This window comes from Arachis ipaensis, chromosome B5, assembly GCF_059453495.1.
Source record: "Arachis ipaensis isolate K30076 ecotype BB chromosome B5, ASM5945349v1, whole genome shotgun sequence".
Lineage (NCBI taxonomy): Eukaryota > Viridiplantae > Streptophyta > Magnoliopsida > Fabales > Fabaceae > Arachis > Arachis ipaensis.
In genome coordinates, this window is record NC_142440.1 from 6,825,645 (window position 1) to 6,930,189 (window position 104,545).

The 104,545-nt window shown below is 35.1% G+C and overlaps 14 protein-coding genes across 24 annotated transcripts; 9 read left to right on the plus strand and 5 right to left on the minus strand.

Moving 5' to 3' along the window:
* The first annotated feature begins 1,387 nt into the window (after positions 1-1,387).
* On the plus strand, positions 1,388-2,002 carry LOC148563282 (uncharacterized). Its single transcript, XM_088486713.1, has one exon. It carries the CDS (start codon positions 1,388-1,390, stop codon positions 2,000-2,002), a length of 615 nt encoding a protein of 204 aa, XP_088342839.1.
* Positions 2,003-10,714: 8,712 nt separating this feature from the next.
* On the plus strand, positions 10,715-12,242 carry LOC107641659 (uncharacterized). The gene is made up of 3 exons (XM_016345138.3): positions 10,715-11,279; positions 11,344-11,468; positions 11,940-12,242. Exons 1-3 carry the CDS (start codon positions 11,060-11,062, stop codon positions 12,066-12,068), a joined length of 474 nt encoding a protein of 157 aa, XP_016200624.1. The 5' UTR covers positions 10,715-11,059; the 3' UTR covers positions 12,069-12,242.
* Positions 12,243-15,571: 3,329 nt separating this feature from the next.
* Positions 15,572-20,193, plus strand: LOC107642693 (transmembrane protein (DUF2215)). The gene is made up of 10 exons (XM_016346133.3): positions 15,572-15,766; positions 16,169-16,385; positions 16,662-16,819; positions 16,945-17,090; positions 17,553-17,615; positions 17,704-17,796; positions 18,666-18,827; positions 18,914-19,017; positions 19,265-19,440; positions 19,571-20,193. Exons 1-10 carry the CDS (start codon positions 15,661-15,663, stop codon positions 19,819-19,821), a joined length of 1,476 nt encoding a protein of 491 aa, XP_016201619.1. The 5' UTR covers positions 15,572-15,660; the 3' UTR covers positions 19,822-20,193.
* A 4,556-nt stretch (positions 20,194-24,749) lies between these two features.
* On the plus strand, positions 24,750-32,360 carry LOC148563283 (putative amino-acid acetyltransferase NAGS2, chloroplastic). 4 transcript variants are annotated; one of them, XM_088487950.1, is made up of 10 exons: positions 24,750-25,366; positions 27,666-27,753; positions 27,955-28,163; positions 28,281-28,432; positions 29,160-29,583; positions 30,211-30,308; positions 30,975-31,086; positions 31,188-31,347; positions 31,813-31,885; positions 32,012-32,360. In XM_088487950.1, exons 1-10 carry the CDS (start codon positions 25,004-25,006, stop codon positions 32,172-32,174), a joined length of 1,842 nt encoding a protein of 613 aa, XP_088344076.1. In that variant the 5' UTR covers positions 24,750-25,003; the 3' UTR covers positions 32,175-32,360. The 4 variants fall into 4 exon arrangements, with proteins under 4 accessions (XP_088344076.1, XP_088344074.1, XP_088344075.1 ...); XM_088487948.1 differs by having other exon boundaries at positions 24,820-25,366; positions 30,879-31,086; XM_088487949.1 differs by lacking the exon at positions 24,750-25,366 and adding an exon at positions 26,535-27,528.
* A 207-nt stretch (positions 32,361-32,567) lies between these two features.
* Positions 32,568-35,581, minus strand: FRO1 (NADH-ubiquinone oxidoreductase-like protein). The gene is made up of 5 exons (XM_016346134.3): positions 35,192-35,581; positions 34,638-34,726; positions 34,045-34,174; positions 33,602-33,631; positions 32,568-33,139 (listed from the first exon to the last, which is right to left on the minus strand). The coding sequence occupies exons 1-5, from the start codon at positions 35,351-35,353 to the stop codon at positions 33,074-33,076; spliced, it is 477 nt and encodes a 158-aa protein (XP_016201620.1). The 5' UTR covers positions 35,354-35,581; the 3' UTR covers positions 32,568-33,073.
* Positions 35,582-36,815: 1,234 nt separating this feature from the next.
* Positions 36,816-41,485, plus strand: LOC107642695 (telomere repeat-binding factor 2). 5 transcript variants are annotated; one of them, XM_016346138.3, is made up of 7 exons: positions 36,816-37,202; positions 37,678-37,957; positions 38,170-38,381; positions 38,880-38,970; positions 39,555-39,638; positions 40,506-40,855; positions 41,233-41,485. In XM_016346138.3, coding segments are annotated over exons 2-7 (888 nt in total). In that variant the 5' UTR covers positions 36,816-37,202; positions 37,678-37,807; the 3' UTR covers positions 41,234-41,485. The 5 variants fall into 5 exon arrangements, with proteins under 5 accessions (XP_016201624.1, XP_016201623.1, XP_016201621.1 ...); XM_016346137.3 differs by having other exon boundaries at positions 36,882-37,202; positions 38,862-38,970; XM_016346135.3 differs by having other exon boundaries at positions 36,932-37,202; positions 38,859-38,970.
* Positions 41,486-42,822: 1,337 nt separating this feature from the next.
* LOC107642697 (ADP-ribosylation factor-like protein 8a) lies at positions 42,823-45,748 on the minus strand. 2 transcript variants are annotated; one of them, XM_016346140.3, is made up of 7 exons: positions 45,486-45,748; positions 45,271-45,332; positions 44,810-44,891; positions 44,677-44,709; positions 44,432-44,553; positions 43,397-43,558; positions 42,823-43,220 (listed from the first exon to the last, which is right to left on the minus strand). In XM_016346140.3, the coding sequence occupies exons 2-7, from the start codon at positions 45,306-45,308 to the stop codon at positions 43,103-43,105; spliced, it is 555 nt and encodes a 184-aa protein (XP_016201626.1). In that variant the 5' UTR covers positions 45,309-45,332; positions 45,486-45,748; the 3' UTR covers positions 42,823-43,102. The 2 variants fall into 2 exon arrangements, with proteins under 2 accessions (XP_016201626.1, XP_016201625.1); XM_016346139.3 differs by having other exon boundaries at positions 45,461-45,742.
* Positions 45,749-47,423: 1,675 nt separating this feature from the next.
* LOC107640035 (uncharacterized) lies at positions 47,424-48,425 on the plus strand. Its single transcript, XM_088486714.1, has one exon. The coding sequence runs from the start codon at positions 47,424-47,426 to the stop codon at positions 48,423-48,425; it is 1,002 nt and encodes a 333-aa protein (XP_088342840.1).
* A 16-nt stretch (positions 48,426-48,441) lies between these two features.
* On the plus strand, positions 48,442-49,224 carry LOC148563284 (uncharacterized). Its single transcript, XM_088486715.1, has one exon. It carries the CDS (start codon positions 48,442-48,444, stop codon positions 49,222-49,224), a length of 783 nt encoding a protein of 260 aa, XP_088342841.1.
* Positions 49,225-49,604: 380 nt separating this feature from the next.
* On the minus strand, positions 49,605-52,400 carry LOC110271895 (serine/threonine-protein phosphatase 7 long form homolog). The gene is made up of 4 exons (XM_021123544.2): positions 52,335-52,400; positions 51,055-51,797; positions 50,888-50,975; positions 49,605-50,786 (listed from the first exon to the last, which is right to left on the minus strand). The coding sequence occupies exons 1-4, from the start codon at positions 52,398-52,400 to the stop codon at positions 49,605-49,607; spliced, it is 2,079 nt and encodes a 692-aa protein (XP_020979203.2).
* A 2,894-nt stretch (positions 52,401-55,294) lies between these two features.
* On the plus strand, positions 55,295-57,772 carry LOC148563285 (uncharacterized). The gene is made up of 9 exons (XM_088488783.1): positions 55,295-55,492; positions 55,581-55,765; positions 55,857-56,132; positions 56,221-56,279; positions 56,540-56,579; positions 56,685-56,756; positions 56,848-56,998; positions 57,095-57,265; positions 57,354-57,772. The coding sequence occupies exons 1-9, from the start codon at positions 55,295-55,297 to the stop codon at positions 57,699-57,701; spliced, it is 1,500 nt and encodes a 499-aa protein (XP_088344909.1). The 3' UTR covers positions 57,702-57,772.
* A 5,132-nt stretch (positions 57,773-62,904) lies between these two features.
* LOC107642698 (glycosyl hydrolase family protein 43) lies at positions 62,905-66,956 on the plus strand. 2 transcript variants are annotated; one of them, XM_016346141.3, is made up of 3 exons: positions 62,905-63,254; positions 63,473-64,088; positions 65,769-66,956. In XM_016346141.3, the coding sequence occupies exons 2-3, from the start codon at positions 63,534-63,536 to the stop codon at positions 66,627-66,629; spliced, it is 1,416 nt and encodes a 471-aa protein (XP_016201627.1). In that variant the 5' UTR covers positions 62,905-63,254; positions 63,473-63,533; the 3' UTR covers positions 66,630-66,956. The 2 variants fall into 2 exon arrangements, with proteins under 2 accessions (XP_016201627.1, XP_016201628.1); XM_016346142.3 differs by having other exon boundaries at positions 62,931-63,254; positions 63,504-64,088.
* Positions 66,957-72,845: 5,889 nt separating this feature from the next.
* LOC107642699 (protein SHORT-ROOT) lies at positions 72,846-75,039 on the minus strand. The gene has a single exon (XM_016346144.3). The coding sequence runs from the start codon at positions 74,675-74,677 to the stop codon at positions 73,175-73,177; it is 1,503 nt and encodes a 500-aa protein (XP_016201630.1). The 5' UTR covers positions 74,678-75,039; the 3' UTR covers positions 72,846-73,174.
* A 6,614-nt stretch (positions 75,040-81,653) lies between these two features.
* On the minus strand, positions 81,654-87,445 carry PUB49 (plant U-box 49). Of its 2 annotated transcripts, XR_015883480.1 has the most exons (13): positions 87,135-87,423; positions 85,883-86,149; positions 85,740-85,802; positions 85,529-85,632; positions 84,856-84,947; positions 84,680-84,769; positions 84,513-84,588; positions 84,022-84,395; positions 83,597-83,853; positions 83,212-83,500; positions 82,666-82,773; positions 82,249-82,571; positions 81,654-81,708 (listed from the first exon to the last, which is right to left on the minus strand). XR_015883480.1 is itself a non-coding variant. In XM_088488052.1 (12 exons), exons 2-12 carry the CDS (start codon positions 86,008-86,010, stop codon positions 82,374-82,376), a joined length of 1,779 nt encoding a protein of 592 aa, XP_088344178.1. In that variant the 5' UTR covers positions 86,011-86,156; positions 87,135-87,445; the 3' UTR covers positions 82,176-82,373. The 2 variants fall into 2 exon arrangements, 1 of the variants encoding a protein (XP_088344178.1); XM_088488052.1 differs by lacking the exon at positions 81,654-81,708 and having other exon boundaries at positions 82,176-82,571; positions 85,883-86,156; positions 87,135-87,445.
* Positions 87,446-104,545: the final 17,100 nt, after the last annotated feature.

Consider the following 104,545-nt stretch of genomic DNA (forward strand, 5'->3'; position numbering starts at 1 on the left):
CCCCAAAATCTAAACTCAATTCAAAGGCCAAACCAAATCCGAAATCCAATACTACATCCTCCTTCAAGCCCAAGGCCAACCCGAAGAATGCCTCCAAGCCCAAGCCCAACCCGAATTCTGTGTCCAAGTCCAAAGTAAATCCAAAGCCCAAAACCACTACTAAAGCCTATTGCACAATGTCTACTTCAAGAGTGAGTAAGGTACAACAACATCACAAGAAAAAACAAGTTTTGATATTGTCTTCTTTTGAAGATGAACACACCACGAAGGACAGTTCATATGAACTTGGGAGAGATGATAGCTCAAGTGATGATGATGTAGTTGGAAAAATGTGAAGCCAAGAAAAGAGACTCTAAGTTGAAGCATGCACCTGTTGAGGCACTTGCAAAGTCTAAGAGAAAGTTTATTAACAATGATGATGCATTGGTGGTGGATGATGAAGAGTGTGAGGTGGACTTAAGTTTCTTAGAAGTCCCTGTCACAGGAGATGAAGACATGGACAATGCTTTGGATCATGGAGCAGAGTCTGATGGAGCCAACTCTTGGCACTCCGAGAAAATGAAGACTCTTCCTCCTTCGGAAGATGAATTTTATGAAGAAGATCCAAATGATTTATTCCAGGTATTTAGAGATAGTATTCAGTTTGGTGATTTAAAACTTGAGGTGTGGATGAACTATTATGTATCATGACATATATTGTGTTCACATGCAGGGCCTGCTTTCTGCAGTCCAGGAGGTTATGCCTTATGTCCACCATAGTTTCTGTGTGTGGCACTTATGGAGGAACTTTAACAAGTAGTGAAAAGATTTAGAGTTAAGGGGGTTACTCTGGGAATGTGCAAGATCAACCACTTATCAAGATTTATCTGACAACATGAAGAAGATTAAGAAAATTAATGAAGATGTTTGGAATTACCTGAACAAGTGGCCTAGAGACTCGTGGACAAAGTCAGCATTTAGTCATGCTCCAAAACTTGATAATATCTGCAATAACACATGCGAGGTCTTTAATGCAAGAATTAAAGAAGCAAGGGCCAAGCCAATCATCACTCTACTTGAGGAGGTCAGAATGTTTGTCATGAGAACAATCGCTAAAAACAAAGTTAAGCTAGCCAACCATGTGGGGAAGCTACCACCAGTGGTTCAAAGTAGGTTGGACAAGATTAGGAAGGAGTCTAAAAGTTGGATGCCAATCTGGACTGGAGATAATGAGTATGAGAAGTTTGAAGTGCATGGTCATCCAACAAACATGGTAGTGGATTTGGGCAAGCGACTGTGCACATGTCAATTTTAGATGTTAACAGGTAATTAACCAGCCTTTAGATCCTCTTTATTTGCGAATAATTGAATACTTTAATAACACATTACTTTGTTAAGTACTTCAGGAATGCCCTGTGTGCATGCGTATGCGGCTCTCGCAAGGGTGAATAAGAGACCTAAAGATTTCTGCCATAAGTGGCTCACCATGGACGCATATGGAGACACTTATGCACATTATATAAATCCATTGCCTGGACAATCTCTGTGGGAGAAATCTGAGCAGAATAGGCCACAAGCTCCAAAGACCAAGAAGAAGACCGAACCACTCATAAAGAAAAGGAGAAAGGATGCAAATGAGAGCAATGGAAGAAGCAAGAAATCTAAGATGACTGGAACTCTAAAGAGACAACTTAAACCATTTACTTGCAGATACTGCCTAGAGAAGGGGCACACAAAGAGGGGTTGTCCAAAAAAGAGAGCAGCTGATGTTGCTCAAGCTCTTGCTGCTGCAGCTGCAGCTGTCGCTGCTGCTAAGACAAAACCCAATGCACAAGGAAATGTTGTTCATGCACCTACTCAAGCTCCTCCAGATGCACCTGCTTATGCTCCTCCAGAAGCACCTGCTCAAGCTCCTCCAGAAGCCCCTGCTCAGACACCTGCACCAATTGATGCCCAGGTGGTTGAGATCGACCTCTCCCAACCAAACTACTCGGATGCACAACAGTCACAACATAGTCAATAGTTAGTTGCATTTAGTTTCACAAACCATAGTTAATATTGATGTGCACATTTAACTAAATTTATGTCTTATTTAAATGAAACAGGATCCACCTGCGAGGCCATCAAGTTGCAGACCAGAAGGAGGTTATCACCACCACCATCAGGACCGGTCACTATGGATCCACTACAAGGAGCAAGCTCAACCACATCTTTCAGATTGGCCAACTTTCTGAAATTTGTCCCAACACCTGACTTCAAGCCACCAAGAAAGAAGAAATGAAGATGTACTTGATCTGTGCAGCCTATTTTGGATGATACTGTGAATCTTTTTGGGAATCATACTTTTTGTTTTGTGGCCTAAATTTATGGCAGTAGACTGTTTATATATTTGGATACAATATAACAATGATGGCACTCTCTATCCTTTAGCATGGGTGTATTTTGGATTTAGGACTAGTCTTTACTTTTCTGAGAGAATTGTCATTAATATGGCAGGGGTATTGTTACTTTTATTGAAACTTATATATATGGTAACATATTATTATTATTATGACAATTTGTTCCAGCTTTAATTATGCTACTTCAGATTTTTTTTTTGTAATTTTTTTCAACAATTTCATTGGATGACAGAAAACAACTTGCTTCACGTTTATGCAATGACTAACAACTTGAAAATTTGACAAGGATACTTTTTCTTTCTTCTACTATACATTAACCCTGACCACAATAAAATAAAATCATCTTCAAGCTTTAACTACCAACATGAAACCAGCAACAAACACTATAAACAAATCCAAAAATAAAATGTACACTTTTTGTATTCTAACTTCAGCCTCTAATTTTCCAATTCTCCAAGCCAAATTCACCCTAACTTGGTCACCATCCACATTAGAAATTACCATTTCTCTGAGGTCTTCTTCTCCAATGTCAGCCCAGACAAACAAATCACATGACTTCTTACCATTAACATTGTAGTTAGGACACCCAAAGAATGGTTTGTTAGGGTTAGCCTCTGATGTAGACCACCAAAGAACAGGGTGACACCCACACCCACACCACTGTGGAACATTCGATGCTCTACTTTGACTGGAACTCCTTGTGTTGGACCGCATGAAACTCTGGCTCCCAGTTGCAATCATGATGCTAAACTCGGAAGGGAGTAGGAGAAGAAGAACCAGAAAGAAATGGGAAGAAGAAGAAGATGATGAGGTCACATGATGAATTTAGGTTTTAAAAAGGGGATATGGACTAAATTGGAGCTAATCAAATTTTAAGCCATGTCATCTAACCGTTAGTGTGTCCAGCGTGGCAACATTTGGCTACGTCACTAACGGCGTCAGTCCTTCGGTGACGGAAAATAGGATAAGGACTAACGTGGTGCATTTTTTCGAATCTGGGGGACTAATTTAGTGCAATCAGGATCTGGAGGACTAAATCAGTGCAACTCGCCAATCTCAGGGACCAATTTGGGGCTTAACTCAATGAATGGATGAAAGAATGAATTGTAATAATAATAAAAATGTGTTTCTGTATGTGACTCCAGGTAAGAGTCAATAAGCCGAGTAAGATGCAGTGGTGTTATCCACTTGCTCCGGGAAGGTTCAAGGCTTCGGGTAAGACGCAAGGGCTGTATTCTGTCACCGCTTGCTTCGGGTCAAGAACTGTAACACCATCTGGGTAAGAGGCAGTGGTGAGGTTGTCCCCTGCTTCAGGTACGCAGGTAAGATGCAAGGGTTGCGGCGTTGTCCCACTTGCTCCGTGTTTGGTGTTCTGTCTAGGGTTAGCTACCAGACATGTCGAATTTGGCTTTTTAACCGACAGATGAGACTCATCAGCCATAGGACAGGCATGCATCATATGCATATGTTTGATTTTCTTGTTTGTGCATTAATTAGGAGTGGCTATGTGAATTAATATGTCTAATTATTATACTTGCTACTTGCATTACTTGCATTCTAATTGTGTTTGCCTTTGTTTATTTATTTGTCTGTGTGGTTCCACTAGATTTGGGAGGACTGGAGGAAGGTGAAGGATTAAGGATTTTGGTTAGAGTTTAGTTAAGTTTAAGAACCTTAGAGAACTATCCCCTGTTTATGGTTTCCGTCTTAAGTCTTTAAGTTTAATAATTTGAGTGTCAGAGTTCTAGGATTGCATCTGGCTTTTCCAGACCTTATATATTATGTATGTGGGCACCACTACCATGCTGAGAACCTCTGGTTCTTATTCCATACATGTTGTTATTTTTCAGATGCATGTTAAGAAGAACCACACTGTATATTCTGGAGATTCTGAGGAAGCGAAGAACTCTTGGGACTCAGAGTTGTATTTTATTTATATTTATATTTACATATGTATATAGATTCTCCACCTTGAATCCTATGTTTGTCCTTCTTAGAATTTGACTTGGAGAAACAGGTAGTTGATTTTTTGTTTTGGGTTATTTTGGAGTGTATACTCTGGTCGGTCTTTGCTTCGTAAGCCGAGCCCAGAGGTTGTTAATTGCATTTTGGAACTCTGATCTTATACATATATTATCATTTCTATTCAATCTTGTCTACCTTTCTACTTTTATTCGATCGTGAGTGTTGCGTTGTTCTACTTTTATTTCGTTTAATAACTTTTCTTCAAAAGGCTCTTAGATAAAAATATCCTTGTTATATTATATAAATATTTTTTTCTTTTAGAAGTTGTAGCGCATCGCCACCTCTGTTTTACATCTTAGGTGTAAAGCTCTGTATGGTAGAGTATTATATCCTCCTTATTTAATAATTGAATTAGTTGTCTTTATGAAGTTTTCATGATCTAACTTATATAGAATATCATTGACACTTATAATATTATAAGGGTTAATCTTAAATTATATATTATGTATTATTGTTATTTATAAAGTTATTACTTTTTTTTGAATATTTATAGAATGTTATTGACACTTATAATATTATATGGGTTAATGATAAAATTAGCCTTGAAGAATGAATATTTTTTAAATTTATTTTTGAAAAATTTTATCAATCAAATTAAAAATTTAATTTTGATATACTGTTAGTATAAAATAATTTTACACATACATCTAATTACGTAACACCACATCAGTAAAAATAATAATCTTTTACATTGACCCATAAATGGTCATCCAAAAGAACAGATGTGATTGCACGACAATATAAAATGCTTTACACTGTTAGTGCATCAAAATTAAACTCCCAAATTAATCCTTTAAAAATTATAAATTAATTATTTTTATCCTTTCGTGATTCCATGAACAATTTACATTAACAATTAATTTGTAATTTTTTAAAAAACGAATTTAGTTGATAAAAGTTTTTAGGTACGATTTTAAAAAATTACCTACTTTTAAAGGACTTGTTTCACTAGTATTAACTACTCTTGAAGAGGTAGCTTAATTTTCGGTTCTTAACATATTATCATGTTTTATTGGAAATGGCATTTAGCAATCATTAACAAGAGTCCGATATACCTAACTAGTAGCTACCTAAACATGTTTTTGACAGTAACATGGCCATAGATTAGATGGTCTCTGATGGTTTCAGTGGCTAAGAGAAGGGGGGGTTGAATCTTAGCCCCCTTTTTGCTTGCTAATACTTGCTGGATTCAGAGGAGACTTTTCTGTTTTTAGCTCGTCCCTAGCCACGAGACATTTTCATTTTGTCTCGTCACTTGGCACGAGACATTTTTGGTTTTTGCTCCTGTGCAGTAGAAAACAGAGATGGAGTAGGAAAGGAAGAAAATTACACCAAGATATATCCTGGTTCGGCTGCTAAGTGCAGTGCAGCCTACATCCAGTCTCCATCACAACAATGATGGAATTTCACTATAATCAAACAGATTACAACTTGTAAAGTGCTAACCCAACTTACAAGGGGATTCCCACAGAATCATGAAACACAACATAGATGAACAAAGGAACTCTAAGACATCTATGGCTTTTTCTTTTAATTTTGCACTCTCTGCCTTTTTCCGCTCTATGGCTTTTTCATTACAAACCTCACTGTTTGCCTTTTTCCATGAGACTCAAGACATGACAAAATTAAACAGAAAAATACAAAACAGAATACATTGAAGGAGAAGAGAAAACTGTTAGCTCAGGTAGCTCTGAGAACACTGTGCCTTGCACTCTCAATTTTTCTCCTTGCTTCAAACAGTGGCTGTCCACCCTTAATATAGAAGAGGGGAGCCTCCACTTATTGAAGCCAAAACTGAACCAACTTCTTCCTCCTTCAACAAAACCGGTTCGGCCACATAGAGAGAGAAGAGATAACCATGCATTAACCAACATGCAATTACCTCTAGTCCTTTCTTGATCATCACCCTTCATCAATCCGAGCTCTCCATCCTTGGCTTGCTCTCCAAGATGAAATTCTGGCCCTTGATGCTTCATGATGATGATGACTTCATCTGCTTCAATCTCTGCCTTCAACCATCACTTCGCCACTCTAGCTACTTCCTGTGGTGGTTGAGCAGAATCGAAGACAAGCCATGCTTCAAGAATCTCCTCCAGCTGGCCGAATCTTCTTCTTCCTTTTTGAGCATGGAGAAGCCAAGATTACCTCACCAAATCTGTCCATAAATGGTGACAATCTCAGCCACAGCTCATTTTTATTTTAGTATGTTTTCTTGCCATCATTGTGATGGTCTTTAGGCTTGCTTTCTCTTCCTTTCGGTAGCTCATTTTTGCTTCCATGGCTACCAATGTTTCCTGTGTAATAACCGAAGAGAGAAAGAAGTGAGAGAGAAGAAAGAGTCTGAGAAAAGCAATAGTGGTTAAACTAATTAATTGAAGAATATCTTGCTTTTGCTTCCCTTAGTTGGCGTGTAGCAATGATGCCCTTTAGTCAAATCAATCTTCTCTCTCTTGCTTATATTCCCAATGTTTAAATTGGCTTTGAAATCCTTTCAGGAAGAGTAATGGAATCCGTTGGAAGCATTTGAGGATTTGTTATTCTTTGCTTCATGGATTCGGACAAAGCATGAGTAACACTCATGGAATTGGGCTTGTTTGCTATAATCAATTAAGTTTCTTGACCCATTGATAACATTTGCTTTCTTGATAAAATTTGGAACATGCATAAAGCAAATGGAGAGCATGTAACACACTTGGGCTTAGAGCAATAAAAATCATTTTGGCCCAAGTAACATAAAAATTAAATCAGCCATATTCAACATATATTTTTAAAACCAAAGGCTGAGAGTAGTTGGGCTTGCTCCAGAAATTTGTTTTCGGCCCAAACTGAACCTGCATTGCAAAAATTAATTTAATCAATTTAAGTTTAATATCAATAATTTTTGCAACTGGTTTTATTAATAATGTTTGATCATCACTTAATTGGAGGTAGAGTTTTCCAAACTCATCAGTCTCAGAACGTTTAAATGGTTCCATAATAAAATATGTTTTTTAAGTTTTTTAATAATTGTTAAATAGTATTTTTCTAATTTTAATTATAAATTAATTTTATATATTTTATTTAATTATAAAAACTATTTTTTATTTTATAAATTATTATTTTATCATTCATCTATTATGTTTATTAACAATAAAAAATAAAAATAATAACGAATTAGATTTTTCCATTGATCGTAATAACTTTTTGGCAATCCCAATTGATTAAAAGTTTATCTTTGATCCGTTACATTCGTCGAGGGTTGTGAAATCGTGTTTCTTAAAAAATCAATCGATTGGATTAACAAAACAATCGATTGAATTTCAGGTTTCTCAAAACTCAATCGATTGGACTTCAGGTTATCACAAAATAATCGATTGAAAATTACAAGGCAGTATGGTTCGCCCAAAAATCAATCGATTGGTCTTATTACCCAATCGATTGGTCTTATTACTTTCAAGTTACAACCTATTATGTTATTGATCCACGATACTTGATAGAAGTAAGTTACCGATCGGAATTTGGGAATAATCTAAAAATCTGAGTATATTAATATAAGATACATTCAGCAAAAGCAATTGATTTTTGTACATTACACAGTGTGTGATGGGATATTATATTTACATTTTACATTCTAAGAAAGTTCCTTACTTCAAACAAAGGAATCCTTGGTCAATCCTTATATATATCAACAAAATTCAATGGTAAATGTTAGCTGCATAACAAAACTGGAAGTATTTATCCAACATTAGGATTGGCTGCTCAAAGAATGACCACAAAACAGGATATCAGAATTGTTCGTTTTTGGCTGGCTGGCTGCAATGACACGAAAGTAATACACAAGAACACATCTAATTCAATTGTTCTCAAAATGCTTTTTACATTCGAAAGTACTTTACAAGAAACATGATTCAGACTCACCAGACCAAGGAAATCTTTGAGACGAGCTCCCTGAATACTATAGTTACATATTCACAGAGCACAATATTAAAGAGGATATCGCAGAGAGCAACAATCTATATGGTTACCTAGCATCTTTCAAAAATCTTGTACAGTTTTTCCAATGAAGCTACCTGCATAAAGTTTAAAGACACAAAATATCAATAAACGAAATAGATAATGGCAGTAGTCAAATTTCTTTTCTAAGATTGAATTGTACGTATCTTCACATCACAAAGATCATCTATCAATAATTAGTTCTTGGCTCATTCAACCGATAGGAAAATTAGGCCACACAACAACAATTATAACGTTATATTTTCAATTCTAAAACATGAATTTATCATTAAAAATAACAAAATTATTAATACTATACAAATCTGTTGTTCAGTTAATAAAAAATATCATCGTGTGGCTCTTTAAAATAAAAAAAAGGAAATACTTCTTGCAGTAGTGACCTATGGAGGATGAAATTTGCATGGCGTAAATGCTAACGATGATCAATAGATATCATTTATTGAATTATTAAATAAAAAAAGTATGTACATTACCCGAACAAAGGTTCCATCTGTAGCCTTAGAGACATGTGGTTTTAGAAAGAGTCTCATGGAAGGAAAAAGCACATGTTGTATTGATCATTCACGCTATGTCCATGCAGTCTCAGCTTCAGAAAGTAGTTTTTGCTCAACTTTATCATTAATAATATGTATGTAGTTTAGATTGGATGTTGGTGAGATTGGAAAAGAAAAAGAGAGAAGTTTTTTTGGATTTAGAGAGAGGAGAGAGGTTAGCAGAAATGGTGTTCTTATGTTTAAAAAGGGGAGGGAGGCTGAATACGCATGGTTACCAGGATTAATATATAGCGTGTTTCAAATTTCAATCGATTGGATGCAATAAAAATTTATTTACGTCACATTTCAATTGATTGAATTCTCATACCAATCGATTGAACTGGAATATAGCATTAGTCACGGACAAACTTCAAAACATAACCAATCGATTGAATTAATTAAACTCGGATTGCTTTGATGAGTTCAATCGATTAGGTAATATGACCAATCGATTGATTTTTGGACAAGCCATACTACTTTGCAACTTTCAATCGATTGTTTTGTGATAACCTAAAGTCCAATCGATTGAGTTATAGGAAACCTGAAATTCAATCAATTGTTTTGTTAATCCAATCGATTGATTTTCTAAGAAACACGATTTCACAACCCTCGACGGATGTAACGGATCAAAGATAAACTTTTAATCGATTGGGATTGCCAAAAAATTATTATGATCAATGGAAGATCTAATTCGTTATTGTTTTTATTTTTAATTGTTAATAAACATAATAGATGAATGATAAAATAATAATTTATAAAATAAAAAATAATTTTTATAATTAAATAAAATATATAAGGTTAATTTATAATTAAAATTAAAAAAAGACTATTTAACAGTTATTAAAAAACTTAAAAAACATGTTTTGTTATGGGACCATTTAATGGTCCAAACGTTCTGGGACCATCGAATCCGCCATATACTATATATGCTTCATAATATAATAATTAGGAGTGTTTTTAAAAATTAATTTACTCCAAATTAAACTGAAATTACATCAAACCAGTTTAAATAAATAAATCAATTAATTGAACACTGCCTGACGAAGCCTGGGTCGACCAAGAGCTCCATCATTTCCAGTCTTGGAGACCTGGAAATAATGTAGGCCCAATCTACTCTTATTCATCGGTGGAAATTGTATAAACCTCTTCCCCTGCCATGGACCATATTATAACTTTCTGCACCTCGTGATGAGCACATTCATTGGTATTTAGTAGGAAGCATAGAGAAAATGATGGCTAATGCACTTGGAGGCTTAGGTTAATTCGAGGCAAGTGATTTGTTATGATTATTGATGAAAACTGGAAGCATGATTCATGAATACTGCTAAAGTGATACATCATTCATTCAACTGAATTACTAGTGTAATTAAGAATCCTCACCCAAAGAAAGTAATTAGTAATTCTTTTTTCATATTCAAAAAAATATATAATATATGAGAGTAAATTAGAGTGTTTCAACTTCCAATTCAAAGCAAGTCACATGGGGTTTTATTTTCTGAGAGGCGTGTAGATCCAGCAAAGCAGGTAGTTATGCAGATCTATCCTGAAAGTAGATGGTTTCCACTTTCCACTCTCTCTAGTCCCTTCTATTCATTCATTCATTGATTCCATGTCCTTTCTCTGAGAGTACGTGAACATTACACTGTAACAATACTCGATTCAATTACATTTACCAACATCTCAGTCATCTTATTAGTTCCACTACTAAATTAGTTATTATTAATTCACTCACACAAGTCACAAACAATAGTATATATTCATTGGTTACCACTAACTGTGGTGTTTGTGACTCACACATATACATCTTGAATTCATACATGAGGAAGTAGAAGCACATACACTTGGCGTGCGTCAGTGAACTTAGAACATATATAGTTGGCTTTCATTTAAGAGAAAAACAACAAAAAGCCAAATCCACATCTCTTTCTCTCCATCGTCACATTGCGTCACCATCTCCACCTTCCAAATTCAATGTCAAAATACGCTCCTCAGATTGCGTCATCATCTCAATCCTCCGTATGATCCAAATCAAAACCTTATGAGTTATTACAACGTGAGGCTATAGCAACATCTAATAAGCTATAAGCCTTGCATTGTGGTGGTAGTTTCATAACAAGAATTTAGGATCGGATGGGAAACTGTCAGGCGGCAGAAGCAGCCACCGTGGTGATCCAGCATCCAGGGAACAAGATCGAGAGGATTTACTGGTCTGTTAGTGCTCGCCAGGTGATGGACTCCAACCCTGGTCACTACGTTGCGCATGTCATTCACTCTTCCAACCACTTCAAGCTTCTTCGTCCCAATGATACGTTGCTTATTGGCCAGCTTTACCGCTTAATCAGTTTTCAAGGTACCTACCTTATACCTATAATAGCTCACTACTATTATTCCGCTTAATCTTTTCTTGATGACAGATGTGTTAAAGGAGTTTGCTGCCAAGAAATCCGTTAAACTTGGCAAGCTGCTCAAGGACAGACCTGCTCTAGGGGTTGAAATGAAGCACAAAGATCTCACTAATCCCAATCCTTCTACTGCTAAGGTGAATAGTGCACATACATGCATACAATCTATTGCCATGAAGCAATGTTTGATTATTGATTGGGGAGTGTATAGCGAGCAGTGTGGCTTTTGGTTTTTACGTATTTCACTATTTGACCGCAAGAGGGAAAACAGAGGGACAAAGGAGAAAGAAGGAAATGGATCTTCCTTTCTCTGTCCGTTTCCATTTTGAGGCTATCAGATGCCTTTTTCTCCCTGGATCTGTTTGCATCGGTAAAGTTTAAAAGTTTATAGGACAAAAACCTCACGTTTTGACAATAAAAATCATGAGATGATTATTTAACTCTATCAATTTAGACAACTACACGTTAGTTTTTATCCTATTATGGATGGTTAGTGATTCAAGTTGGAATAGATTAGGCGCGTGCCTGTGCTAACTAATTTTCATATATACTAAAACACTGGGAGTAGTAGTTCACAGTTTTAAGCACGCATTGTTACTATGTGTCAGGTGGAACCGGGGGGAGAGGTTCATGGAATGAGAAGCAGCAGCAGCAGCAAGAAGAAGAAGAAAGGAAGTGGCGGTGGGGGTCAACAATGGAGGCCAGCCTTACAGAGCATTGCAGAATTTGGAACTTGAACAAAAAAGCAAGTACAAGTGTAGCACCAAGTCACCAAACCTAAATATCTTGTGTTTTCACTTTTCCTTGTTCCATCTTGTCCGTGTTCTCCAGTAATAGTATGTGTGCTGTTGGAAGAACTATACTAATGAAATCATGAGCTCATCATAATTAATAACCCTCTTATCCTTATCTTTATTCGTTGTATTTGGTGAAAACTAAGGTGCAGTCGACTTCACGTAAAGTTGATAGTCGAGAGCCCGTTTGATGAAAATTTAGTCAAATCAGTCAAATTATCTAACGGCTCTTAATTATCAACTTCACGTCTCCACCGTTGTATTTATGTCTTTTCTTTGTTGGCGTAATTTTGTCTTTTAACAGTTTTTGTTTCGGATATATATATTAGTTTTTAATTAAGAAAAATTAGTAAATAATCTATCATATTTTAGAAAGAAAACATTAATCTTTAATAAGATAAAAAATAAAGAATCCTTTTATTTCGTAAAAAGTTAGACAAATTAATTTTTAATTATATTATCTTTTAGAAAAATCAAGAATTAATTTGTCTAAGTTTAAATTTTTGCCGCTTAGAAAAATTAAGAATTACTTCTATTAGTTTGGTTTAACCAAGAGCTTTTGTTTCTATCTTTACTTTAGAGACAAATTTGATTCTTTCTATTGGTTTGGTTTAACCTGCATCTTTATTTTTCTCTTTTTCTTTCAATTAAATTTGCCTTTTTTTGTCCCGTCAAAGACAAATATATCTCTTCTATCACTGTTATTATTCAAGAATTTATTTAAGAGTAGAATTTTATAAAGACTGAAGATTTTTACTAAATTTAAAATGAACATGTATAATAGATTTTTATTGTTTAATTTTTTCTATTCTAAAAATAACAATTTTTCACTCGTCACCAAAACTTATTTTTCAGTTTAGTATTATCTTTATTATTCATGAATTTTTCAGTTTAGTATGACCTTTATTATTCATGCAATTAGGAGATACCAGTATACTACTTCACATTCACTAAATTAAGTCCTATGTCTATGTAACATCTGGTACGTAGAAAAAGAATTCACACACACAGAACCAAATAGAAAGAAAAACTACAGAAAAACAAGAATAATATAGAGGTGTTTGGCTGAGATTTAGAGAGCAGTCTCTCTCTTAAACCTTCCTATTCTCTCTTCTTAGTTCCTACCTCTCTCATTCATTCTCTCACTACTAAAGTACTAATAATATCTCCTACACCCACAAGTCCACAACCAATTCAGTTAGAAACTTCGGATCACTCCCTTGACATTATTTCACGCTCTTTTCACTATTAGTGCTAAGTGACAACACGTTAATTACAAGAATATATCTTTTTTATTATTCTCCTTTTTATCTTGTACGTTCCTCTTATTGCTGTAACGAAGAAGTAATGGCAGAATCTTCCCTCTCTTAGTCTTAGAAGAGTTTACTCTCATCCCTACAGCTATATTTGAGTATGCAGGGATGGAGCTAGATAAAATATTAGAAAAAAACCAAAAATATTTATACAATAAAATAAGACTAAAATAAAATTTTAAAGAGATTAAACTAAAATTTACATATAATTTACATATAAAAAATTAAAATTAGGGGGGTTATTAGTCATTACCCCCCTTTCCTACCATCTGGCTCCGCTCCTATGAATATGTAACGGTCTATTATAATATACCTAGACTAAATGTAATTACAATAATTACTACACCACAATATATACAAAGATTTTTCGTTCAAATAAGTTATCTAGACTGTAGAGTATTTAGTTTTCGAATGAAACTAAATGATAATTACAATTATTACTATACCACAATTATTACCACTATTTCTTCTGATAATTTGTTCTTCTAACAAGCTCTTTTCCTTTAGTATAAAAAATGTTTAAGAAAACTTTTAGGATACTATATCGTTACTTTAATTCTGGGAACAATTAGCAAGTCACTTGAGCTAAGCAAGTATTTTAAAGCATTATGTTATTTCAAAGATTTATTATGGTGTTTGTTGACCAAGCAAAAATTACATGCTGACTGTTGTATTAGCTAATATCACAGGATGTATTTTTTACTGATATTACTACACTATCATAATGATGAATTGGTCTGCATTCCAATCTTAAATGATAGCTTATTAACTCACCAAGGAGAAAAATAATGTTGTCATTGACTCCGGAATCTACAACAGAGCAGACAATCAAGATTTTGGAGTCAGAATAAACTAAAAATCCTCCACTAATGTTCACAATCCGACACTTATTTTCTGGTAGTGCTTGCTCCGTTGTGCACCATATTCTCCAATTCAATTTTGCACGTACCTATGGTTTTGCTTTAATTTGTTTTTGCTTGAATCGAGGGTCAATGATGCAATCACTTTATCCCCCGCTTTTAGGACATTCTTGTCTTTCCCATCAAAAGCTTGATGAAACATTTTCTATACCTATGTTTGTTCTGTTTTATGTTAGTTCTTTCGATGTACACATGCATGCCTTTCTTTTGCTGATTCAAAAGACGGGTATATATATGACCTCCAGCTAAGGAAAGTGATTTGATTTTCGATCTTCTTTTTCTTACCAAACAGAAAACCAAACAAGCATGTGAGTAATAAATATTGCAATCGGACAAGATCTTAAGTTGATAAATATACGTATTGTTTTAAGCATGTCACTAATACATGTTACAACATATTATAGATCTAAAATAAAAGTTATAGACTATGGGTGGATTTGGTATTATTGTTCCCTTTAAAACTTGTATATCGTTTTTAGTTTTTTTTTTTTTTTAAATGTAACAATTATATTTGATATAAATTAAAAGTTATATTCAATAAGTATAAGTTATAATAATCATATTTAATAAAATTGCTTCTAAAATTTAAAATAAATATAATAAATAATAGTTCTTAAACATGAATATACATTAATAATTTTAAAATACAAATTACTTTTGAAAAAAATTATCCTCTAAAATAAAAAAGTTGATAAAAAATTAAGATAGTAGGACATGCACTTTATAAAAATAATGGTGATTAATTTCTCACTTTATTATTTTACTGACTTTTTTTAATTTATTTTAGAGGATCTAAGATATTGTTTGTTTTGAGTGACTAAATTGGGAATCGAGACTATAATGACCAGAGATTGAAACTAAAATTTTAGTCTCAAAATATAAAATTTTAGTCTTTTCAATACCTTAAAACACAAAAAAATAAAATTTATACAGATAAAAACTGAAATTTTAATAATATTTTTTAATAACTAAAATATTTTAATAAATATTTTTATTTAATTTTTATATTTATTTTAAATTAAACAAAATATTAAAACATAAATCAGTTACCAAACATAATATTAAAACTTAATTAAACTCATATATTTAAGTTTTAGTCTCAATCTCTCAATGTAGTACTCAGCATCTTTAGTTTGGGTTAGTGTTAGACCGGTTTCAGCCCCAACAGAAATGGATATTGGACTGAAGACACTTGGTAGAGGCCCAAAAATTTTGGTTTTTGCAGAATTACCCTCAGCTTTTAGCGGATTTTGAACGCGCGCCTCTTCTTCCTCTTTCGGATTTCCAAGCTCAGCCATAGCGATGGCGGGTACTCGTGCTCAACATGCTGCTCCTTTTGCTTTCCTTCTTCTTCTGTTATGTCTTTGGGCTTCTGCGGTTCTGGTATTGGCTGATGAACATTCTTTATGTACGCATTCTTTATCCCTATCTCATCGTTCTTAAAATTTTTTAATCAAAATTTCAAGTATAGGGTTTTACTATATTTGCTGTTATTGTTGTATCTACCTATAAGCATGGTTATGTGCTTACTTGTTACATGATGCAGACAGAGATACCGTAAATTTCTTTAGTAATGTCCTTATTATAACATTTGTAGTGGTGGATGTGCTCTTAGTTATGTTGACATTCCTTTGTATAAATTGTTTCTTCAAGTGAATATCATATTGTTGGGATGTTTGGCTTAGTTATACATAAGTTTCTTGGCTCTAGTGGATAAGTGTGATTTATCAATTATCTATCACAGTATCACATGCAGATATGTAAATCTGGTGCTTTATGGAGGTTGAAATTTGGCTTATTCTTTTTGCAGGTCTTAACCAGAATTCGACACTGCAGCTATCACGTGGCTTTCCTGTGGGGAAATCTCCTGGTTCTAAGCCTGGTGTTAGTGTGGTTGTCGAAAGAGTTAGGATACGCGGACTGTCAAGGTTTAGAAACCTGAGTAAATTCGCGCACTCCATGAAAGTGAAGGTGTTGCCTGCAGATCCAAATGTTCGCATTCCACACATAGAGATCTGTTTCCATAGGTGTGTATTTGTGTAGCCTATCTGCTTTTGAAGAATCTTTTTGTGCTCGGTATGAATATGTATTTGATCAATGAGGTTGGTTCTAGTGATTTGTTGTCTTGGTGAGTGAACATGGTGAACACCATTTTCTCTAGGACTAGGCTTATACCTCAAGTCTCAATTTGATTATGCAATATTATTCCCTTTGTAACTCATAGTTTTCGTTTATTAAATTGAACTAGGATTTGTAAAATGGTATATCTAATTTATTAGGGCAATTTTGTGCATCTTGTTCAGGAATGCATCTCTTGCTGTAGGAATGTGCTCACAAGGCCAGTGGGAAAAAGTTACCAAGGGTTCTTGGGTTCGATCAATGTCTCCTTTTGACCACAAGCTCTTAGATATAAGGACTGCTAGCTCAACACTGGAAAATTTTGAGGTGTCTGTCGAAGAAGGTTAATGGTCTTAGTTGTGTTTGTCAAATTGATGTGTTATAGCTTCTTGTTGTGCTATTGATCCATCTTAAGAACACTGTCAACCGGCTCTAATGCTGTTCTCTCTATCTCTCTCTCTCTTGCAGAATTTTTTGCATATCGTGTTGTATTGTTAATATTGGGTATTACTCTAATGAGCTTGGCATCCTTCTTAAGCAAATCGTTAGCATTTTATTATAGCAGCGCAATGGCAGTTGGGGTCATTCTTGTGATACTTATGATTCTTTACCAGGTAACTTGTTACTGTTCCTCGATGTTTAGAACTTTAGATAGTTTGACTGTACTCTCATATGATGTTTAGGATGAGGAGTCTTGTTGAGAAATTGACCAAGACTTCATCAATTCTTCCTCTCAAGAAAATGTCAGCTCTTGTAGGCTTATCTTGTCTGATCCAAATTTTTCTTGCAATATCTTTGATGGTCTTGGTCATTAAGGCAAAAATGCAAAACAGTTACTATTCATGGCTGAAATTGTATCACATAATTCATTGGGCTGTAATTTATTTTATAGTTTAAATCAGTCCGGGTAGTTTGGAATGAATTTTTGTTGAATATGATGCTAGAGCATAGATTATAAAAGCTGATATATCTAACTTGTGTATAACATGGTTGCTAGATGTTGACACTAAAATCCAGTTTCCTCTAATTAATACTTTGTTGATCTTAGCATGGAATTTGTCTCTTCTAATTGACAGGGAATGAAACTGCTTCCAACTGGTCGGAAGAGTTCCCTTGGTATATTTATATATTCATCTGCTGTAAGTGTAACCTCAATACAATTCACTTCCATTTCACATAATATCTTTGATGAATGTGGATCTTATAATTCCAACCATCATTTTACAGATTGGTTTTGGGACCTTCCTCCTCCGCTATGTGCCAGGCTTAATTCGTGCAATGCTTACAGAGTTAGGAATTGATGAAGACATGTATAATCCTGTATGTAAGTTATCTAAGCTTTCTGAAAATTAGCTTTAGTATTTTCTAGAGTATTTCACTCTATTCATTTGTTTTCTGAATTATGATTGTGATGGTTAACTTCTTTCCTCTGTAAATTTAATTTGAACCATTGGCCATCAAAGGCCATATCTCTTTGAAGCAACAGCCTGTCAAAAAATGACACACATGAGCTTTCTAAGTTTCTGCAACTTTCTCGGTTAATATTCGAAACAAGAAGGTTTAACTTCTCTTAGCTGGTCCCAGGCTTTGGTTAGGTTGGAGAGTTGGCATTTGGTTAAAATCCATCTTCAAACCTGTTGCGATCTAATCCAGCAGTGTCCTATGAATTGGCGTGTTGGATTTCTGCATTACAAAGAAAACAAGGTTTGTTGTGTTCAAGGTCCATATGAGGATGTGCACTACATGGTCTGAGTGTAGTGAAAATGAGAGCTGCTATGTCTAGGTGGAGAGGTGGTGGCTGTTAAAATTGCAAGACATCACAGGTCTGAAAGGAGTAGGTAGGTGAGAAATGTAAGAATGTTAAAGATCAGAAATGGGAATTTGGAAATACTATATGTAACATCACAGGTCCTGAAGGAGTAGGGAGCAGGAGGGTGAGAAACGTAAGAATGCTAAGATCAGTGTTGGGAACTCAGACTATATTGTTTCCACAAGATGTGTGTGCGTGCGCTTTTGTGTATTTGACAAATCATCTATTATATTGTCATTTGTCATTTCATTTCTGGTTACTACAGAATGTACTATGGACTGCTTTGTTTATCTGCCTTTCTTTTTGTATCATGTGTGTATCAAATTACGTATGTCTTCGAGGATCTCTGAATGCTTTACTCATGAAATTTCAACTACAGTTGGCAATATTTTCGCTTGCCTTTGTCACGATACTTGGAGCCTGGTTGGGGTTCTGGGTGGTCCGCAAACTTGTCCTGACTGAAGATGGATCTGTGGACATAAGCACTGCTCAATTTGTTGTATGGGCCATTCGCATTTTGGCTGCTGTTATGATCCTTCAGGTTTTTCTTTCATTTATCCTTACTTTCCCATTATTTCACATATCATACATATGATCACAGCTTTGATAAGATTATGTTGCATGCAGAGTTCAATGGATCCTCTGTTGGGAGCATTGGCCTTGTTATGTGGATCACTGGTCAACGTGATGAAGAGAGTGCTTAGATCGAGATTCCTTCGTCGCTTGCGCAGGTTAGTCCACTTTCATGAACTCTGAATCCTACTTTGTAATCTTTTTCAGTACTGGGGTTCTACTTTTCAATATCATCAATAAATAGGAGACCACCTAATGTAAATCATATTATGTGGATTGTTTTTTATGATTTGCAATTTCCTAGTTTTGACGCTCAAGCTATTAAACTGTGGGCACTTTGTAGTCATGAGGGGTTTTCTGAAAACTATTTGTCCTGTATATTCTTATTGTGAAATAATTTTGCAGGAGTATGTTCAAATCACCTAAAAAGAACAGGAGGAGATCCCAGGATCCTGATTCATCACCTTTTGATAATTCAAATGATGGACATGTGTACAATATGCAAAGCAAAGAGGATTCTACATTTCTTCAACCTCCACTAAAAAGTTTCACCCTGTCACCTTGTAAATCTTCTGAACGAGGTTTGCTCATCTCAATATACTTATCTTTGCATTGGAAATGTCACCTCTTATCTAGTTCTCCTGATGATTAGGGGAGAAAGGAAAGCACTGAATAAGTTTTGCTTAACACACTAAGTTTGTTCCTGGTCAGTTTTCACTAGAACACCACCCAAGAAGCTAACAGAGGATTTATTCCCATCCATCATACACAACACACCTGAGAGAAGAAAATATTCAGCAGCAGAATGGGATGCGTTCACTAAGGAGTCCACTGAAAAAGCCTTGGAAGAACTTGTTTCATCTCCTGATTTCAGTAAATGGCTGTCCACTAATGCAGATAGGATAACTGTAACACCCAACTCCAGAAATGACGAGCAGCGTACGTGGCAGTTTTGGTCTTGAGCTCCCTCGGCATGGACTCTTCACAAACTCATGGTAGCTTGAAGTAGGTGACATAACCTAAGGTACGTGATTGTCAGATGTAATTGTTGATTCCACCTATACAGAAGCGAAAACAGAAGGGCAATGTTGTAGATTAGATATTAGAGGATTTTAAATGGTGTGAAATTTGTATGACAATTAATTTTCTAGGCTGTAGATATTTGTGCCCACTAGTAGTTTCATTTGTATGATCCGTCAGTTCATTATACTGTTGTTACTATCTTAGGAGTTAACCCCCCCTCCCCTTTCTTTTCCTTCCCGAAACCCCAAAAAAAGAAGGAAAAAAAAAACACTTTATTCATTTATTTTCAATAGACGAAGCATTTGCGTCTCTACAATTGTGTTAACACTTGAGTCTTATTTCTTAGTCTTGTAACTATGGTGATTGTTATCTGAGTTTAATTGTTGTTGAAGTACTATTTGCACTATCGTCACCACAACAGCACTGCTAAATTTATGAGTTTGTTTTCCTTGTGATTTTCTATGGAGTCTCGTGTTGATAAAATTATGTAGCGATTCTTGAGCTCTATTGTTGGTTCTGTAATTTTCCTTCTTTTTTTTTTTTTAAATCAGAAGTTAGAAACCCAATGGCCAGGTAGGTAGTTTTCAATCTTCAATCTTGATTTGATATTTTATTTTCAATCTTTTCAAGCTTCTAAGGAGGTTACCTATATATCTCGTTCTCTCGCGGCCGTTCGCTTTACTGGGTCCTCATTCGATCAATATCTATCTTTATCACATCAAGTTCTCGAACTCCACTAAGGCTTTGGCAAAAACTCCGAAAAAGACTAGAACATCGAGATGAAATATTACGTAAAATCACTACCAATTACCAACGGCATCCGTCTCGATCTTGTTCTCTTTTTTTCCATTGCGTCTCGCCTTTCTTCAAATCTTTGCCTATTGCTCTGAAAACACATCATAAATATTCGGATTCTTACGTGCAATTTTGTACCATATTTTAAGCTTTTGTTCAGTTTTCTTTTTCTGTTTGAAGTACTGATAAGATGACTGCATTATTGGGGGATATTTTAGCCCCTAATTTGTTGTATATTGCCTTGAGTCTCATCATTATTTGGGCACATCTCCATTGACGTAATTTTTTTTTTAAAAGAAAAAAAAAACACTGTTATCTTCTTTCGTTATTGCACTGCTGAATCTTAAACATGGTGCCAGCTGATATATTGTAGTTTTGACTATTTTTTATAGTATTTACACTTTAAAAAATTAACGGTAAAGTACTAAATTGGTACCCTGTGTTCGGGCATAATTCTCTTTTGATCCTTAATGTTTAAAATGTCCTATTTGAATACAAAAAAGTTTCATTTAGTTTCAATGTAGTCCTACCATGAGGTCAAAGTTAAATAATTAACGAAATGTCTTACATGACAGTAGTACAAGAACAAGGTCGTACAAGCTCCAGAGGCACAAAATTAACTATGGATGCATTAATACATTTTCTTACAATTTAAATGAAATATTTTCTATAGAACTAAGGAGAATGGTAAATAAATGTATTGATGCATCCACGGTTGATTTTGTGTCTCTGAAACTTGTACTTATTCTCTAGATTATCGACCTTGTTATTGTATTGTTGTCATGTAGCACATTTCGTTAATTATTTAACTTTGACCTCACGGTGGGACTACATTGAAGCTAAATGAAACTTTTTTGGATTCAAATATAACACTTTAAACTTTAAGGACCAAAACAAGATTACGCCCAAACCCAAGGGACCAATTTAGTACTTTACCCAAAAATTAATGTATCTAGATCTATTTTACATCTAAATACATTAAGCTTTTATTCTTTTAATATATCAAAAAAGATTACTATTTCAATTGTGACATCTTGGTGTGATGATGATATTATAAACTATTAAATAAGGCCAATTTTATGGTGTTTATAAATTTTTGTCTAAATTTTGCTTAACTTACTTTTTGTAGTAAGTTTTGATTTTTTAAAAATTATTTATTTTTATATCTTTTAAATTAAATAATAACTTTTAACCATTTTTAGTAAATAGATACTACTTTTTAGACACCATAATATTCACCATTAAATAATTTGAAATAGTTGGTTAAACATATTTGTATTTGCATGTAGATGTCATCATTGAAATTAAAAAAAAAAAAGAGTTATTTTGAAAACAAGAGAGTACACTGAAAACTGAAAAGTAATCTCAAGTTCAGTCCAGACCATCAGTTCAAGAATTGAAACTGTAGTTGTTAGATGTGATCATCTGAGACTATACTATAGTGGAGAACATGACATAGTTGCCTTAGTTTATTGGCCATGTCTCCGTCAAGTTTTAGGATCTACGGTCGGAGAGCACTGCGATGATGTATTGAGATATTGCACTAGAGCGTGGTACTGATTGTTTGGTAGTTGCTTATTTGAATCTTTAGTTACTGCAAGGACCGTGACAACCTAAGCATTTAGTTCCTCCTTTCATATCAATATAAGCATATACCAGTCGTGCCCTTTAGCTTGAGCTATTCTTTTTTTTTTTTTTTCTGTGGTCCTCTCTTAATTTTGGGAAAGTTGAGTGGACGTTCCCACCTATCAATATTCACGTCTGATTGCATTGACGATCCCACCTATCAATTTCTATGTTTGATTCCAATCCTATGCTCCAATAATGCTACAAATATCACGATTGTGTTGAAGCATGTCTCTAACTTGAACCGGTGGCTAACCATGCCTCAAACTTAGCCTATGACTCTTTTGAGGAATCCTTTTTCAAATAGGCAAAGAAATGAAAGAAGGATAAACCATTTTTTCGTTAAATACATTGTAGTTTGGCTTCTTCTAGTGATATCCTTTTCAAATAGAGTGAGTCCTCTTTACAAAAAAGTTATTTTATTATTCTTAGATTTTGATGTGATATACGTTTTCAAAAAATAACCTTTTTATCTAAATTTTTTACTCGTAGATTGTTTGAAGTATTCAAATAACACTCATTTTTAAATATATATAAATAAATAGTATATTTTTCGGTCTTCAATTTCTTAAATGAAAATAAAACGTTAAATTTTCTTTGAGAGAAAGGGTAAATAAGATCTTGACCTTTTGACTTATGGACATTTAAATACCTGAGGATTTGAAAATATATTTAAGTCATTAACCTTCTCAAAATTTGGATATATCGATCATTGGATCTAATTTGTCTAATTTTAAAAATTTTTCTACGTGTGCATCCGTATATCGGCCAGCTCAATACAACGGAAGCCATGTTTAATTTTTCCGTTGGGTTTGAGAAACCTAAGTAAACAAAATGATCGATTTGTCTAGATATTAAGAATGCCAGATACTTAAATGTATTTTTAAATTTTCAGAACTTAAATATTTGTAGACCAAAAAGTTAAAGACCTATTTATCATTTTTTTTTTAATTCTTACTAAATACCAAAACAAAAAAATATCATATGGCTCCTCTAGTTGTTTACATTTTTTTACTGTGTTCCTGCTTCTGTAGTTTCTCACCAACCACGGTAAGACACCACCCCCAGCAACTACCAAGTAGTGATTTCAAGAACGGGTTCCTATGACATGACTAGGATGCAGACAACACAGCAAAACAAGATAAAAGTACAACACAGAATCACGCAAATATACAACAAACGGACAAACGGTGCACTTTGGTGGCGCCCACCACTGCCACTGCTCCCGTTAAAAACATCAATTTTGCCATAGCGTTAAGCCTTAGTGTAACTTAATTTAAGACTGTTTTTGAGGGAGAGGTCGAGATTGAGACTGGATGGCAGAGATTAGGGTTATCGAATATAAATATTAAATACTAACAGGAAATATCAATGGAAAACTAAGGGATACATGGAGAAGACCTGTTACATATACTGAATTTCCATCTACCATACCATATAGATTATTACTATTATTATTATTATCTAGTAAGTGCAGGAAAAGAAAGTGGGCTAATTTGAAGTAATTTTTCCTACAGTTATTCCGCTTGTATTTGGTAGAAGCTTCTTCATATAATACTTAGAATTGCGAGATAGATTGATCATTTTCCTTCGCCTTTCGGGAATAGCATCGATTGAACACTCTGAAAATCCACGCCTCACAAACCTGTCAGTAAGTTGGGAATACTGTTATTAAAAAATATTACAACAATACCCTATTAATTTTTATAGGAATTGATATGTGATTATCTTCGTATAAAATTAATAATTAAATATTATTAAATAATTTAATATATTTAATTAAATTATTATCTAATATTTTTTAGTTATTAATTTTATGTAAAATAATTACATATGATTTTTTACAATTAATTTTGAGCCTAGATCAATTTATGTAGTATTTATATTTATGAATTCAATTTTTATGAATTATCAAAATAAATATTTCTATATTACTGTTTAATTTTTTTTTTAAATTACTATTTTTTTAATTTTTAAATTTATTAAAATATTAATGTATTTAGACTAAATACATTAATTTTTAATAAATTTTAATTTTTGTTGTAGAAAGAAGAGGTAAAATACTATATGACAAAAGAATATTTATTTTTTATTTATGTTGCTCTATTTATTTTTTATGTAATATCATATATGCATTGAACGACTCTGTTCTTATTATTAATTTCAAATTACTATGCTCATATAAAATATTAATTATGATATATTTGTAATTTTGTATATAAATATTTATATAATTTAGAAGAATGCTATAGGCGAGTAATTTTGATGTTTTGTAACCATCAATTAGTCATTAATAATATTTTTAATGATGTGAAATTACATCTAATAGTGGGAGATCACTCACTTTTGTTTTGATGATTAAGTGCTGGCTAAAAAATACAAAAATTGCTGGTCCCTAGACTTTTTCTATATTTTATATAGATTGTTGATTTTTTTTTAAAAGCTTGCCATTTGTTAGTAATATTATTTATATGTGAGGGCAATAAATAGTAATTATTAACGTCTACATCGAATGCTAGCGTTTCGCCGCGTAAGTGGTGAATTGCCGGCGGCATCCCTGGTCCTATAAAAGGCCTCCTCGTAGCTACAAATCTCAGTTTTATATATAAAATTACATATACATGCATATCGCTCCTAAAATCACCGTAGATATAGAGAGATCCGTTAAATAAGCCATTCACCTAACACATACATATATCTATGGCTGCGCCTAGAACTTCGAAACCACCCATCTCTGTTCGATTGTGGCAGCCACCGGAAACATGGTCGTCATCAGTGTCACGTGTCCCCACGTGCTACCGCTTCTGGAATCCGGGTTCAACAAGGTTGGGGTTGGGGTGCGGCTGTAGGTACATGCTGGAGAAGAGGAAAAAGAAGGCAGAGTGGTTTGTGAGAGGGTGCGGAAGAAGAAGAGAGGAGAAAGAAGAAGAAGTAGGAGACGAACAGTTCGTGAAGGTTCTCCGTGAAGCACAGCCTTACATATCTGTTCATAGGGACAGCGTCTTCGTTCTTGTCATCTCCGCAGAAATTGTTGATAGTCCATACTTGGACCCCATTCTCAAGGTACACACTACACTACACTCTCTGTTTTTCATTATTTTTTATTGTATTGTTTTCTAGAATATCTGGACTCTTCTTTCTTCCGCAAATTTAAATTTTAACCCAGAAATTTCAAGCTCCATTTTTGTGTGTGTGTTTTTTTAAAAAATAAAAAAAAAATTATGAAAGTAGAAGCCAGAATCGTGGGACTATTGGGACTTGGGAGTTGCGGACGGAGCATATTTCGATAGGAACATAGTAGATACCAAATGGTTTGATGTAGGTGAGTAGTTGAAGTTCCTAAAATACATATTTTAAGGGAAAAAAAAAATAATGAAGAACCAATTTGTTTGGAAAAACCTTATGCTTTTCCACTACCATAAAGAAAAATAAATAAATAAATAAGAAGATTGGTTTGATCTTACAATTATGGTGGTTACTGGAGTCCTGATGGGAAAAAAAGGAATGATTTGATGAAGGGAGGGGGAACCGGGGAAGGTTGTTTTTTGTGGAGGCCATTGGTAATGCCACCTGGGCAATGACTGTATTCGGATTATTCATTTGTATTGAATTGATGATTGATGAAGCCATGAGCCTCATCATCAATTCCTCATATAGTGACAGTCGCAGCCTATGATTTCTTCTTAATTTGATAGATGTCATATTATTTCATACTTTTAATTATAGTAGTTTATACTTTATTATAATGCTTATACTAATATTTTAAGTTTAGGTTTACCACGTTTCTTTCTTTGTTTAAAACTCACATTTTATAACAGTATTTGTGGGTTTTATAAATGTTACGTATCTCCATATCATAATTGTGGCTTCGTAAGTTTTCGAAATTGTCGCGTATTTGTGTTTGTATTATATAGCATTCGTGCTATGTGTATGGCTGGATTTCATAGTTCTAGTAAAATTTTAGGCCAATTGTGCTTAACTTATTTTTTTTATAGTAATTTTTAAATATTTTAAAAATTTTCACTTTTTTATATTTTAAAATTTAAAATCAATTATTTAATTTTTTAATAATTAGACAATAATTTTTAGAGACCACAGCAAACACCAAAATTTTATCTTCATAAATTAAAACCAATTTCTTTCCCAGCCATTTTTGTTTCTGACTCAGCTTACGCCGTTAAACTTTGCTCCACGATGATGATAAAGATGAGGGAAGAAATCAGAATTGACTAATTGAGGGAGACAGGGAAACATGTGTCGCTCGTAATTTCATGCTCTCATTAATATTTGTCTGTATGCGGGACGCACAAAAATTGTAGAGTTGCAAGAATTCGTAGTAGAAGGGAACAAGGGTCTATTTGGATTTATTTTGAGTGTTTCTAACTTATAATTTTACAAGAAAAAATGAAGAAATTATAAAAACAAAAACAGCATTTGTTATTTTTTATCATTAAAAAGAAATGGTGAAAAAGCGCTAAATTTTTTTAATACAGGAAGAAACCTTGGTGTTCTTTTATCAATATCTACAAAAAATAAACAGTGAAAAAGATGATAAATTGTGATCTGATTAATTTCTGAGATTTCTTAGAGTTTAAATATTTTTATTTATAAGAGAAAATCTCTTGGTCTCTTACCAACTTTCTTCCTACCTTTTTAAGCTAAAAAAAGTCAAACACAAATTATTCGGAGAGAATGACTGAATGAGTACTATAATGGTTAAAATACCTTTTCTATCCCCAGTTTTTATGATTATTACAGATTAACCCTTTCTTCGTTCACCGTTCTGCGTTCCAAACCAACGGTGGCTCTCAACCTGTTTCCCCAACTGCAAAGTACAATTTGGTGTTTGAATCTCTTCAATGGCGGCTTCCTTGTACAACTCCACCTGCTGCATATCCCTTCCAAACCCTACCAAACACACACGCTCTTTCTATCACCACTTCTCTTTCATTTCCCACCCACACCCAAACCTCACAAATCCTCTCTCCTTGGTGGCCAGTAACCGAGAGAGAGGAATAACAATCTCACCGAAATGCAGTGTGCTCAAAGACGAAGGAGTGAATGGGAGTGCGGAGGAGGAGAGCTACAACTATGAGGAGGACAAGCAATTCGTGCGGTGGTTCCGGGAAGCATGGCCTTACTTGTGGGCATATCGCGGTGGCACATTTGTTGTCATTATTTCCGGCGAAATCGTTGATAGTCCTTTCCTGGATCCCGTTCTCAAGGCACGATGAGTTTTTCTTTGTGTGTGTTCTGGTGGTGTTAACTCATGCACATGAGATGTTTGTTTTTTTGCCGTGATCATGTTTGGGTCAATGAATTGAAGCTGGGCATCATTTAAACATTGTGTGTCTGTTTGCAGGATATAGCTTTTCTTCATCACCTTGGAATCCGGTTTGTTCTTGTACCAGGGACCCATGCTCAAATTGATCAACTTTTGTATGAGAGAGGTTAGTCACAATATAATTATTTGGTTAAAGCACATGTTATCTAAATGCACGCATAATAATCATGGGATACTGTGAAAATATATGTTACTTGCCAAAACCCTCTCTTGTTTTTTCCTCAATAAGCAAAATAGGTAAAAAAAAAAGTTGTTATTTTGAGCATGGTTCCACGGCTACTGAATACTGATCTTCTTGTGTTTGTAGGGAGTGAGCCTAAGTACGTTGGTAGGTATAGAATAACTGATGATGAATCTCTAGCTGCTGCAATGGAGGCGGCTGGGAAAATAAGGCTGCTGTTAGAAGCAAAGCTTTCACCTGGACCCGCCATCTGCAACATCCGCAGGCATGGTGACAATAGTCGTTGGCACGAAGTTGGTGTCAGTGTTGCCAGTGGTAACTTTCTTGCAGCCAAGGTTTGAATTTTGTGGCTTACTTTTCAAAGTAGCAATGATTATTTGAAATTGATCCTCTCTTTCTGTTATCACTATGTTAGAGAGTCTTGTTATTTTTGTATTTATTCCTTTTGGCAGAGAAGAGGGGTTGTCAATGGAATTGATTTTGGGGCAACCGGGGAAGTTAAAAAGGTAGATGCATCTCGCATGCGTGAGAGGCTTGATGGTGGTTGTGTAGTTATTTTAAGCAACTTGGGCTACTCCAGCTCTGGAGAAGTACTAAATTGCAAGTATGCTTTAGAGTTTCTGATGATTACTTTCTTCAACTGGCTTTTGACAATTGCATGCTAATATATATGCCGTCTTTATAACAGTTTTTTTTCTGGGTAATTTATGGTTTTTCATGTTTTTTTGAGTATCAATCTTATGCTATATTATGCGTACTTGTTGCAGAGACTGATGCTCAATGTTTTATGCCTTTATTTTATACGTTCAACCAGACTTCTTTTATCAATATTGTGCAAAACATTTTTTTACGGTTATCTTTTAACAATTGGACATAGGAATAGATCTGAACAAACGGGCTCATCAGAGTATAGAACTAAAAGAATTTGCAATAATCTGCTGCTTAGGAGAAAGAATAAGATATATTGTCATTCAGTTCATTAGTTGGTGAAATAGTTTGATTGGTAGTACCTCGTTACTTGAGACTTGTGAAAGAAAAAAAATATTGATTATGTACCAGTACATAGATTTTAGTGATGCCATTTCTTTTGGACTTCCACCTGTGCCAATGTGTTCTTCTTTCTTTTTGTTGGATTTGATCCAATCATCCTATAGAGAAAGAAAACATAAAGAGAAGTGGGTAACAGAATCCATGTGTAAATCACCTGCTTCTATTTCTTGTATGAATATTAGAGCTGCTGGACTTATTATGTTGCCCTTTTATTCAATTATGAGTCTGACAAATGCTTATATTTATTAACTTTTTTTTTCTCTCTCTTTTATTGTCTATAGCACCTACGAAGTTGCAACAGCGTGTGCCTTGGCTATTGGAGCAGACAAGCTAATATGCATTATAGATGGTCCAATACTCGATGAGAGTGGACGCCTAATTCGTTTCTTGCCTCTTCAAGAAGCAGACATGTTAATTCGTAAACGGGCAGAGCAAAGTGAAATAGCTGCTAACTATGTGAAAGCTGTTGACGTTGAAGGTTTCAACTCTTTCGAGCATAGCAATATTAATGGGACTGCCCAATCTTCAACCAATGGCAAACCTTTTACTGGGTTGAATAATGCAACCTTTCATAATGGTGTTGGTTTTGACAATGGAAATGGTCTAGGGTTTGGGGAGCAAGGTTTTGCTATTGGAGGTCAAGAGCGACTTAGTCGAATGAATGGTTACCTGTCAGAATTGGCTGCTGCAGCTTTTGTTTGCAGAGTGAGTCCATAATGCACCTCTGTCTTTCTATATCGAGCACAGTAGTTGTGCTTATTTAAGTCTATATTACATTACATCTTGAGTAACCTAAGGTCTGAATGTTTTAGTTTATTTCAAGCATTGTTTGACACAAATGTTCATCTCTCCCTCTCTCTCCTAAAATCTACACTCTATATAGCCTTTGAATATTTGCAAAATGACTAATTTCTCAATATATGGGCTTAAGTGACTATTTCCAACAATTGACTGTTTCCAAGTATAATTTCTCGAGTGACATAATTTGGTGTTAACATCATATTTCTGAAACATTCTCTAAAAAATGTCATTATCTTTACGAGATATTTGATTTTACAATTGTTATTCGTGAGCATTTGTGAGAACAAAAGCATTTTCAAAATCCTGACAAGACCAACATACAGATGGTCTTCATCTGTTTCTTCTACCATACTGTCATGAAGAACCGTATAGCTTTTTATCTACAAATATTTTTATCATGTAGTGGATAGAATAACTGGAATTTGAATTTCCTTGAGAAGTTTCTGGTTGAAATAATGGCTATGCTTTCAAACCTCATTTGATACATGTTTCAGAAGTATGTTGCTTATAGTAGTGTCTGCCATTTTTCAGGGTGGTGTTCAAAGAGTTCACTTGTTGGATGGCACTATTGGTGGAGTTTTGTTGTTGGAATTGTTTAAAAGAGATGGCATGGGAACAATGGTAGCTAGGTAAGCAGTTTTTGCTGTTCTTTCCAGAAAACAGTTTGCTATGATTGTGAACTTTGTAGAATATTTGGTTACCGAAATTGACTTTCGGTTTTGGTGCTTTTAAATTCAATTATATCCTTGAGTTATATTTCAACTGTTATAGCCATGGTTCAAGAATAGTTGGCATACCAGTTGATTTCTTACTGCTGTCTGCATAGGGTCAAATTGGTAAGATAGAGGCTTTTTCTAATAACATGGTCAGCATAGGGTTTTAGGGTTTGTTGAGATTCTTGTTGTCCAAGGCAGTAAGGCTGTAAATATGTGGGCTGGATTTGAACTCCATCTGTCGACAATCTTATGCAACCATTGGCTATAAAAAAATGACTGAATGATTAATTAAAACAAGTTAACAAATTGACCTCATCAGTGTAAAGACTAGAGCACCTGCTTGTTGTGTTTCGTAAGTTACAGACCATACCACTAGGAAAACATTACATGTTTGAAGTATATTTTCTTTTCATTTGTGTCTAAACCCAAAATTCAATGAATGCCAAATTCTGACATTCATGGAATTTCCTACATTCCTTGCAGTTGCAATATACTATCTGCATCAGAGCGGCAGATTATTCGTGCTGTTTTACTTGAAAGACGTTTTTCATTTTCCTATCCGTCATTTACAATTTGCAGTGACCTATACGAAGGCACTCGGATGGCACAGATAACAGATCTTGCTGGAATAAAACAAATCATTCAGCCTTTGGAGGCATCTGGCATATTAGTGAAGCGGACTGATGAAGAGGTTTACATAGTTGCACTTGTGTCATTTGTGGTGATCATAGTTTACATGGTCTAGTAGTAATTTTATATGAAAGCCTCATTTTTACTATTTCCTGGTTCTAGCTACTAAAAGCGCTGGATTCCTTCGTTGTCGTTGAAAGAGAAGGTCAAATAATTGCTTGTGCTGCACTTTTTCCTTACTTTGAGGAGAAGTGTGGCGAGGTTGCAGCTATTGCAGTATCTCCTGATTGTCGAGGCCAAGGACAAGGAGACAAAGTGCTTGGTATGCTATTTCTTCTATGGTTGATGATTTAGCTTGAAGCTTGATAGATGTCCATTCACTATATAAAGATCATATTTGATATCATAATAATAATAAACTTAAATTAGGACTACGACTATATATTATATATATTCATGATTATTTCACATTTGATGTTTGGCTGGAAAACTCCATACTGATTGTACTATCAATATTAGTGATAGACTGATAGGTACAGGTAATTAACTCCTTCAGATACAATATTTTTATTAAGTATAACCAAGTTTTAAACGTTTGTGTTAAGAAGATGCTTTTGAGCAACTGTTCTTAGTTGATGGTCGTTGAAGGCAAAGTAGGAGTTGAGTACGTGTTGTTTGAGTTCTTTTCTTTGTTTCTTTAGCTAGTTGTATGCTCCATTTTGTTGTGTTGAATTCTTTCCTTAAAAAAAGAACTATGTATTTTGATTACATGATGAAATACATGCAGATTATATCGAGAAGAAAGCATCATCGCTTGGATTGAATAAGCTTTTCCTACTTACTACTCGGACGGCAGATTGGTAAGTACCTACCTTCCCCAATAGAGTTCCTAAATTGATTATTGTGTATAGTAGTTGTTTTGGTTTATTGCTGTACAATTTTCATGGCAGCCTTTCTAAATAACAGTATTCCCAACTTACTGACAGGTTTGTGAGGCGTGGATTTTCAGAGTGTTCAATCGATGCTATTCCCGAAAGGCGAAGGAAAATGATCAATCTGTCTCGCAATTCTAAGTATTATATGAAGAAGCTTCTACCAAATACAAGCGGAATAACTGTAGGAAAAATAACAAAAATTACTTCAAATTAGCCCACTTTCTTTTCCTGCAAGATGTTAGGCACTTGCTAGATAATAATAATAGTAATAATCTATATCGTATGGTAGATGGAAATTCCGTATATGTAACAGGTCTTCTCCATGTATCCCTTAGTTTTCCATTGATATTTACTGTTAGTATTTAATATTTATATTCGATAACCCTAATTTAGCTTTAAATCCCCTATTACCCAGAAGCCAGAATTCAACTAAACGCAATTACTATCAGCCTTCCAGCGTGGTTTAGTTTTGCTTACGTAAACGTATGCGGTTATTGGGTAAAACCGTTTCTAAGGTCGCGATCCAATTTGGAAGATGTTTTGATTCTTCGACCAAATATATTGTCATACGTTTTCTCTCAGGAAAAAGAAATTAAATCAATGCATATGTAATGACCAATGGATCAATTAAATACAAAATTGGGCAAAATTTGAAAGGATAGTGCAATTAGATTATCATGATCAACTGAATATCACGAGCAAATATATAAAAACTAGAAGCATGGATGAATACGCTCCTTCTGCACGATTCATAACGAGTACTTGTAAACTTTGAATTTCGGAGACATTGACTGTGAACCCTAGCAATGGCGGATGGTATTCCAGTTCCAGTATCAAATGATGTCAAGAGGAAGTTAATGGGGATCACTACGAATGACAACAACAATCAGTTCCAGATTGCGACATTAGTTCATTACAGCATCGAGGGAGGCAAATCAGAGAGGCAAGCTAAAGTAATGGAAGACCAGTCATTTATTTTTATAAGGAATTCATGTTTGAAATTTCTTTTCCAAGAAAATATGCGAGAGAGAAAACATCTTGCTTGACATGGGAGCTCGTCAACAGAGAACCCGTAAATAGCAACAGGACTAGGCACGAACAAGAGCCAATAAATTACTGCTCCGAATCAGGTTTGGTGGGTAGACCTTTCCACTTAAAATTGTCTGCATATGCTTTAACCTGCAAGCACCAGTAAGACCGTTAAAAGAGCTGTTTTATGTAGTGCACATGCATTTTCCAATAAATTTTACCACATTATAAATGAAAGACCTCTCTTCAAAAAGAAGCACCTCTTGCTACATTTTTTCTTCGAATTTTTGTAAGGAAGATCAACTTGTTTGCCTTAGGAAATATGTTATTTTTTAAAAATTATAATTTATAACTTACTTTTGGTAAACACTAAAAGGCTAAAAGGTACTGCGCTTAACAGGACTATTTTGAAGTTCTTCGCATATCAACCCAACACATTCATTTACTAGTGCTGGTATGTTGAAGAAAACCAAGGAGAATAGTTGATGATAATCAGATAGTAAAATTAGCAGGAACCACCAACGTGACAAACACCAAGCACAAGTAAAAGCAGTGAAAGGAACTAAATGAAAATTGGTAGTCATAAACACAAATGGTCAAAGAAGCTCAAACCTTCAACAATGGTGTGTGTGGCTTCTTGACCTGCATCAAGTACATAGCTTTTGTTAATTACAATTTCTTTTTGAAGGGAAAAAAGGAGCACAGCTCAAGGAATAACCAACGCATCAAATATTAAACAGGTGGATTTACCTGATTAGTAACACAATTCTTGAAATAACATAAATATCAAAAGATCTTATTCTAATGGAATTATGTAAATGTATGCCATCTATTAAATAACAAAATTACAATCATCTGAAAAACAAGAGATACTAGTTCTTCTGACTTAAAAATTAAAATGCATTAGTAAGAATTTATGAATTAATATTTCATACACAATATGATGGCGTATCTTGATAATCACATGTATAAAACCATAACAAGTAACATCCTGAAGGCAAAACTCAGAAGCCAAAGATACGAAAGTCACCCAAAAATTGTACATTTACACATACCACATACTCCCAGCCATGTCTCTCAGCAAATTCCTTGGCTGATTCTTCATTATCAAAATACAGGGCAGAATCGCCAACATGGGCATAGGGGTCTCCAGTTGATGTCCAGCCCATCAACGGATTCTCCCACCTATAAACACATTATTGATAATGACCGGTCTATGAGACATCATTAGTAATTAGGAAAGGACCATTGATTAATCAAGTGATAAGATCAGTTGGAAAGGTTTATATTCAGCATCATATGGCAAGATTGGTAGTAATCCATCAAACTTAAAGTTAATCAATAACTAGTGTTATTCAAGGATGTCCAACAAAATCAGTGAACTGAAATACGTTTCATATGAACATCTTTGCAAATTGCCATGGGGAAGGAAATGCCAATGACAACATAAGCTTTATCAGAAATTTATGAAAATATTTGAAGGATAGATATCTGATGAGTATTCAGAAATCAAAATCCAGGCTTGCTACCAAACTGACAGACTATGTTGAAGGAAAGTTAAAGAAGAAAAATAAAGATATGACCCAGGTTGCGATGTTTTGAAAAATAATAAATAGTGAACAAGCAATGAGATAAAAAGAAAACGCACTTTTGGGTTGACAAAAAGTTAATCTTCCACCTTCCAACCTTTCCAGATCCTTGTTGAGTAGCAGTTCTAGCAGGAGAGTAAATTACAACCTGCACCACATTACAGCTATAAGGCATGTGACTAATTGAATTTCAGTTGCTTGCAAGAAACACAGAGAGAAGGAATATCTATTGATATTTCCATATTTTTAAAACTTTCAAGTTCGACATTCGCCTCACAAATATGGCCTCAAGCAAATTAAGCTAAAAGCCAATACACTATCATGCAAATATTATGCAAGTGAAAACGCCACTATATCGTAAGCTAAAATTAAAATCTTTGTTCAACCTAGGATCATTTAGTAGACAACCACCATCAATTACAATGCGGTGATCCAATGACAGCTGAAATAAGGCACCTATGAACCTTGGCGAGATAACCAAGAATCCCTAGGTTAAATTTGCATAGCATAAAACGGGGGAAGAAAGAAAATAAAGAGGGTATTCATCTTGGTACATGAATCATTGCATCCAATAAGATAAGATTAGGTTAAGAATTGGAATAGAGAAGAATACCCTACGACGAAGGTGATCGTCGGGAATACCGGAAACCAATCCGATCTCGCCTGGTTTGGGCTTCTCCACCAACGCGTCGGAGGAGAATGGACGCAAGGCGCCTCCCAAAACGGTGCGTAGGCCACGGCCATGGCTCGCCGCACGTTGCACAGAGTATGCCATTCTTCGGTGCTGTCTCCTCAGTTACTTCGATTTTTGTTTGATTCTCTGCGAAAAAGAGAGAGTTAAGAAATGAACACAAAATTCGCACTCGTGTGGGATTTACTGTTTGGCGTGAATTTACGTATTCTAGCCCTCGCACTTCTTCATATTTGAAGAATGGACCCTCCAATGTTGGGTTAGCCTCATTTCCTGGTTCCCCGCCCGGGGTAATGGAAGCTTCTAGAAACCAGGTTCCTGTACCACTAAATAATTTAATCGAACTTTAAAAATTCAATCAAATTCATAAATAATATCGGGTGAAGACTCATGACTGGATATCCAATAAGAGTTAAGAATTATTAGATAATTTGATAAATTTAATTAAATTATTATTTAATTATTTTTAATTATTAATTTTATATAAATATAATTGTACATCTGACTTTTTATCTTAATATAATAATTTATAAAATACAGATATTTTATTGTGTGTTTATGTGATATTCATTAATATTCGTCCTACATACATATCTTCTTATTCAATAATGTCTTAATAAAAAATAAAAAAATTATATTTTTGATACGACACTAATCAATAAAATACGTGTATTTTTTTGTTTAATCATACTTTAATAAAAATAAAAAATTTTCACAGAACACATTTAAAAATATCATTATGTATTAAATGTGTTCAACTTTTTTTTTGGCATGTATTTTTAAAATAAATTTAAAAATAGTATATAATTTTATTTATTAAGATAAAAAATATTTTAAATATTTTATATAATTAAAAAATATTAAAATATTATTATAATTTATTTAAAAAATATTTTATATTACACATACATGTCTGCATCATAAATAGTAACTAAATTTCATTCTTATTTATGTTTAAATTATGAATAAATAATAATAACGGATTCTTTTATTCATGAGACATTAAATTATATTATTATGAAAGAAATTTGATTGCTATATCATAAAACTTTAATTATTTTATTATAAAAAATATTTGATTAATATAATGTCTGATTAATTTTTAAAAAAAATATAAAACAATATTTTTAAGAATTTATCTATTTTATATTTTAAGAGAGTATTAATATTATAAATTTAAAATATAAAAAAATTAAATTTTTAATATATTTATTTTGTATTTATTAATTTGTTTATTAATTTTCTAATATTTATGAAGCTATTTTCTTGTACAATATATAAAAATAATAACTATTATAAAGTTATTTTATATACTAAAAAAGTTTTAAACTCGACCATTTATTTTAAACATTCTTTGATTCATTGAAGAATCAAGAATTATCGCCCTGTCTTAAATGGATACATAATAATTAATATAATTAAAAATAATTTCTAATTTGTTCATATAAAAAGGTATATTTCGTTTTAATTAAAAGAGTTTTTTTTTTGTTCACTTTCAAAATTCAAATCGCTCTTAATACGATAAATATTTGTCAAGTATTTTTTTGTTCTGCTTTCGCATTGGACTCCAATCCCATAATGGAATTTCACAAAGTGAAAGGACTATTTGAGCAATTCCAAAAATATTGAGCTCTAAGTCTTTTTCTTGTTCTGTTTTTGTTTATTCTTTTCCCTCTCTGAAAAGAACACACAAAATATAAAGGGTATTTCTTTTTTTTTTTCTGGTACATCTCGTTCTTCTCAACTTCGTCTTGAAACATTTGGTGTCAAATTCGATTCTTTGCACGTAAAAACATTTGATTTTTTCCCCAAATCTCACAAGCGCCCGGTGATTCTCTCGTGCGTTGCACCTTTGTTCACCGATTCTTCCTTCAATTTCGTCCCAATTTTTCTCAATTAAAGTTGTTAAATTTAATGCTATTTTTCTTGCAAGGTCAGTGAACTTTATGCTAGTTATGTATCGGTGATTTACTGATTATTTTCCTCTTTTATAATTTTTTTCTTGAAATTTTACTAAATGTGCACATATTTATGTGTTTATGCATGTTTGAGCTGAAAGGCATTTTTTTATGGTGGTTCTTCTTTTCTTTTCTTGATACATCGTTGTCATTGTGCTTTTTTTAATTCAAACTGCCAAAATTGAACATTTGTCTGCATAATGAATTTTAGAAATGAGAAGATAGCATCATGTGGTTTCAATTTGAGATGATACAGTATTCTTCTGATAATTCCACACTGATAATATGAGTTGTAATTGATTATTTATCATCAAGGTTATCAATTGGCATGTAGTTATAACAATTTGTGTGTCCATATTTGTAGTTTTATGTTACCATTTTAAAGGCCTAATCTATTGAGTTATTTGAAGGATCATGTGCTTATTACTTGTCTTATAACGTTGTTTGTAGGTCCATAACTATCAGATTTTTCTTGTTTGAGGATGGACATGCTGAAAACAGCTGCACCCAATTTTGATTTCTTCCTTCAGAGTTAAAATCAAAGATTACACTTTTCGGAAAGTGCTGTTGAGTTCTTGTAATGGGTGCGCCTAAGCAGAAATGGACTGCAGAAGAAGAAGCAGCGCTCAAAGCTGGAGTAGTCAAACATGGGGCTGGAAAATGGCGCACAATACTTACAGACCCAGAGTTTAGTGCCATTCTGCGCATGCGATCAAATGTAGATCTCAAGGTACATTATGTCAAGGGCCAAGCATGTTGTGGGAAGTGTTAAATAGGGAGTCTTATTATTATGTCTGATTTGAAAGGTTACAAAGGCACTTGTCAATGACCATAAGTCTATTGAATCATAAGAAATAATTTCAGTGTCATTTACTTTGCTAAAATTGTCTAATCTGAGGCATGCTCAGGTGTATTTTTATGGATGCTTTGAACTGTGAACAGGACAAATGGAGGAATATAAATGTGACAGCAATATGGGGATCCAGGCAGAAAGCAAAGCTTGCCCTAAAAAAGAACCTACCAATTCCCAAAATTGACTGTAACCACATGGCCATAAGTACTGTAGTTCAACGGGATGAAGTTGCTGATTATAAGCCTCTGGCAATTTCTGGCGGAGCATCACAATCTGCTAATTCAAAAGAACACATATCAAGGTTACAGAACTTCTTATTAAATTTCTCTGGCATTTACACTTAAAAGAAGATGATGCTTGGTTGCTTTGGATTTGATCTTGTTATTTAATTGCATATGGATAAACATATTATAATTGTAAAATAAGGTCCCTTGCAGATGATTAATTACTTCTAGAATTTCATAAGTAATGTGCTGGTATACTAAGAATTTAAATGGATAAAAAGAAGACCAAGTTGCAAGCAGTTGCTGCTATTTTCATGTAGCTGGGTATCCAATACTTTGATTCATCATTACTTTATTGAATTTTATGTTGTCTCTTATTTAAGCATGGCAATGATAAATTATATGATTTAATTGTCAGATGTTCCAATTGCAATTTGACATAGCTGATTAATCTTTATATTCTGATGATAACCACTGATTATGTTTGTGGTGATTTTGCTAATATGTTGAAAGTGCTGAAACATAATGTAATGTGATATACTTTTTAATGACAGCAGCAATATGCGTTTTGACAGTGGCAGGTTGGATACTCTCATACTAGAGTCCATTATCAAGTTAAAAGAGCCGAAAGGTTCTGACCGGGCTGCCATTGCTGCTTACATAGAGGTATAATTGTACTTCCATTTATCATTGTAGAATCTAACTTTTCAAGAAACATGTGGCTTCAAAATGTTAGTGCTTGTGAACTTGAACACCACAAAGTTAACCTAATTGCTGATTTAGTAGACCTTTCTTTTTCAGATTATTTTCTCATGAATTGGTTTACATCTAGAAGTATACCATATTTTATTCTCGTTTATTCCACTTCAATCAAATAATATCCCTTGAAATTTATTCATTTTATATCAAATGATATATGATCAATATGTAATAGATATGTACGCGCATACCAATATGCTTTGGTGATGATTTTCTAAAATTCCATGTTTGGTGATGTTTCTCTGATAGTTCCATAATATATTGTTATTAATTACCTGCAGCTCCTAAATTCCTGTCTGCTGAGTTTCTCCCAACCTTTTTCTTTTCCATTAAAACATTTGATTGCTAAGCCTTAACGAGCTGTTAATTTGGTAATCTATAACCTTTATGGTTCCCAAAGTTTAGTTAACTAATCATAATATACTATCTATTGTTTTTTCTTGTCTGTACCATTTCATTCAAAAGTAATTCTGGAAAATTTCGCATCTTAGGATCAATACTCATGTCCTCCGAACCTCAGAAAGTTACTGTCAGCAAAACTGAAGCATATGGTAGCAAGTGGAAAGTTAATGAAGGTAACTTCACTCTTAGTTCATGTAGTAGCTAGGTGCATTCAGCTTGGCATTGGAACAAAGGTGGCCAAGAAGCAGCATCCCTGCTTGTGCAGACCTTTGTAATAACAAATAAGGCAGTATTAATCTGGATGATTCTTGGATCATTTATTTGACCATGTTATGCTAATAACATGTTTTTTTGTTAATGCAATTAATAACTAAGAATAATTTGCACAGAGAAATTAATTCATTATATGTACAGATGCAAGCAGAGACATATTCTCTTGTGACAGTTGAGCTACATAGTGAAAATTCTATTTCAGTTCATATTTCTTGTCTAATAAACCAATATTTTGTAAGATGAATAATGGGCATGTAATTAAATCTAATACTTGATCAGTTGGAATAGACTACCTTGGACATCCTTTGTTAAAGTATCTATTAAAGCTCAAAGGAAAATTTTACTTTATAGATCAGAGCCTATGTTGTATGAGACTGAATGTTGGACAGTAAAAACTAACCAGACAATATGATTAATATTGTTGAGATGAGAATATTACAATAAATGAGTGATCAACAAAATAAGATATAATTAGAAATGAATACAGTAGAAAGTTGAAGTTGCACTTATTGTTGGTTTAGTCATGTGATGAGAAGACCTGTCCAAGCTCCAATTAGGATACTAGATCTAATGGAAGGTAAGTCAGTAGGTAGGGTAATGGAAGATGAAGAAAATTCATTGATGAAACTATTAAATTGTACTTAAATTTTAATGTCTTTATAGATATGATTGATGGTAGGATGCAATGGGATTTTGATCCATGTAGCCAACCCCACTTTGTGGGAAAAGAATTGTTGTATCAGATCCTGAATATAGTATGATCACAGGTAAAGCATAAGTACAGAATTACAGGAAATTCAACAATCTCTGAGAAGAGAAGAGGCTCTTCCTTGTTACTTTTGGAAGGAAGGCCAAAAGATTCCCCCAAATCAGAGAAGACTGATGTCAGCCTCCTTTCAAAATCCCAAATTGATGCAGAGCTATCAAAAATGAAAGGTGTGACAGCTCAAGAGGCAGCGGCTGCAGCTGCAAAAGCAGTTGCAGAAGCTGAAGTTGCCATTGCTGAGGCTGAGGCAGCAGCTAGGGAGGCAGAAGCTGCAGAAGCGGAAGCAGAGGCTGCACGGGTATTTGCAAAAGCAGCAATGAAAGCACTAAAATGCAAAGCGCTTCATATCTGGTATCTCTCTTTCCAATAATTGATGTCAGCAACTGTGATGTTTGTTGATTACTTTGTTGGACTATAAGCAAATCTCTAGTCTGCTGCTTTTTTTCCGCAGAAAAACATGGGTCTAAGTCTTTGATAAAATTCTTTTCAACTCTGTAATGAAACTCGACACACCCTCACTTGTCTCATTGATATACTCAACACTGTTCACCGTGTAACTGCATGCCAAACCCATTCTCTTGTAAAAAAAGACACAAGTTTTGCTGATTAATGCTACTGAAGGGTTGTCACAAGATCAAATTAGTTGCATGTTGTTCTGATGCCTCCATTAAATTGGCTTGTGTTAGTCTTTTTAGCTAACCAGATTTTATATTTGCCAATGTATGCAGATGGTGATAACTCCGACATGGTTGAAATGAGCAGTATATTGGCTTGAAATCATGGTTACAGCTTCCTGCATGTATCTAATTCCTCCTGTACACAAGTTTATTGTTTATTATAATTATTATTTTCCCTGGATAATGATTAATGAGGGTAGGTACAGAGGGAGGAATGCGATAAAATGGTAGTTATTGAGTGTGTGTAAGGCCATGATTGACATCTTCATATGGTAAATGAAAGAATACATGTTTTACAGTTTTACTAGTATAATTCCAGTGACATACTTACGCGGATCCTTGTTGTAAGTTGTTGCTACATTTGATTATTATGTTCACATATTTTTTAGGTTAGTCAAAATTATACATCAGTTAATGATGATGTTGAGAGAGCTTCTTTTTTTGGAAGTAGATAATGCGAATGCAACTTGCTGGTTAGATCGGTGGGCATGGTGCACCATTTCAGCCAGCTATATATGTAAGTCTGAAAAAAGATCTTCTAAAGTGACAAAATTATAAAGAGATAAAATAAAATGTTAACCACTATTAAATTTATAATTTTATTATGTGTGATTTTATTATTTTAATTCAAGAGATTAGATTATTATTTTTTTATTTTACTAATTTTTTTACTTTAGAGAATTTTGATAAACAAGAAAAAGTTATTGAAAACATGTAAAAAGAAAATTATTTAAATGATAATATAATTAAAATTAAATAAATGAGTATATGACATATTATAACGCAAAACGTATCGAATAAAACAAAATAATGATGTATACTTTCTGTAATATTGATAAATTAGTTACATTATATGTAGATTATCATATACATATATACGTTATGATGGGTGAACAAGTCATTGACAAAAATAAAAGAATTGACTTTTGAAATTTTATTAATAAATCATTTTAAAGTAAAATATGATCATCAAATATGAAAAAAAATGTACATAGTTAATGGAGGTGTGTTGCCATTAGAGCATTGGAAGTATGTACTAGTGTTGAATGATGACGGTCAAAAATTATGTTTTGAAGAGAATATACAAGTATATATCTTGAGGAAAAATTAAGATTAAATGAAGATGACAAAGAGCTATAGTTCAAATAATCAAATGACATAGTCTCTCCATCCTCACTTAGAAGTTTTGGATTCGAGTCTCATTTCTAACTTTAGAAAAAAAAAATGATGATAATCAAAGATTAGGATTTATATTTCACAGAGAATAAATAAAATATATATGTGAAGAAAAAATAGGATTTGGAGTCAAAATAATATACATTTTTCTCCATAGCTTTAAAGCTATACATTCTAAAACGCCTAGCTTTTATTAACGTCTGAAAATATGCGAGCAATCAATTTTCAATAAGAAACAAGAGAGAAAAAAATAACAAATAATCACATTTCCTTTCCTTTTGTTTTTTCTTTTTTTTTTTTTTTTTTGTGTACACCAAACAAACTCAAACACTAACTTTCCAGTAAATGTTCCAACTAGAATCGTAGGAATAAGCCAAAATGACAGCAGAGTGTATGCGTGTTTAACGAACTCAGGAATTAACAGGACTCCGCGTTGCTACAATACTAATTAGAAAGAATCTGATCTAATTTACAAATTCAAATGCATTGATTTCACTCGGAAAAGCAGTTCTGTGAACTTAGTGATACAGCTACATCAACAATGACATGATTTACTCATAAAGTAACCCTTGAAATGTATATCAACCAGGTTGAATTCCCTATAGGACAAGAATATTACATTACAAAGCAACTGAGACCAAAAAAGGGGAGAATAAATTAATCAGCAACCAAGTTAGACATGAGATGCATCCAGTGAACCGGAGAGCGTCACCACCGAGAAATTACATTAGAATTCAAAAGGTTCTCAGCTCTTTGACTTGGAATGCTTCACAAGCCAATCAATAACAGAATCAATGTTCGTCGAGTTTTTGCATGAGATCATGAAGCAGCAAACTTCTCTGTCAGTAATCGACTTCAGATCCCTGCATACCAGAGAACACTTTTCAGCACCAAACTAATATATAAAGGCAAAAGAATGTAAAATTGAAGAACATCTAATACTCAAGTAATTTAACTATGTAAACACCCCGGGATTTGTTTACAAATTACACCGTTACTACCCTCAAAATAAACAGAGTAAAAGAGACATATAACTTACATCTGATCAGTCAAAGCTTGCTTAGACAGAGCCCCTGCTTTGTCGATCTTATTCCCCAACACCAACAGAGGGATGCCATTCAATGATGGCTTACTCAGCAAATCATGAAGTTCGCTTCTTGATATGCTAAGGTTATCTGGATCAGCAGCATCAACAACATAACTGCAGGAAAAATCAGATTATTGGAGCTAAGTTTACAAAGTCAACTAATGATTGCAATTCTAGAGCTAGATGTAATTGTAAAGTAGCAAAAACCTTCAATTCGGAGAAATTTGAATAGCAAGATCCAATTACACTAGTAACTAAGAGGTCTCAGCAACATCACAATTTTAATATATACAATTAAAGTTATATTGAACTATAACCAAGTTTTAACATTTCTAGGACATGGAAACACACAACATATGTGTTGCAGGGTAATCAAGTTTGCAGGAGATTTCAAGAGAGAATATCCAGAGTTTTCTTTCCTTTACACAAGTACACAGTTCCTTTTTGTATGAACTCCAGCATATTTAATAATCATTAGCATTATTAACTAGAAACCATTATCTACGACATAATGATTGCACTACTAACAAATTCAACTTGTAGAGAAATTTTGCTGTGTTTTTCAGGAACAGGCAACAATCTTTTTCAACTAATACACCAGGGAAATACTCTTTAAACAGGTATCTAAATGGATTATGGTTTTGTATGATTAAAAATAAGCTTGTTTAGTTAACTGTAGAAAAAAAAAACTTATTTACCGGCTATTATTAAACAGGACTAATCCGGTGGTAACCGAACTTCTACAATAAAAACAAACACCATGCAATTTGTTGAGCAGAAACATTGGGCCTTTGATTTGACCTCAGCTCTAACACGACATCCAAAATATATTATGGGCTATAAAATGTGCATCAGTGTATGAATTCATTATGCACCAATCAAGTGTGTGCGTGGGACAGAAACTGAACACACACAGAAACTGCATGACATACACACAGAATTTTTCATTGTTATAAGGTAGTAACTGGAAAGGAGTATGTTCCATACACAATAGCAGAAACTGCACGACAGTAACGTTCCCACATGCTGCGGAACCTAGGTTGCCCTCCAAGATCCCATAGCTTTATTGTAACATTGCCTTTTGTTACCTTCCTCATATTGAATCCCACCTGCAATCAGATAAGAACAGAATGATTGGAATATTATTCAGCTTAATAGAAAGAAAACTTGATAAAAAGCCAGTAAGTAGAGGAGAAATTAACAATTAAAAGCATTTGATGAACAGAACTTACAGTGGGAATCATGTCCTCACTATATCCGCCAGTCTAGAAACAATGTAGAGAAAATTTCTGTAAGTCAATTTGCTGCAATTGAACGATAAATTGCCAACTGCCAAAAGATTGTTCACATGATTAATATACTTACAGCAACAACATTTACAAGGGAAGTCTTTCCAGCATTCTGGAGTCCTATCAGAGATAGCTCCATTTCCTGCTTGAAGAATAGGCTGCAATCATATTCATAATAACATAGTAAGCTCAAGCATTTCAGATAAAGTGATCCACTATCAGAGTTCAAATTAGATGATGCATCATATTAAAATATGAATCAACTTAAACAGGTTTATTGAAAACAAAAGACATTGCAACAATAACATGCGAATAAATTGACTCTTTAAAACTAATCTCGATAACTAAGTTGAATTGAACACTTTCTAACAAAAGAAGTAAATAATAAATAATATAAATGCACGGAGAGCACGGCAATCCAATTGTTCAACAATCAAGAATTTCCTGGTCGCATTACCGATATAGAATTCCTCAAAGCAATTTCATGTAACCTAACTGCTCCTAATGAAAAAGAAAAAGAGAAGTTATGGAACCAACCTGCGTAGCCAATTGAGAAAAGCTTCCCACAGCCCCATTGCTATGATTTCTGCTTCTCAATTCTGATCACAAAAGTATACAAACAAAAATGAAAAACCAGATCTACGATTTCCCTCTCCAACACGGAGAGAGAGAAAGAGAATATGCGAGAGAGAGAGAGAGAGGGGAAAAGAATACAGGAAAAAATGACCTAGAGGCTTCGTATCCAAATTCACCTTTCTTTCACAGAAAACCTCTTCCCTTCTCTCTTCCCTCGCTCCCCACTGATTATCGCATTCATTCATATCATACCATACCATACCATACCATACACAACCAAAAAATAATTTTGGACTTTAGCTAAGATCCAACGGTTATGGACAATCTAATTAATCCGGTTCGTTGAATATGGCGGGTCCCATTATGGGAACGAAACTTCGCAATGGTGGCGAAGCAGGGGATCGGGGTCGCTCCTGAGCTTTATTTTTAGTCCTGTGGTGAGTTGCCACGGATGCCAAACTAAGGATGGACTGGAATAGGTGGAGTCCTTTCCCACTCTCTAATGTTGGCGCGTGAGAATACCGAACAGTTGGAAACTGCAGAATGAGATTTTGGTCTTGTGAGGGAGAGCGTGTTATACACTTGGCTGCTGTGAGGTGAAGACAGATGGCGCCAGCAGACAAGCAGATTTATGAATATCTTAAGTTATCATCACCAATCAAAGGAAAGCTAGTAGTGGTAGGCATGGCATGCCAATTGCCAACTGTAACTTATACACTGGTTAAATATAAAAAATATATATTTTCTCAATTTTTTGTACTTGTTATACGATGATTTATCTTTTGAAAAATATCCTTACTAAATATTTATCATTATGGAAATTCATTGATTTGTAATAATATTCACCTATTCAACATATCGGATAGATGCGGTATTCCATTGACACTTGTTGAATTTAATATACTAGTCTTTTGCATGATTGTATTTTGATAAAAATAAAAAATATTTTTGTAGATATATTTAAGTACACTTAAATATAAGGGTAATTTACGCATCTAAATTGTTTGATCCCCAATATTACGCAAATACATTGTTTCAGTTTTCAATACGCAAATGCATTGTTTCACTATTTTATGTAAACCGCTACTGGCAGTAGTGGTTTATAGGTGTGCATAAACCGCTATTACCTGACGCGGTTTATGTGTGAGTGTGTGTGTAAACCGCTGCTGGCAGCAGCGGTTTATGTGCGTGTGTGTGTGAGTGTAAACCGCTACTGGCAGTAGCGGTTTACGTGTGTGTGTGCGTGTGTGTAAACCGCTACCGCCAATAGCGGTTTACGTGTGTGGGGCTGAATGGGGCTGCCTATATAAACCATAGAGGGGCCAAATGTGGAGAAGTAGAGTGTTATTCACAAATGGAGGGGGAGGATAATTTTGTGGCTCTGGTTCACTGCTCTGGAAAAATTCAAAAGAGCAAAAGGCATGGTGTAAAATTCACAGATAGAGAACCGCTTAGTGTTTTTATCCGATCTTCGAATACGTTGGCGGAGATTAAGCAAAGCATATTACGGAAGCTCGGTGTGTGTGGGACGAAGTGGGTAAAAAAATTATTTTACAAGATTCTCATTGATGTTGTCTCAACTGGTGTGAGATATGAGACCTTCGTGATCGGGTCGGATGAAGACTTGCAGGTCTTGTTTCACTGCAGGCGTAGTTTTCCGGAGGTGAGGGTAACTGAGCTGTTTGCGAAGTTGGAAGATAGTGTGGATAGCTCAGGGGCATCGGCCCCTAATCCTCAGTCGACCCCAGCCGGTGGTACCTCAACATCGATGCCTGTGGTAGCAGTGGCAGTTCCGAACTCGGAGCCCGAACGTGCTGGGGCTGTTCATGCATATGTTGGTCCTGTTGTTCCTGATTTTGAATGTGATGCCGGACCGGATCGGGTTGAGAATGCACTGTTTGACGATGATTCAGATGAAGAGCCTGTCGATATTGGTGGGGACAGTGATGATGATATTCCAAGAGGTGGACGTTCAGCCCATGGATGTTCCGGTCCTGCAACACAGGAGTACCTCCCCCCCCCCCCACCTCTCTTCTTTGAACTTGGAAGCCATCGGCCAACAGCAGAATGCTGATGCAACATTCGATGGGCAGGGGATGCATGATGGGACATCTATGTCTGAATTTCAGATTGGCCAATCCTTCCAGAGTAAAGAGGAAGCCGTGTTGAGTGTGAAGGATTACAGTATTCGGCGTGGAGTTGAGTACAAGGTTATGGAGTCCGACAACCTTAAATACCAAGGGAGATGCAAGGAGTTTGGTAACGGGTGCACGTGGTTGATTCGGATAGTCATGCGGAAAAGGAAGAGCACATGGGAGGTTAGGAGGTACAACGGTCCGCACACGTGTATGGCCACATCGATATCAAGCGACCACAAGCAGCTTGATTATCATGTTATCTGTGCGAGAATCTATCCATTGGTTCGAGGTGATGCGTCGGTGTCTATTAAGGTGTTGCAAGAGGCAACAGAGGCGACTTATGGATTCAGGCCTAGTTATCGGAAGGTGTGGTTGGCGAAGCAGAAGGCAGTAGCACAAATATATGGCGATTGGGAGGAGTCATATGCTGATCTGCCTCAGTGGATCCTTGGGGTCACATGCACGATGCAAGGTTCGATTGCTCTACTGAAGACGTCCCCGGTTAGGGTGGGTGACCAAGTTGACGAAGATAGAGTCTTCTTTCATCGGATGTTCTGGATGTTTCCTCCGTGTATTGAGGCTTTCCGCCACTGTAAGCCGCTGGTAAGCATCGACGGCACACACCTGTATGGCAAATATGGCGGGACGTTGTTGTTGGCGATCGCACAGGATGGTAACTCGAATATTTTGCCTGTTGCGTTTGCACTCGTGGAGGGAGAGAACGCAGAGTCTTGGTCGTACTTTCTTTCGAACCTTAGAAGGCATGTCACTCCACAGCAAGGTATTCTCGTGATCTCTGACAGACACAACGGCATCAAGGCTGCATTAGAGAGCCCCGATAGTGGTTGGCAACCCCCATGCTTATCGGGCATTTTGTATTCGGCATGTTGCTGCAAATTTTGTCCTCACTTTCAAGGGGCAGGATGCGCGGAGGTGGTTGGTAAATGCCGCGTATGCGAAGACGGAAGCAGAATTTGACTATTGGTTTGATATAATGAGGACGGAGAACCCGGCCATGTGCGAATGGGCAAACAGAATGGAGTATGAGAGGTGGACACAGCACAAGGATGGGGGGAGAAGATACGGTCACATGACGACCAACATCTCTGAGTGTGTGAACTCTGTCTTGAAGGGCACAAGAAACCTACCGGTGACGTCTCTGGTTAAGTCGACATATCTCCGGCTGGCCGAGTTGTTTGTTGTCCGGGGGCAGACGGCAGAGGCACAGTTAGGGTCCGGGCACCGGTTTTCACAGGCAGTAGTTAAGGCCATTGAGCGTAATCTGAAGGAATCGAGGTGCTTCACGGTGACAGTGTTTGATAGGCATCACCTTGACTATACTGTGGCTGACACGACGCCCACCGGCAAATTCTCTTTGGGTAGCTATCGGGTTTCTCTGAGGGATCGCACATGCGATTGTGGATACTTCCAGGCGCTGCACTACCCCTGCTGCCATGCCCTCGCATGCTGTGCGCAGTCACGGCTAGATTGGGCAACTTATGTGGATGAGGTGTACATCATGTCTGAGGTCTTTAAGGTGTATGAGATGTCCTTTTCACCATGTATTCCAGAGGGGCTTTGGCCACCATATGACGGGCCGACGGTTATACCCGACCCGGGCATGAGAAGGGCAAGAGAAGGACGACCACGGTCCACCCGCATCCGCAACAACATGGACGAAGCCGACACCAGCCGACCTAAGAGGTGTGGTCTGTGCAGGCAGCCCGGTCATACCCGACGGGTTTGCCCTCAGCGAGGTTCTACTAGTGGGATGTAGATTTATCTTTACTTATTTCGTTTGTCGTAGTGTCCGTGATAACAAACGTGTCTGCTTGTATCAGTTATGAGTTTTAAGTCTTTTTGTTTTCTGGTGTTAATGATAATATCAGTAGTTATCTTTCACTTTTCTAGAGTTATTGTGCTTAATTTCCATCTTACCGATACGATCGATAAACAATAGAGTCCATCAACATAATCATAAAGTAAAAACTAAACAAAATAAAAGTCCTCCAACAAGACTAAACATAAGGTCCAACGGGCATAAAACATAAAGTAACAAGTACCCAAAATAACAGTCATCCAATTAAAATAAACATAAAAGTCCGTAACCGGAAAATAAACTACATAACGAGAAATGAAAAACAACAACACATGGTGCTAACCATCGGGATCATCTCTCGTAGCATCATGAAAGTCACCAAGAAGATGAGATCCTGTCCCACATCGAGCAGGACGTCTGACTCGAGTCGGTCGGGCTGCCTCCTGTCCAACGTCATCACCTGGATGGTCTAACCCGAACGCGGACTGGGGGGTGCCCCCCATAGTGAACCAAGTATCCAACGGACTACCTGGAGGCACGTTCAGATCTACCCCATACTGACCCTGATAATCAGGTGGCTGGGAATGCATCTCCGTCATATGTGGCTGGTAAGCTGCGGTCTCCATCTGCACATCTGGCATCTGCTGCTGGTAAGACTGGCCACCAAACTGCACATTCGACGTGCCAGCATCATCCCTAATCAACTCAGCAAAGTCTGCATAAAACCGTGGACTGACCAGCTGATCATTTAAATCCATAGTCATGGTCGGCGTCAACTCCGGCATCTGAGAATAAGCTCTGCTAGTGAATGTATCCCCTCCAGCCTCAGTCGCTGCGGTCCCACTAACTCCGCCTGCGTGCTGTGTATCATCCGGAGTTCTCCCACGTCTGGCATTACACCGACGAACACGGTGATCGACCTCAGCTCTAGCATCTTCGCCTGCATCATCCTGCTGCATCGCATCATGTAACCACCTCCACTCTCGACCGGTGTCCCTAGTGCCAACACGACGGCGTCGCTCAACACGACGGTTGTCCGGCATATCAGGTAGTTGTGATATGCGTGGGACCTGGGAGGATCCTCTCTGATATGCCTCTGGAGGTATCTGGGTGCCTCTAGGATCGGCGAATGCAGCCCCCGGGCTAAGGAACCGCTGAGCCTCACGGTACCACCAATCTAGGTAATCTGCAGATGGGCCAGGATCTGCCACTCGCTCAATGGAAATGACGGCATCAACTCGGTTCTCCCAGTGCTCATGCCATGCCCGATAGTAGTGGGGAAACCACCTATCGCCTCCCCTACCGTCCTTAGCATGCAGCCAGTCTACGTTCAAAGCATCCTCGGGGATATGCTGTACTCCACCCAGCTGTGGAACAACCCTGTCAACCTGATGCCACTCGATGACCGCAAAGTATATCAAGGCAGTCACGGCTCGCCACATGCGACTGTGCTGCTCTGTAAGTATCTCTGGATGGACCACGGCAAGTACATCAAGCGCGGAGTAGGGCTCCCACATAATCTGAAATTTAAGAACTCATCAAGGACTACAATAACAAGTATATATCTAGTCACGAATACAGAGCAAACAAAAAATGAAACTCTTACTGCTATAAAACTTACATCACGAGCGGTCAGTCGATCCAATGCAAGCCGATACCTAATGACCCTCTGCTCCTTTCCATCATTAGGAGGTAAGTAGGTAGACCACCTAAATTTAAGTCATATGAGACACAAAATTTAAAATATTCCCAAGAAATTTGTTAAACAAAAAAAAGCATAACCCATACCTTGATGCCAGCGGGAAAGAGAAAACCTCAAACCCGGCCGGCCTAAGAGACGGAAACCGCCAGAATATCCAACTCTGTAGTAACTGGAGCGGGCCCGCAAGATTAGTCACATTTCTGTTCGCTACCCGACACATGCATCGGTACAGCCACGCCAAAGCGGCCGAACCCCAGCTATACCTCCCCATGCCATCAAGGTTTGCCACAAATGGCAACCATCGTATATGAACCCGGTTCGCACTCTTGTCCCCAAATAACTGAGTCGATAACAGCATCATGATGTAGGCCCGTGCGTAGATGCGGACAGTCTCCTCGCTCGCATCTGGTGGTAGCACCCTAAACCTCTCGTGGAACCATATAAAGTGTACTGTCATCTGCTTGACCTTATTCGGTGGGGGCCGCTCACCGAATAGGTCCTCAAACCACTCCCAAGCTGGTCGGCCACCCTCCATGTATGTCTCAAACTCACCAAGGCAACCACTCACAGCCTCCCCATCCACAGGCAGCCCTAGCTGAAATGCCACGTCCTGCAATGTCACTGTGCATTCTCCGAAAGGCATGTGGAACGTATGCGTCTCAGGACGCCACCTCTCAACGAACGCACTAACGAGTGGCTCATCCAACCAGAACCATTGGCTATTTAGCCTAGCCAAATGGTACAATCCAACCCTCTCTAAATACGGGATGATCCTTTCATGCATGGGCATATTCTGTTGCCGCCTCACACTGTATATACACCTATTGGGCTGCATAGAACAACAAACAAAAACAGAGTCCAATTAAATTCTCATATCCTTAAACAAATTTCCATATCTAACCGTATACGAATACCTTAAACCATCAACAAATTCTCCTATATAATATTTAAAAAAAAAAATTCCCTACTCACGATAGGGAAAATAACAACACAAATAATTTACTTATTAACATCCAGAAATTTTAAAATATTATAAAGATTTAAAATTTAAAACTTCATACCATACAAATATCCTAAACAAACTATAATAATTCACTAATGTCAACTATCCCATTCCCTAAACTAAACCAACATTAATTAGCATAACATTCATTGAATGGAATTGAATTTAATGTAACTAGGCATATCTATAACTAACCAAGAAAAACTAAAAACACTAAACCAAGATTAGTGAACTAACATCCTAGCATGTGAACCCTAAATTCAAACTACAAGGATTAATCTATAAATTCTAATTCGTCTACCTAACCTACCATTTTTCTGACTAAGATATGCAAAGACTAGAAAGAAATAAATATTAACTAACCTCGTCACCAATAGAACCGGCAATATGCGCAACACCGTTCAGTCGGTACAGGTTCCTGCCTGCCATGATAACTCGCCAGAAGTCGCCGCTGAGGAACCTCGGGCCCGCTCACAACTTGCTCTGACCTCTCTCTAGAATTTCCTCTCTCTAGAAAACTCCTCAAACCTTCTAAACACATAATCCGTGGCTACAACCACGGTTTATATAGGCAAAGCATCACACGTAAACCGCTACTGGCGGTAGCGGTTTACACACACGCACACACACACGTAAACCGCTACTGGCAGTAGCGGTTTACACTCACACACACACGCACGTAAACCGCTGCTGCCAGCAGCGGTTTACACACACACACTCACACATAAACCGCGTCAGGTAGTAGCGGTTTATGCACACCTATAAACCGCTACTGCCAGTAGCGGTTTACATAAAATAGTGAAACAATGCATTTGCGTATTGAAAACTAAAACAATGTATTTACGTAATATTGGGGATCAAACAATTTAGATGCGTAAATTGCCCTAAATATAATTATATATCAATATTATTATCAATTATATTAATGTATACAAAAGTTAATAATTTAAAATATATTTAAATATAATATATATTAAAAATAAATTAAATAGTATATATATATAATAGTTGATTTATAAAAAAATATTTTATATTGATAATATTAAAATTGAATTATTAACTAAATTATTAATATAAAATATATGTTATAATATAAAATATATATTAAAAATTAGGTAAGAAAATAACACAAGCCGTTTGGACTTATATTGATGTGGGCCAAAGGGGAGCTTCCAAGTTCCAAGTGCCAACTCTTAAAGATAGGCAACGTTAGATTTGTCATTGGAAAATGACAATCTTTTATATAGATTTATGCCACATAAAAGAATAACACCAGGCTTAGCTCATCGATCTATATTATATTATTATCATATCATTTAATAATAAGACAAATAGCATTTATTCCGCTTTTTAAGAGGGAAAAAACCACTCGGTTAACATTTTTTTTTTTGTACGAATACTCCTTTTAACTTTTTGAAAAGAAAAAAATACTAAAGACAGTAAAATTTATTATTTTTTATTAGTAGTTAATTATTAATATTTAAAAATATAAGTTAAATGTATATTATTCAATTATTAAATTTAAAAATTAGGTTAATAATTAAAATAATAAATTTTAATGGTATTTGAGTTTTTTTTTTTTTTTGAAAAATAATAGTTGATTCTAAATCTCTCAAAAAATTAATTAATTAACAGAATCTAACTAATTTAAATTAATTTAATGATTAACTCATTAATCTGTTTAAGAAAGCATTAAGTATTTGAATATTGTTTTATTTATATATAAAATAAAAATGGAATCTATGTCATATATAAAAAGTTATAATAATATAAAGGTATATGGTATTATTTGAGCCCACATCTTATAATATTAATTAATTAAATGATTTTTACACCACCGCGCAATCAATATAAATTTTGCTAGCTGAGTTGGTTGGAGCTTGTACCATTATTATGGCTGAGTTCAGTGAGTTGTGCCCTGCGAAGAATGCACCATGGATTATGACTCTCAATCTCAGCATATGTATGGGCTTCACAAATGCTAAGTGCCTAAGTGGCATTAAATCTAAGCATGCAAAATGGGTTGTGGGAAGGGAAACAAGGCCTAAATAACAATGCAGCAGAAGGGTTGTGGATCTAACGGGCTTTATCTTCTTTTTCGGTTAACAAGCTATCCCTCAAGTAGACAAAAACTAAAAAAGTAATAACCTCGGAGCTATACATGACCCAAAAACAAAAAAGATTAAGAGATTGATTTATGACCCACAAAGAAAGAGAGTTTGATTATGACCAAAGAGGCAAAGGTAGATCAGCAATTCTCAACTCTCTTTTCTTTCTGGATAATATTTTCGACCTTTTAGAAATCTTTGTTTTATTATTGGATGTCTCCGAAGTTAGAAAAAGGACAAGTCCAAAAAAAAAAAAAAAAGAAAAAGGAAAAAAAAAAAAAACCAATGAATTATATATAATTTAAATGATATAATCTTTTCATACTTATTTAGAGATCATGGGTTAGAATCTTTCTATTTTTGATTAAAAAAAAAGTTTCATTGTTAGAAGTTATCATAATTTTTTTCTCTAAAAAGTGGAAACAATACAGGCATATCACGGTACTCACTTACTCTAACTAATAATTTTCAGACCAAAAAAGTAATTTTAGACAGAAATAATGATTCTGTAACGTTTCTTGTTTCTTAATATATAATATGGAAAAGTATATGGAACCAAGAGGTGATCAGCCAAAAAGTAAACAAAACCGTTTAATTAGAATCACTTTTTGAATAATATGTTTGAAAACTGCTCCTGGGATCACGGAGCACAAACCAAAACCCAATTTTTCATGGAGCCCAAACACATTTTGGCTGGTTTTTAGCTAATATGCTTTTGGTTCCCTAGTTGTTCTCATATAATATTGAATTTAAATATTGGGTATAGTGATTAAAAATTGAACTGTTACATTATATTTTATAAAGTCATTTTCAGCCTACCCAAAAAAAAAAAAAAAGAAAACCAATGCTACCTGAAATGGAATTTTGAACTTTGAAAGGCAAGAGAAGAAAAACAAGAAAAAGGATGATGGGAGCAGCTACAGATTAAAGAAAGACATGGATGCTAAGATAGAGGCATTAAAATTTAATAAAAGTTAACATTCCTTGCATGCTAATAAACAACGAAGAATATCGGCTTCTGATTCGTTACCTCCATCTCTAACAATACTTATATGATATCCTTCCATGAACATAATACAAATATTATTATCCGCAAAACCATGGCACAAGCTATTCTTATCTTACCCCGTAAGTCAAACGTAAATCCCCCTTACTGAAAAAAGTTCACATTATTTTGAGACAGCAAATAATGTTGTCTCTTCCACTTTGCTCAACATGCTCAACTCAACCCAGCGCCTCTTGCTTCTTGCAATATTGTTTTTGCCATTCATTTCTGATCCCTTCTTGTTCCAAAATAAATGCTCAGTGTCGGGGTCACCTATTCAAGGAAGAACCATCAACAGACCCGATCCTTTAAGACACTTCAAACGTTACAATGGAGGTTTCGATGTTCGAAACAAACATTACCTCGCTGTGAGTCTTTAATCAGTTTCATTCAATTTGAACAAAGTGATACGTTGAAATATTGATTACGCGTATTGCTTCTTCTGATCCTTTCCAGTCTGCGGCATTTACAGGAGTCCATGGATACACATTTGCCGGAGTGTGGTTGTTATGTGGCCTAGCCTTCACCATTTTCATCTTAGCCAACAAGTTCCTAAGAGGTGGCTTAAGCTCACCACCATGTTTGCACCATTATTATCTCCATGTTTTCCTCTTGCTTCTATTCTTCACCTCTCTCGCCATGTAAGATATATAATAATTCATGTACCTCTGCCTAATAGTTTAAACTTTTGGGATAAGTAGCTTCGTTACATATGCATGCATTGCATTGCAGAGTTGCTTCCAGTTTGGTCCTCGTGGTGAGTCAGAAGACCCTTCGGAGGACAGAAAAACTGAAAGAAACTGTGGTTGGCATAGGCAAAGATGCTCTAGAGACCATAGGCAGAGTGATGAAGACAACGAAACAAATGCAGTTCCTTTTGATTCCATACAATCCAGAGATTTGTGATCGATTGAATTCCACTACTCAAGATCTCCGAAGCAATTCGCGCGTCATCCGTCGTTTTATCGATACAACTGGCCAATCCTTTCACAAAGCCACTCATACTTCGTAAAACTACTACACACTATTTCTCATCACTTCACTAATTATTTATTTGTGTACATTTAATTTCATTCTTATAATGTATGTGTCTTAGGTATGTAGCACATTTGATTATTGTGGTCGTCAACTTAGCCACTCTGGTTGGAGCGCTTGGTGAGCAAAGCGTTACTATTTTACATTCATAGCTAATTCTCTTCACTAATACGAGAAATATTAGAAAAAATTTATTGTTTTTGGTTATCATTTAGCCGTCAACTTAATTTTTTTAGTCTAGTAATCCAACAACATACTTTATCTCATACTTTTAAACATTGATAAATAACCGACTAAAAATAATAAATTCCGATGACTCTCTGCCATTCTTTCATTGATATTGATGATTTTTTTTTCTCACTTTGCCGTTTTTGGTTCAGTTTGGCCGCTGTTGCTGCATTCGCGCCCTGGATTTATAATGTAAGACTAAGACACAGTAGAATTTTCAATATTAATTTAACTAGATTATAGGTTTATTATACACTGCATTTTGCTACAAATAATTTGATTTTGCATTTGTTTCAGCGTAATTTCCTGCTTTTGGATCTTGACAAGCCTGTGCTGGTTCTTGACGGGTTTTGATTTTTTCCTTCACACGTGAGTATAACAAGTTGTCATACCTTTCGTTACGTGCGGGATTGAACTGAACCATCCTTTTTTTTTACTAGATTCACAATGTTGAATGCAGTTTTGCTGATGATGCATGCTCTGCCTTTGAGGATTTCGAACAAAATCCACAGAACAGTAGCCTTGGCTCCATGTTGCCGTGCGTTAATGCATCATTCTCCGGCAAATTGATTACTGAAATAGGATACACCATCCACAGTTTCATAGTTGAGGTAGAAAATTTGGTTGATTCCTTCTGCATCAGCTACATAGTAATGAATATATTAGTACTATAGGTTCTGATGATACAATGGTTTTCTTTTTCATAGTTGAATTCCAATATGTCAGTGGCTTATCGGCTGCTAGGAGTAGTAGGTGAACAAAGTGAAGAAATAATGGGAGTAATCAAGATTTGTGACCCTTTCTCTGCAGCTCCAAACTATACCTACATTCCACAAAGCTGCTCCCAAGGTGCCATCCCAATTGGCGAAACATCAAAAGTAAGTATTCACATATCTCTATGTTAAATACCTTATTGGACCAACATAGTGCTAGCTATTTCATAGAACAAAGTTTATTTGGGCATAGATACTTGCAAAGTTTACATGCCACAAAGAGAAGACAAGAGAGGAATGCAGAAAAGAGGGAAGATTTATAACAGAATCGTCGTACAACATGGCTCATGCCTATAGCAGATCCATTCAGGACTTGTTGGACATATATCCAGACTTGCAAAGGCTGTCAAATTGCACCTTGGTAAAGAACAAAGTTACTGAAATTGTGGAGCATCAGTGCAGGCCAATAAGAACTTCAACAACATTGTTGTGGTCTTCTATGATATCTCTCTCCATCATCATGGTTATCTTGGTCTTAGCATGGGTAGCGGAGGCTTTTCTCTGCTGGGACAAACCCCTCTCTATATACTCTCACATCTAGATACGATTTTTTTTATTTTATTTTTAATTTATGTACAAGTTGAGGAAGGTAAATATATAAATCAAGGAGGTATGGGGGTCTGGGGTTGTGTATACTACTTTTCCCTTTTTTTTTTTTTTTTTTTTCTGTTTTGTTATGAGAAATTTTCAAATATGTAAATGGTACTCCATGCAGGTCGCAAGACAAAAATTGGAGAACAGTGTAAAAAAATAAAGAGAATATATTTTTACCTATTTTTAAGCGTAAATATTTCTATATTTTCGCGAAGAAAATTAGGAGAATTTGTATTTCTATTAATAAAAAATGTTTTTTTATTTTATTTTCTATCTGCTATTTTTTCTCTTTCCTCTTTTTCTTTAAAAGAATTGAATGGCCTAAACTACTAGATGGAATGGATGGAAGAATGTCTCAAAAATTAAGTATAATACAGCTAGTTAATAATTGCCTAAACTACTCAATAATGATTGCATAATGACAACGGTTCATGTTAACAATTAATTGTAGTATTTTAATGTCAAAAGTGTTTTTAATAATGCCACTAAGGACCAAGAGTTCATTTATTTCGCATGTTCCCCCAAAGAAAGAAAGAACTAAAAGAAAGGAGGTATCAAGTATCAACTATAAAGCATAGTTATAAGAATTAGACCGAATGGATTAGTATGACCAAAAAATTAGTGAATTGGATATAAGGTCGGTCTAATTGAACTATTCGACCATATAAAAAAAAGAATCGGTGAGAATCAGCTGATTTTAATAAAAATCGATGAATTGATGGTTTAAGTGAGATTAAGTCACTGGTTTAACTAGTGATCCACAGATTAAACTAATAAACTAATAAATTAGTAGTCTGATTGATTCGATTTTGATAATTATGCTACAAAGAGGCATGCGTTGCAGAACTAAAATTAGAGAAAAATTTATTACTAACTTTTAGCTATTAATCCATTATTATATATAAAAGTTTGTCATTAAAGCATGCCGTAGGAGCATGCAAATTTCTCCATTTATTACCGTTAGTTTGGTTCAAATTATCTATTATAAAACTTAGTATTGTGGTGGATTAATTTTTAGCCTATTAAATTGAAGAAAACCGTAAAAAATAAAAAAAAAAATTGATTTAAATCATCTAAAATTATTTTATTAATTATCATTATAATTATATAATTTTAAATATAATAAATATATAATTATAAATATTATATACATAAAATTATAATTTTTATACTAAATAAAATAAATTTAATTATTTTTTTTAATATTACTAGTATTACTCGAATTTAACTAGCACAAGATATATTAGTTGTTAAAAAAGACTAACTATACGTTATCAAGTTTTAGTTTGTAAGTGTTAATAAATTATAGTTTAAATGACAGTCTTTTTCTTTTCAATTAAAGATTTTAAATTTAAATCTTATTCTTAATTTAAAAAAAAATTAGTTTGTAAGTATTTTTTTTTAAGAATCTTTTTCCAAAAATTTAATAGCAAGAAAGTATATACTTCTAGTGATTATATTAACAAAATTATATCTTTATTTTCCTGAATTGAGTATTGGTACTAAGTTGTGAAAATTAAGATTTTACATAAAATTAAAAAATATATTAAATATATAAAATTATAACATAATTTAAATCGTAAAATTATTATATTTAATATAAATTTTCAAAATCAATTAACCTTATTTATGATTATAATATAAAAAAATTTTAGTTATTTGAACTACAAACTCATTAGAAGTAAAAGTATAACAACACTGAATTTCAATGGCAATACAATTCATTATTATTTCTTCTCCTGTTGCTACAATAATATAATTATAAAAAACACAAAGATAATAAACAAAAATTATTGTTTTTTATTAGTATTTTTAATTATTAATTTATTTTTTTAATTTAATAATTTAATATCATATTTTTAATTCATATTTTTTAAATATTACTTGTTACAAACAATAAATTCTACTCATTTTATACTCCTTTTTATTTGAGCATCAGAATATTTTTGTAGGTGTCTACCGCCGTTAGTTCTCTGAGAACTGACGTATATCCTTTTTACTTCAGGCGAAGAAGAGCTCAATCTCTAAATAAGACGAGTTATATCTATCGCCAGACTTACTACACAAGAATATTTAGTGTCCACGTGGGATACGAGTTTAAATCTAATCCCATTATCATTTTCTCTTCTCGATTTGTTACCTTCTTTTGTAAGTTATAATTAATGGCGAAAAAACAAAGCAATCCACTTTCTTCTCCTACTGAGGCCGAATTATTGGCTATCAATTATTTGCTGAGAGTTGAAGTTCAGCAGGTGACCAAGTTATTTGATGATGTTTTTTAATGATACTTTTGAATTAATATTATGTCATTTTTTTTCTACATTCTTAGATGGTGCTACTTTATTCTGATTTTCATCTTTACTTGCAAGTTCTATTTTTACTTTTTAAAAACTGGCTGGCTTTTTCACCAACAATTTTGCAGCATTCAAGATCTATGTCCATGATTCCAGCAACTAGCTTAACATAATCAAATAAGGTCAACATGAAAGTCTCCCTGACTACATGACAAAGTTCAATAAAATAGTAATGGAGATTCTCAACCTCAATCCGGACGTCCACCTCCATGTCCTTAGGGTGTGTGTGGTTGGAAGAATTATAAATAATTCTTAGGAATTTTAAGATGGAAATATCATATTCCCATGTTTGGTTCAAAGTTTGAAAAACTATTCCTAAGCAAGTTTGATTCTAGGCAAAATACCATCATTTCAATTCCCACCTTCTCCTTAGGTATCTTTAATTCCCATGGGAATGGAATCTTTATAACAATGTAATACTTGAACCACACACACCCAAGAGTGGTCATTGTCTTGGCAAGTTCCAAGAGACTATTGATATCGCCAAGCCGAAGATTTTAGCAAAATTTTGAGAAAAGCAGTTGGACTGATAGAAATCGAAGAACTTAGACAAACTCAGCAAATTGATAAACCAACTTAATCAAAAGAGGACGACCAGAAAGACCTTTTTGAATATGCAAAGTGATCGGTAAAGAGACTTATACCCTTTAAATACTACTATGCAAAGAACTACCTGATACTTGGAGTACAACATCTCTAAAACTAAGCACAACTAAGATGTAAGTCATAACTCGAAGATGTATTATTTTTTTCATTCACAAGATTTTTTTCACACCGAATTTTGCTTAGAGGAACGAGGTACTTCATCTTGTACCTTTTTTGTTAAGATAGTAAATCTCAATAAATATAAATTATTTTTAGATTTATCATTCTTTATTTTTTGTTATTACTCGTGTCTTTGGTTTGGTTACTATTTTTCCTACATACTATACATATTACAACAAACCAATATTAAAGTTCGTATACAAAAATAAATTGACAGTTATAAGTCGGACTCAATCTAAACAAGTCGACATCTATAAGTCGGAATCATTTCAAACAAATCAACAATTATAAGTCAGGATTAATTCTAACAAACCGGTAATTATAAGTTGAAATCAATCTAAATAAGCCGACACCTATAAATCAAAATCATTTCAAATAAATCGGCAATTATAAGTCGGAATCACTCCAAACAAATCGGCATTTATAAGTCAAAATCAGTTAAAGCAACCCAACACCTATTAGTCCAGGTCAATTCAACAACCAATCAACCATGAGCTCGTCCAAAAATACACTGATATAAGCAACACATTTTTCAATGACAAGTTTAAACAATTTTATTTTTAAGATTATCAAGTTGATTTTGAAAGGTAATCCTCAATTCTTATATCTTCGAATTATAACACGAACTACATCTCTTTCATATCTTACTGAGTTATAACTCGATTTTCATAAAGGCTCAACATATTTCTCTTAAAAAAAAAAAAAACAAGTTAAACCTGGAGCTCACCATATTATTATTATTTATAATAACTCTTAGTTTTTTTTTTTATTGAATTTAAACACCTTTCTCTAACATGCTTATTATTTTTCAAGTATAATAAGTTGAACTTGAGGGACTACCACTTATTATTACAATGTCAATTTATAAGTTAAAAAATTATTTAAGTTCTACCTGTCTTATTGCAAAATATCATAGATTAAACTTGGACCATGACTCGTTACTAATACATGGACCTACATTACTTATAATTCGGAACTATATAAATAAAACGTGTTAGATCAAAAGTACGTATTTTTCCTTTTTAGTATGTATTTTCTCTTTTTAGCAGACTTTTTAATATAAGCTCAAATAATGTTCAAGAGTGGTTATAAAAAAAACTAGACTAACATCCCCAATAGTTCTGTAATAATAGATCAACTTAGTAACTAAAATATAGCACTATCAAAGTCAAACACAACAAGAAAAAATTAAAACAAGAAAAGTACATTCTGAATACACATTATACTCATTACACACTCTTTTTACTTGAACGTCGGAGTGTTTTTGTAGGTGTCTACCGCTATCAATTTTTTGAGAGCCAACGTATACATCTTCTACTTCAGATAAAGAAAAGTTCAACCTCTGAATAAAACGAATTATATCTACCGCTAGACTTACTACACAAAAATAGATATTATTACTCCTATAATCTAAAAAAAATAATGTGTAAAGGGATATTATTAAAAAAAAAGTAATAATATAATTTCTCTAATATTTAGGATATTGTTATTTAAAACTAACACGTAATATTTTTTGTGTAATAAATAAAAATATTTAATAAGAAAAGGAAATAAATAACTTATCATGACCAAAGTAACTAAGAGAGAAAATATAAAATTAATCAATTATGTTATGTGTATGTTAAAATTAGCTATTAAGATTAATTATTAGTATAAAATACATGTTAAAATATAAATACACATTAAAAATAAATTAAATTATACATATATTTATATACAAATATATTCATGGTTAATTTTAGTGACTAATTTTGATGTACAAATAACATTTTTAAAAATTAATTAGATAAATATTCCACTTAACTACTTAAGTATTATTTATTTATTTTTGTTAATAGTAATACCAAGAGACGGTATACATTTTTGCGCATTTAAAAAGTGAGACATGGTGGGTGGAAGTCAACATTCCAATCAATTATGATGATTGATGCACACAATAATAGTTGAACAAATAATCTCCTACTCCATGTGAATAGTACAGTACTTTATCGTCGCTAACTGTCACATTGTTACTGGATAACCAACAGTAAATGAATGCACAGTAAAAGTGTCTTTCTATCTATGTGAATGCTCATGTGAATTGAGAAACACGACCAACGAACTAACACTGTTACTACGTTTGACTGCCGAATATAATGCTTGAATTGAAGGCAAAGAAAAAATGAAACAAACCTCTTTGTTCTAGGCCTGTCTGTGTCCGTGGTGGGTACCAAAAGGCATCCAGTGAGTGAGTCAGTTGCAGAGATTAAGAAACAACTTCTTTGGTTGCAAAATCAGTATCATATTTCACAAATCTCACACATCCCCAGATCCAAAACTGCTGAGAAACCACCACCAACAGAACCGCATGTCGGAAACTTGTGCTCATTTCATAGCTCCAGGTCAGCTCACTCTTCTTCCTAATTAGTTGCTTTCTATCATTGATGCCTTTCTCAGTGACTGGATCTAAAATATGAGGTGCAATTGCAAATTTTGCAGTACAACTCTGATTTCCCATATTTAGGCATCGACTAGGGTAATGAAATAGTAGCATAGTGCTTTCAATTTTCCTGACATGTAGTTTAAATGTTGGTGTGTTGTACTTGGTTACTGTTATCAGGTTTCCATAGGTTGCATTTTGTTAATTGCAGCATAATCCCCAAGATTAAGAGGAAGAGAAAATGAGGACAAGGAGTAAATACAGGAAATCAACAAACCTGTGCTGTAATTCTTGGAGCAGGTGTTCTACGCCTGCTGTGTTATGGAGTTTGATAGGATGCCTTCTTTTGCTTCATTTGTATTCTTATATTCTTCATGAAGATAGAGATGGCAGATTGTCTCAATTGCATGTGACTCATCATCCCCAATTCCGGGAACTTCAACAATTGGAAGATGAAGATGTTCAGATTCCCCCACCAAGGGGAAAGAGGTCCCCTCGGGCGGCGAAGCGCAGACCTAAACGGAAAACCACATTGGTTGATGAATTCTTGGATGAAAATTCCCAACTTAGACACGTATTTTTTCCGGGTCATAAGATAGCTCTAGATCCAAATCAGGCTGCTGGGAATGATAGTAATTACTACTACCCTGGGAGAATTTGGTTGGATACTGATGGAAATCCTATCCAAGCCCATGGAGGGGGCATTCTTTATGATAAAGGATCAAGGACATATTATTGGTATGGTGAATATAAAGATGGGCCCACCTACCATGTTCACAAGGAAGGACCTGCTCGGGTAATTTAGTGAACTTCTGTTTTAATCAAAGTTAATGGTTGCCCTTGTGGTTCAATTTCTTTATGGTAGTTGAAGTGGCTAGCATTTTTCTACAAATTGCAATGTTAACTTGGTTTCCTCTTTAGTATTTTTTTTTTGGCAAAAAGATAAATGACAAGATTTCCAAATAAGCAGAAAATGACTGCTGCTTCATATACATGCATATATAACTTGTTAGATTATTGTCTGAGGGCTGTATTCTAAATCCATTCCAAGTAACTTTTGCATCTTAGGTTCTGGACATTCTCATACAGTATTATCAATAAATGAGTAGACATGGTACTTGTTTCAATGGTCTTATTTGGTACTTGATATGCTTATTTTGGCATAAGACTTCTGTTTTGTTGTTAATCTACCAAAAGTGGATGATGCCCTTTCAATTTTGTCAACTGACAATATTAGCAAATGTAAGAGACCATTCCATTTCGATGCAAATATTAACATATTAAGCATTTAGTTAAAAACAATGTCATCACAAGAGATAGAAGCCTAACAGACTTTGATCCCTTTTAAGTATGGTGACAGAACTTAGATGGTCCCTTTTCCGAGATGTTGAAGCCTTCTGTCACAACTGAGATTGCATAGGTTCTATGCCTAGCCCTTTTCACTGACTATTAGTTTGTAATACTGAACAAGAAGTTTTTACTTCCAATTGATATAAGGGCCTCTGCTATGATGATCATCCTAGAAAATTTCTTCACCTAAGTTGTCCAATGTCTGAGGTTTACATGGTCTTATATTTCACACACACAAAAGACAAAAAGAGGCCAGACTTGTTGCCTTCAGCATGGTGTTATTACTTATTACCTTCTAGGGAAAAATATGCTTTTTGTCCTTAAAATTTGGCAAAAATTTTAAAAGTATCTCTTAAGTTTTATTGTTTCAAAAAATTTAGAACCAATTCTATAACAATTACACAAGAACAACCTTCAATATAAGCAAATCAAACAAAATTGTCATACATTATTGTTGAATTGGTCTTAAATTTTTTGAAACTTTAGCTGTCGAGAATATATTTGATACAAATCGAAAACTTTTGAGACAAAATTGGAACAAAATAAAACTTAAAAATATTTTAAAACTTTTGCCAAATTTCGGGAAAAAAAAATATACTTTACCCTACCTTCTTTTAACCAGCAGAGGCTTTATTGGTAGTAGAAGTCAAGGAAAATATTTTGCATCTCTCAAAATCTGCCCTACTAATTGACAGACACGTCTTCTCAACTAGTTAGTTCTGAAGTGGTATAGCGCTGTGGCTGAGGAAAAACTTGTGCCTGAATTCAATTAGTTTGTTTGATTTTCTTATTATTAACATGAACTAAGGTGCAAACAATAGCCAATATGTTTTGAATATGCTCAAGTAGATATCAATATAGATCATATTTTTTGCATCAAGAGGAGTTTGCTTTCCCTTTTTTCTCCTTCTATTATGGACATGTAGTGAACTTTTCTTACATCACCATGCTCTGCCATCTATGGGTGCATTTAGATGTAAAAAGTAAAAACTATTTATCATGTGGTTATAGTATTAGTTTACTGACCTTCCAGTTGTCAGAGGAGAGGTACTTGTCTTCAGTCAATGTTGCATATTTACTACTATTTGATTTACATGACTCTAGCCCTTATCTCTATCTCTATCAGGTGGACATCATTGGAGTTGGTTGTTATTCTTCAAAGGATTTATGGACCTGGAAACATGAAGGAATTGTATTGGCAGCAGAGGAAACAGATGAGACCCATGATCTGCACAAGTCTAATGTGCTTGAGAGGCCGAAAGTAATCTATAATGAGAAGACCAGAAAATATGTGATGTGGATGCATGTTGATGATGGCAACTACACCAAAGCAGCTGTTGGTGTAGCCATCAGCGATACACCTGATGGTCCTTTTGATTATCTTGGTAGCCAAAGGCCCCATGGATGTGAAAGCAGGGATATGACAGTATTCAAAGATGAAGATGGTGTGGCATATCTAATCTACTCCTCTGAAGACAATAGTGAACTGCACATTGGTCCCCTAACCGAAGATTATCTCAATGTGACACCTACCATGAGAAGGATTCTCGTGGGACAGCACCGAGAAGCACCAGCTCTATTCAAGCATCGGGGCACATACTACATGATCACATCAGGCTGCACAGGTTGGGCCCCTAACGAGGCACTGGCTCATGCAGCTGATTCAGTATTGGGGCCTTGGGAAACAATAGGAAATCCATGCATTGTGGGAAACAACATGTTTCGGCTTACAACATTCTTTGCTCAGAGCACTTTTGTGCTTCCTCAACCCGGGTTCCAAGGTTTATTTATATTCATGGCCGATCGATGGAACCCGGCTGACTTAAGGGATTCAAGATATGTGTGGCTGCCTTTGGTGGTAGCAGGACCTGTTGATCAGCCTCTGGAGTACACTTTTGAGTTCCCATTGTGGTCAAGAGTGTCTATTTACTGGCATAGAAAATGGAGACTGCCTCAGGGTTGGACCGGACTCAAATTATTTATGTAGCTTTGTACATTTCCAGTCATATATATAGTCTCAAATCTCAATACATATATATATCTTACGAAGTTGCATGTCAAGTTGACACACCAATTCCCAAGAATCGGACACAGATACTTCAACCTGCATAACACAGTCTTAGTTTAGGGTATGTTGAGTTTAATCTGAGGGAGCATATTTGTATATTGAGAAAGATTATCCAGTTGATTGGTATTTTTCTTTACTAATAACCCGTCATTGTTGATCGATTTGTGCCATGGCATTGTGTAATACTTTGTGCAAATTATTCTTTTATGTGTATAGTATACTTTATGCTGACTTTTTCTTGTCCAATCTTTTGTGCTAAATTGGTTTAACATAAGTGTGTTATGAATATTAGGGTAAGAAAAGAGAAAAAGAGGAGACTAGAGATAAAGCTTTAATCAATTGAGGGGTGTGAAGTAGAGTTATCCATAGACTAGAGATAAAGCTTTAATCAATTGAGGGGTGTGAAGTAGAGTTATCCATAAAATGAAATTCGAAATTCCGACACTTACTTAAGCTGACTACTGAAATAACCACTAGACCAGTTCAAATTGGTTAAATTCGAGACATTACTATTTACTACTTACTAGCTAGCTAAAAGTAATATTGAGCCCATTTTCTTAGCCCACATAATGTGGGCTCTTCAATTGCATAATGCTTACAGCCACCACGATAGGCCCAATGCAAGACCCCAAGACATCACAAAACCATTTATCAATAGCAACTAGCAAGCTTGATCCTTATTTTATTTCTTGATCATTCAATCCTGTTAGAATTAGCAAACTATAATATTTTAATTAAATGAAATTGGAAAGAGGAATTCTTTTTTCTCTCTTTCCTTTCTAAAACGTATTATTAAACAATACAAGAGGGAGGTAGAGGCAAAGATGCTGAAGTATAGAATTGGTTGGAAATGAATGAAATTATACATTGGAGTTAGCTTTGTTTGTTGTCCCTGGTCCCATAAAAATATAAAGGCATAAGCTGGTCGTTGTCACTGATATAGAAAAGGATACTAAAGCTTAAACCAGCAGAAGAAGGTATGGGCCAGCATCAAACTCCCTTTTAAAAACACCAAAAGAAAGCAACTATAAATGTTTAAAAATCAGGAGGTGGAAAAGTTGTAAAAGAGTGCAAGAGTGGATGTGTTAACGTGGAGGGGGCAAGTCTCATCAGAACTTCAAGATATGCAACCCTAAAAAGATGAACCCACTATTCATATTATTTCCTTTTCATTGTTTATGTACTTACAATTTATTAGCTTTCATGGGAAAAAGGAGCCTCTTATATGAGCCCCCCCTCTCCCCTTATCTTTACCCCTCCATCAAAGACCTCAGGGTCTTGTGGGGCCCTAATCAAGCTAAAGCTAAAACGTGTGTCATATAAAAAAGCACGCAATTCTTCATATATTCCTTTTTATTTTATTAATTTAACAAGTATTTAAATTGACATTTATTTGAAAGGATACAAACATGACTATTCTGTTTCTATACAACAATGATATAAAATGAGGATACATCATGGGAGGAAATTATATATAAAAGAAAGAGAGATGAAATAGAAGAAGACCATTTCAAAGACAGCGTGCTGGCCACTAAAATAAAACCCCTTAACCCGCTAATGACTTTACACCTTTTAATGAGATTCCACAACCATTAACCCAACTTGGTGGCCGTCCTAAGATTCTATTGCCCATAAACTAGATAAAGACCTTCTTTTATGCACTTCTTTGGTTTCATTTTTTTTTTTTTTTATACATCCTTTTATGGATGACCAGATGAACATTTACTTAGTCATTAAATCCCATGATGATCTTTATTATTTATTAAACTATATAAATGAATGAATATGCTTAAAGGTGATATCATCTCCATACGCCAAAAATACCAAACCCTATTTCTTTTTGGAACCATTTGTGTTGGGCATATAAAAGATTATTTGATAGGGTAAGGCTAACTACTATTAATGATCTTATATAATTTTAATATTAGATACAAGATTATCGATCAGATCATTGTCCATCTTAATTAGGTGTAGCTTGATGGTTACTTTATAATGATAAAAACAAAACAATTATGCAAATGAAGCTCGCCTCCGGTCAAATCTGATTGGATAATATATTTTCCAACGATCAACTACCACCCTACATGAACTTAGTCAATATGCTTGAGCTTCATTCTAAATTGTTGAATTGTGATGACGTCTAATAATTATTTTGGCATGCGAAAACTAAGTTACTGTTTTTACAGTAACGTTAGAGAAATAAAAAAAAATTATATATAAATTTATTTTATTTAATATTTACTAATTATTATAATAATTAATAAATAATAAATAAGATGATTTTTGACTGTTTTTAGTTAATTTTTTTGTTATCAAAGATTTCTATGTTTTTAATTATGACAAAACAAATGATTTTTTAAATAAATAAAAAATATTTTATTTATCAAAATATACCATTTGTAGCATTTTTACCAAAATCTATCGTATCTCTTATCTGGTTTACAACGTAAACGAAATAAGAATACTTGTATCTCGTTTACACTATAAATAAGATAAGACTCAACAGAGTAGATATATATATTTCGTTTAGATTGTAAATGATATACATGAATATATATGACGTTTACAATGTAAACAAGATACGTTCCGACAACTTTTTAGTAGCTATAAAAAGATGTGCAAGCCTTTATGTTCTTCACAAATATTTTACTTCTTCTCTTTCGTTTTTCTTCCAAAAAATAAGCCAAAATGTCTAGTAATAGTGGATATGTGGTTGTAAGTGTATATCCCAATTGCCATATGAGAAACAGTGATACTGATGTGATATTTGAGTGAAAAAATTCCATTCTGTTGCGTACATGGCAAGTAAGTTCTTTGTCAGAGCTGAAAAGTCTGATATTGGGTAGCATTGGTGGTAGCGGGAGAAAAGAGATCGGAATGGTGGGGCATCGATTGCTAGTACCGATAGAAAATGGAGTTTTTTGGTTTCGTCTAATTTGATTCTATGGCAATGAGCATGTGCGCATCATGTTTGACATCCACAGGAGAATCTTGGTGGAACAAGTGATGGAGCTTTCTGCGGAAGTAGGTGATGTCGGAGGCGGTGGATCTGGCCAGTTGGATTTTGTGCAGGACGACCCTCATCTCGCACCACCACCGCCACACATTACTAGTCCAACGGAAGACATGGACATTGATGGTGAGGACTCCGATGAGGAGTATTGCGCATAACAACGACAGTGGTTCTTCCAAAGATGATGAGGAGGAGGAATTTGTATCAGAGACGCCGATTGAGCCATCAGTTCAGTATCTTATGCCCGTCCCACACCCAATTCCGGCCTTATCAGTTGTACTCGGTCATTATCAGGCATTGGATCTGGACGCGATGCACAAGAAAACTCCATTTTTCAATACGGGTGAAGACGATTACAACTTAGACGGTGGTATGGAGTTTCGGTTGGCCACAGGTTCAGAAGCAGAGATGCAATAATGCAGGGTGTGAAGAATCATAGCATTCGCAGAAGTGTTGAGTATCGAGTTGTGGAGTCGGATCGATTAAAGTACTATGTGCACTGCCGGCAATATGCAACAGCCTACCCTTGAAGTCTCCATGTTGTCCTCTGACAGAATCTCAGATATTGGTGAGTTGAAGTTTAACCGTGGTGTAATTTCTCATTTTTTTATTGTTATATTTGGATTAAATGCCAACCATGTATGTGTTATTTCGTTAGGGAGGTGCGTAGGGTTAGAGGAGTGCACAAATATTTAACACCCACCATGTCCCAAGATCATCTGCAATATCATCCTGTTGTTGATACAAACCAACCCATTCGTCAGCATCCATGTTCTACAAGGTGCAGTTAGAAAAATCTATCACTTCAAACTCTCGTACAGAAAGATCTGGATTGCGAAGCAAAAAGCTATTGCACAGATATATGGTAATTGGGAGGAGTCATACAATAAGGTGTTAAGGTTATTGCAAGCACTGTAGAGTTGTTGTCCCAGAACGATATGTGAGTTCAGAATTGTATCGTACTATGATGATCACCTTATGGTGCGTGACTGTAGCATATTTGATAAAGTATTTTGGGCCTTCCTTGCCTGTGTGGAGTATTTCAAGCATTGCAAGCCGTTTCTCTGTCAATGGTACGCATTTGTATAGTAAATAAGATGGTGTTTTGCTCATTGTAGTGGCACAATACGATAACAGCAATATCCTTTCTCTGTCATTTGCAATTGTTGAGTTTGAGAACACAAAGTCCATGTCTTTTTTCCTTACCAATATTAGACGATATGTGATCCCACAAGATGGCATGTTAACTATTTTTGATAGATTCCAGGCTTTCAAGGCTGCATTGAGAGCCGATAATAGTGGTTGAGAGCCGATAATAGCGTGTTTATTATGTCAGATACATGACTGTGAACTTCATGTCTCATTTTAAGTCTGTCGAGGAAAAGCGATATCTCATAAATGCTGCTTATAGTCCAAACCAGGCTGGGTACAAGTAGTACATGGATGCCCTGAGAGATTTGTCGCGAGAAATGACAGACTAGGCTGGTAGGTTTAACAAAAAGATCTGGCTACAACACTATGATGGCAATCATCGATTTGGATACATGACAACGAACTTCTCCAAATGTATGAATGCAGTTCTTAAGGGTACACGTTATTTACTGATTCCAGCAATTGTGCGATGCACCTACGAGAGGCTGCAGCATTTGTTCGTTAGAAAGAAAAATGAGGCACAGACACAACTTAATTAATTAATAACTAAATTAATAAACATATAGTTAATCAATTGATTTAAATAAAAATATTGACTTAAATAATTAATACTAAATTAATAAATATTTAATTAATAAATTAACAAAAATAAAAATATTTACTTAAATAATTAATAACTTAATCACCTAATATCTACCTAACAACTTACTTTAAATAAAAACAAAATGAATAATATTTACTTAAAAACTTAATTTAACTAATACCTAAAATTATATCATATCAACCTTTCGTAACAATATATTCATCTACCAAATGTGTTGTTAATTAATTCTATAAAAGTACCCTAAGTACGGTTACACATATATGTTCTAACATATACAGAAAAAAAAAAGACACTAACCTCAAAGTTAGCTGCCTCCGCGTGTGTCATGTCGCGTTCAGTCGGTTAATGTTCGGATCATGTGCATCTGCACGTGCCATACTCGTCGAGTAAGTCGATAATATGGTTAGAAGAGGGTAGAAATTAGAGGAAAGTTGAAGAAATGAATGAAAAATCTATCCAAAGAACGCTGTAAACAAATTGTATATATAGGTCGCGTTTAGTCTTATCTCATTTACAGTGTCAACGAAATAAAATTGTACGTATCTCTTTTACACTGTAAACGAGATAAAACCGTTACATACTACGTGTATAAATATGATAAAGCCATATCGTATTGTGCCTTATCTCCTTTACAGTGTAAATGAGATATGTGCAATTTTATTTCGTCTACATTATAAACGAGATAAGAGATATAATGAATTTTGGTAAAAATGTTATAAATTGTATATTTTAGTAAATAAAATATTTATTTTATTTATTTAAAAAAAATTCTAAAACAAAAACTAAATAAATAATATAAACTAAAAACAATAAACCGACAACAGTTGGGAGGTCATTATTATTTTAATTAATTATTTTGGTCTCAATAGTCACCAAAAAATAAATTTATTTTGGTCTCAAGTTTAACAAAGAGGATTAGAGAAGAGAATCGAGTAAAGGACCAAGACTTTAGAATAAATTAAAAGGTGATGATGTTTGAGAAATTGTTTTATGACAATATTTGAAATAAATAATAAAGTTAGGAATTATTTTTGGTGAGTATTATAAAAGAAGGACAACTGAACAGTATAGGACTTCAAATTTAACTGAAAATACAAAAAGACTAAAACCTAAACTGTAACTCAACTGCAATTAACAAGATATTTTGGATGAAAGGAACAAAGTGATTCGGATATATTTAAAAAGTTCAATCAAATGATATTATGGAACTTTTCTGGAGCCCGAAAACATTTTTAATAGATCATATGCTCCTTATGAAATTGTGAGTGAGTGCTGTATCAGTTAAATGAGGATACGCATACCTGCGAGAACGAGATGAGCATATAACTTTGAACAATTGATTCATACACATATATATGCAGAGAGCCAGAGACCATAAACTTTCCTTCATAATAGTTTAACTAAAGAAAACAAAAAATAATCACAAAAAGTTAATAATGAAAATCAATTTGCTTCATTCTTTTTTTTTTTAATACAAGCAAACTCCCCCGTTGATCCCACCAGCGTACCCCAGCTTTTTGCTAACTAATCCTATTGCATGTCTTACTTACCAAACTCAAAAAGAAAAGAAAATAAAATCCATCACTGAAAGAACGCTCTAACCTCCCAATCCAACCCAACGGAGCCTAACCGAACCGAACCGAACCAGAAAGCTGAAGCCACGTGCCAAAAGAAGAGAGTGATGATCGATCAGCACTACGTGAAGCTGGGCCTCCATGCACTGGCCCACACCACCGCCTGCTCCTTCCACCACAGCATCATTCCGCCGTGATCCGAGCACTGTACCATTGACCACCCTTCCTTGTACCTCCTCAGCAGCGCCCTAACGTCATCGCACACTTCCTCGCTAAATGACGCCGTATTGAACCCCGATCCATGCATCCTCTGCGACCATCTCGCCGCCGTCTCCCTCCTCTCCGACGATTCCTCCGCCGAGCACGCGACCAAGTCCACCATCGCCCTCCCCGCCGCCCTCTCCAGCATCAGCCTCTCGTTACTCGTCCTCGGAAAACTCTCCTCCAGCGCCTCAAAGTAAACCCTAAACCACCTCAAGCATTCTTGGAACCCTTTCACGAATTCGAATCCTTCCAAACCAACGTCCAAATCGGCTTCTTCCTCCACCACCGTCACGATCCTGGGCTGAAGCCTTCTCAGCGACGATATCACCGCGTCGCGGCGGTTCCCAACCGCGGCGATCGAGTGCAACGAGTTGACGCAGTTAACGGCCAGCGCCTCGTCGTCCCTGATGTCCAATTCCCCGAAATCGAACTGGGAGAGATCGCCGGAATGGTGAACGACGTTGAACTTGAACGGAACTCCCATGAGCCTGGCGAACTTCTCCATCCTGGCACCTATCTCCTTCATGACCCTCTGCGCCGCCGGGACAGATCCGCCGTGAGCAGTTGTTACGACGACGGTTGTGAGCCTGAGGTGCGGGGTGTCGTCGGAGCGAGTGGCCAAGGCCTCAAATAGCGTTGGCCATTGAGTGCAATAGGTGTTGCTGATATCAACTATGTGCAACTTTGTTTCACCTTCCAAAGCTTCCAAGATTGCGCCATTGGCTGCCACGTGTCCGAAGGTCGTCCACGGAGACACCTCTTGGAACTTGAGCACCGTCTTTCTGGTTGATTCGAAGGAGCAGGTCTTATCGGAGGCGGAGGTTAAGGTTCGGAAGGTTCGATCACCGGCATGCGTCATGCGGCTGAAGAGCGCTTGAAGGAAGTAGGCGGCGAGCTTCTGTTCGGTGTCGCCGTAAGGGGAGCTGAGCTCGTTGAGCATCCACATGAGGTGCTGGAGACGGGCGGTGTTCTTGTCGGCAAGAGCACGGGCGGCGTCGAGGAGGATGTCGGTGGCCCACTTGGTGTTTGATGAGAATTGGAGGTTGAAGTCGAAGGAGTGGGAGAAGTCGTTGGGCGTGAGGATGGTGGCGGGAGGAGTGGAAGTGTGGGGATGGGATTGAGAGTGATAGGGATAGTAGTGGTGCTTGGAAGAAGACGAGGAGAGGTCTTCTTCATCCATGAAAAAGTTGAAGCATTCTTCGTCTTGTTGTTGTTGTTGGTAGTGGTGATAGTTGTGTCGGGAGGATCTAGAGCTGCTGGAAGTAGTGGTAGTGGTGGTGGAGTTGAGGGACTGATCTAACTCAACTTGTTGCTGTTGTTGGTATTGTTCAAAACTCACTACTCTAAACAATGTATCCATGACCCACCCCACATCAATATATTTTTGAGCGCTTTCTGTTTGGTTTGTTGCGTCTCACTGCGCAAGCTATACTATCCTCCTTTTAACTAACACTACTCTCTGCACTACTTTGCCTATTCATTCATATCATACAACTACTTGTTTCGATTTGGATTTGGATTCGGATTCTAGCTACTTATTTACCCCCTTTGCTCTTCTATCTCTTTATTTCAGGTGGGGGAAAAAGGGGTTATACATAGAACCTACTTGTAGTAGAATTCAAGGGTGAAACAAAATATAATGGACTCGTTTAAACTTTAAATTCTTCTCTTTTTTGCGCAATCGATGCGCGGGGGGCGGAAACGGAAGTGGGGTTGCTTTGCTTTTCTTTTCTTTTCTAAAATATCATATATTTATACTCATATCCATAATTTTTCAAATTATTTTTAATCAAAAAAATATATATATACAATAATAGACACATAATATTTTTCTCTTTTTATTGGGACGAAGACACTGGATTCTCTTTTCAAAAGCAAAATACTAATATGTATATGCCCATCGAAAGAAGGGATTGACTCAGAAATATGAGACGTCAAGGGGAGACTTTGTAAGCAGGTGTTATATATTGCTTTGTGGGACATTATAACTAATTAAGTTATTATATCCATAAAATAACCTCATTAAGTTGATCAGGTATTCAATACTTAGAATGTATAAAATTTTACGATGAGTTATAGTTCAAATAGCATAGTCTCTCCATACTCATTTAAGAGGTCGCGAGTTCGAGCCTCTCTAGCTATTTTAATAAAAAAAAAAATGTATAAAATTTTCAAGTGATTCATGAAGATAGTGAAAATGGTTTTTATCTTGATATCTCAAATTATTTAATAATTTTATATAAAAATAACTAGATATAAATTTTTACCTAACATTTAAGTTACATTTAAAGTTTTAATTGCAATCATGTTATAATTTTAAAGGAATATTATAGCACTATATATGTGTGTGCGCGGCACTCTTTTTTTTTTTTTATATCTTTTTACTTTTGATATTAAAAATAATTAATAAAAAATAATTTTATATTATGAAATGATTTACAAGAACACCATATAGAAAATTAATATAAAATCATTTATTTGTAATTTAACTCCAGTGGGGAGGCTCGTGGCCCAGCTGATGCTTAGAATAGAATTCTGACTGACAAAAGATAAGAAATAAGAAAGTGTGACTGTGAGCAAAGGTAGCAAGAGAAGAGGGAGCTTTTACTTTTATCTTCTTTTTTTTATTTCTTTATTATTGATATTTAAATATATTTTTATCTACTCACTTGATACTTATCATTTTACTATCACAAGATTAAAAGTCATATTTTAAATAAACAATCACATTACATAAATATATAAAACACTTGATTAATTATACTATTATAAAAAAATTTAATTATTCTATTATAACATATTTAATTACTCTGTTATATTAGAGTGAATGAGAATATGTTTAAAATGTTGTGCATTATATTAGTACTCTTAAATGAAACATCTAATTTGATTAATATTTATTATAAAGACATAAATTAAAATTATTATTTAAATTTTAAAAAAAATATAAATATGAAATTTTTAATATATTAATTGTGTATTTATTAAAATCAAATATTTAAGAATTTCTATCGGTGGTAATCTCACGTAATAGTATACTGATAATAATAATAATTAGACAAATAATTACTTATACTTCACAAACTTCTTAATTTAAAAATAAAAATAAATAAAAATCAAGTGAAACTTACAATTAATCTTTTGGCATAAATTAAAGTATATATATCTTTAAATATGTATAAATATTGTTTCTTTATAAAAAAAAATGAAGTCAGAATAAATATAAGAAAAAAATGATCACACATATTTGAAGATTATTTTATTTAAATTAAATAAATATATAATTTACGAAAATACATAAAATATAGAGTAATTACTTAAATATTTCACGTACCATATTGCAGATACTGAATGGAGAATCTAAAAATTAGCATATCTCGAGTATTTAGACTCCGATCTATGGCGTAATGACGACTGACGTATCTTAGGTGTATTCGAAATACGTGTAACGTGAATAAACAAATAATTCGAAATGTATTCAAACGCTGATTAGACTCAGTATTCAAGATATTAATATTTCAATGTGGGTCACAACACTTGAAATATAGTCAAAGTCATAATTAAGGCCATAACAATTGAATGGTGAGTTTGCCAGTGATAAAAGTTATCCATTATGATGGTGGAGCCGATGGAAGGATGGTGTCAAACTTCATATCGCGTTTGACTTAATGCGCGTATATACGACTGTGGATTATTTCAGTCTTTGCATTATCTTTGTCGTCATACACCTGCGGTATGTGCAGCTGCAAGCATCGAGTGGAGGCACCTGGTCGACCCCATGTATAAGATGGTTTCTATTATCAAGTTTTATGAGATGGAGTTTCTGCTGATACCGGACGAGAAGATATAGCCTACATGGTATGGTGCACGGCTGAAGCCTAACCCCTCCATGCAACGGAAGGCAATAGAAAAGCCAATATCTACTTGGTTGCGGAATGAGATGGATGCTGTAGAACGTACAAAGAAGAAGAGATGTAGTCTTTGTCGAAGAGAGGGGTACACTAGACGAAGATGTCCCAATGTTTCAAAGTTGGACCCGAGATAAGCTATGATTTGTAGTTTAGGTTTAGGTATGCTTAGTTTAAATTAGTGTAAATTGACTCCAGTGAATGTATGTTTTATATATTATCAAATATGGTTTATCATTATATATCAAATCTTTTTACAATTATTTGCAATGATTAAAATTTATCAGCAATGGTAACCATCTTAAAGAAACAAGTGTAGCTGACTTGTCCATGAAAAGAAAGTCTCTAATAAACATCATCAAGTAGCCCTAGCGTATTTATGGAGTGTTTTCATATCTGCCCCAGCTGAAATGTGCGAAACTATGTTCCTCAACCAGGTCATTCTCAAACTGAAAATCTGCTTCTCTAGCGCCAAGTAAATCCTCAACCCACTCCCACATGGGGTGTCTTTGGTATTTCTGGAAGTCTCTGATACAACCTTTAATGCCCAGATAAAAGATGTTAGGCATGCAACATCTTAAAGCGTAATGCTGACCTCACCCCATGGAAGGTGGAAGCTGTGGGTCTCAGGCCTCCACCACTCGACAAATACAGAGATCAAGAAATTGTCAAACATGAAATCCCTCAACTCTACTGCATGTCCAAATCCCGCCTCCCTGATATAAGACAATATGATATCCAGCAGGAGACCTAAGGTCACACAGCCTGACAACAGTAACCAACGTCCCTGCAATAGTCGCAACATTTACTTTTGCAAATTAATCTCTTCTAAACCATTAATTATATTTAATAATTATTAAATATTGTAAATCTAATAGATAAATATCCTTAAAAAAATATTATATTCCAGACAACATTGATATTCATTACTAATATTCATAATATTAAATAATTATAAGAAAAATAAAGCAAGATTTAAAAAATAAATCATTCATGTTGCACTATTTTAAATTAACTGGTAATAAATTTTGAACTGGGCACTGAGGGTAAGGAATAATATATTTATTTAATTTAACTAATATATTAATTTACGTTTAACTATTATATTTATTTAACTTAAATTAAAATTATTTATATAAAATATTAAAACATACTATACCTACTTAGTTAATAGAACTTCTAACTAACAAAATCAAAATACCTAATACATTAACTAAATTAATAAAGTCTAAATACTTAAACTAATTATTTACCGAAAATAAAAAAGGAAGAAAAAAACTAACCTTAAAATCTAAAACTCCAACTATGTGCCAAGTCGCATTCAATCAACTGATATCTTTGTCGCAAACATATTGTCGGAGCCATATGTACTTCATAAACTCAAATTTAAGATGTTATAAAATTACAAAATTTTTAAAAACCATTTAAATACATGAAAATCTCAATTGCTGTGGCCTTATATATGCCTCTGGCCAGGTTTTGTGACCCACATTACGCTTTTGAGCATATTTCGGATTAGCATTTGAATGCATCTTGAATGCTCAATATCCGTTTCTTCACCTTATACGTATCTTGGGTGCACTCAAAATACGTCAGCCGTGATTACATCATAAATTGAGATCTGAATATCCGAAATATGCTTTTTTTTTTTTTAATTTTTATCCGAAATATAATTACTCTATATTTTATATATTTTAGTAAATTTTATATTTATTTAATTTAAATAAAAAATTCCCATATTTGATGGTTATAGAAATAAAAATTGGAAGAATTTGATGAGTGGGAGCAGGCGTGCGAAAGTGCCAATTGGGATGAGAGAGAGAAAAGCTGCCGGCGTGAATGATCCTCATCAAACCCACTTATCATCTCTCATCACCACGTTCCTTGCCTCCTAATCCCTCTCCAAACACTGCCAAAATTCCCACCAACTTTATTTCTGCCCCCTTTTCTTTCTATACTATTTACATTTACATTTACATAATCCCATACCACATCATTGTGTCACTCTTATAATAATGTTGTACTCTAATACCAAAATGCACTCCTTCTCCAAGTTCTAGGGCATGCCTTCTTACTTTATCTGCACTACTACTACTACTACTCTTCTAAGAGTATTTCTATTTCATTCATTCTTTTATAACCACGCACTAATCCACCCTACCTACCTTACCTACATACCCCACTTCCTTCCTTCAAATTTTATTTCATGACCAAACCAACCCAACTATTCCTCTCATCCTCTACTTTACTCTTTGCTTTGTTTTCAGTCTATTCCCCCCTTAACACTTGTTACTTGTTAACATTATAATAAAAGTTACTTCATCCTTTGTGGCCCAGACTAGCCTCATCACAAATTGACATCCCATTTCTTTTTTTAAGAAAAGAAAAAACATCACGTCTCTGCTCTTATTGTATGACCTATATATTGTTCTTGAGGGGGGTTTCGGTGTGTCCACGTCTGCTTTTTTCTTTGGTTAGACATTATTGTTATTAATATTATTAGACAGCGCGTTCGGTATAAACAACTTATCTTATTTTATTATTATGTTATGCCAATTGGTTATTAAGTAATTAATTAAGTTGAGGTGTGATCTTTTCTGGAAACTTGCAATGCGCCTTCTTTGGTTTTTCTTCATCAATCATTAGGGAAAATCCATGTTTGAACCCTTTGTTCCCCTGATTTTAAGTGGGCCTTCAAGTTCTTCTAGGCAATTGTTTTTGTCTTGAGAATTGCTACGCTTCTTATTAGATTGAATATAAATTTCTTTATGATTAAAGTTCATGTCCCATTCAATAATAACAGAACAATATAATAATAATAATAATAATAACAATAATAATGACTATACTCAAATAACATACTATTCTTTTTCCCTTATATACCCTCGGCCATTAATCTCGGACAGGATCAGACAGGTTATTGCACATACTGAAATCCATGGTCATACATATATAAATGGGAAAAAGGGTGCTTTCAGAAGCTTTTGCTTTTTTCCCTTTTCTTTTCTTGCCCCCTTACTAGTGAGTAGTGAGGGTGGGGTTAAGTGGGAACGGGTCCATTGTTTTGCTTTCCTACTCAACCAATTAAGCTAACAGTGTGCGAGGAGGACCTCCCTCCCAATTAAACCACAATCAATAGAACTATATTAATTAGATTAAATTATTTCATGAAATTAACCACAAACATTGCTACTAGTTAAACACCCTTATCTTTAATTCCCAGTCAACGGATAAAAAAAAAAACAGACGAGACACACTTACCGCTTAACTTGGCCACTTTTTCTTCTTTTTTTTTTTCCTTTGTTGAGCGGAACCAATACATATCCCATTTCTTTATATTGAAAGCTATATAACATTTAAAGGATATCATATGGTTGATATGTCACTTCCTCAATTATGCCACTAAACTACTAATTAGTTGTGGTTTGGACTGTAGAAGGGATTGAAGAACAAACATTATTTATAATTTTGGTACAGTATGTCACTTTCATAATTTACTACTTTAATCTTAAATACCACGAAGATAAGTTTCACAACTAATATTAAAATCATGGAAGCAAACCATTATTTGTTTATGAATTGGCATACTACTAATCACATCTACATAAAATTTCCCGGATATATGTTATAACATATTTAGCAGCCAGTTATTTTATCATTTTTTGAAAGATATACTTTACGGTGTAATGATATTGCTCCATTGTTATAACATACGATAAATAATATGATATCGTTTAACTGATAGAAGAATTAATTTGACTTACAATTATATCTTCCATGAACTAATATAACTAAAAAATTTTAAAAACTATTTTAAAAAACAGATTATCCTTAAAATACAAATTTGAATATTAACCCTTACAGTAAGTCTAGTCTCTTCTTCGTTCTCCACTGTATCAGTATGGCACTGGCCTAGGCATAATCATAATTTTGTAAAATGTTCTCCATATTGTAATAATGATTTATGAACAGTTTGCCCCCTAAATATGAAGATGACAAATGTGGCATCCTTGAGTCTATGACACAAGTCAATGAAAAAGATGATTATATTCTGTTACACACACAAGGAAAACTGGCAAGGCTAGGTCATAGGTGACTAGATAGTTGTGAAGGACAACCTTAGCTGAATTTAGCACTCACGCCAGACAAGAATAGAAGAAATTCCCTGAACCCTGTAACCAAAAGTCGATCGGATCGTATTGATAACGCCCAACAGAGAGCAACAGTGTGGTTAAACCATTTACATAGTGGGGAAATTCGCATATCTGCCATGGAATAAAGTCGTCAATAAATTTTCTAATATACTCTTCTCTACTTATTCATACTGTTTGGTAAGCCAGCCAGTTGCGTCAATCAATCAAATCCAGATGCAACAGATCATGATTGCAACCTGCGATTTCCAATGAAGAGACAGAGGGAAACACAAACTGGACAAAATGATTCTATTCTTGTAACTGATACACCTATTGTTATTGTACAAATCCTCAATTGGGACGCTTTTTATTTTTAATATGGGGGAAGGGTTGGGGTGTAACAGCATTATGGAGAATAGGGGTGCTTTTCATGCATGTGGTGTCAGGAGGCTGAAATCGGACCGAACGATTTGGAATAAGGAACTCGGACGGTCCGATTAGAGGAGATCTACAAAAAAATAATTTTTTTATAAAATTCGGACGGTCCGTTTTGATTTTTTAAAAAAAAAAAAAAAAAAAAAACTAAAAACGGAGGGTCCGTTTTGTTTTAAAGGAAAAATTAAAAAAAACACAAATGGAAAACTGAGGGTCCGTTTTCAGTTTTTTTTTTTTTTAAAAAAAAAAAACTGTAAACGAAGGGTCCGATTTCATGTTAAATAAATAAAAAAAAAAACAAAAACTAATCGGACGGTCCGATTTGTGATTAACGAATTTTTTTACAAAGAATTCGGACGGTCCGATTTCTCCCTGTCCCACATTTGTGTCTAACACTTGTATACACCATAACCAAGCACAACTCACACACTCTTCCAATATCAAAAAAAATTAGCCCAATTGGGATGCAATTAATATTTTTCTCTCACTCTCGTGTCAATTTTCCCATATGCAAAGATAATTGCTATAATAAATGATACCAGTTTCTTTTTTCTTTACAAATGGTACAAGCTTTGGATTGTTACCATGCAGAAAAATCTTTAAATTCACCAGTGGCAGCTCCGGCTTTTCTTTTCTTGCCTACAACGGCTGTACTGGTTGTTGACTCAGGCTGTTGACCAGTTCTGGCTTTTAAGTACTTGCCAACACCACCACCAACCGTACCTCCAGATTCTAATGTTCCAGCTCCAGGATTGCTATACCATGATCCCACCTTACTCTAAATTATAAACAAGAAAAGAAACAAGTCCATGGGATTAGTCAACAAAAAACCTTAAAGAAATGAGAAAACACAACCAGTAAAAGGAACAAACATTATCTTCATCCTCGATCTTCTCTTTTTCTTTATCCTGCTCATCTTCCTCATCTGGTTCTGTATAAGGATTCACAAAAATTGTGACACTCGTTATCTTGATTTCTTCCTGAAAGACCCAAACAAAAAGTATTTAGAGCATTATGAATTAAATGTATCACTTAGACGTTGCTCTGTAAGCTCAACTATTTAAACCATTGAGTGCTTGGCACCGTTTAACAAACAAGTTCTTGAGTCATGATGAGAGACAGCATTGTATTAATGAGATAGTAAAAGTATAAACCTCTCATAAAGGGGCAGAATATTGTAATCCCACGTGACTTTAAGTTACAATGATATTTAGTACCCACTTTACAGCAAAAATTCAATGCATGAAATCAAAGATGAATAGCTAAAAACATATATGTACACAGCAGAAGAACATGCTTATTTTAAAGCTTATTCATATTTCTTGACCGTGTACTTTAGTTGAACAGGAATGCAGTTGATAAAATTAAAATTGAACCCAAGTAAAAAGCATCGATACTGATAAGAATACATGACTCACCAGGGGCCGATCATTATCATCAACGGGAACCTTTTCCATTGCTGCTAATGTAGTCAAGCCACCAACTACTGCTCCAAATACTGTGTGTTTAAAGTTTAAATGTTTTGCGGACTTGTACAAGATGAAAAACTGGGAACCATTCGTGTGTGGGCCACTATTTGCCATGCTAACCACACCTCTTCCAGAATGAACTAATTTAGAGTTAAGCTCGTCTTTAAAAGGCTGTCCCCATATTGATTCACCACCTTTTCCAGTACCAGTAGGATCACCGCCTTGTATCATAAAATTCCTGCATATACAGGATAGTAAGACATCATCATACTATGTGAGCCTTGATTTGGTCCAGCTAGAAAGAGAAATTCAAACAGAAAGGTTCTCGTCCTACCGAATGTTTCGATGAAAAGCAACTCCATTGTAATATCCACGTTCACAAAGAGTGATAAAGTTCTCACATGTCCTTGGTGTTATATCACAGTGCAGCTCAATGTTCAAATCTCCGTGTGTTGTATGCAGTTGTACATATCCTTTCTTCTTTGGATTCTTCTCAACTTTCACATATTCAAAGTCATTTTTGGTAACCGGATCAAATGATGTTGAAGTGAATGACCGGGAAGCAGCTCCAGTAGTGTAACGGCTTTTCACCTAAAATAGAAAAATTGCAATTAAACGATGTTAACAATAGAGCAGTGGTTAGACGCCCACTGGTCAGGTCCTTTCATCATGTAGTACACAGAAATGATCATTAGATTATTCCTATGACCTCCCTAAATCTAGTAAGTGGTTATAAGGAGGTTCCATTTTGTAACTTACCAGCTTTGCATTCACTGCCTGCCTATCACCAGCCATGTGCATAGCTATTCTAGCAGCTGTTTTATCACTAGAAGAGGCTTTAGCAGCAGCTGCACTTCTTCCATGTACAGCAGCAGATGCAGCATCTACAATACTAAAAGCCTGAGGAGCTTTAGTCTCTCCATTTTGATCTGATTTGGAATCTTCTTTAACACGGGATCTTGCAGCTAAGATGGCAGCAAGTGCAGCAGCTCTTTCTTGTTGTGCCTTGCCACCACCTCCCCCATGCATTGCAGTTTCCTTTCCTTTCTCAGTTCCAAGCTCTAGAAGCATTTGCTTGACATCGCCCGACACATTTATGTTATAGGTTGGATCTGATCTCATTTTCTGTATTTCTAAGAAAATAAAATTGAAGGTATCAGACCTGCTAGTAATTACAATGAAAGCAGTGACATCATCATCAAATGATTTATAGTAGCTCACAAAAGATGAAGCTTCAGGCTGTAGCATACCTTCGTCATCAATTTTCAAACTATTTTTTACATGATCAAAATCCAGGAGAACCTTCTTGTCAAGTGCATTAGGATTCTACAAAGATACACAAGAATTAACAAGATTTAAAAACAAGCCAATGAAAGACAAAAAAATGGATAAAGCAGTTGCATCCAAAACAACTAACCTGAATAGTTATAAGATCATCCTTCGTGAATGGCTCATCAGTGAGCAGCTCTTTCCAGTTTTTTGTTTTGATGTTTAATTCTTTAACAGCCTATTTTCCATAATTTACACCAATATAAAAACTATTTACGCAAGTAAACTAGCATTATCAACAACAAGGATCATATAAAAACAAACCTCATAGCAAAACACATTTCCTGTAGTCTTCACTGCGACAATATGTGTAAATTCAGTGAAAACTTTGTTTAGCACAGGACATTGATATTCTCCTGCAGAATAACAAAGAAATGTTAGTCAATAGTAACATATACGAAACCCAACCAGGAAAACATGATATAGCCTACACCCCTTACCCACTCCTTCCCCAAACAACAGAAACCATATTATCATGGGAGACTGCTTCAGCAATACAAAAGATCCACAAAAATACTAGCAAAATTATCTCAAAGAAAAATTCTGCCAGAGCTTAGTTGAATTTGCAAAAGCATTCACTTAGAAAACATTACTAATGTAACATAACAACAATATCCACAAAGAGCGGAATGCACATACAAGTTTCTAATAATGATCAAACAATTAGAAGGAAACAGTCATTGTCATTTCCTACGTTCAACACCTCTCCAACAATGACGAACCAATGGGAACTTATTATATTTCAATTTGCAGGTTGAGTAACATACTTAGTATAAGAAGCAAGCAGATAAACCAAAATATTAATCTAAAGAAGAATCCAAAACTGTAAATCAATCATCCCAACGAAATAAATCAACACAATTTGAAGAACGAACGAAAAGGAGAAGCAAACTAAATCCTATGAAACACTGAACCACAGCAGAGAAAGACAAAAAACCTTCAGAATTCTTGTGGAAAGTTAGTGGAATGAGATCTTCCTGCTTGAGGGGAGCTCCAGTGACGGGGTGTTTCCCATATTTAACAATATACGGGGTGATGTTCCTGCAACCAAATTGCAAACCCAATTTATTAGATTACAGCCAATTAAGTTCAAATTTTTTAAAAAAACAAGGAAGTAAAAACGCTTGCAATGGATTGCAGAAACTCACATAACATCAAAAACACTCCCATCAGCTGTGCACACCGGATATTCAAACGGAGTAAACGTAAGCCTGAATCGTTAAAAAAGTAAAAGGTGAAGAGATAATCATCGTGAAAGGAGGAAACTAAGAGTGAGAGGGAGAGTAGTTACGCGCAGCAATAGAAAGGAAGGCGTTTGAAGGGGGTGCGAATCTCTTTGGATTTGGCACCACCCCATTCGGTGGCCCACTCCGTTTTGGTGATGAACATCCTATCCTTGCTATGCTGCTTCTTCCCCATTGCGTCGTTTCTGAAATCACCTGCTACCTGCCTACCTAGGGTTTCTTAAATTTACCACCCTGTTTCCTTACTTTGCAGCTAGGAATGCATGCACAGGAAGGTTGCGAGAACCGAACCGGTCAATGAACCGGTAAGATAACTGGTCACTGGTTCAATGGTTCAACCGGTTTAATTTAATATTATTAAAAATTCAACATATAATTTCAAATATTTAAATTCAATAATTTCTAACCTAATAAAATTCAAAATTCCACAATTCTACATAATGTTCTACCACCAAAAAAAAACATTAACAACCAAATTTTTAACTAAACACAAGCACTAATCATCACTAATCAGTAATCATCAGAAAATCAGCAATCCAGAATAAGCAAATATCAACAAAATCAATATTATTAACTCAGCAACTCGGAGTTAAACCCAGCGGCTCACAATTAAGCCCAACTCCAACTCAGAATTGAACAAGCAAAAATAAATTGAAGATACCCCAATTCCAAACAAAACACAATAATTTATATCAGATGCAAGGAAATGCATTGATGCCACAAAGATATCCCATATAAACCTTTAAGAATTATAGGAAAATTTCCTTAAAGCAGGTACAAATAGCTCTTGAGAATGATATCTTACAACTTCTAGCAGAAAACACATATTTAAACAAAATATATGGACTAAACTTTCAGTATGAGAAATAAATCATTATAAAATGCAGCAGAAACCATATCATTAAGTTGACTGTAGTAGAACCTTGTTTGCAAAAAGCAAAGGTGTAATAATGGTGCTTATTATCAACATAAATAGCACCAACTAAGATGAATCAAATGTGGCCACAACTTTCAAAGCAACTGAAACTTCGACCAAAGATTGTAATTTTGAAGCTGCTTGGATCGTGCTAGTAATGATGGCAGGAAAGAAAAGTACTGAAATTGCCAATTTAATTATTTTGATTTATTACAACCAAATCATGAAAATATTCAGAAATGCATGTAAGAACTGGAAATCAAAGCATACAGAAAACAGAGGACCTATACCGAGACATCGAAGTGTGAAATAAATGTTTTCAAAGTACATAACATCATAGACATCTCCTAACAGATAAAACATAAGAAAAAGTGGGTGCATACATGTGCTATAGATGTAAAGCATTCAGCAGAGAGAGAGCACGAAGAGACGACGACCGGCAAGCCTTCGCGACGGCGACGCCACAGCGCGACTTTCGTGCGACGGCGAGGAGGGGGGTTTCGGGTTTCGGCGGTGAATTTGAGGCTTTGAGCTCGACCTTGACGCCGAGAGAAGAGGAACGATGAGAAGAATCCGCAACAAGCGACTACGGAACTAGGGTTCTTTACTTCTTCAATTTCCAGTTTCCAGAGAGAAAGAGAGGAGTGGGACCGGGGCGTTTGGGGGATAACTTCAGGTTTTTCTTTTCCCCCCCTTCTTTAAAGGTGAAAACGGCGTCGTTTTAGAATGGTTTACCGAACCGAAAACCTTCAAAAACCGATCGGTCTGGCGGTTTAATGATTAACTGCCGGTTCAACCGATTTTTCAAAGAGTATAAAACTAACCGAACCAATTTAGTGACCAATTTTCGGTTAAACCAGTTGAACCGACAAATTTGGTTCAGTTTTTAGAACTATGAGTCACAACACACAACAGCATACAGATATAAAACCGATAAAAAATATCAAAAAAATTAAACGATTAAAAAATAACATTATAATTTAATGCCATATTTTTTTTAGTAATTATCTATCTAAAAATGATTTTAATTAATATTATATAAATAATATTTATTTTATCAAAATCAATTTTGGTATAGAATTGCCAAATATCAATCATATTGACCATAATTATCAGAATCAAACTGGTAATCAATCCGATCATACGATCAGATCACTAGTTCAACCAGTAAATTACTGGTTCATCCGATTGATCCGGTCATAATTAAATAAAAATATAAAATTATAAAAATAAAAGCAAAGTAAAGCTTCTTGGTAGAATATATGCATTCAAGTTGATGTACATTTTGCATAAATAAATAATGAGCTTATCCCATACAACATTTTAAGTATATTTATCATTTTAAAATGAAACATTCAAATATTTTTAAAGCAACACAACCAATCAAATGGAGGTAAAATCAATAGAGGACTTGAAACAATTCATTTAAACATCCTTCTAATTTTACGTTGGTGCCTATTAGATCTTGAGTTGCAGGCTCAAAATGCAATTTTTTCATGTTGCTTAATTCCAAATTTTACTTAATTCTAAATTTTATACTAGAACAATGTTTAATAATGAAGTGCAATATGTAATCACAGAACCCTCATTTTGTTTATATTCAAGTCTAAAAAATCTTTCATATGCAATAGAATCCACCAAGGATTTTGCATAGTATATTTCCTCTATTATCTAACAAATTTAATAACAAATTTAACTATTAAAGTATTTAACTCTGTTATCTAGCAACAAAATTCAACTCAACGATGTTATCGAGCAACAAAAAAATGTGCTCAAGTTCAGTAACAATTCTAAAAAATCAAATACAATAGCAACAACTACCAGATTCAACAACAATTCTAATTAAAATTTGCTCAGGTTCAACAATAATTTTAATTTTACCGAAATCACTGAACCAGTGAAAGAACAGGGTCGAAAATTCGAAGATAGCTCACCTGGTTAACTGGTTCTAAGACCGCGATGAAACAAAAAGACGACCACCACCGCTCAAGGGAGCAGATGCTGCTTGACTGGTTCCGTCTGCTTTTGCCACCGACGAAGTAAACGTAGGGGCATAAGACCGCGACGACGACCTTTAGTCTCAGATGAGTGCGAGGCCGAGAGAGTGATGAGGTGAGGCCGTGAGAGATTGAGAGTGACGATTGACGAGGTGAGGGTGAGGCCGTGAATGTGAGACTATCAAGAGAGAAGAGAGACGAGGCTGGGGTTTCGGGGGGTTCCTTCAGATTAGGGTTTCATTCAACCGGCCAGGGGGCTGAAACGACCCCGTTTTTCAGGTTTTTTAAAAAAAGAAGACACATATCGGGTTAAACTAACTAGCTGGGTCAGCGGTTTTACTGAAAACTAACTCGGTCAAACCGATTTCCAATAGATCCAGTGATTGTCCGGTTCGACGAGTGACTCGGTCCAGCCATGTGACTAGGTGACCGGGTTTTGGGTCGAACCGATCAGGTTGAACCGAATTTGATAACTATAAACTCACTTCTATAGTTATCATAATCAAATCAGTAATTAATCCGATCATACGACTGGGTCACCGAATTACTGGTTTAACCGATGGATACCCGGTCATAATAAAATAAAGACAAAAATTTATAAAAATAAAATTAAAATTAAAAGTTAAAATACATGTCTTCACAAACATAAAAACAAGTATCAATTCTTATACATAACTATTGATACAAAAAGAGATAATAAATTAATCATTAATATAAAATACTTTCTCAATTTAAATAAACAAGTGAGAATAAAATTTATTTGATAATGCTTGCTCTTGAGATGATGGTATTTCTGACGGTATTTATGACGAAGATATTTTTTAAATTCTAGTAAAAAAAGAGCAAACAAAAAATTTTATCTTAGCAACCATTTTTAACAACAAATTCAGTTCATCAATAATTATCAACAAAAAAATTTTTGTTAAGTGATTATTTCAACACAGAAACAAATTCAAAATTCAGTGATAATAGTTATTAACAAATTCAGATAATTTTTAGGAACAAAAAATTTAACTAATAATTATTCAGCAACACAACAATAAATTCAACAAATTCAAGCCGGTCAGAAATTTATGTAAACAGTATAAGCCGACCATAATCTTCCTTATGAAAACTAGAGGGCTATGTTTATTATGAAAAAGTAGAATGGATGCGTTTGTTTACTCTTGGCGTCATAATTTCATTTCCACTAATATTAAAGACAACAAAGGTAATGCTTGGAATTGTTGCTTCACATATGGGAACCCTATTTTCAAAAACAGAAGGAAGCTATGGAATGTGTTGACTAATAGCATTGATTTAAGGAATGAACCTGGGTGTCTTATGGGTAATTTTAATGAGATCCTAATCCAAGGAAAAAATGGGCAAGCAACTGAAGCCTAAAGTCCAAATTGAAGAGTTCAGAGAATTTGTTCACAAAAATGCACTTATGGATTTGGAGCTAAACGGCAACAAATTCACATGGTTCAGCAACTCAAGAGAAGGTTTTGTCACAAGAGAAAGGCTTGATAGAGCTCTTGTGAATTGAAAATGGAGAGAGATGTTTGAAAGTGCATCTCTAACAGCCTTGTCAGCAATCTCATCTGACCATTTCCCTCTTATTCTCAAGTTGAAGTCGGAACAAAGGAGTAAAAAATTGTCTAGATATGAAAACTTTTGGGAGGACAATGAGGGCTGCAGTGACACCATAAAAAAAGGGTGGGGCTCACAAGATTGCAGTGGAAAAGAATGGGAGGATTTGTCAAAGAGAATAAACAATTGCAAGAAGGAGCTCATGTCATGGAGCAAGGACACGTTCAAAAGGGCAGACAGGAAAATCAACAAATGGAAGATTAAAATCCAAAAACTCTAAAATACTGCGCATACACTTAGAGCAGCAAAAGCAAATTTTGGAAGCCAAACAAGCGATTGCCGCATTATGGAAATAGGAGAAAAAAAAATACTCGGCAGAGAGCAAGAGTTAAGGTAGCCTTAGTTTTGAAATATTGAGATGGAAGTTGGGAGATTGGGATTCAATACTATTTTTTTTGGCTTAGACATTGATATTAAAAATTTAATTTTTGTCTCCAAAATGTTCATATTTCAGTACTTTTAAAAAATAAAAACATAGGGAATTGAAATTTTTAAAGATGAAAACTGAAACTTTAATAACATTTTATACTTAAAATATTCTTATTTCAATTAATTAATTTCAACTTTACTTTTTTGTGTAAATTAAATTAAAATTTTATTCTTATTTCAGTTTGTATCTCTTACTTTATATCAAACTTAATACTAAAACTTATTTTAGTCTTAGTCTCTCAGTCTCGGTCTTCAGCATCTTTTTCTCTTTTAAACACTATCTAAATGGTTGAAGAGGAGAAAAAAAATACAATCTTTTTTATGCTTCAACTATTTAAAGAAGAGACAAAAATAGGATTAATAGAATTAAAGATGCTTCATGCCAATGGATTCAAGAACAAGGGAAGATCTTAAAATCTTATTGAATACCAATACTCAGAATTATTCAAAACCGGGGGAAGAGAAGACATGGGGGGCATCATCAACAAAATTCCAAGGGTTACAGATGATATGAATAGTGTAACGTCCCTTCTAGCTAGAGCTTCTCCAAACAATAAAAAAAGGAACCAAGACAGAGGTTGAAGGCATCTGGCGGAAAATTTTCAACCAAATAAAACCAAATCCTCAAAATATTCTAACATTTGCGAGACTTATAGAAGTAGAATACATAGAAAGCATAGATCAATCAGAGCAATTATAATATCTTATCATACAGAGTTTTACGCTTGAACTGTAAAGTAGAGGTGGCAAGGTGTTACGGCCTCTAAAAGAAAAATACAAATATAAATATAATTGAAGGAAATTGTAACTAAGAGTCTTGAACGAAAAGCTAAACAAGAGCGTAACAGAAAATCACAATTACACACGTTCGAATAAACGTAAAACAGATAAACCAGATCGAAAAAAAGGGTAAAACAGATCAGAGTTCTAAAAGATACACATATCGAGCCATAGGCTCGACCTGCGAAGTTAAGGCTGGTTAGAGTATATATGTATATATATATATATATATATATATATACAACCCAAAAGTATCCCAAAAGATAAAAATACAAAATCTGTTTCCCTAAGTCAACTCTAAGAGGGACAAACATACAAGTTATATACAGAGAAAAACATAACTACAAATATACAATTTAAATACAAAAAATAAAGGCCCAAACATAGTTCTTTGTTTCTAAAGGATCTCCAGAATTCTCAGTGAGGTATCTCTCAACCTGCATCTAAAAAACAGCAGAATATATATAGAATGAGAATTGAGAGTTCTCAGTATGGTAAAGTTGCCTATATAGATAATATATAAGGCCCCGGAAAAGTCAGAGGCATTCCTAGAACTCCGACACTCAGAATCAAACTTAAAATTTATTTCTAAAACAGAAATCTCGGGAATCTATCTAAGGGATTCTAGTTCTAATCTAACTATTCACTTTCCGTTTCCTTCACATCTCCTAAACACCGGGTGGAACAACTCTCATCAAGCCTCCACCATATGAGAGATTTCTCAGATACAAACACAAACAAAACAGACAAGAAAAATACATATATAGATAGCAGTTACAGCAAATAGGACAAGTAGTAGTTAATTACAGTTAAATAATTAGGCAAGCCAAAACAAAATATACAAATGCATATGATGTATGCATGTCCTGTAGCTGATAAGTCTCATCTGTCGGTTATATAGCCAAATCCAACATGTCCGGTAGCTACCCTAGACATTGTCTCTTTGTTGCGCATAATTTTCTCAGCACATCGGCTGATAGTTAGAGTGAGAGTACCCTGTCACCATTAGATGAGATATGTACCCTGTCACCATTAAAGGGGACATGTGTCCTGTCACCATTAGAGGAAATATGTGTCCCGTCACCATTAGAGAGAATATGTGTCCTGTCAGCATTTGCAATCAAAGAGAATTTATAGACATATTCATCATCAATCATCCTCACCTCTCATTATCATAATCATTCTCATCATATCTGTTGAGTTTGAAAAACTAATATTAAATTAAAATGATGAACAAACATTATTAAAAAATTATTAAGTGTTTATTAAAATATTACCAATTGGTTGTTTAATATATTTGATCAAGTGTGCAGAAAATAAAAAAAATAAGTTGGCCCAAGGAACAAATGTCTAAAGCCCAAGTCAATACTCTATTTGGTCCATCATAACTAAGTCAAACCCCATAAAAAATATTTGATCCAAAATAAAAGAAAAAAAGGAAATGGCCCAAGTTCTTCAAAGCACTTTTCGGTTACCTACTCCCCTGGTTTAAGAAAATTAATTCCCAAGTTCCAATTCATTTTTAATTTCCTTAAAACTTCTACCAAAAGCCATCACTTCTCTCTTCTCTTTCTTCCTTCTCTTGCATCGGTCACATCAACCAAAGATGAAGAAAGAAGAAAATAGAAAGCACAGAAGGAAGGTTATAAAGAAAGGCAAAAGGGGTATTGCCAAAACCAAGCAAGGAGGAAGGGTTATAACCAAGTAGCTAGTCTCACTCAGTCAAAGCACATCAAAAGTTTCTTTCCTCACTTGTGCTATGCTGAGGAACCAAGAAAAAAGCCACAAGATCTCAAGCACAGAAGAAGCAACAATGGAGGTGAGTTGCATGCAACAGATTCGGTCTTCTCTCTCCCCTCTGATGAAGCCGCTGCTAGTCTCTGAAGATGGAGAAGAAGACAGTGGTAGTGTTGAACTTGTTTCAACCTTGGAAGCTTCACTTTTCTATATTAAGGGTGAACGGCCATGGGTTGAAGATAAGGAGAGTAAGTGAAAAGCACAGAGTTCACTCTCATAGCTACTGATGCCAAGACATCTTGGCTAGTTTGACAAGCCATTTTTAGTTTGTTTTAGAGTAGTTTCATACATTTCTTACGCAATAAGTAAGTATTTGGATGAGAATTTCATGCATGCCTTGATTCAATCAAACATTTTTAATTTTGTGCATTTTCATGATATTTATGCTAGATTTATTGTTTATTATGAATGATGCAAAATCTTGTAGAATTAGCAAGGCTTTGATGCACTTTGTTTGATTGATTTCAGGCCAAATGAAGCAGAGAAGAGCCACGTTAGTGGCTACGTTAGTGCCACTAACGTGGTTATTAACGTGGAAGGGGAGCAAGCTTGCAACGTCAGTGGTGAAGTTAACACCAATAACGTCTTCGAAGGCCAACTTAACCCACGTTAGTCCCACTAACGTAGGCACTAACGTGGAAGAAAGGGAAAGCTCCAACGTTAGTGGTGAAGTTAACGCCACTAACGTTAGAAAGGCCATGAACACCCATGTTAAGAGTCACATTAACGCCACTAACGTGGGCGTTAACGTGGAGCAAAAAGAATCGCCAACGTTAGTGACACTAACTTTGTCACTAACGTTGGAAGGGGTTAAGATGACCCACGTTAGTGCCACTAACGTGGGCATTAACGTGGAGTGCAAAAAGGAGCCAACGCTAGTGACACTAACTTTGTTACTAACGTTGGATGAGGCCAAGATTATCCACGTTAGTGGCCACGTTAACGCCACTAACATGGGTATTAACGTGGAGCAAGGGGATAAGAGCCAACGTTAGTGACACTAACTTTGTCACTAACGTTGAAAATGGCTAATATGCCCACGTTAGTGCCACTAACGTGGGCACTAATGTAGAAGAAAATGAGTTTTGTAACGTTAGCGACAAAGTTAGTGTCACTAACGTGGAAGAAGGATGGATTGTAGTGTTAATGGCAAAGTTAACACCAGTAACGCTATCGAAAGTTAGAAAAGGCTGAGTTAGTGGTCACGTTAGTGGCACTAACGTTGGGATTAACGTGGCTCAAGAGGGTTGGGACGTTCGTGACAAAGTTAGTGTCACTAACGTCTTCGAACCAGAATTTACACTTAGCGTTAACCACACTAACGCCTTGACTAACGTGATTATACCTGACTCAACTTCTTTCATGCAAGCTGAGCTAAGCCCATTGAGATTGTAACTGCTTCAACTATGCTTAAAGGCCCACATCCAGAGACTTGCAGACTCAATTGAAGATAGGAAGAAGAGTATAAATAGAGGAGTTTTTGAAGATTGAAGGGAGCTCTCTGGAGGCCCTGAGGGGACCTCTGGGAGTTCAGAACCCTAATTCCATTTTCTCTGCACTTTTCTTTTAGTGTTATGTACTTTCTTTTTCTTTTTCTTTTCCTTTTCGGGAATTGGGATCTGGGGGATCAAAAAATTGTAAACACTTTGTACATTTACTTTCTCTGCAATTCAGTTTACTTTACAATGCACTTTTCATTTTTGCTTTCTATTCCCAGAGCTATGAACAACTAAATCCCTTTTCGTTGGGTTAGGGAGCTCTGTTGTAATTCAATGGATCAATAATAGTTTTCATCTTCTTCTTTTGTCTTTTCTCTTGATTTACCTAGAAAGATTTCGTTCTTCATTAAATCATTCAATTGTCTTGGGAAAGAAATTGAATGTAATTGGGTTATGTGATAGGCTTGGAAGAGAAATCCCAGAATCATGCTTGAACTCTTTCTCACATTGGATTAGGTTGGGGTTTGGATGGATATTGTGACATGTAATCCTACTAATACTGTGATCTATGAATGTGTGTGGTATAATCAGTGACCATACTTCATCTCTTCCCATGAGCACTTAAATCAAGGAATTGGGCAATTGTTCATGCTTAGAGAGATTGGATTGCCAAGGAATTGGGATCCAATCACCTAAGATTGCTAAGGAGATCAATGAATGCATTGATTGAGGAAGAGATAAAAATGAACTTGATCCGGAGGATTATAACATCTCCTGACCCCAATGAGCTCTCCCACTTCTGATCTTACCCATTCTATTTGATTTCTGCTATTTACTTTAATGTTCATTACCCCAAATCCCATTTAAGTTTCTGCAATTTACCTTCCGCATTTTACATTCCGCCATTTACCTTCAGCCATTTACATTTCTTGTCATTTACTTTCCCGCCATTTACTTTCCTATAATTCTCAACAAAATTCTGCTTAGCTCAACTAGAACACTCCTCTAATTAAAGTTGCTCAACCAATCAATCCTGTGGGATTCGACCTCACTCTATTGTGAGTTTTTACTTGACGACAATCCGGTGCACTTGCCGGTGAAAATTTGTTGAGAGACAAGTTTTTATGTATCAAGTTTATGGCGCCGTTGCCGGAGATTGATTTTGTATTGACAATGATTAAATTAGAGGATAACTAGATTGAACAATTTTCTTTTGCTTTGTTAATTCATTGTTTCTGTTATTTACTTTCAGTCTCAGCACTTTTATTTTGATTTTTTTGTTTAATTTTCTTGCTTAGTTACATTTCTGCATAACTAATCTACTAACTGTTTGTAATATTGCCTCACTAAGAATCCTTCATTTATGACAATGGAGATTCTAATTTCTTTTGGTAATTATTATTTGAGACAGAGCTTTTTGTAGGGAAGAAAGGAGCATCCATCATATTTTGGTCAATCAAATTTCATGGGAAACTTTCCACCACCGCAGAATAATTCACATTATTATGCTCATGGTGGGTGGGAGTATCAAGAACGTAAAATGGGGTACTTTCCAGAGCCACAAAATGGTCCATATTTTGGTGAAATTGATCACTACTCAAGTTGTGGCTGGGAAAATCAAAATCAAAGAGATTTCACTCATTCATACCCCATTCATCAAGAGCCATCACCTCTCAATTATCCAACCTCACCTCCTAGTTTTACATGTCTAAATTCTTCATCATTTGAGTATGCCTCAGCACAAAATTCCATCCCAAATCTATACAATTCATTTTATCATCCACAAAACTCATTCCATTACCCACAAGAGTCATACCACTTTCAGAACATACAACCACAAAACAACCAATTCTATTCACAAGCCAACCCCAACCAACCATCACAACCTACACAACCTCCTTTAGATAGACTTGCTAGGATGGAACTCATCATTGAAGAACTCAAAAAAAGGAGAGAAGAAGATAGACTTGCTAGGATAGAACTCCTCCTTGAAGAAATGATAAAGACAAACGAAGAGGAGAAAACAAAAAGGGAGCATGAAGAAAAATTGAGACAGACAGCATAATCCTATTCTGAAGAACAATTCATTGAAGAGCTGGGATCACAAAGAGAGACCACTTCACTCTCTCCAGAAACAGAGGAGTTTATTCAATGGTCAGGAACAAGGGAGGAATAAGAAGAACAAGAAAAAGAGACACCCATACCAAGTGAGATTCCTATGAAGAAGGAGGAGGTTGTGAGAGTATATAAGCCTAAGGCTCCATACCCACAGAGGCTACTAAGGGTGACAAAGGAACATGCAAACTCACTCCCAAAAGACTCAATGCAACATCATGTTAAGGAAAGGGAGGAAGTCAACCAAGGGAGTCCACACTCCAATGAAATAGAGAGTTGCATAGAGGGTGAGTTTATTGAACCACCAATTCAAGAAGTTCTTAAGGAAGAGGATGCTCCAACTATCCAACAATACCCAAGTCTTGAGATCAAAGATGTGAAGGCAGTAGAAACAAGCACCAAAAGGAGGATTGTGACCAGAAAATAAAGGATCATATTCAGGAAAAAGAGAAGGTCAAAGGGCAATCCAACTCCTGATCCAACAAGCAAGTTCACTCAAGCCAATCACAAAAGAAAGCTTGCTGGAAAGAGACACTCACAACAAAGGGCATTAACTGGCTCCTTTTTCCACTTGAGGTCATTCCTCTTAACAAATTGGAAGAAGAGGAAGAAATTTATGAATAAAATGTCAAGCTAATGACAGTAAAAAAGCGCTTGTTGAGAGGCAACCCAACCAGAGGTAGTTTTCTTTTCCTAGTTAATTCAATAAAAGAGTTAAGTAGATTCTCTATATTGCAAGGAGCTAAGTTTGGTATTGCACACCAAAACAATTCAAAGGGTGAATGTGTGATGCTAAGTTTGGTGTTCCACCACTGATTTCATTTAAAAACAAATTGCAACCCTTCAATGACAAGTCACTGACTCCAAACAATCAGAGAAATTACTTAACATGTGTTTAGTTTCTAATTCTTAGTTTGTTTTTTTGGTTCACAGTTTGTTTTCTTAATAAAAGCACATGAGGTTCTCTGTATGTATTCAATCTGCTGCATTAGGCAAGAAACTAAGTTTGGTGTTCACACACCAACTTAAGTTCATAAAATCACAAGCATACATGCATGCTAACCATCTCTCAAGTGCTTGGGAAACAAGCAAATTCCAATATCTTTGCCGGAAGACACTCAATCTCTTGGAAGGAATGGACACCATCATTTAAGGAGATGAAGAAGGGTACAAAAAGGCTAAGGATGGTGATGACAAGGAAGAAACAAGTGAATTCCAAGAGGTTGTACTGTTACTTGACTATCTTGAGCTTAAATCTGTTAATTGGAAGTGCAAGTGTACCCTTGTTGAATTGTGTGCTGTTTGTTTGTCTTTATGCTATTATGGCTTGCTAGCCTAAGTACTTGCTTCATTTTCATCCTGCTTGAATTATATGCTGTGTCCTTGAGCTTAATAAAAGAATTTATGAGAATTTGCTGTGAAAGACAAGAGTGAAATCCAATGTGCAGAATAAAGTCCTAGTGTTGTGGTGGTAATTGCTAGCTAAGTTGGTTTATCAATAAGGTACAGGGCTAAGATATCTCTTGAATTATGAGCTTGAAGTGTATTCTATGAGACTTAAATGGATCAATAAGATCCTAAAAAGAAAAAAAAAAGAGAATGAAAAAGAAAGAAAAGAGCAGCAAATAAAGCTGGGCACCAATAGTTTGAACCTCAAGGCATGTGTCTGTGGTGTTTTTGTGCAAAGATCTGCTTGAATGAGTAAGTTCTTAGGAGTGCTTCATCACTTGACAACTTGGGTTAACTAACCCGAGATTGTCAACTAAAAGTCCACTATCAAGAGCAACCTCGTCACAAAATATTTAGCAACCCAAAGAGGTGCTGGACACCAAGGTCTAATGAATGAATGACAAACTATGTGCCTGTGGTGTGTATGTGTTGAGGAGAGACTTGGGTGATTAAGTCCTTAGGGGTGTTTCAACACCTAGCATCTTGAACCAACTGGTTCGGGAATATTGGCTGAAAGTCTATCCTAAAAAGTTGTCTCAATACAAAACACTTGGCTACAGAAAGCAATAAGCTCCAAAGAAGGAAAGAAAACAAAAATAGAGAAGTTAAGGATCAAGAATAAGAGTCTCATAGAAGGCATTAGAGTAGGAATTCAAGAGCATATGAGAGCCTAGAAACCAGCATGAACATGAACCTAAATTGCCATGCATGAAACTCCATGAACCAAGGATTTGAATTCTCTGAATAAGGACTTATATCTCTTGTATTTTCATTTCATTCTTCTTATGTTCTATCACTTGCTTGAGGACAAACAAGATTTAAGTCTGGTGTTGTGATGCCAAGGTATCTTGGCTAGTTTGACAAGCCATTTTTAGTTTGTTTTAGAGTAGTTTCATGCATTTCTTAGGCAATAAGTAAGTATTTGGATGAGAATTTCGTGCATGCCTTGATTCAATCAAACATCGTTAATTTTGTGCATTTTCATGAGATTTATACTAGATTTATTGTTTATTATGAATGATGCAAAATCTTGTGGAATTAGCAAGGCTTTGATGCACTTTGTTTGGTTGATTTCAGGCCAAATGAAGCAGAGAAGAGCCACGTTAGTGGTGAAGTTAACACTAATAACGTCTTCGAAGGCCAACTTAACCTACGTTAGTTCCCACGTTAGTCCCACTAACGTAGGCACTAACGTGGAAGAAAGGGGAAGCTCCAACTTTAGTGGTGAAGTTAACACCAAGTTAAAAAGGCCATGAACACCTACGTTAAAAGCCACGTTAACGCTACTAACATGGGTGTTAACGTGGAGCAAAAAGAATCACCAACGTTAGTGACACTAACTTTGTCACTAATGTTGGAAGGGGTTAAGATGACCTACGTTAGTGCCACTAACGTGGAGTGTAAAAAGGAGCCAACGTTAATGACACTAACTTTGTCACTAACGTTGGATGAGGCCAAGATTACCCATGTTAGTGGCCACGTTAACATCACTAGTGTGGGTATTAACGTGGAGCAAGGGGATAAGAGCCAACGTTAGTGACACTAACTTTGTCACTAATGTTGGAAATGGCCAATATGCCCACGTTAGTGCCACTAACGTGAGCACTAACATAGAAGAAAAGGAGTTTTGTAACGTTAGCGACAAAGTTAGTGTCACTAAAATGGACCATTAACGTGGAAGAAGGATGGATTGTAGTGTTAATAGCAAAGTTAACACCAATAACGCTATCGAAAGTTAGAAAAGGCTGAGTTAGTGGTCACGTTAGTGGCACTAACGTTGGGATTAGCGTGGCTCAAGAGGGTTGGGACGTTAGTGACAAAGTTAGTGTCACTAACGTCTTCGAACCAGAATTTACACTTAGCGTTAACCACACTAACTCCTTGACTAACATGATTATACCTGACTCAACTTCTTTCATGCAAGCTGAGCTAAGCCCATTGAGATTGTAACTGCTTCAACTATGCTTAAAGGCCCACATCCAGAGACTTGCAAACTCAATTGAAGATAGGAAGAAGAGTATAAATAAAGGAGTCTTTGAAGATTGAAGGGAGCTCTCTGGAGGCCCTGAGGGGACCTCTGGGAGTTCAGAACCCTAATTCCATTTTATCTGCACTTTTCTTTTAGTGTTATGTACTTTTTTTTTCTTTTCCTTTTTCTTTTCGGGAATTGGGATCTGGGGGATCCAAAAATTGTAAACACTTTGTACATTTACTTTCTCTGCAATTCAGTTTACTTTATAATGCACTTTTCATTTTTGCTTTCTATTCCCAGAGCTATGAACAACTAAACCCTTTTCATTGGGTTAGGGAGCTCTGTTGTAATTCAATGGATCAATAATAGTTTTCATCTTCTTCTTTTGTCTTTTCTCTTGATTTACCTAAAAAGATTTCATTCTTCATTAAATCATTCAATTGTCTTGGGAAAGAAATTGAATATAATTGGGTTCTGTGATAGGCTTGGAAGAGAAATCCCAGAATCATGCTTGAACTCTTTCTCACATTGGATTAGGTTGGGGTTTGGATAGATATCGTGACATGTCCTACTAATCTGTGATCTATAAATGTGTGTGGTATAATTAGCGACCATACTTCGTCTCTTCCCATGAGCACTTAAATCAAGGAATTGGGCAATTGAACATGCTTAGAGAGATTGGATTGCCAAGGAATTGGGATCCAATCACCTAAGATTTCCAAGGAGATCAATAAATGCATTGATTGAGGAAGAGATGAAAATGAACTTGATCCGGAGGATTATAACTAGGGGTGTCCGCGGATCGGATCGGATCGGATATGGCTAAAATTTTGATCCGATCCGCACTACAATCATCGGATCGGATCGGATCCAATATCCGCAGTTTTTAAGGTTGGATCCGATCCGATCCGATCCGATCCGATCCGCACATTTGCGGATCGGATCGGATCGGATATCGGATATATCCACAAAACACAAAAATATTTTTAAAAGCTTATTTTTATTAAAAAAATATCAATAAAATTTATTTTTTCTATTCTTTTAAATATGTTTACTCTTAAAATAATATTAAACATACTTTTCTTGAATAATAAATTAAAATAATTTAACATATATGATAATTATTAGTTAAAATAAAACATAAAAAGAATATTTTACTTATTTATTTCTTTATTTTTGCGGATACGCGGATATGCGGATCGGATATGCGGATACCAACACAAAATCCGCAATCCGATCCGATCCAATCCGAAAGCCTTGCGGATCAGATCCATATCCGCAATTTTCAGATCGGATTCGGATAAACACCGCGGATATGCGGATCGGATCCGATCCATGGACACCCCTAATTATAACATCTCCTGACCCCAATGAGCTCTCCCACTTCTGATCTTACCCATTCTATTTGATTTCTGCTATTTACTTTAATGTTCATTACCCCTAATCCCATTTAAGTTTCTGCAATTTACCTTTCGCATTTTACATTCTGCCATTTACCTTCAGCCATTTTCAGCCATTTACATTTCTTGTCATTTACTTTCCCGCCATTTACTTTCCTGTAATTCTCAACGAAATTCTGCTTAGCTCAACTAGAACACTCCTCTAATTAAAGTTGCTCAACCAATCAATCCCTGTAGGATTCGACCTCACTCTATTGTGAGTTTTTACTTGACGACAATCTGGTGCACTTGCCGATGGAAATTTGTAGTGATACAAGTTTTCGTGCATCAGCTACCCACGCTGTTTCAGTTATTCTCCTCCATGTAGTTCATTTAGTATTTTCTTTTTCTCAGTTTAATCTGTTTGAGTCTCATTGTAAAAGGCAAACATGGTGAGATTTGTATGAAAAAACCAATGAGAGAAAAAAAGCAGTGAGTTAAATTATGAGAAAAAGTCATAAATGTCTCAGGTTTGCTTTGTACATCTTTCTATTTTGTGTCATGATCCTAAGGGGATTCCTTTGCAAATTAGGTTAGCACTTTGCAGTTAAAAGTTAGGAAGAGTCCTAGTCAAAATTCGGATTGGGTTAGAATCTAGATTTGTCCCAGATAAGATTGGGAAGATCCTAGGGAAGCATTGGTGTTTGTAATCTTGAAAAAGAGATAGTAAAATTTCATCATAGTTGTGATGGAGACTAGATGTAGACTACATTGTACTAAGTAGCTGAATCATGATACATTTGGGTATTATTTCTTCTTCTCTACTTCATTTCTGTTTCTGTTACTTAGGAGACAAAATAAAAAGAGTAAAGTACTAAATTGGTCCCCTACGTTTGGGCATAATCCTGTTTTGGTCTTTAAAGTTTAAAGTGTCCTATTTGAATCCAAAAAAGTTTTATTTAGCTTCAATGTAGTCCTATTGTGAGGTCAAAGTTAAATAATTAACAAAATATCCTACATGACAGTAGTACAAAAATAAGGTCGATAATCTGGAGAATAAGTACAAGCTCTAAAGGTACAAAATCAATCGTGGATGCATCAATACATTTATTTATCATTTTTCTTACAATTTAAATGAAATATTTTCTATAAAACTAAAGAGAATAATAAATAAATGTATTGATGCAACTACGGTTGATTTTGTGCCTTTGAAGCTTGTACTTATTCTCCAGATTATCGACCTTGTTCTTGTGTTGCTATCATGTAACACATTTCGTTAATTATTTAACTTTAACCTTACGGTGGGACTACATTAAAACTAAATGAATCTTTTTTGAATTTAAATAGGACACTTTAAATCTTAAGGACTAAAACAGGATTACGCCTTAACGTAAGGGACCAATTTAGTACTTTACCCAAATAAAAATGTCTCTTAGTTAATCACGAGACAAAAGTAAAAATATCTCCTAAATTTCTTTGAGAAAGCAAAAGCACGTTACAGCAGAAAAAGAAGCTAAGATTCAACCCCCTTTCTCTTAGCCATTGATAACCATCAATATCTTAATCAAACTCACTCATCATGATCTCATAATGTCATAATTATTCTCAATCATGTCTCATTCATCACTTTTAATATCTAGTCAAATCAATCATTCACTTCTCAATTCTCCTTCGATACAAATTCTAACTTCCTCAATAGCCTAAAACCTAGCTATCGGACCTTAAATAGAGTTTATAGAAGTTTGGAAAACTAGAGAAATGGTTGATAGCTCAAAAATTTTGAATTTTCAACAAAACAGTGGTTACAAAGGTTTACAAGCTTGTCGAAAAGGTCAAATAGTTAAAAACAAGGTTTTAGTGCAAAATAAGAGCATCGTGCGTACGCATCATACTGTGCATACGCACGCACCAGACAACTTTTCCAGCGTGTACGTACCCATCATAATATGAGTACACACAACTTTCAAAACTCCCAGAGTGTATAACTTTTTCCTGGTTTCTGCAAATTCTATTTTTAAACCCAATTTTCAAACGTGTATAACTTTTTCGTTAAAAAATTATTTTTCGTCCGTTCTTTGAACGTCATAAACTTCACCCAATTTTCTTTCAAAAAAATTTCACAAAGTTTGGAAATCCAAAAGCCAAGTTATGACGCGTCAAAGTTGGTTAAAATTGTGGTTTTTACCAAAGACACAAACCTCAAGCTTTTTCCAAAGTTTCACATCCTAAAACCAACCAAATCCTAACCAAATCTATCTCAAGCATTACCATTACTCACCTAAAATACCAATACTTCATTATGAATTCAACATCATATTCATCACATAGATATACATATATACAATGATTACCTCAACTCCAACTATTTTACCATCAAATTCAATATCATATTTTATATTCAAGACCAACCACACCACATTCATCTTAACATATAATTTATCAATGCCATTCACTAATTTTTCACTACAATTCACATCAAACTCATTACAGACATACATACACATAATTCCATTTTTACACATACTTCCGTTAACTATACCATTCAATATCAACATCCAACCCTTTTAATTATTCAACATTTTCATACATGATTCCCGACAAACTCAACATATATCACCACTAATCATAAAACATCAACAATTCATATAATTCAACTTATCCTACGGTCAACTAGCCTAAGATTTTACGTAACATTATACATTAACTACGAGAAACCAAAATCATACCTTGGTCGATTTCTCCCAAAGCTCAAAACACTCAACTTCAAGCTTCAAAGACTCTAATTCAATTCCAATAAATTCCAGC

What these genes read in the sequence shown, in the direction of transcription:
- LOC148563285 (XM_088488783.1), top strand. Translation starts at nt 55,295, where the DNA reads ATGCTCAACTCAACCCAGCGCCTCTTGCTTCTTGCAATATTGTTTTTG. An exon ending in TTCTTCACCTCTCTCGCCAT is followed by an intron (nt 55,766 to 55,856) that starts GTAAGATATATA and finishes ATTGCATTGCAG; the next exon opens with AGTTGCTTCCAGTTTGGTCC. An exon ending in TCGCGCCCTGGATTTATAAT is followed by an intron (nt 56,580 to 56,684) that starts GTAAGACTAAGA and finishes CATTTGTTTCAG; the next exon opens with CGTAATTTCCTGCTTTTGGA.
- LOC107641659 (XM_016345138.3), top strand. Translation starts at nt 11,060, where the DNA reads ATGGGAAACTGTCAGGCGGCAGAAGCAGCCACCGTGGTGATCCAGCAT. An exon ending in CCGCTTAATCAGTTTTCAAG is followed by an intron (nt 11,280 to 11,343) that starts GTACCTACCTTA and finishes TCTTGATGACAG; the next exon opens with ATGTGTTAAAGGAGTTTGCT. An exon ending in CCAATCCTTCTACTGCTAAG is followed by an intron (nt 11,469 to 11,939) that starts GTGAATAGTGCA and finishes ACTATGTGTCAG; the next exon opens with GTGGAACCGGGGGGAGAGGT.
- LOC107642693 (XM_016346133.3), top strand. Translation starts at nt 15,661, where the DNA reads ATGGCGGGTACTCGTGCTCAACATGCTGCTCCTTTTGCTTTCCTTCTT. An exon ending in ATGAAGACATGTATAATCCT is followed by an intron (nt 17,797 to 18,665) that starts GTATGTAAGTTA and finishes TTTCAACTACAG; the next exon opens with TTGGCAATATTTTCGCTTGC. An exon ending in TTCCTTCGTCGCTTGCGCAG is followed by an intron (nt 19,018 to 19,264) that starts GTTAGTCCACTT and finishes ATAATTTTGCAG; the next exon opens with GAGTATGTTCAAATCACCTA.
- LOC148563282 (XM_088486713.1), top strand. Translation starts at nt 1,388, where the DNA reads ATGCCCTGTGTGCATGCGTATGCGGCTCTCGCAAGGGTGAATAAGAGA.
- FRO1 (XM_016346134.3), bottom strand. Translation starts at nt 35,353, where the DNA reads ATGGCATACTCTGTGCAACGTGCGGCGAGCCATGGCCGTGGCCTACGC. An exon ending in AACTTTTTGTCAACCCAAAA is followed by an intron (nt 34,175 to 34,637) that starts GTGCGTTTTCTT and finishes ATGTGTTTATAG; the next exon opens with GTGGGAGAATCCGTTGATGG. An exon ending in CACACACACCATTGTTGAAG is followed by an intron (nt 33,140 to 33,601) that starts GTTTGAGCTTCT and finishes TGGTGCTTGCAG; the next exon opens with GTTAAAGCATATGCAGACAA.
- LOC107642699 (XM_016346144.3), bottom strand. Translation starts at nt 74,677, where the DNA reads ATGGATACATTGTTTAGAGTAGTGAGTTTTGAACAATACCAACAACAG.
- LOC148563283 (XM_088487947.1), top strand. Translation starts at nt 27,163, where the DNA reads ATGGCGGCTTCCTTGTACAACTCCACCTGCTGCATATCCCTTCCAAAC. An exon ending in TGAAGCGGACTGATGAAGAG is followed by an intron (nt 31,087 to 31,187) that starts GTTTACATAGTT and finishes TCCTGGTTCTAG; the next exon opens with CTACTAAAAGCGCTGGATTC. An exon ending in ACTACTCGGACGGCAGATTG is followed by an intron (nt 31,886 to 32,011) that starts GTAAGTACCTAC and finishes ACTTACTGACAG; the next exon opens with GTTTGTGAGGCGTGGATTTT.
- LOC148563284 (XM_088486715.1), top strand. Translation starts at nt 48,442, where the DNA reads ATGAGGACGGAGAACCCGGCCATGTGCGAATGGGCAAACAGAATGGAG.
- LOC107642697 (XM_016346140.3), bottom strand. Translation starts at nt 45,308, where the DNA reads ATGGGGCTGTGGGAAGCTTTTCTCAATTGGCTACGCAG. An exon ending in TTTCTCAATTGGCTACGCAG is followed by an intron (nt 44,892 to 45,270) that starts GTTGGTTCCATA and finishes ATATGATTGCAG; the next exon opens with CCTATTCTTCAAGCAGGAAA. An exon ending in CGTGCAGTTTCTGCTATTGT is followed by an intron (nt 43,559 to 44,431) that starts GTATGGAACATA and finishes TTTTTCCTGCAG; the next exon opens with TTATGTTGTTGATGCTGCTG.
- LOC110271895 (XM_021123544.2), bottom strand. Translation starts at nt 52,400, where the DNA reads ATGGCAGGCAGGAACCTGTACCGACTGAACGGTGTTGCGCATATTGCC. An exon ending in CCGGTTCTATTGGTGACGAG is followed by an intron (nt 51,798 to 52,334) that starts GTTAGTTAATAT and finishes TGTTCTATGCAG; the next exon opens with CCCAATAGGTGTATATACAG. An exon ending in ATCGACTGACCGCTCGTGAT is followed by an intron (nt 50,787 to 50,887) that starts GTAAGTTTTATA and finishes CTTAAATTTCAG; the next exon opens with ATTATGTGGGAGCCCTACTC.
- LOC107642698 (XM_016346141.3), top strand. Translation starts at nt 63,534, where the DNA reads ATGAGGACAAGGAGTAAATACAGGAAATCAACAAACCTGTGCTGTAAT. An exon ending in ACAAGGAAGGACCTGCTCGG is followed by an intron (nt 64,089 to 65,768) that starts GTAATTTAGTGA and finishes TATCTCTATCAG; the next exon opens with GTGGACATCATTGGAGTTGG.
- LOC107640035 (XM_088486714.1), top strand. Translation starts at nt 47,424, where the DNA reads ATGTCTGAATTTCAGATTGGCCAATCCTTCCAGAGTAAAGAGGAAGCC.
- PUB49 (XM_088488052.1), bottom strand. Translation starts at nt 86,010, where the DNA reads ATGGGGAAGAAGCAGCATAGCAAGGATAGGATGTTCATCACCAAAACG. An exon ending in CTTCCTTTCTATTGCTGCGC is followed by an intron (nt 85,803 to 85,882) that starts GTAACTACTCTC and finishes TTAACGATTCAG; the next exon opens with GCTTACGTTTACTCCGTTTG. An exon ending in ATGATCTTATAACTATTCAG is followed by an intron (nt 84,589 to 84,679) that starts GTTAGTTGTTTT and finishes GTATCTTTGTAG; the next exon opens with AATCCTAATGCACTTGACAA.
- LOC107642695 (XM_016346135.3), top strand. Translation starts at nt 37,808, where the DNA reads ATGGGTGCGCCTAAGCAGAAATGGACTGCAGAAGAAGAAGCAGCGCTC. An exon ending in GATCAAATGTAGATCTCAAG is followed by an intron (nt 37,958 to 38,169) that starts GTACATTATGTC and finishes AACTGTGAACAG; the next exon opens with GACAAATGGAGGAATATAAA. An exon ending in CCATTGCTGCTTACATAGAG is followed by an intron (nt 38,971 to 39,554) that starts GTATAATTGTAC and finishes TTCGCATCTTAG; the next exon opens with GATCAATACTCATGTCCTCC.